This window comes from Fistularia commersonii, chromosome 4 (genome assembly GCF_037954325.1).
Source record: "Fistularia commersonii isolate RoL2024-O1a breed Wild chromosome 4, RoL_Fcom_v1.0, whole genome shotgun sequence".
Taxonomy (NCBI): Eukaryota; Metazoa; Chordata; class Actinopteri; order Syngnathiformes; family Fistulariidae; genus Fistularia; species Fistularia commersonii.
In genome coordinates this window covers 14,605,059-14,744,677 of record NC_141287.1, presented here as the reverse complement: position 1 = coordinate 14,744,677, position 139,619 = coordinate 14,605,059, and the positions used below count along the sequence as shown (strand labels likewise).

General features: G+C 46.7%; 13 protein-coding genes across 31 annotated transcripts in view; 7 read left to right on the top strand and 6 right to left on the bottom strand.

The window, feature by feature from the left end:
- slc12a8 (solute carrier family 12 member 8) overlaps positions 1–5,152 on the top strand; it is an 18,023-nt gene extending 12,871 nt beyond the window's left edge. For 3 of the 6 annotated variants that reach the window (XM_086144623.1, XM_086144622.1, XM_086144620.1), the window contains 6 exons: positions 545–691; positions 1,972–2,617; positions 2,712–2,809; positions 2,896–3,013; positions 4,091–4,151; positions 4,594–5,152. In XM_086144623.1, the coding sequence (XP_086000749.1) occupies positions 545–691; positions 1,972–2,617; positions 2,712–2,809; positions 2,896–3,013; positions 4,091–4,151; positions 4,594–4,762 (1,239 nt within the window). In that variant the 3' untranslated portion in view covers positions 4,763–5,152. The remainder of the gene's footprint in view (positions 1–544; positions 692–1,971; positions 2,618–2,711; positions 2,810–2,895; positions 3,014–4,090; positions 4,152–4,593) is intronic. The other 3 variants (XM_086144621.1, XM_086144624.1, XM_086144625.1) reach the window with 3 other exon arrangements.
- A 1,914-nt stretch (positions 5,153–7,066) lies between these two features.
- heg1 (heart development protein with EGF-like domains 1) lies at positions 7,067–20,100 on the top strand. The gene is made up of 14 exons (XM_086145534.1): positions 7,067–7,514; positions 12,638–13,961; positions 14,522–15,012; positions 15,508–15,621; positions 16,209–16,331; positions 16,457–16,560; positions 16,720–16,775; positions 16,961–17,121; positions 17,474–17,608; positions 17,857–17,899; positions 17,988–18,025; positions 18,124–18,211; positions 18,329–18,506; positions 19,079–20,100. Exons 1-14 carry the CDS (start codon positions 7,286–7,288, stop codon positions 19,220–19,222), a joined length of 3,228 nt encoding a protein of 1,075 aa, XP_086001660.1. The 5' UTR covers positions 7,067–7,285; the 3' UTR covers positions 19,223–20,100.
- A 5,123-nt stretch (positions 20,101–25,223) lies between these two features.
- kansl1l (KAT8 regulatory NSL complex subunit 1-like) lies at positions 25,224–43,880 on the top strand. Its single transcript, XM_086145533.1, has 14 exons — positions 25,224–25,408; positions 26,205–27,048; positions 30,162–30,321; positions 31,422–31,574; positions 32,294–32,397; positions 32,861–33,020; positions 33,752–33,857; positions 37,953–38,030; positions 38,456–38,547; positions 40,148–40,260; positions 40,419–40,470; positions 40,561–40,673; positions 40,912–41,032; positions 42,902–43,880. Exons 2-14 carry the CDS (start codon positions 26,237–26,239, stop codon positions 43,016–43,018), a joined length of 2,181 nt encoding a protein of 726 aa, XP_086001659.1. The 5' UTR covers positions 25,224–25,408; positions 26,205–26,236; the 3' UTR covers positions 43,019–43,880.
- Positions 43,881–54,666: 10,786 nt separating this feature from the next.
- LOC147234859 (olfactory receptor 6N2-like) lies at positions 54,667–55,593 on the top strand. Its single transcript, XM_086144619.1, has one exon. The coding sequence runs from the start codon at positions 54,667–54,669 to the stop codon at positions 55,591–55,593; it is 927 nt and encodes a 308-aa protein (XP_086000745.1).
- Positions 55,594–57,711: 2,118 nt separating this feature from the next.
- lmln (leishmanolysin-like (metallopeptidase M8 family)) lies at positions 57,712–63,315 on the bottom strand. The gene is made up of 16 exons (XM_086144618.1): positions 63,041–63,315; positions 62,231–62,334; positions 61,817–61,847; positions 61,632–61,714; positions 61,352–61,469; positions 60,897–61,075; positions 60,714–60,819; positions 60,546–60,640; positions 60,335–60,452; positions 60,148–60,255; positions 59,885–60,072; positions 59,613–59,745; positions 59,372–59,531; positions 58,383–58,513; positions 58,029–58,239; positions 57,712–57,954 (listed from the first exon to the last, which is right to left on the bottom strand). Exons 1-16 carry the CDS (start codon positions 63,164–63,166, stop codon positions 57,854–57,856), a joined length of 1,992 nt encoding a protein of 663 aa, XP_086000744.1. The 5' UTR covers positions 63,167–63,315; the 3' UTR covers positions 57,712–57,853.
- Positions 63,316–65,851: 2,536 nt separating this feature from the next.
- Positions 65,852–69,956, top strand: LOC147234857 (uncharacterized). Its single transcript, XM_086144615.1, has 7 exons — positions 65,852–66,630; positions 67,088–67,209; positions 67,376–67,453; positions 67,540–67,623; positions 67,820–67,924; positions 67,997–68,225; positions 68,777–69,956. The coding sequence occupies exons 1-7, from the start codon at positions 66,603–66,605 to the stop codon at positions 69,481–69,483; spliced, it is 1,353 nt and encodes a 450-aa protein (XP_086000741.1). The 5' UTR covers positions 65,852–66,602; the 3' UTR covers positions 69,484–69,956.
- Positions 69,949–72,779, bottom strand: dbi (diazepam binding inhibitor (GABA receptor modulator, acyl-CoA binding protein)). The gene is made up of 4 exons (XM_086144617.1): positions 72,624–72,779; positions 71,099–71,216; positions 70,718–70,780; positions 69,949–70,270 (listed from the first exon to the last, which is right to left on the bottom strand). The coding sequence occupies exons 1-4, from the start codon at positions 72,636–72,638 to the stop codon at positions 70,197–70,199; spliced, it is 270 nt and encodes an 89-aa protein (XP_086000743.1). The 5' UTR covers positions 72,639–72,779; the 3' UTR covers positions 69,949–70,196.
- A 637-nt stretch (positions 72,780–73,416) lies between these two features.
- Positions 73,417–77,932, bottom strand: c4h2orf76 (chromosome 4 C2orf76 homolog). 3 transcript variants are annotated; one of them, XM_086145530.1, is made up of 5 exons: positions 77,531–77,932; positions 77,401–77,451; positions 74,803–74,840; positions 73,737–73,818; positions 73,417–73,625 (listed from the first exon to the last, which is right to left on the bottom strand). In XM_086145530.1, the coding sequence occupies exons 1-5, from the start codon at positions 77,790–77,792 to the stop codon at positions 73,549–73,551; spliced, it is 510 nt and encodes a 169-aa protein (XP_086001656.1). In that variant the 5' UTR covers positions 77,793–77,932; the 3' UTR covers positions 73,417–73,548. The 3 variants fall into 3 exon arrangements, with proteins under 3 accessions (XP_086001656.1, XP_086001657.1, XP_086001658.1); XM_086145531.1 differs by having other exon boundaries at positions 77,521–77,775; XM_086145532.1 differs by lacking the exon at positions 74,803–74,840 and having other exon boundaries at positions 77,531–77,781.
- LOC147234854 (metalloreductase STEAP3-like) lies at positions 77,792–81,571 on the bottom strand. Of its 4 annotated transcripts, none has more exons than XM_086145529.1 (6): positions 81,442–81,571; positions 79,802–80,287; positions 79,355–79,682; positions 79,065–79,243; positions 78,444–78,581; positions 77,792–78,370 (listed from the first exon to the last, which is right to left on the bottom strand). In XM_086145529.1, exons 2-6 carry the CDS (start codon positions 80,279–80,281, stop codon positions 78,131–78,133), a joined length of 1,365 nt encoding a protein of 454 aa, XP_086001655.1. In that variant the 5' UTR covers positions 80,282–80,287; positions 81,442–81,571; the 3' UTR covers positions 77,792–78,130. The 4 variants fall into 4 exon arrangements, with proteins under 4 accessions (XP_086001655.1, XP_086001651.1, XP_086001653.1 ...); XM_086145525.1 differs by having other exon boundaries at positions 81,360–81,570; XM_086145527.1 differs by having other exon boundaries at positions 81,344–81,553.
- Positions 81,572–90,036: 8,465 nt separating this feature from the next.
- c1ql2 (complement component 1, q subcomponent-like 2) lies at positions 90,037–92,325 on the top strand. Its single transcript, XM_086145523.1, has 2 exons — positions 90,037–90,826; positions 91,067–92,325. Exons 1-2 carry the CDS (start codon positions 90,248–90,250, stop codon positions 91,244–91,246), a joined length of 759 nt encoding a protein of 252 aa, XP_086001649.1. The 5' UTR covers positions 90,037–90,247; the 3' UTR covers positions 91,247–92,325.
- Positions 92,326–97,331: 5,006 nt separating this feature from the next.
- LOC147234852 (uncharacterized) lies at positions 97,332–101,297 on the bottom strand. Of its 9 annotated transcripts, none has more exons than XR_015105998.1 (8): positions 100,485–101,297; positions 100,231–100,329; positions 100,039–100,157; positions 99,840–99,957; positions 99,588–99,650; positions 99,164–99,223; positions 97,871–98,024; positions 97,332–97,761 (listed from the first exon to the last, which is right to left on the bottom strand). XR_015105998.1 is itself a non-coding variant. In XM_086144609.1 (8 exons), the coding sequence occupies exons 1-7, from the start codon at positions 100,642–100,644 to the stop codon at positions 97,896–97,898; spliced, it is 753 nt and encodes a 250-aa protein (XP_086000735.1). In that variant the 5' UTR covers positions 100,645–101,297; the 3' UTR covers positions 97,332–97,761; positions 97,871–97,895. The 9 variants fall into 9 exon arrangements, 8 of the variants coding, with proteins under 8 accessions (XP_086000735.1, XP_086000734.1, XP_086000733.1 ...); XM_086144609.1 differs by having other exon boundaries at positions 99,835–99,957; XM_086144608.1 differs by having other exon boundaries at positions 97,871–98,029; positions 100,485–101,296.
- A 2,455-nt stretch (positions 101,298–103,752) lies between these two features.
- On the bottom strand, positions 103,753–109,881 carry LOC147234851 (uncharacterized). Its single transcript, XM_086145524.1, has 11 exons — positions 109,726–109,881; positions 109,472–109,570; positions 109,280–109,398; positions 109,081–109,198; positions 108,651–108,797; positions 107,983–108,045; positions 107,306–107,350; positions 107,120–107,182; positions 106,758–106,817; positions 104,038–104,202; positions 103,753–103,945 (listed from the first exon to the last, which is right to left on the bottom strand). Exons 1-11 carry the CDS (start codon positions 109,823–109,825, stop codon positions 103,815–103,817), a joined length of 1,110 nt encoding a protein of 369 aa, XP_086001650.1. The 5' UTR covers positions 109,826–109,881; the 3' UTR covers positions 103,753–103,814.
- A 3,235-nt stretch (positions 109,882–113,116) lies between these two features.
- On the top strand, positions 113,117–116,856 carry LOC147234850 (homeobox protein engrailed-1a-like). The gene is made up of 2 exons (XM_086144518.1): positions 113,117–113,561; positions 116,318–116,856. The coding sequence occupies exons 1-2, from the start codon at positions 113,117–113,119 to the stop codon at positions 116,635–116,637; spliced, it is 765 nt and encodes a 254-aa protein (XP_086000644.1). The 3' UTR covers positions 116,638–116,856.
- The last annotated feature ends 22,763 nt before the right edge of the window (positions 116,857–139,619 follow it).

Here is a 139,619-nt window from a genome sequence, read left to right as displayed (position 1 = left end):
GTTAACACATTATGGCATTAGACATCCTGATACTGATATGTCAACCAAACATCAGTGGACATCTATGACATCAGCTCTGTTTTTAACTGTAAATGAGCCAATAGATAGCCAAAGATAAATAGATAAATAAGATAGATGAATAGATAAATTTAATGATAAAGCTAAAAAATGAGCTTCAATTTAAAAAAGAAAGGATAATAGAGCCCTAAGCTTCCCACTGGTAAAACAATTCTCATTTTAGGACAACTGACCAACATTCTCCAAAAATCCTTTCTCTAAATTCATGGTACATTCAGTCAAAGAACATGAGATGTCCCACTGACACTATGAACAGATGTCATGGAAATGTGGTGATGTTAAAAAGCCATTAGGTGAAACCACAATAGTCCATCAACACTGAATTACTCATTGACCTTGACAGTCTCATCAGTGGTCAGTTCTTATTGTTTTTTATAAAACTGGCCGCAGAGGAACTGAACAGGGTGTAGCTTGAAACCCCACCCCATCCTTTTCCAGCCCCTGTTTGTTATCCTTCTTCCTTCAGGTCTCCTTAGTGGGTTTCCTGTTTCTGTTGGGCCTCTACATCTCCTCCCTAGCTTCCTGCATGGGCGGCTTGTATGGAGCACCCAGGATCCTCCAGTGCATTGCCCAGGAGAGGGTCATCCCAGCGCTGGCCTTTCTGGGCAGCGGGGTGAGTGTTTGAGGGGTTCCGTGAGGACAGATCTCAGCTCGAAGACAAATTACAAGATTATAACACTTGTATCTTTTGATTAAAAAATGGAAAGGATAGCGTTTGTCTTTTGGGGGAGCCAGCGACATTTGCCATGAAGTTTACAATACAAGCTCATTTGAGTGGCGGGTCCACCAATCTCAGACAACAAGTTAGCAAGACAATATAGGACTATATAAGTAATAAGAAATTATTTAACTTTCTGATTATTTTCAGCAATTATTTTGGTCAATTGTTTTCATTTTTTCAATTAAAAATGAACAATAAATGAGATGGAAAAATAAAATTACCCAGCATCTTTAATTTGAGGATTGCCAACTGGAGACTTTACACACCCCTGGGTAAAACAAAAACTCAGCTTTAGTACAATTCGGGGCCAGAATGCCTTCAAGCTCCTGTTTTATGTACTGAAACACTCTGATAGGCATTGCGTAACAACTCATGTCAAATCCCAGGGACTGTTCAAGCAGGACATGACATGGAGACGGGGGGGCTTACATGTGTTGCTGCTTCTATCAATTCCCCTTCCGCACACCTTCAAACTGCACTCAGTTTCCTCCAAACATGATATATGGCTTAAGTAATCACATGGTCAGCAAGCTAATATCTCAATTATACATGCACAAGTCTGTCAGAATTTATAAACGTCTCAGATTATTCACAGTTTTGTAACCTAATAAGTATGTGAAGCCTTGATGTAAAGGGAGGTGTGGTGGGTGGACTTGACAGGAAGCAGCGACAGGGCTGACTAATTATAGAGCGTGGACTTCACTTCATAGACGTGTGTGGACTAAAGAGGTACAACTCACTACCGCTCACGCCACACACACAGTCATTAACACACACACGCACCGAATCAAAATCCCGTCGACATCCTGACCCCATCCACCTCCAGTTTCCCTCAGACTTCCCTGAATGGCAGTATCGACCTCTCTCAGCGGGCTGGAATGGGGCCCTAGACATCTTGGCCCAAATCAAAGCTTGAGAACAAATGCAGGAAGGGCGACAGGGAGGGCCCTGCTCCACTGTGTGCTCTGGAGGACTGCCAGGCGCACAGCAGTACTGAGTGATAGGACCTAGGAAGTAAAATGAAGCTGGTTTACAAAGTGTACAATTGGTGTTTGGTGTGAGACTGTTTGGAACTGGGGGACATTCCTTTTTAATTATTTTTACTTGCATGCACAAAGAAAGTTTATACTGACCTGAAATGTTCTTGTGCTGTCTTTTACCTCTTGTGACAGAAAGGGCCAAACAACACGCCAGTGGCAGCCATCTGTCTGACCAGCTTTGTGACGATGGCCTTCATTTTCATTGGTGGGGTCAACGTGCTGGCTCCCATCGTTACCATCAACTTCATGCTGACCTACAGCTTCATAGACTACTCTTACTTCAGCATGGCCATGACCTTCCAGTCACAGACTGAAGAGAAGCAGAACATTGCCACAGTGGGCAGAAGCCCTCAAAGAAGTTCGACCAGACTTGCCTACCAGCCTCTTATTGAGGCCACTCTCTCAAACTATGGGAGTAGAGCCGACAATATGCACACTAACGGCACTCTTCTGGCATTTACCAAGGACATAGATCGCATTTTCCCATCTGTCTTAAAAGGAGACGCAAGACCTGAGCAAACTGTCTCAATGCTAGCTCTGAGCCACAGGTCCAAGAGCAGAAAGATTAAGGCTACTGCTAAGCAGCAGTTGATGGATAGCTTTGCCCTGGACCTGAACAGTAAAGTCTTTTCAGAAGAGCAAGGTAAAGACATTCATTCAGCTAAACCAAATGAGGTAGGTTGTGGAAGTGGCAAGGAAGAACAAGAAGTCAAAATCCATCCAAATTCCTGTCCGGTTAAGCAGCAGCCATCCCCTGGGCCTCAAAGTCAAAACACAGGTGACTAGTTTTAAAACATTTGACATGTCAGTCTTCATCAAGTGGTTGCAGTGTTTCACAGTGAAGTGTAACCTAACCCTTTTGACTCTTTCAGATGCTGGAAGTAAATCAGAGCACCATAGCCTTGATTTTAAGCCCAACCCCGAGTCATTCTACTCAAAGTTTTGCAACCACTGGGTTGCGCTCATCGGTGTAAGATACAGTTTTAGTGTTGTGAATTAATGCTAGGTTTGGATCCCAATTTTAATGGCTCATGGATGGTTTTATTTTTCTTTTAGGCTTTTACCTCCATCTTGATCATGTTTGTTATTCAGTGGGTTTATGCCTTTGCAAACATTCTCATTGCTCTACTCCTCTTCTTCTACATTGGAAACACAAGTCCAGGACTTCCCATAGGTGACTGCCTCCCTCCATTCCCATTTTAAACATACTTAGCATGGCCTCCTGAAAAAATGCCATGTAAGAACACCAATTTAAATAAAAAAAGAAAATCCATGCACGTAATAATTAGGATAATCACGGGCACCAGGGTGGTGTAACAGTCAAGTCTTCCTGTCGCAAAGTAAAAAGGTTCCCTGTTCAACCAGTTCCCTCCCTCAAAACATGCACTGGGTTCAGTCAAAACTCCAAACTGCCCATATGTGTGGATTAGAATTTTATGACTCTGTACATGGCCCTGTGATCGACTGGCAACCAATCAAAGTAACAACCCACCTCTTGCCAAAATGTCATCTGAGATTGGCTTCAGTATCCTCACACCCAGTGTGCAGAAAGAGCGGTAAAGACACGAAACAATTTCAAGATGCTTGTTTGCGAACATGCTTCTTTGATGAATTCAAAAAACCATTCCAACCCTGGAGCCAGGCATATTTATACTTAAACCTCCGACTTATATTGGCCTGCTGTGTGCTGAAAAGACCATCAGTTATTTTTGTTCCACATTTACCGCATATCCGTGTCTATATCCCAATAGATTTCTCAGCTTTTTTATCACAATGTCAGTAGCCAACCGGTAATGTCCTGCATCGATCATATTCAGTCACATCATCATTTAAGCCTTTAGGTTCAACTAACGACACCCTTATTTGGACATAAGTGTTTGATTTGGCAGCCATATGCCCAGTTGTTATCCCACTTGGTGCTCACACACATTGCTTGGAATTTCTCATAGTGTGGCAGCTGTTGTGGCTTAGTGTTTCTGGAATAGTGGATAAGATATTCTGCACCTGACAGCACATTTGAACATGCCTTAGCTGTCTGACTCGCACCATTTCAGAACAGCCTAAAGCGTGAAACACTTGTTGCACAGCTGGTGGTTGTCATGCAGCGTATTGCCCCCTGCGTGTGTGGTTTGTGTCTAGTTTTATGTTTTTAAACTTATTACATGCATTAAAATAATTTTCATATCATGAATGCAGATCTCCTCGGGACAAAAATGATGAATGTCTTTCTTTTTTCCCCCTTGATTTGTAGGTGTGGCAGCCAGATTCAACTTCTTCTCATGGCTCAAATCAACACTAAACAACATTTTCAGGTATGATGTGATTCAGTGACTCCGTTCTATTTTCATGGAATAACATATTTTCGATAATTTAATTTTTATGCATTAATTTTTTACAAGAAATTACATTTAAACCACATTCAATTGGAAAGGTTGAGTACAGCTGACAAGTTTCTGGTCCTCCAAAATAAGCTGCATACAAATAATAAATAACTGCAATGCTACAGCCCCCAAAAAATCCAAAGGATAGAAATGGTTTGATTTCTTATTTCTGAGTCAAGGACATTTCTTACATATGAATAGATATCTCATGTGTTTTAGGAGATTTTCTGGGGCTTTTGGGGGATTTGAAGGAATTCCTTGCTTATTCAACTCTATACTCAATCCTCATAATTGCACACATGGATGATTGTGGTTATGTAATGAATTTTCGGGCCTCGTGACAAACCTCTAAAACTCTTTCCCTGTCTTCCAGAAGAAAGGGATCACCCAGGGACGAGATTATAGTGACACCTTCCATGACCAAGGTCGGCCTGACGACCAAGCAGCTGACAGAGGAAAATGCTGACTTTGCCTCTCGCCACAGTTACCACCAATCCTCATTCATTAAGGCCAACGTGACGGTGCAGCGACAGCTTAAATGACTTAAACACTGCCTCCCTCTGAAATGTGGGAAATGTTGACAACCTGAAACCTCATTTTCTGCCTCAAACAGTGTCGTGTGTCACCCCTTACAGACCACATTCTGCACGGATATTGTATTTAAGAGAACTTTTGAGTGACTCTGTCAGTGGCAATCTGACCTTATTTTGTTTGTGTTGTTGTACAAAGTGTGTGTGTGTGTGTGTGTGAGAGAAAGTCTACGATATTTTGTCTTCCATACAAATCAATCAAAGCTAAAACCTATTTTGTCATCATTTAATTTATTTTCTCCAATGATCTTTGGCCACTCCATTCTTTTACAATGATCACGTGCACAAGGTCCCGAAACCATTGTCCTCTCTGGTTTTATTGAAAGGGGGAAAAAATGTTAACTTTCACTCATCTTTTTTGCCATTCATTTATAACGCTTAATAAGAATTGAGATTTCTTTCTTTCTTTTTTTTCTTTTTTTTTCAGATTTAAAAATAAAAACTAAGTACATAACATTTTGAAAGCTGAAATTGTCCTGACAGCCTACTTTACATCTCCCTGATAAGGTAGGTTTATCAAAAGTTGAAAAAAATCCACTTTATTCTACCCTCACACCTTGTATATTACAGAATTTATAACTGAAAGCATTAATGGATGGAAATTTGGGTTTTGTGAGAACCTGGAAATAGGTTCCTTCGATGACAAACGAGTGATATTTGACATGAATTAATATGTTTGACAGTGTTATGATTATCAGATTTTTTTTTTTATATTTAGCATTAAATAATAACCCATTGTTTATTAAACAGCCTTATCAATGTTGAATGAAGGTTCAGCCCCACATGTGTTGCTGACTTCTGTGACAAATGTTCACATTATTGGAGCAAAAGATCACAACATTACTCACGTTTGACACAACTATTGCGAAATGTAAAAGCCATCATGGTTTACTCACAAATATTACATTTGCACAATCCTATCTTGTGAGTTAGTGTTAGTGTGCAGTGTAGTTGCTTGAAGTGAGATCAAATCAGATATTGAAACAAGAACAAGAGTATCCAGAGTCACATCCTTGTGCAATTCAGCTAAGAATTGCAGATACTCCATTTTCTACCAGTCACTTGATGCCACCCAACTCCAAGAATTTTCAGCTTGCATTTTTGGAACTGTCAAGGGGATAGATCTTGACTGCAGGAACACAACTCTTTATTTCGATTATGAGACCCCATCTGGTTTTTAAACAAAATCTGAGTGACACTGTCCCCCACTGGGGATTTTCCAAGGCCCATTGAAAGAACAACATCAATGACAAAAAGACAGGAGGCAGAGCTGGAGGTCACAGAGATGAAGATGTTGATGTTATTTTTGGGAGTGACCAGGATGGATAGGATCAGGAATGAGTCCATCAGAGGGACGGCACATTAGATGTTTTGGAGAGAAGGTCAGAGAAGCTAGACTGAGACGGTTGGGTCATGTACAGAGGAGGGATTGTGAATATATTGGTAGACGGATGCTGGAATTGAAGGTCTAGAGGAAGACCAAAAAGATTTATGGACGTAGTGAGAGAGGATTTTGAGTTAGTTGGTGTGAGAGAGTTGGATACAGAGAAGGTTAGATGGAGAAGGTTGATTCTCTGTGGGGATCCCTGGGGAGGAAAGCCAAAATGAAAAGAAAATTGAAAAAAGAACGGCATTAAAATCAACTCAAAATCTCTTGCACTAACCATTTAAAGCCGTCTTCCTCTCCCACAAACCATTTTAAGTATTAATGTAAAAAAATTATGGCAAACATCCCCCAAAATGCATGTGACAATGTAATATGGAATGAGTAGATCCTAGGTTGCCAGATTGGGTGCGAATAATCCGCATTTCATTCACGGGGACGGCGGAGCAACAGGTGGCCGACTGGTTGGGTTGAATGAAAAGCATCTCTGTCTGACTTTAAAACTTTAAAAACCCACAAGAACTATTATTTTACATCCAGCGACGGCCAACTTAGACCGTTTCACTGCGTTTTCTCGGCTTTTACCGGTGAAGCTGATGTGAGGAGTGCGTTTAAGGTTGCTAGCTTGGGATTGTTACTAGCTTAAGGAGCTACTCTCTATCTCTCTCCCTCTCTCTGTGTGTGTGTGTGTGTGTGTGTGTGTGTGTGTGTGTGTGTGTGTGTGTGTGTGTGTGTGTGTGTGTGTGTGTGTGTGTGTGTGTGTGTGTGTGTGTGTGTGTGTGTGTGTGTGTGTGTGTGTGTGTGTGTGTGTGTGTGTGTGTGTGTAGGGGGAGGAGCTCCAGGCTGTCGCTGGCCGCCTCGCCTCTGCTCCCCTCCGTTATCTCCCGTCTCCCGCCGTCCAAGCCCGCGGTTCTCTACCGGACCTGACGCGGATTCCTTTTTTTAAATTAAAAAAAAACATATAGATATACAACCATGAAACTTCCATAAAAAAGCGCCCTCTGTCCTCTCATGCTGGCCCCGGGCGACCCCCCCAGCTCTCAGTCGACTTCACGGAACACATCGGCGACCGGTCCGGGCTCCGGAACACGATGAAAGCGCGGTTTGTGCCGCCGCTGGTGCTCTGCCTGCCGCTGCTCCTGCTGGCTCTGCCGGGGCCCCTCGGCGCGGGGACCCCCAGCACCAGCAGTTCGGACGCCGGACTCTACGCTTCCACCCCGGCCGCTGAAATGAGCAGCATGGAATACAATGCAACTTCCAACGAGAGTTTATCTCCGTCTCAGAGGAACCTGCTCACGCACACCGCCGCCGCAAATCCGGGTAAGATGCCCGCAAATCACACTTCGAGACTCTGCCGGTGAGGGCCGGAGCCTGCAGGGCATGCATCCCCATGTCACGGCGCGGAGCTCGGCGCCCTCGCAGCCCGATGCGGAGTCCACGCTTGAATCATCCAAGCCTCCCTTGCAGATCACATTTTTGGTCACAGTTCAATCAAGTGCTTTCTCCTTCTGCTCTCCACTGTGCTTTTATTTAAACACACTAAGTTTCACTTTTTTTGTGCAATAAACAGCAAGAATCATTTTAAAAAGTCACAAAATTCGACTTATCGTTTCTGCAGAGGATGAGTCAAATCAAGGGCTCCTTCATCCAGCTTCAAATTGATCAATTGGTTCATTGATTAGATTGTAAATTTCTGACCAGAAGTCCTCCACAAACTCAACGCCTTGCAGGTTGTCTCTCTTACTGTATTTGTTGGTTAATTCTAGTATGTGACTGCCAAGAATTTTAATTGTTTTTTTTTATTTTCTGGGTAGTAATAGCCTTTTACAGATACATCTACAGCAGACAATGCTGGTCATAGGGAAAGCAGGTACAAATTATTTAGGTGATTTATTTGTGGTAATGTGTATTTTGTAATGTGGTAATGTATGTATGTATTTGCAGCCAGATGCCAAAAAAGTGATGTAAATGGCGATATTTAGCTGAATTTGGGTGCTTTGATAATGTCGAACAACAACATTTGGATTTTTTGCCAAGTTGTGTAAAAGTTGTATTGTTAATTAACCCAAAATTAATCATCCCACAGGTGATGGTAGTTACACATTACTTTTCATTTCCAGTGTTGGATTTGAACCTTAACCCGCTTATTCTTTTTTTCAATTCCAGCTAAAATGCCCTTCTTATCTTTTTTAGACATTTTATGAAAAAGTCTGGAATTCTGACCTTATGATAATCTCCAGCCCATTTGGTTGTAACACACTATTAGTATTGTGTGATGAAGTTATTATATTTATTAACAGCAAAGTAATTGCACCTAAAATATAGATTTTGTTAATTGATCCAGACGTCTGGGATACATCTGGCTCTTCATTTAATAATAATATTTCCTTTATTAAAACCTTCTCCAGGCAGATGTTGCAGATTTGCGACAGCCAAATATCAGATTTTTCCTGCAACTACAACTTAATTTGAGCCTGAGAGGGTTAATCCCCGTGGGGAAATTCATTCTCTGCAATTGACCGATAAGCAGTAGGCCGTCGTCAACCAGCACTCAGGGGGTTCAGTGTTCAACTTGCTTGCTCAACAACACGTCAACACACCAGGAGGCGCTGGGAATTGAACCAGGAATATTTGGTTCCTAAGACAATGGCTCTACCTCCCGCATCACGCCGCCCCAATTTTCCCCCATCCATGCTGGAGTGAAGTTTAGAAAAGAAATGCTCTCAGAATGATTTCAGAAAGTATCTCCTGTCAGTTAATTAATCAGTCATTCTTTGGATACCTGATATGTAATTAATCTCAAACAAAATCCGCCTGCAGCTTGTATGATGATTGATTAACATGCGAACGATAAATAGTTTTGAAATATAATGACTTCTTTTTTTCTTTAGATGTCTCTTTTTTAATCAAATAACTTTTACTTTTCTTTTGGCACCTTTCATCTTCCCCCAAAAAAGTCCAGTTGAGTTTCATCCAACTCACTACGAGTTCTTGTACTCAAATGTTGCTTTTAAAAGTACAATATACAATCATAATCAAGAAAATGTGCAGGAAATGAAGCAAAACGAGACTGAATAAAACCACCGCACACACATTATTCACTTTTCAAAGATACCGCAGCACCAGTGGTCGGATTCCTGATTCCCCGCGCACGTATTTCAACCATCACATTGTACAAAACAACTTGTAAGTTGAGAAAGATGCCATAATCACGTATTGTCCAATCTTCAGCAGTGCATATCCTGAGCCTTCATGCTGGCTTGAAGCAAATAATGAAAGCAGTATCGTGAAGACAAAAGGAAAAATACACACTAGAGGATATAGCTGAAGAGCATTGGATACCAGGATGTAAATTCAATTTAACCTACAACCAATTGAGAGCAAATATGTTCATCCTTTTTTCATCATGCCCTTTGGAATTAACAGAATATATTTTCACTCCTCTTATCAAAGCATCCAATGGCGAACAATCGCACTAAGAGGAAGATCATTTTCCAAACCCGATCATTCCGAGAGCAGTGATTTGATTCATAAAAGGTTTCAGAAGGCTTGGAAATGGATAACCTCAAAATACTGGACTTAATTAGTCTTGGATCAGTAAGCCAATCTCTTGAAAATGCTATTAGGAAATTGATAATTCATTTTTTTTTCTTCTACGCACCATGCTTCGACAACTTTATACAACCTTTGTCATTTTATCGAACCTTTCGGAAATCATTTGTGTGATTTAGGAGCTGAACGAACAATTATATTCATTATTGGATGATGAATTGGTTGATTGATTGATCAACCAAAATTGTTGCAGCTCCATGTCAAGGTTATTTCCCATGAGTTTAGCTTGTGTTTAAGGTGTAAGGTGTTTAAGGTGGTTTAAGGTGTGTTAAAATGTAAATTTTATTTTGGATGGCTTGAACTGTGAGCCATAAAACACACTTAACAATCGGCACCTGTCATTCAACATCGTATCAGGGTTTGAGTTGCTATACCTTTTTCTGTAAAAATGATTATGTTAATCGCACCCGTGTATCAGTTACCCGAGTCCTTGACTTCATGGCCATCGGTTTAATCTGGCCTTGACAACGCCTTTTTAATATTTCTCGTCGGCCCACCTGTTGTTTATTAAATATATAGTGTCACCGTTTGGGTGGTTCAGATCAAACACTCACTGATCAACAAAAGGAAAAAGTCAGGAAGTAATTATCATACAATCCTGTGCAGTTCATGTCTCTCTGGTGTTATATAATAGTCATCTAATGTTATTTATGAGATAATGACATATTCTGTTCCCCAGACTGTAACTGTGGATTGGGCCGTTTAGAGGCTTCATAAATCTGTGGTGGCTGATGATAATCACAGCAGCTTTTTTTTTTTTTCTCCGGGACTTGCTCAAGATAAGAAAGGCTGTCCCAACTGACCAGAAATTTTCACCTTTGTCTACTTTTCTGTCCTGAATCAGATTTTGTCGAAAGCCCCCGTCATCAGTGGTTCATATTTTGTGACTGATTATGGTGCAGTCCATTAAAAAAAAGAGTGTTTCTGTCGACAGCAGTGTGTGCAGTGAACATACAACGCGTGGAGTGTGTGGTTGTAACAGATGTGAGGAGGCAAAGCTGATAGAGCCTGTGTTAACAGTCAAAAGCTGAGAGATAAACTGCAGAGGATCAGGGAGTGTCCATCAGTCGTTGCCAAAACCACGTTCCACTCTGAGTTTTGTTGCCCGGACTGGATCCAAAGAGCAAAATGAAATAATGAAAGAGACACATGCAGAGGAAGTCAGAGACAAAATAGAGCCCTGTGGCCTCATTCACCCTGCGGACTTCCAGGGGACAGGTTGTACCGCGGCTCAACTCTCCTCTCAGTTCATTTGGATGTGCATGCTGGCAGGTTGTCCAGCCCGATGCTGCTCCTCAAAGGGATGTTGTTTTAGTCGGGACCAGCCGGATATCAGTCTGTCTGACAGCACAGCATCAAGGATGGGCAGAGAAAAGACCTCACACACACACATACACAGTATGACCTGTGTGTGAGTTCATTCTGAAACGTCTTCTATGCCCATCAGATGTGCAAGTAATTAAAGCTGAATTAATGAACATATTTATCTAGAGGATCAAATTACCAAAGCAAACATGAAAGGAGTCAGTTGTAGATACTTATCAACCTGACTGTGCTTTTCTTCCGTCTGACATAATGATCCATCATCTCACAGCTTGTTTTGGTTCACGCTCACTGTTTTCTCTCAGCTATTTCTGGACACAGCAGGCAGCTGTTTTGGGCGTAGAAGCCCCAATAAATACACTCCAAATATCACAGTGGCTTGCAGGAGTTAGTGAGGAGCTTTTGAATCTAAGGGAGGATTACGGTCTGCCGAGGCTGAAACAGAGATAAAACCAATGGATATATGTGGGGCACAGTTTCCTACAAAAGCCAGTCGAAATCGTGCAACTGTAATGCGATGTAATGGTACCTCTTCGGCGTGGCACAGGGGTGTAGAGCGATCGTCCTTGGAACCAAACATTCATGGTTTGATTCCCGGGTCCTCCTAGTGTGTCAAGTGTTGCTGAGCAAGGCACTGACCCCTAACTGCTCCCCTGGCGCCGCTCAATGGCTGCCAGGGGATGCTGCATCCATGATGGGTTAAATGCAGAGAAGAATTTCCCGCAAGGGAAAATAAATACATAAAATTAATATAAGTCAGACTTTAAAATGATTTTAAATTAGAAAAAACCATGTGGATAGTTTGTATCAAACTACATAAAATATACACTTTGAAACTATTGCCCACATTTCACTGTAGTGTATCCAGCCTTCTCCTCAGACTTAAGTGGATTATAATTGACAAATTGTTATATATTATGCACATGTTACAGTTATAATAAAGATCACAAATGCTATCATCTGAGTCTCTCCTATCACGTAACCCTCCAAGACAATACAGAAAAAGGAATCTTTATTCCACAGCAACATTCTTTTCTTGACCTTTCACTTCCAGGTTCACTAGTATATAGGGCTAAAAACAACAACAAAAGCCTTTAACGGTCTGAGGTTGAATCCACGCCCAGATCCACGGTGACAGTTTTGTGCCAGAGGCTTGTGCTCACTCAGCTTTAGGAAGGAAATGACAAATTCCCAGCGGAGACAGTCACCGCCATAATTAGTACCTAAAGCCTTTGTTAGAGTCGATGAGCACGGCTGCCAATTGTTCTCCACCCAAAGTCATTGCTTCTGCAGCAAGAAGCTGCACTTGTAACAGCATCTTTCTCTTCCGCTACAAAGCATATCATGATGCGGAATGATGAGCGCCCTCTGGTGGTCACACATTGAAAGGCAACATGGACCAAGCCAGGGGAGCAGCCAGATCATCAACTTTATCAAGCTATTGTTCTGATTCTTGAAAATTATTTTTTATGTTATTGTTTGAATGATGTCATTTTGTTCCCTTTTAGACACGGAGCAACCAGAAATCCCCACGGAAACCAGCAACAGGTCACTGGAGACCGCACGGCCTTCCACTGGGCCGCTCATCTCTGCGTTTGTTTCCACTGTCACCGACGACAGAAGAAGCAGCAGCAGTGTTAGCAGCAGCAGCAGTGTTAGCAGCAGCAGCAGTGTTAGCAGCAGCAGCAGTGTTAGCAGCAGCAGCCGCAGCAGTGTTAGCAGCAGCAGTGGCAGTGTTAGCAGCAGTAGTAGCGACAGTAGGAGCAGCAGCAGTAGTAGCAGTGCTAGCAGCAGCAGCACTGGCAATAGCAACGACAGAAGGACCAGCAGTATTAGCAGCAGCAGCACTGTTAGCAGTAGTAGCATTGGCAGTAGTAGCATTGGCAGTAGCAGCGACAGTAGGAGCAGCAGTGTTAGCAGCAATAGCATTGGTAGTAGCAGCAGCAGGTACTGGCGAGAAACCTCTAACACAGAACACGGCCCTGACACTTACCCCGTCATGTCCAGGAAGACAATGACCTGGACAGTGACAGAGAACGCTAGCTCGCCTCAGGACAGTCCGGAAGGCACTCTGCGACTGCGTGACGCCACATCGTCCTCCTCACAGACACAAGCCCTCACCGACAGTGTGTTCACTTCCGCAACCATTGGTCGGGCCGGGGAAAGGACTCTGCTCTCCGTCACCTCTTCCTCCAAGAACAGCACCTCCTCTGCATTTACTGAGGACTCAACCTCCCACCACGCTCCCTCGACCTGGAGTGTTACAGTCACAGGGGGCAGAGAGGCTGAAGACTTCACCCACAGTTCCCTGTCCACTCAGTCTGACCTCAGGCAGTCTCAGTCCACCAGGGGGGACTCTTTAGATGCTGGGAGCTCAGGGACTTCCAGCGGGACCAAAAGTTTAACCGTACCCCCTAACGCAACCCGGTATCAACATCATCTGACATCAGAGGGGACTTCAGAGTCCACACCATTTCTCAGAATGACAGAACTCAGCACGGAACAGCCCGCTGTGCCCTTTTCATCCACACCTTTCGTCATCTCCTCCCCACGTGGTCTTACCAACACGTTTGAGACGGACCAGGCCTCTTCCTCCAGCGTGGAACCCCCCACTGAGTCTTCTACGGAACTGATCGGTTCCAGCACTCAGAAACAGGATGGCCCAGATGGGATTTCATCCAACAGCGGGGATGGAAGATCAGGCTTCACTCCGACCACAGCGCCCCGTGGGATCAGCAGTGGTACAATAGACCAGGACCGCCTTCTGACAGAGACGCCAACGTTGTCCACTGACATCCACCTCACCACCACCGCTGTGGCTCCTACACAGAGGTTTGTTTGTTTGTTTATCTTCTCATTCGTGGCTGGGTCACCTACTTTCCTGATTGGATTCCATGAAAATGATTTGCCATTTTTACTTTAAAACCACAATCCACTGACCGTAAATTCCAGACTATAAGCCACTGCTTTTATCACACGCCCAAACAACAATGCGGTTAATTTGTGGATTTTTTGGGGGCTATCAAGCTTCATGCCGCCAAAACATTTAGCCTTGTGACATTCTAAGGCTGATCAATTCTGACACTGAAGAAGACGACTTTTAATGGTTTTAGTGCACAGAAGGAAGACAAAGATAGCGGTCAGCCTGCCGGTGCGGCTTATATTCAGGTGCGCTCAACAGTCTGGAAATTCCGGTAATTGGAATCTTGTGAATGTGCCATATCACGCAAACAACGAGAAGAAATTAGATCAAAATGAGACAAACATTCCCTTAGAACTCAAATTCTTTTCAAAATGAAAAAAAAAAAAATATCAGTAAAAGTCAGAAGAATAAACTCAATCTTTGAGATAGTGTAACATTTAATCTGTTCCAAAACTTTATTGCATCTCAGGCCACAGGTGACAGAAAGAGAGACTCTCAGAACAACTGCCTTCACAACCAGCGCCTCCACCACTTTTACCACCACAGCCACCATCACCATCCCTCTACCAGTCACCTCATCCACCATAACAAGTAAAACCAGCACTAGCAACAACTCTTCTCCGGAGGTTCCTACCCAGGCTATCACCCCTTCCAGCACCTCCTCCAACACTTTTTCTAGCCCGGGCCAGCAGACCTCCACAGACCATCTTATCAAGCGTATTTTCACCAGCCAAGCCCCCCGGCCATCGACTAGGACGGCTGGTCCTACCAGCGCCACCCCCCTACGACAACAAACAACTGACTCCGGGGTCGAAACCACAGCTCGCAGCCGGCGCATCCCCATCCCCACCTCCTCCTCCACCCACAGCATCCAGGCTACAGAGATTCTGCACACAACCCTGAAGCAGACAGACAGAGCCAGCACACCGCTGCTCGTAACGCCATCTCCAGTTCCTCTATGTCAGTAACACACACTTTTACTTACAAGACTAAATCTTGAATGTTCAACCCAGTTATCTTTAAGTTAGACATCACATTTCAAGGATTCAAGACTTTTATTGTTATTACACAGAGTGCAACAGAATTTATAGATAGCACCTCTTGGGTTCAGTGGAATCAAAACAGACAAAAACAACCTCAAAAAGCAGGACACAGCACAACAATAGCAGCAACTCTGTGTTAAAGATAAAAGACGTATGTATGTATGTTTTATGTATGTATTTATTTAACTTTTTTCTTCCTACATATTTATCTATTTATTCCTATAGTTTTTTATATTTTATATAGATATATATGTGTGTGTGTACATATGTATGTATGTATGTTTTGATTTAATATTTTACTTTTATAGAGGAGAAGCCATTTGACTATCAACTATTGATTATTAACCATCGAAAGTTTTGTAGGAATTGCATATTATTCGATGACATCCTCACATTCCTCTCTAAACCCCAGGGAACCCGTGTGTGTCGAACCCCTGCATGAACGGAGGAATGTGTGTGAGCTACACGCCGCGGCAGTTCACCTGCCGCTGTCAGCAGGCGTGGACAGGCCCCACCTGCAGCCAGGGTGAGCTTCACATTGATCTTCCATTTTCAGAGAGCTAAGTTTTTATTTGTGATTACTTTGGAGACTATGCAGAGCTTTTGGTCTCACAGCCTTCGCCACCTAGTGGTAGTGAAATATTTAAAGGCCGAAATAAATCATGTCAAACTAAATGGGTTTTGTGAGCTTGAGGTGGTACTGATCAACAAAAATTTTAAAACTATTGACAGAAGTTTGAAACATGTCCAGTTTGATGAATTGTTAAACCTCTGCTGGCTTCATGAAGTCATTATGGGTCTGCGTTAGTGCCTTCCCGTGTTATTGTACTTTGCTATTATGATGATTATTTGTTTCATTCTCATTTCCATCCTTAAATATTTTTCTATTTCGAGCAGGGTTGAGTTACTAAGAAAAAAAAAACAGTCAGGAAATTCACGTTTTTTTTTTCTAGACTTTTGAATTAATGCATTGCTGCTTTGTATGAGAAATAACTAAATCAGAAAGAAAATTAGAATAGATCAAGATTTGACATGTTGCTCTGAGAGATAAGTTTACAGTTAATTGAAAGGGTTGTATGATGACCTGGCAAATCCACGTGTTTGTGTGTCCAGACATGGATGAGTGTGAGAAAGACCCCTGCCCCGTGGGATCCAGATGTGTGAACACAAGAGGTTCCTTCAGCTGTGAGTGTCCACTGGGCTTTGACTTGGAGGACGGACGCACCTGCACCAGAGGTGAGACTCTGCTCCCGCTGAACAACTCAATCACAGAGCAAAGATTATAGACAACTTTAATTCATTTCAATTGTTTTTTTCTATTTTTTTACATTACATTTAAATTATTTTTCCCCCCTCTGCAGCAAAAACGTTTTTGGGCATATTCAGCGTGAGCAGACAATCACCTGAATCGACCATCATCAAAAGCAGTGCCGTGCACGAGATCCAGAGAGAGATCATCCAGCTGGTGAGAGGCTGTCCACAGCACTGCAGCGCTACAAAGTGTAGATTACACAAGGATTGGGGGGGGGGGCAAGAAAACATCTTCATGTTTTGGTAATTTTTATACAATAAATTCATATAATAAATTCACTAAAATTATTTTCTCTCCCTCTCCCGGTCTCAGCTCAATGCTTCCCTGTCAGTCCTTCAAGGTTACACCCGATCAACTCTCAGCAAGAAGTAAGTTTTGTTTTCCGATCACCTACTGTAGAGAGTGGATATTAGACCCTTAGCCATTATCAATGTCAATTTTTCAATGAGCAAGTGAAATCTACACTCCTTCCTGATTATCTTGCTGCTTACAACTTAATATAATGGATACTTAGCCTTGCAAAATATATTGATCCATGAACTTCTCCTCGCAGAGAAGAGGACGGTGTCCAAATACTTGCAGTCAATATGTTCTCCATCTCCGCCCACGTGACAAGTGCTGAGGTCTACAATAGCATCGCCATGTCTCTCCGAAACTGCAGCTCATCCATTGTGCACTGCAGGATGGTCCTACAACACCAGCTCACTTACAAAGGTGAGTATTCAGTGATTTGAGCCTCTTCCTAAATCTGTAAATATGACACACAGCCGGTCTGTTCGAAGAGCTTTTGAGGGTTTTTGGTGCCACTAGAGGGAGTATTTTGACCACAAACGCACTCCCCTCAAAACAAGCCACAAAATCTTGGTAATAAGATGAAAAGGTAAAAGCAGTTGAGTCACTTTTAGATGAAAACACTCATGTACGGTCTCGTTCACGTGAGAAATATTACAAATATGAAGTGACATGGAATTTGAGTACAGCCCAATGACAGCTGGGACTCCCCCTGCGACTCTGACCACAAGATAAGCGGTAGAGAGAATGAATGAATGTTTTCGCTATCTTTCAGTGGAAAGTCTGTGTTTGGCCCAAAGGATCCAATGTGATACAGAACGCTCCGCCTGCACAGACTCCAGCGGTGCTGCATCCTGCCAGTGTCTACCGGGATATTACAAACACAATGCTGATGACCTGTCCTGCCTAGGTTAGCTTTTATTAGCATTAACTTACATTTAATTAGCAAATATTTGAATTTCTGTGTTCAGAAACACAGTAACAGTTTTCAACCGTGACAATAAAGTCTCTCCCTGTGACTAAAAATCCTTCATGAGAAAAGTCTTTTCAGCTTCGCAAAATAACGAATCAGTAGTAAAGATATATTATTATGGATTGTAGCAAACACACAAACTTGAACTGCATAATTGTCTAAAACTGACTCCTGTTGTCTTCTAGAATGTGGGGATGGCTACAAGCTGGAAAATGGCACCTGTGTCCCGTAAGTTGTCATTTCTCTCATCATGCTTCTGCCTCTTGTGCGAATTTGAAGCTACATCCTAAACATGTGTCTTGTCGCTTACTTTCAGGTGTATGTTTGGATTCGGAGGATTCAACTGTGGAAATTGTAAGTCTTACTGAAACGCAGCCTGTTTCAGTGGATTGAAGCCTCACAGAATCCTTATCTCAATTTTAAAATGTTAAATCTGCTGTTTTTCTTCACAGTTTACAAACTGATAGCAGTTGTAATCTCACCAGCGGGAGGCGCCGTGCTCCTCATTCTCATCGTGGCTCTCATCGTCACCTGCTGCAAGTAAGTGCAACTGTGACTGTATATCATTTCTCTCTTTGCTTTTCTGATTTTAAAGACCTATTTCTTCTAAGTCTCTTTTGCTACCAATTCTGATGCCTCCTTACTTCTGACACCCAGGAAAGACAAGAATGACATCAACAAGATCATATTCAAGAGCGGAGACCTGCAGATGTCTCCGTACGCAGACTACGCCAAAAGCAACCGCATCTCCATGGAGTGGGGCAGGGAGACCATCGAGATGCAGGAGAACGGCAGCACCAAGAATTTGCTTCAGATGACGGACATTTACTACTCGGTAAGACCGCTCTCCTGCGTAGCCATCTTCTTTCTTCCACAACTCAACACACACCGTCTCACATCCAGACAGGAAGTTTGAAATTGTGTTTGATCTCCGTAGTAAGACAGTGCAAAACTCACGTGGGCTAAAGGTGCTTGTTGTCACGACCGTTTCAGGACCAATGTCTCTCGGAGACTACAACAAAGCCTTATTCTGTATGTGTGAGGTTGTGCGTGTCTAATACTTTCTTCAAATATGGAAAAAATCAGAAAACTGTTCAAGGAAAATGACTTTGGCTGCATTTTCCAGTTTGTACACCTTATTTCTTAAGCTCTCTTAGTTAAACCTCTTGGAAAACTAATAAATTTAATTCCGGGGAAAAAAAATTGAAATGAGATAAGATAGTACTTTATTAATCCCCATAGGGGAAATTCGTTGTCACAGCAGCGCAACAATAAAATGTCATATCAGTAAATATGAATATAAATGTAAAATAGATGAGCCATATAATTAGAAAAGAAAAACTGAGAGAGATTATATGAAAAAATTATATTGAAATCCATTTTCTTATATTCTGTCTTTTATCACAGCCTGCGTTGCGTAACTCCGACCTGGACAGAAACGGCCTGTATCCATTCACGGGCCTCCCAGGCTCCCGCCACTCGTGCATCTACCCCGCCCAGTGGAACCCCTCCTTTATCAGCGACGATTCACGGAGAAGAGACTATTTCTAACCACCCTACACTGAAAACACACGCACCCTCAGAAACCTACCGTCCTTTATCGTGACCATCCAGTAAATGTGTCTTCAATATTAACGTGTGCACACGTGCATACTCGTATACTATGCCAGCTGATGTTTTTGCAAGTGAAATGCAGGCTGAGGATGTTCCTCCAAAGATCCTTGAAGTATTTTTGCATGTTTGGTCTCATTTACTTCAGCTCACACACCTTGCGGCCTCAGTATCCTGAAGCAGGCTGTGGTATTTAAGATGTTCAAAGTGCTTTTTCCTGCAGCACCTGCTTTCCATTTCACTTCCCTGTAAGATGCAAAGCAAACAGGGTGAAACACTTAAGTGGGCAATCTAGCGGAGTTAAAAATAACATCCATGTTTCCACTTGTTTCCTGGTATTGCTATTCTCAATTCTGGTTTGTGGTAAATGTGAAAAGATGTATGGTTCTTTAAGTGGTGCACTTGAGAATATGAGCACGCCACTGCTGTGATTTCATCAGTTTCCTCTTGCATTAGAGTCTGATGTATTGATGAAACAAGAGAAAAACACTGAAAGATGCACAAAGTTCAGATCCACATAGAAACTGAGGAACACCTTAGAGATGTAGCTGATCTTTATTTATTCCCTGTGATTTCGTGGACATTTCATTCGCACACTGAGACAACCAATGGCTTGTGTGTTTTGGTTGTGCATGAGTGTTCGTCTGATGAATCATTAGTTTGCATACTGGAAGTATCAGATCTGTCAACGAGTTCCTGAATGTAAAGATGTATCATAATTCATTTGTAATATTATTTTTACGTGATTATTTTTTACAACCTGTTAATTCTGACGTTTTAGTCAGGCGTGTTATTTAAATAAAAATTATTGCACAGCAGCAGCAATGTTAACTTATGTCAGTCTGTCTCACAGCAGTCATGTGTTGGATGGTGAGATCCCACCATGCAGGTAATTCCCTGCAGGGTCTGTCTGTCGTGTGCGGCGCAGCAGCAGGTCGGCTTCATGGGAATGGAAGGAAATTCTCCCTTTTCTCCATGGGGAGTGCAGGAATAGGCAAAAAAGTATGTGTCTGTTTCGGTCCCTTGGCATCAGTTTCCCTCCCAATATGAGGAAGGTGTTCAAAACAAACAAAAATCTCCGTGTCATGGCAACTGGACTTGAATTTCTTCACTCGAAGATGTTTCACCCCTCATCCGAGAGGCTTCTTCAGTTCTAGTGATTTGTGGGAAGTTTCCCTTTATAACAGCCAGCGTTTTGGGCGGCTTCTTCACACCTTTGCTTTTCCAAAGCACCAATGGGACATCGGTACATCGCCCTCCGTTGGACAAAGGGTGACGCAGCCTCTTACGTTGTTCCTTGGATTACTTGTTGGGAACTCTATTGGTTTTTGTTTCTTTTTGTACATGCAGAGGCAACTTGAGCGGGAAGCTTGTCGTGGTGCTGTGGAAGATCACGGTTTGTGTTAGCATGAATACTTCTGCTCGGTTAACTTTGACTACTTCTCTCAAATCATCTCAGTCCAGCGTGCTCGATTTATCTGGATCGTCATGAACACCGTCGTGTTCCCCGGCCGCAAGCGCTGCGTTTTCAGTAAACAATTTGCTTTTGAGATCCCAACATGAACTTGCGCACGAACACGGACCTTTGTCTCATGACCTGCATCGCAACCATCCCAAATTTCTTGCCCATATCTGAAGTGCACATCTTTTTATGTTTTATGTCACAGCGCTCTCTAGTTTTTCTAGTACCTACAGAGACATATGACACAGAGTGGCAGCCTCCCCTGTTCACGGCTTAAAAGCAAGATGACAGTAACCCGAGGGGGATTTGTCAAGGAGTGATTAACTTCATTTTTGTCTCTTTTGTTACCATTCTGCCCTCCTACTATTTGTCCAGTGACTTTACCCTGGGCATTTGGCTCACCTTCACCATCTCCTCGCTGTACTTACCAGCCCCCTGCTGTCAGCCTGGGCACTGGTCAGTCCGCTTTCAGGGGAAAGGCAGCAGATGTCTGGAAGGCACTCAAAGTCCTGTGTGTTGTCGGCATGACAACAAATGAGGTTTCACTGCACTCCAACCAGTTCACTTATTGGAAAAGGGGTCATTGTCTGCTCGTGGGTGTCCAAAGACGATGATCGGATGAAATAAGTTTTCTTTGAAACCCTGCCAACATTGCAGTGAAACGGCTCATTTGATTAGAAATTCAATTCCATTGAGGTTCAGCTGCTAGATGTAGTATTTCAGTATAAACTGCCACACATTTTTATGCCGCTCGGTCTGATCTCCAAATGTTTGGTACGAAAATTGGCAAGTACATTAGCAAAAACCATCTGGTAGTTATGTGTCGAATTATAGCCAATGACTTTTAAGTGATTTGGCTCGTTGATAAATGTTTAATTTTGATTTGCATGTCCCTTTTTTTTTTCTCTCTTGCTATTGTTTTCGCTGTTCAATTTCTTTTACTTAATACGGACATAAGAAATATAGGAATGTTGCAACAATTATTACACTCGCTGCATGTTGTAATTTGCATGTGATGTTGCGCTGCACGGGGAGGAGACACCAGAACGGTAAGATGTGTGTGAACATGTATTTCCCTCGTGCTGACACACATGGGATTGAGGACCGTGGGTCCAGGGTACTAAGGAGTCTCTGACTTGTGCACCCATTAACAGACTAAGCTGCACATTTCTCCTTTGCCTTGGTGTGACCACTTCATGGACAGAGAATGTAGACTGTTCAGGACTTTCTACTTTGCTCCATAACAGCTTTCATCCTCTGCGCTGCTCTTTGATGAAATCCTAGTGAACAGCTGGAAACTGAGAGCGGTGTCACGCTGTGCTGCTGTGGCCTTTCCTGGTTCCTCTCCTGCATTCGGCTTGTTGGCATGACACTCATTCTGATGTTGCAGTGGACTTCCAAGAAAGCTCACAAAACATTACCAATATTGTGATTTGAACGGTGGAGAGCTGAACATACAGCCTCAGTTTACTGCTTTATTGACATGCAGGGCATCTCTGACTGCAACACACATGTCTTCTGGGTAGATAATATATTCAAATATCAATTTGTGGAAAAAACTGAGATCATAGCTACCAATGTGTTGTGATGTCACAGAGGGGGCGAGGCTCTCCTTGTGTGACATCACTGCTTTCCCACTTTGCATGCTGTGATCCTCTGAGACATCAGCTTTAGGGGGGAGATGGGTACAACGTTTAACTGTGGCAATGAAAATAACGGCAAAGGCTAAACACGTCCCAAGACCGTAGCATTTTTTTGCATGTACAGCCTGAGGTACTGGTAGCTTGGCAACATCAACAGCCATATAATACACTCCCCAACGACAAAATGCTTTTTATTACATGTTATGACTCATTTAACATGCCATTGAATAGTGATGGGAAATATTGAGACACTGGGTTTGAAAAGCAAGTGCATAGCTGGAGCGGCTCATCTCTCCAAACCCTCTGCGTGCTGCCATTGAATCTGTTCATTTCCAGGGGAGTTCCCATCAATAAGCTTTATTTCCATTTTAATGTTTTCATGTGATGCAAATATCTCAGCTCTGTGACGTGGGATCTCACGTTTGATGTGCAAGAGCAGGAAGGGGGGGTTTATGACGGCAAAGAGGACAAATTGAGACACTTGATGAATGGTTTTCTCTGCTGTGCTTCCGTTAGCCAGATCCGTCTTCATCCATTGCACGGTCCGTCCGCTTTGCAGCCGAGATTCGATCTGGATCTCAGACACCTACCTTACTTCACAAACCGCAAATGTTCTTCACTTAATATTTACTCTCTAGCTACAGTTTGGCTGAACTTCTCTGACCTGATAGTACCCGTGCAGAAAAAACATCCAACCAGTCATATATTGTGTTTTACTTGTCAAGAAAATGCACTCTTTGCTTGATTTGACTTTCAACTTGTATCTTTTTAACGGAAGTCAGAATGGTGACCCGTCTCAAAACATTTCATGACACTAGAAAGCCTCTCAGATGTCTTAGAATTTGTGCATGTTCACTGTTACATTGTAACAGTCAATTGTACATTGTCAAAATTGCAAAAGCGAAATAACATGTTAAAAGCTACATGTTGGGTGTGGGGCCTCTCCAGATTATTTTAGACTTACGGGTAATTTTCATTTACTGGAGGTAAGGATGTTTTATTTGTTCTTCCAATAGCCAACAGTTATTTATTGCGTTTCCGTTTAGGTGTGTGTCAAATCTTGACATTTGAAATTTTCATCTTTCCATCCACTACTGTTGAGTTGAGCTGGATTTCTGGGACAAGCTGTGGTTGGCAGTAACTCTCTTGTCAGCTGCCATTACAGCGTCTGAAGAAAAGTGTGTGTGTGTGTGTGTGTGTGTGTGTGTGTGTGTGTGTGTGTGTGTGTGTGTGTGTGTGTGATGAAATATGGTGCTGTTGTGTGTTAATGGTTGGAGGATGGGATGTCAACGGTGTATTATTCTCTACATTGAGGTCCAAGGGTGTTTCATACAACTTAAGCTGTCTGGTCAGAACAACATGATTTGCAAATTCCTAGTCTCTCAAAATTAATATTTGATTGACCATTGATGAAAATAATTCACATTTCTATTTTTATATTTTTAAAGGTATAAAATACCATTGAATGACAAAGTTGAGACAGAGAGACTGCACCTGGTTTCATCATGAAATACTGCAGCACCTTCAGTCAGTACGATATAATATGAAGAAAAATAGAAATCTACAGAGCACTTTCCATCAAAGTGTAAATGAAATGTTTTTTTGTTTTAACTGAAAATCTGCTTAAAAAGTTTTTTTCTGACTTTTTTCCATAAACATTACGTGCTCTGCTATTTCTGGGAAACTGTATTCCAAATTCCCATTAATTCCCTCATTATTTGTGTGATATTTCATTAAAGATACTTTAAAAATACTTAATTATTTGCAATAAAAAGACCATTGTTTTCAAACAAGCAAGGAATTTTAAACAAGGTCACAAACTAATGTTTACAACAACTCAGTATTTTGGGGGATTCATAAGTGACGCTAGATTGCATTTCTTGGCTTTAAATACGAATGACAGGTTGTTTGCCGGGAAAAGCTTTGCCGCAGAAGAGGCATCTTCTATTGCTGGACTGATGGAAACACTGCCTCTCACTTGATGCTGGCAGGAAATCAAACGATTGAAGATGTCGCGCGAACTATGATACTGTGACAGCTGGGTTTTAGCAAAGTAACAATCACGGTCAAGGATAACTAGCTCTCAGGATTGTTAGATAGTTAGACTGAGGATGCACCATCTGTCTTTTACGACAACTAACGGTGCAGGTTAGTGTCACACATCAAGCACAACATTGTACAGCTATTCAAGAGTGGAGATCTCTGACACAGAACCACGAGAAGCTCCCAAAAGTGATCGTCGCTCTCAAAGGATTCTTGGATTCTGCCGGCCAGTCTCCCTGCCACACGCTACAATACACTTACAGACCAGCATGTCTTTTCTGTACAATTTTACTCGATGACAGCAGATTTTGTGGGGGAGGATTGCCTGATGCCCCCTTGGCATTAATTCCAAAATACATATACTTAAAGCACCATTCAGGGATGCTCATATATACAGTCTGCCCCGCTGAAAATAGTGGTTTGCAATGCAGGGCAACGCTCTCTCTCTCCAAATGTGGCTGATGGACTGATGATAAATACACCTTATTGCAACTTTGACTTAGGGGGTGAGAAACAAAGAAATCTTAAAAGCGACAACAGGCTCTATATCTCATTGCGACAGCACAATTCAAACATTTTAATAACATTTGACACTTTGGGGCTTTGCAACTGCTAATGATTGCATTGAAGGAAACGCACTGATCTCGATGACAGGAGGGACCAGACCATTGAAGGCCCGACCAAAACGAGTGTTCAGAATTCCCATCTTCCGCAGAGGTTCCTGAACGCATCATGGTATGGCCCCGCCCCTCCTCTGCAGCTGCTGGCGGACCACCGTCAGATACGCTGTCAGTTACACGGAGGCGCGTCGAACACCAGGGAGGGGAAGAGAGTTTTGCTCCTTTTCAGCCGTCGGGTGTTTCTAAAATCCGCGCAGGAACAAAGAGATAGTTATCTTAACCTAAAAAAATGTATTTTACTCGAAACTAGTCTCAAGTGGAATCGCCGATGGGAAGTCAACGATCCCCTTCCGCTCAGGTGAGTCGGAAACCGAGCCAGACTACTTTTCTCTCCGCAAGTTAGCAAACTAGCTCAACTATCCAAACTAGCCGTCGGTGGGTGGCCGGCAAACGGGGTGAGGCTCCCCAGCCCGCGGCGCCGCAGCCCGGGGGAAGGCGCTCGGCGGTAACCGGGCTATGGAGCTGAGGATGAGGAGTTTGCGCTTCCTCATTCTCCGCTGAAGCGAATGTACAAACAAGATGTTTACAGAAGTAACCCAAACAAATGCAATTATTTCTAATAATTAAAAATATATTATTGTTCTTAGTCATTTTCTTTTAATTATGTAAATTATGGTTTTAGCAGTAATCACTCCTGACATTCACCTGGTGCTGTCGGTCATGGGAGTTGTAGAGAAACATTAATTTATGATGTTCTGCTTGAACCTGACAAACCACGACTTCTAAAAATTGGCATTTAAAAAAATCTAAATATTAAGTAAAAAGGATGATTTGATTGTAGATTATTGAGACCCCTCTGGAAATTGAGATTCTGACGACTAATCGTGAACTTATTCTCTTTGACATTAGCAAGGCATCACCTCGAAATGTGAAAAGTAATGTGGAAAAGTGCCTCAGGTTTGAGGCAGTGCCAGCTATTCTCCATTGTGCTGGGAACACCTGGGGTTTTCAGTATCCAAGCAGATATCACGACTTGGATTGTTATTGAAAGATCATCCCCTTAACTTTGTGTTTCTATTGGTTTCGGTGTCTCGGCTCTCAGAAATGACCTCCCAGGTGACCGGGTGTCTTAAGGCGCTATGTTTGTGTTACAGGTAGATTTAACATCCGTCATTCAAAACCTCAAATGATGAGCTCCTGCCTCCCCGCAAGCCCCCTGGATTTCCTCAACAACTCTAGTGGCCAGTGTGAAAGCGGGCTCCTCTCCAGTCCGGGCTCCTTCCTCAGTCTCCTCTCCTGCAATAGGGGCCTCGGAGATCCCCCCCGGGTGGCCCCCATCCTCCCAGGTGTACCGGACATGTTTTTAGTCCCCGAATACAATAGCCAAGAGGCTTGTCTGCTGCATGGACACAGCGCTGCTCCTCACTGTGGGCCAGATGGTGTTGATGTGCATCTCTCTCTTACCCTCACCGACGTTTCTCCACCATATTCCCATGAAGAGGGAGGCTTGAGTCGTCTTCCCCTGGCTTCATTGCAGCCCTATGCTGGCAAGTTGAACTCTGAGCAGCCGCTCAAACGGGTGGTGTCGGAGGAGGCCGTACGGGAGCAGGTTTCCAGGCAGGCGGAGCTGCACAGCCGAGCACTGAGGCTGCAGAAGAGGCTACGAGCCCAGCTGGGAAAGGAGGCTTTGCTCCACTGTAGCCAGCAGCTGGAGGGACTGAAGAGGCTTGGTCAAACTGGAGGTGGATATTTTGAAAGGGCTGACTCCATTCCTCCGGCTTTACCGCCTCCACCCGCGAACCCTAAACCCCGTTCATCTTGGCGGGAGCCGTCCACACGTTCCCCGTCTGCCCTTGAGCTCCGAGAGTTCAGCCAGTCCTGCCAGGCGGTGCTGAGACACCTGAAGGAAGCCTTGGACTCGGAAGCCACGGCCAGCAGCAGCTCAGATGAAGAGCAGGAGGAGGCCAGGATTCATCGGGTGGCCAAAACATCTGCCGCGTGAGTATTACGCCAGAAGGACTGCTTCATTCTCCACAACACATGGCTGTAAAGGCAGGCCTGGCAGGAGGACTATGCATGATGATACCTCCTTCTGTATCTCACGAACACCTGTTGTAGACAACAACACGGACACAAGTCTAATTTAATTAACAAAACAGACTCGTTGGGAAATTTTTGCATGAATCTGCATTTTTAGTTGGATATTACCTTAATTTGGCAAGGCACACTTGTTGTAGACTATTACCGGCACATCCAGCCCCCTTATATTGATGTGTGACGTCGTTCTTCACATGGCTCAGGTGGTGCCAATGCAATAAATGATGCAAACCAGCGACAGAGCTTTTGAATTTGACGAAATGATTAATGTTCCACTCTGATTGGAGTCCCTGGAAAGAGCTATCAAATCGCTCATCGTGCAAAAGGCCTGTGCAACGTACTTAGACCTAGACTGGAATGTATAACATCTATTGATACTAGCCGTTATTAAGAATGAGTGTTTTGTGTGAACACCCTTTGAGTCCACCCTCAGTTAATTTGCAAGTGTCAAGTCTTCCTATGTGTCCATTTGGAATAGTGCACTTTAAACCCTACCCGGGGGAGTTATATGACAGGCTCCTTCTTAAAGAGGATGTGTCTTTGCCTGAATGTGGGAACCCAAGAAATCCCAAGTTTGACCTCTTAAGGAAGTTACATGGTTTAACTTCAACTCAAGACCAAACCCAGATTGCTTATTCCCAGCATGGGCTGCAGCCTTCAACATATGTTTGCAATTGCATATATGCTCTATACCCCAAGTGTTTAAAATTTAAGCTGTAAGACACACCCAAACCCTAATACCTCTGCAAGGACACACTGTGCAAACAGGGGAATGTGCAAACCAAGAGCTACTTGCTGAGGCGAGCAGGATTTATCTGGGAGCTCATACTAGGCTCTTACTTTGTTACTGTGAAATTCTGTTTGAATATTTTAGGCATAATGGCAATGTTTCCAGGATAAGATATACATTTCTTTATTCGACAACTGGTCAAACACTGACTTCTTAATCCTGCTCTCTTCCTGAGTTGGCTACTGTTTGACAAGTAGTCCTGGGCTTTTTTTTCATTATCCAGTGGGAAAGTGCAGGCAGGTCTGGTCATTGTTTCAGTTAAATACAGTTAAAGGCTTTAGTCACCAAGAGGCCGTCACAATAATCATGGACCAACTACAAAATCAGGCCTGAATAAAACCAGAATGTGTTTCCAAGCTCTCTTTGTTTAGCTTTGTGTTGAATGCTCTAACATTTCCTAGTCCCACATCAGAGTGTGTGAAGTGGGGGGAGTGTATGCTCATTTTCTCTGAGGTCCAAGATCACTGCCATAGCAACTCTAGCGCTGCTGAAGCCAGGCAACAACACACAGCACAAATGCTATATCAACAGGCTAGCGCTATGGAAACACATGGACACACACTTATCACCAATCAGCTCTGTTATATGTTGTGACTTAAAGGATATTGTTTTTCTGTCAAATTAATCCTGAAATGTTGTCAGTGATCTTAACAGTGTATGTGGAAGAAGATAGAATGGTTGGAAATGCAGTGAAAACTGAACAAGAATGTGTTTGATCATCTTTTTTGTGTCTGCTCCATCTTCTCTATTGTGTTTATAGTGGCATGCGTATTAGATCTACGATGTCATGCTCTCTTGTAATTACACAGGGACGCTCTCACTACGTATGCATTATGTTCACACTACAAAGATTGAGATAAACACCTTTTAATTATTTACTTACAATCTCCCGGAGCCTGTTCCTTCTTAGAGTGGAAAACAAACTTGTGACTATTAATTACTTGAGAGTTATATTTCAAACCAATGGTTTTAAAGTAGAACCTCTAGTTTAGATACTGTAGCATTTTATGCTGAAATTCTATTTACCTCACTGAACAGATGTGGATTTTACCACAATGACTGTTGGAGACGTTCTGGATATAAAACAGCACTGATGATTGCAGTATGTCTTTGTAGAGTTTATTTAATTCATTTGTCATTATTTTTGTCTCTGTATCCTGGACTTTTCATTCTAATCCTGGTTTCACTGCCTGCAGTGGTCAGAGGCATGCAGGTCTGGAAAGATTTTTTTTGATGGTTGCTTTGTAGTCTTATTTTATCATTGTCTTCCCACACGACCCGACACATACTGCAACTCTGGTCTAAGGGTCCTTAGTGTCCATAAAAAACACAATAAGCAAGTACTACTACAAAGGAGTCGATTCTTGTAAGAAATCTGACCGACAGCAGATTTGCTTGACTGATGTTTGTACCGGCAGGCTTAGATTTGAACTCCTATGTTTTGGGGATACTTAATGTTGACTTTTAAAATTGTCGAAGGTGTCACTGAGAGTTTACCATACACAGCCCATAAAGCTTTGGGCATATGATGATTAAAAAAAAAAAAAAAACTTCTGAAATGAGCAATGTCTCCTCCTTAACTGGGAGTATAAAGTGGGGAGAAAACTAAACCGTTTGATCCCACACACAGACATGCTGAAACCCAGGAAAATCAAAATCCACAGCTGTTGAGAGGCTCTACATGCTCCACTGCTTACTTTGCAGTGCTCTCTAGCTGGAACCAAGCCGCCTAAAAAAGAAGCATCCAATCTTGCAAATCTAATCCCATACACATCCAGGTATTGTACTGGATATGAGAAATGCGTCCAGTGTCTTCGAAATTTCATTCCAGTACACAAGAACAGTTGGAAATGTTCTTCAGGTATGGATGAATAAAACTTGAAAGGATTTACTTTGAGGTTAAGCAGGGAAGTCCTACGTGACCTGCTGGATAAAAAGGACAGACACTAGGGGCCGTGTTAACCGTTTTTACTGAAATGATACATTTGGATACTAGATAAACACCCAAAAGCTGTGTGTAATGAATTCAAATCCAACAGCTGAAAATACAATTTCTACTGCCGCTGTGAAAGTAGTGAAGCCAATCAGCTACATGGAGGCTTCTCACCAAGCCCCACAAACCATTCATCAAAAAGTCATTAGCATATGACATCGCCTTACTGCCCGGCTACTTTAAGAAACCTGAAACAGGCCCCTGCATTTACAATAACTATTGCCTTTACAGGTTTAACTTCTCATCATGCAGCAGCAGCTGTGAGAGGAAGTGGCTAGAAGAGAGAGCAAAGCTGGGTAGCAGATGGAGTTGGTTGCAACTTCGTCTGGCAGACCTGGAGGGCAAGATACAGCAACTGGTGGAGATCAACAAGCATATTCGCCTCACTAAGGTTGGTCTCTTTTAACCTGACAAAAATAACCGTGATATGGCGCTCTAACCTGCAGTGAAAGGCTTCATGTAATAGAGAATTTTGCTGAGGTATTGAGATGTTAAATAATTGTATCAGAAGATTGTACGTTTACAAAAAGTACCACCGCAAAAGCTTTGTGAGTTGTTGATTGTTGTAGCTGTGCTGAGAATACTTAAACCGTCAGGAGTTGTGGAAAAACAGAACCATTTGAGATTCTATTTAAAGGCTGCTAATGCAATACGCTCAAAGGGACTACTGGCATGAGTGTGGAGTTCCACCTCATTGTGGAGGGCAAATTCACTGTGGCCTTGTGGGGGCAGACCCATTATGGTCAGACCAGGCAATTGACTTGGAATTATGTCAGTTGGCCTATTGTGGAGTAAGAAATTTGAGTGGCTTATTTCACACTGAACCTATCCCGTGAGAGTTGACCATGCTGGAGGCTTCATCTGGCCCCTTAGCACTGATGTGTGATACAAGGTGCCTGATGTTGTCACTGATAGATGAGTGTACAAGAGTGTGCTTGGATACATTGTTCACAAGAGGTTGTTCATTTTGATGCACAGCATTTAAAAGTACACTGGTGGTTAACATGTCTTGTTCAAATACCCACTGGACCTGAGTTAGTATAAAAGAGGTGCATTTGGTCCAACCAAAGTTTTCTTTTTTTTTTTTCTTTTTTTTTTTTAACAGAATTCTCAAATGTATGGAATCTAGGACTTTGTGAGGATACAGTATGGATACAAAAGATGTTTGCTGACATCTTATCTTTGGTTCAACAAGGGTAGATACTTTCTTCAGGAAAAGTCACAATAGGCCTTTTTATGCCAACCGTGAGCCAAATAGTGGTGTATCTTGAAGAGACATGCTCTTACATGGTGGTTATGAGGCGCTTCCATGGCAAAGTAGAAGCCTGTTGCTTGTAGCTTGCCATCCATTTATAACACCCCTGCTCTTCCAAATGATGCCCCATAATATTTTCTTATTGATCGACTATAGAAGTTACTGCTATAATGTATATGAATTAACTGTACTCGTGCGTGTGCATGTGTGTGTTTCGTGCGTGTGTGTATGTTAAGAGCTGTGTGGTGCTTGCTGAATGCCAGCCGCCGACAGACAGGCAGATCCAGCAGACCTTGCTGAGGGAAATGGCGGGGCTGTCCTGCACAGCCTCAGATGCTGATAATGAACCTTGCAGCCCCATGCGTCTTCTGCACAACATAGAGAGACAGGTTTGACGAGACACACACACACCGTGGGGCCACACTCGTGTCTAAAATTATCAGAATTCTCCTACGGCAGGGGTGTCAAACTCATTTTCACCAAGGGCCACATCAGCCTATTGGTTGCCCTCAAAGGGCCTCATGTAATGGTAACAGTATAAATGTAATTAAATGTAACCAAATGTAAAATAAATGTACTTACTCCTTGATGTTCAATAACTCTGAATGTATTACTCATTCAAATTCAAAATGTCACATATACATTCCCATCTTTCTTGAAACGGCCTTCCATCTGCATCAACTTTCGTCTTCCTGGACATTTAGAGATCATTTGTATTTCTCAATTCCACTTGTTGAAAATCACATTGATGTGGACACACTGCAATCTGATTGTGGGATGCCGTCACTTTGCAGGAAACATAATCGACATGAATTGTGGGAAATATAGTTAATGCTCAATGCACGTGATTGACTTACTCATTTTAAGACAATCAGACCTTGTAAGACCCATCAAATGACGTGGCGGGCCACAAGTTTGACACATGTCCTAAAGTATGCATTTGCTTTGTATTCTTGGATTTAATTCTATTCATTCTATTTTTGAATTGGGTTTATGAAGTACAGAAAAAGAAAGGGACATAGACAAATTCACCCCAACTCATACATTGCCTGAAAGTTAAAAGTGAAGGCCTCTTAATTTGTATTCATGGAGGATATCTTTATTACAGAGTGCTCAGCTCAGCAAAATCGTCAACAGTCTGATGCCACCTTTCAACTTTCGATCACCATCAAAACCAGCACATATCTGGAAAGGAGCGAGAGCTTTCACAAGGTAGTGAAAACACACTGTTAAACACATTGGCATTTGGGTGAAACCATCTAAGTGTGGGTCAGTGAGTGTGCAACACTTAACACTGAGCTGCTTTGACATGCCTCCAAAGGCGGGGGTTGTCAATTTTCCAATAATGGAGCTGTTAAGCGTAGATTCCAAAAAAAGAAATGGGAGCTTGAACCGACAAAGAAAAAGACGGTTGACCAAGCTATCAAGGTTAAAAGCAGGTCTTTGTTTGCCATGTAACACTGTCTCCTCCATCTGGCCTGTCTTAAATCATCCCCTCATGGCCTTCCTTCCTGCTGGCTTTTGAACCCTCCCAGAGGGTGGCAATAAAATTCCTGTGTCAAATAAAAGGCATCTTGTGTATTTATGCACCTAGCAAGAGGCTACAGGGGCGCTATTTAACACTAATCCCAAATCAAAATCTGTTTCCGTGGCCAAAACTGATGTTGTGTTGCAGTGGTGCAAGAGGACAGAGGGTTTTCATGCCATGGAGTTCTAAAAGAAGATCTGGCCCCGATGTGTCATGTGTTTGTGCACGGACCAGACCGCTAGTCACTTGCCAAAGGCCCAAACTGTTCATTCTCAACTCCGGCAAACACCTGCAAAGCACTCCAAAGGTAAAGTACGTTTGGCCATGTCCCTTCATCCATCTGTGATACCTTTTATTTATAAACTCTCGGATCAAAGTACAGTGATCCCTCGCTATAACGCGGTTTACTTTTCACGGTTTCGCTACTTCACGGATTTGCATCGTGCATTGTGTTCTGCATTCTGATTGGCTAAAAAGTCACTCCGCTTCTTCTCTACCTGTGCGTCAATAACGTTGCAGTTTAATATGTACACGTACGTAAAACAGCTTGCCAAATTTTTACATTACGTACGTGCAAATTCTCTTGCAATTTCGAGTGTCTCTAAAACCCATAATGTTGACAAAACGCTCTGGACCGACAAAAGCACCTCCGGCAGGGCCCAAAAGGCAGCGGAAGATGCTATCTATCGCAGATAAAGTTAAACTTCTGGACATGCTAAGGGAAGGTAAAAGCTATGCAGCTGCAGGTCGGCATTACGGAATTAATGAATCTTCCATTCGTTCTTTAAAGAAGGAAGAAAAAAACATAAGGACGGCAGCAGCAATGTAAAATAGAGTATTTAATTGTATGATAATTGTAAAAAAAAATAAAGGTTTTTACTTCACAGATTTTGCCTATCACGGGTTTTTTTTGGAACGTAACCCCCGTGAAAAACAAGGGTATACTGTACATATTAATCTGCAAGTGCATTTATGCAATAGTCATAATGGGAACATCTGATGTCATTTCTGAAGATGTTTCTGTCCAACCACTCACAGACAGTCATGGCTAGAGAAGAATGGTCCCAAATGCCAGCAGTCATCAACCCACCAGAATCCAGTCCAGCACACTACAAGAGACGCAGCTGCACTTCAATGCAAAGAGGTAAGTCCTGCCTTAGACCAGCATTCTACCTCTTTCTGGTCTAACTTCTTTTTCACGTTGGACTGCTACATAGAAGTACACTCTCAGGCTTGTGGAATTACGTAAGCACGGCTGTTTGGTTCTGAGTCAAAACCATGAAAGTAACGAAGAGTCTCAATGGGTTTCAATCCATTTTCTTCTTTTTGCTGCTATTAAGACTATTCATAGCATTCTATCATTGGACCAAAACTCTACAGTAGTCACTGTGAGTAAAAGAAAATAAAAAGGCTTACATTTAAGCCTTTGATCTGAATTGCTGTGTTGCACAAAAACACAGTAGTCCCATTGCAATTAGTTAAATCAAAACGGTGCTTTCCTCAAGAGACACTGCACTTTTGCTATGCTGTTATACATCTAAGTCTGCACTGATAATGTGACTTAACGACAAAATAGAACATATCACACATGCTGGATATCGTCACCTTTTTAAAATAATCGCCAAAGTCATTTTTCAAGTTTTTCAGGGAAAAAAAAAACAAAAAAAAATGGCTTGGACAATTATTTTAAGAAGGTGACAAGATAAAACTATAAACTAGAGATGGCACAAGACATTTATGCTCTTGCTGAAAGATCATTACTTTGCCTCTACGTGGACCAATATGAAGAGGGGACATAAATAATGCAAAAGAGCTCTGGGAGCTTAAAATCAAAGGTTACTTTACCAATGAGGACGCTGGCAGGTATGGTAGCGCATCCAGCCCCTCACTCACGGCAAAGCAAAGAAAGATCTAACCACCATCAACCGCAGAAGTTCGCTTGCTTTGAAATGGATTGAAACCAGACTCTTGCCAGTCCTCAGGAACTGTGATGGCAACAAATCCAGTCGTGAAATGTCCTCGCTCCTAAATATTCCACAGTCCACTGTCAGCTGTATTCTAAAAACATGGAAGTGTTTGGGAATAACAGCAACTCAGCCATGAAGTGGTAGGCCATGTGAACTCATGGAGCAGGATCAGCAGATGCTGAGGCGCATAGTGCCAAGACGTCACCAATTTTCTGCAGAAGTAATCGCTACAGACCTCCAAACTTCATATGTCCTTCAGATTAGCTCAAGAACAGGACACGGAGAGCTTCATACAGTGGGCTTCCATGGCGGAGCAGCTGCATCCGAGCTACACATCACCAAGTGCAATGCAAAGTGTTGGATGCAGTGGTGTAAAGCACACTGCCACTGGACTCAAGAGCAGTGGAGACGTGTTCTCTGGAGTGACAAATCGTGCTTCTCTATCTGGCAATCTGATGGACGAGTCTGGGTTTGGCGGTTGCCAGGAGAACGGTACTTGTCCGACTGCATTGTGCCAATTGTGAAGTTTCAGGAGCTGGGCTTGGCCCTTTAGTTCCAGTGAAAGGAACTCTGAAAGCTTCAGCATACCAAGACATTTTGGACAATTCCATGCTCCCAACTTTGTGGGAACAGATTGGATCTGGCCCCTTCCTTTTACGACATGACTGTGCACCAATGCACAAAGCAAGGTCCATAAAGACATGGTGGATGAACTTGACTGGCCTGCACAGAGTCCTGACCTCAACCCGATAGAACACCTTTGGGATGAATTGGAGCGGAGACTGAGAGCCAGGCCTTCTCGTCCAACATCAGTGTGTGACCTCACAAATGCACTTGTGGAAGAATGGTCAAAAATTCCCATAAACACACTCCTGAACTTTGTGGACAGTCTTCCCAGAAGAGTTGAAGCTCTCATAGCTGTAAAAGGGTGGACCGATGTCATATTGAACCTTATGGATTAGGAATGGGATGTCACTTAAGTTCATATGCAAGTCAAGCCAGGTGAGTGAATACTTTTGACCATATAGTGTATATCAAATCAGTGCTTGAGCCCACAGTGGATTTTCACCAGTGAAGAGAACAGTTAAGCTTGGCTTTACTTTTTAGCAGACGCATAACATAGCAGACACTCACTGTCAGCGAGTTATCCCATTAATCCTCTTCTATTACACCCCATACGGTTAGTTATGGAGTTCTTGGAAGTCCGTGGAGTCGTGCACCGAGTCCTCCCTTCTGTTTCCTATACACCCACAACTGTATATTAGTGCAGATGCCGTCTGCAGACAAGTTTTCAGATTAGAATCGAATCATGATTAGTCAGAGAAGAAGTTTATATTCTTTTAGAATAGTTTCAAAACACAGGAGTTTATCGTGTTGCTCATTCAACATAATCTCAGAAATTCTTTGTTGAAGAAGGCTTGTGGGGACTGACCTGTCTCAGCGGCACTCGCATCCTTCGACGGCTCTTGCACTGAAAGCATTGTCACCCTATGCCTCTAAGAAGGGCTTTTAATTTACACACAAGACCCAATTTACAGCCTTACTTAAGGACATATTCCGAACCGGACACGTACCTCAGGCCATGAATATGATACAGCACTCATTTAACCTAAGCAATCCTGTTAATCTCTAGAAGAAGATAACTGTCTCTTAAGGTTTTCACCTCCAGATTTTCACTCAATGATTTAGTGTTAGATGGAGAAGGTTGATTCGCTGTGGCGACCCTGAAGGGAAAAGCCGAAAGGAGGAGAAAAAGAAGATTTTCGTTCTCAAATTCATACTTTTCTAAACCTGTTTTCTGAATATTTTTCCCTTCAGAATTTTTTTTTTCTCTGTATATTAGCATTGCAGTGGCAATAAGGACAGTCTGATTGTGAAAATGTTTCTTTGGTGATCTCAGGCCCAAAGAAGCCATTATGTTGAGACAGTTCTATCAGATCAGTGTGTAAGTTGGAAGTCATGTCAATGTGAATAAAATTCTGCTTCAATGTCGACTGCTGTGCCGGTTTGTTATCTCCCTGTGGACCATCATAATTGCTTCCCAGCGTGTTAGACATCCCAGCAGGTCTGTATTGAGCTTCCAGCTGAGCACTAGATGGATATAAACTGATTTTACATTTCATTAGTGTCAATATATGTCTTTGCGTATTTGTCTCAGCTGAATCACACATGTCAATACTTGTATGTTTCTCTTGGCTTTCCAAGAACAATTACAGTTTGGTTCTTTGACTGCTCTCATTCTTCAAGGGAATGTTGAGATTTTGTATTTTTTGTTTTGATTGCTGTGGAGAGGCATAATAAGCGAAAAGACAAAAAATAGACAGATTTTAAATTCATTCAGGGACTGTTAGCTTGGCACATGACTACCTAGTGCACTGTAAAAGTATTTGAACATGTTGTGTTTATGGGGAGAAAAAAAAGATTCAGCCCAACAAAGACAAACACTGGCCTGAATTACCTTATTTTTGCCATTAAAATCCAACACATGAATATTTGCCCCTCTTTTTATTTTGGCAAAACCACTTTTAAAGCCCACAAAAAGATGCAAGGAGGGACTATTAATGATATTGCACGGCTTCACCTTTCCAAGGACGCTACAGCTGCTACAGTAGAGCGGTGATTTGAAATGTGAAACCACAAACCCGCTGAAATGTTTATTAATCCTCTCTATCCTTGTAACTCAATGAAAACATTTAGGCATATTTGACTTTTACCAACTTTACAAAAGTACAAGGTTCAAAGAGGAAAGGGAGGTTATTTTTGTAATGCTCAAATCAAACACTACAGGGAAGGTTTTAATTTCACAATCATCCAGAAATGCTGTTTTTTGTTTTTTTTTTTTAAAAGAAGGGTTGTTTCACTTGACCTATGAAAACATCTCAAAGGAGCTGAAGAATTTTTCTAAATTCCTTTTGCCATTCATATGAAAACACATGAATGCCAAATGAAATGATGTCATATTCAGAACATTGTTTTTCCATCTGTGGAAAAGGTCCCAGAGAACTGCTTTTTTTTTTTTGTTTTGTTTTTTCCTTAAATTAACTTGTTTGCACCAATACACAGAGTTGCACAGACTGTCTGAAAGCTTTCATTACTCAGTCATCATATTGAGAACTACAACCAAGCTACACTGACAAAACTGACGAGTTAGGGATGGTTTCTAAAACACAAATGTAATTTAATCCCCTGAGGCACTGGGTGGTAGATGGAATGGAAAGGAAATTCCTATGGTTAATAACTCAGTTCCTGTATGTCTATGTATGTCATTATAGGTCACAAATATAAGCAGCATGGAAGGCAAAGAACACGCAGAACTATGGGTCTGTCACCAACCAAGACTACCAGCACAGGTATATGATAAATAAATCTGGTTTAATTGCTTTCGTGAAGCCTGACAATGTTGTTGCTCCAGAATTGTAGCTATGGGAGACATCAACAGTCAAGGGGAAAAGTGTACGTGGAGGATCTGGCTAGTATGTCACCAGTGGCTTCAACCATGATAATCCCAAGCTAATATGTAACAATGTCTGCTAATTTGTATATTTCTAAAAGAAAGAACTGGTATTTGAGGATAGTAAATATTTATCAACATTGTACTTGGCAAATAAGAGATCTATTCCTACTATCATTGTCAAGAACAATTCACCTCATGGGGTATATCATAAATCACTAGAGAGACTTTTAAAATGTCATGGCAAGCTTGGGTTATTATTATGGTTATTTCAAGTTGCCATGATATTGTGAACATATTTGTGTGTGTGTGTGTGTGTGTTAGATGTTGTGGGTGCACTATGTCAACTTGGTGACCCTGAGGAAAGTTCAGCTGAGGAACGCCGCATTCCTGTATCTTTCAAGCGCCCCTTTCAGGTAACACCTGCTAGACAGTGAAGAGCTTGTGACTGTATTACTAAGAGAAACCTGGATAAAAGTATTATTACTTATTTGGTATTGCAAAAGTAAATCCAAAGTAATTTTGGAAATCCTGATTTACCTCACCTAATCCTGTATTCTCTCAGGTCAGGAATGTTCTTTACTATTCAATCTGTCATTAACGCTTACATCAGTTACATGCTGATTTTAACCGCTGTGAAAGGGTACTGTCAATTTGAAATATAGACGAACAATAAACTTTTCACATTTTATACATGAATTAAAGGATAAAATAATTGTTTATCAACTTTTTTCCCATGCTGTTCAAATAGAATGATACATTGGAAAAAAGTATTGGAATCACACCAGGGTTTAAGTCGATTTTCTGCAAGGATTATATCACTGGCCAGCTGTCCACAGTAAATTCTACTAAGTAAAAGTTTTTTACCTGCTGACTGACTCAGAATGTTAGTATCAGTGTCTGAGATGTCCTGGTAAAAACCATGACAGAGATACGTTTGTGTTTCAGTGTCAGTTCCCGTTGGTCTGTTTTTATTCAAAAACCCAACATTCGGATTTCAATACCCCTGCATCTAATAAGATCTTTCTAAACAAACATGACATTATGGACGCTAGTTGGCAGATGGTAAGGTGGCCATTCCTGAAATAGAACGGCTATTGATCCATGCTATCGCTAGAAACCAGACTAGTGAGTACGTCGATGTGTCCTTGACCCACTTTACTGATGCTTTCTCTTTCTCATTTTTGGATAAGCTAGGCAGTAAACTGTCAACAGCCAGTCCAACATGAGCTTTTTTTTCCCCCCCTGTGCATTTCTGTTAATAAACAAACGCTAAAATTTGAATTACACTTCCGTGTTTTCTGTGTAACATCATTGAAATTGCCCCATGAGATGGTTTGTGTAAGACACTTTGTAATTTGTCAAATCATGCCATAGTGACAGATGCTGGATCAGCGTCGGCTCAAACAGTCAGGGCGCGAAGACCAGGCAGAAAATCTCTCTGGCTCTATTACCTAGCAACAAACCCTACTTATCTTATCTCATGGAAACATTTGGAACCCACCGGATTTACACATTAACGCCTAAAAATGTGAGACGGACTCTTGGATCGAGCAACTTCAGAAAATCCCTTCTCACCTAATATCTTTATAACTGATGACTAAGTATAGGATCCGCTGTACCAAAACTGCACAGAACAGATCAGATTACCTGCACCAAGTGGCGGTTGGAGCACTGATTAGAAGCTTCTCACCTCAGCAGGTCAACCACGGCTCCATTCTTGAGTCGTCTCGAAGTCTCAGCAGACCTTGGGTGCACAGAACACAATTATCTCTGAAAATGAATGTGCGGTTTTAGCATGCACCATAGATTCAAATGCACAGAAACTTTGCCGAATCATTTTTTTTCCCATTAGATGCAATTAAATCCATTTGTGTAGCCCCTCTGTTTGTAACAGAAAAATAACAGACATCACTGACTGAGGTTACTTATCATGGCAGCTTAATGATAACTAAGTTTAATGCGCGAACATTTCGGAGTAGTATTAAATTCAAGTTACTTTGAACTCCCACCCAGAGCTGTGTCTACAAACGCAAGAGAGCGAGGGAGTACATCATCAGCAACGTGGTAATCCCCATGTCACCTGCCAAGGTGGAGAAGCTGCAGTACAAAGACATCGTTACGCCCAGGTATGGAGTTACACCCTTTGAAGGAGGTGCATAGAACACTTGCCGTTTTGTTTTGGAAAACTGGCTCAGGACATTCTTTCTAACTCATCGTCCACCTGAACAGAACAGTACTGACGACGGGCAGTAATTACAGTGTGTTGTGTCCCGTCTCCAAATAGCTGGCGGCAGGTTCCCACCCAGCCACTGCTAAAGGAGACCGTGGAGGAGCAGGTAATGTTTCCTCTTTGGTATTTGAGGTTTCTTTAGGCGTATAAAGACATTGTTTTCATTAATATCCGGTGTGTGTACGTGTGTTTTCAGGAGGAAGTACTCAGTGATGAAGTCTTTGCTCAGAGACACCTGGCTTTAGAATGGAAAGAGAAATTTCACTGGTCTTCTGCGGGCAAGAGGAAACGGTCCAGGGGGGCTACAAGGTGAAAAATCCACTTATACACACAAGTGACATGGCATCACAAATCTGAGGTACAGATTTCAAGGGTTTGTGTTCATGCATCGATTTTGGTGGCTGTTAGAAATGGAAGAAAATTAGCTCACGCTTTCTTCACAGGCTTGGCTTTTCCCCCTGCATGTAAATATAGCTTGTGTCAAAGTGCAATATTGGGTAATTTCCCTGTGGGATTTCATGGGGTTTGCTTGTTTTTTTCGCTTCAGATCTGGCAGAAGGCTGTCAGGCAGCAGGGGTGGGATGAGCACATCAGGAGGGGAGAGCTCTTTGGAGTGGAGTTGTGCTCTGCTGGATGCTGATGAACAGCCGTGCTCAGACGAGGGGATGGTAAGATCAAACGCAGCACAGCTGAATTCTGGAATATGAACTTTCTGTATCAGCATATGCTGATGCAGGTGCTACGTGTCGACGCCGGCCCGTAAACCAGAATCTGTGGCTGAACCAGAATCGAATCTAAAAATGTGTTTCCTTAATGCTCACAGCTGGTCAGACATGAGTCACATTGCTTTTATTCATGTGGCAATAGTGTATAATAGAAATGTGCATTACACACTCAGGTTGTAGTTTCAATTAACTGACCATTTTATATAAACCCAAAAAAATAACCTCATATGCAGAATATGTTTCCACTCGATTTGCCAACTTTTGACTTAAAAATAGGTTAAAGGTCAGAATGTTTTATTTATTTTTTGCTGCGGATTTAAAAAAGCGATGGAAGTTCAGTGGCAATGATGGCTTAGTGTTTGCACAATATGATGCATATGTGTCATGATACAATGTACGCAATACAACAGATTTTACAGAGCATAAGGCGGTTCTACTCATAATGTACAGAATTTAAATTTCTCTTCTGAAGTTAAGAATTTGCTTGTAGTATCACAGATCCATTAAAGCTCTACAAGAGCATGTTTTATTTCCAACAAGTGACACAAAAAAATTTTAAGAGGTCGCCTGATTGAGCCACTAGAGTTCTAGAAGATCAAGAAATGACCCCAAATTCAAACTGAGATGAAAATAAGCAACAGAGAACTAAAATCTCCAAGAACTAACCTCAGGATCATTTGTACGCATCAACCACATCAATGGGTATTGAAATGGGAGTCTTTATTTAGAAGTGGTCACCGTCGACAAAATTGGCAACCACAGGTTTATAACATTACTGTTTCTTTTATACTGTGTGCACAGTAACAACAAGCATTGGAACGATCTGCTAGAAGCAGAGTACCAGCAGAAACTGCATACAAAGGGCCGCAATATCAATAGGCTAGTTTGAGGAAAGCGATGCAATGATATATTGCACAGCCAAGTGAAAATGAAAGTTGCCTGTCTTTGTTCAATGTCATCATAATAGGAGTTAACTGACGGAACACATTTGTGAACACATTTTTCATTTGTGTGCTAGAAAGAGATCAGACTATAGCAAGGCAATTACTTATTAATAAACCCTGGATGGATTCTTGAAAGCCCACGGATTCTCCTCCAACTGATGAAGCACTGATTGTCGAGCTCTTTCCCCCTTCACTGTGATTGGGGAAGGAATATGTTGCTCTAAAACACATTTGTCATGCAATCAACCTTCTTCTCTGCACAAATATCCCCTACTTCATGGTTTTGTGCTAATAACAGCTCAAAATAGAGCTGTCATAAGATTCAAAATCAAGTAAAGGGACCAGAGGACAGAGAGAGTCCCAGCTGTTGAGTGTCATGTGACTTGCACATCCTTCAAGCAGAATTATTTTCTTTCTGGATTTTTTTTTTATTGTTCTGTTGTTTCTTATTGTATTATTACACTTGTTGGTCTGAGCGCATTCACATTCTGCTTATTTTTATTTTAATGATTTATTTTTGTCACTGTTTATGTTCCTATCCTTGTTATCATTTTGGTTGTCTGTTTTCACCCTCGCTGTTTTTTGTTTTATAATTCTGTTGTCTGTTCTTATCCTTGTTGTCTTTTGTTATCTTTTAATTCCAATTGTCTCTATTTATATTCATATTTATTGATCCCATAACTGGAACGCTGCTATCACAAAAGAATTTCTCCTATGGGGATAGAAAAAATGTATCTTATCGATAAATATCTGGTAATATTTTACAAAACTCATGAAAAATCAAGATTGACTGAAAGAAACCTTGTCTTACGCATGAATTTTGAATCTATCCATATCATTCTGTCTTTGATTTTCTGTCCTCTGCCAGCCTCGGGCGCCGTGGGAGCCGCGAGTATTTCCTCTGGATGAGGAGGAGGAGGCTCTGCTCTCGGATTATCTGATGGTGCACTGTCCTCTGCTGGACAAAGTCATTGCAGCAACGTAAGGAAGAGGGGAACTACCGTAACTCCAGCTTTTCTGCATGTCCTATTAACGTCATTTGTTTTCCTTAACACACTTTAAGATCACTGATTATTTTTAAAGCATTAAGTATTTATTTGTTTTCATGATGAATCGACCACACATGAATGAATTACATCTGTTAGAGCAGAACGTTATCGCCTCTTTGTGTTGTACAACTTTCAACAGCATAGATTTACTCATTGAATGATCGAGGTATCATTTATAAATAAAGGTAGAACTCATTCATTCTGTAACAGACCGATCGGGTGTCAGTCAAATGCTGAAACTCCTCTCTGAGGAGGATTTAGACCAAAATTTCTTTAGTTCCCCAAAGATCGGAGGGCCATGAAATAAAAGTATCCTGCGAGGCTTGTTGAACCCTACATATTCAATGACCCGACTTGATTTTGTTATTAATAATGTCATTGTGAATATTTTCACTTAATAATCAGTTATTTTGATTATATTTTAGCCCGTTAGCTATGGCTCTAGTCCTTTCATACATTTGTATATTAAGACAAAATATTTATCTAAGCAATTCCATAGTCACCTCAGATTTACAGTAAAGGTAATTAACTAATTGTATTTATTTTAACAATGTTTTCAATGATCTGTGTGAAAAGACGTACATAGTTTTATTTATGTAGCAGCTACTTGATTTTCATGTGTTTTCTATATCTGTGTCGGTGCTGTCATATACAGTATATTTTTTATTAAGGATGATGTCAAAAAAACATTGCTGTTGTGTTGTACAGACATTTGTCACATGCTTTAGTTTACCAGATTTGATGCCAATCAGAACCAGCTCAAAGCAATTTGAGAAATAAAGTAACATATTGTCAAAACTAAGGTTGTCATTTTTATGCACCGCTCCACTTGTGGAGGTTTCAAAGCCGACGCACCACAATGCTTCAACTGAACTTCTGACCTTTTTGTTTATCTTTTGCTGTTTGCTTAACACTGCTTCAGTATGAATAATTTATATAAGAACCCAGTATGACGTTACTTAATCTTCTCCATTTGGCTTTTCCCTTCAGGGGTCGCCATAGCAAATCAACCTTCTCCAGCTAACCCGATTCTCTGTATCCTCCTCTCTCACACCAACAACCTTCATATCCTCTCTCACTACGTCCATAAATCTTCTCTTTGGTCTTCCTCTAGACCTCCAATTCAAGTATCCGCCCACCAATATATTCACTATCCCTCCTCTGTACATGACCCAACCATCTCAGTCTGGCTTCTCTGACCTTCTCTCCAAAACATTTAACATGTGCTGTTCCTCTGATGGACTCATTCCTGATCCTATCCATCCTGGTCACCCCCTAAAGAGAACCTCAACATCTTCATCTCTGCGACTAAATAATCCTTTATTTACTGGGAAAAAAACGTATTTGTTATCTGATACATCCGTGGTCTATGTTTCTTGAGTACCAACTACTTTCTCCCTTTCTGGGAATTCTGTTTATTTTTGGATGGTTTCAATGTAGTTTCTTGATGTTTTTCTGGAAATTTCTCAATATTTGATAGATGATTTGGAGATGACAAAGTATTCTATTATCATAGTCTTATTTCTGAGGACATACTCCATAAATCAGTATGTTGCCTATATCTGCAGTGAATACAGCCTCACACTGGCAGGACAAACCAATTATATTATTACACCAATGCCATTATCAAGAAGGGTCAGAGCCGCCTGTTCTTCCTCAGGAGGCTCAGATCTTTCAACGTCTGCAGGACCATGCTGCAGATGTTTTACCACTTGGTGGTGTCCAGCGCCATCTTCTACGCTGTTGTGTGCTGAGGCAGCAGGCTCAAGACAGCTGACGCTAACAGACTCAACAAGCTCATCGGGAGAGCTGGGTCTGTCCTGGGAGTGGAGCTGGAGTCTGTTGTGCAGGAGTCAGAGAGGAGGATGACGAAGAAGCTCCTCAGCATCATGGACAACGTCCATCACCCCCTGCATGCCACATTGATGTCCTGTCAGAGCTCTTTCAGTCGTAGACTGATACCCCCAAAGAGCTCCACTGAACGCCACAGGAGGTCTTTCCTACCTGAGGCTATCAGACTTTTTAATTCCTCTTCCCTCAGCCACAGGGAATGTTCAAATCTTTGTAGTTAACAGTTAAGACAATTTATATGTCATTGTATCTCTTATTCTTCCTACTATTATCTATTACTGTTATGTTTTTACTTGAAACTCTGGCACAATCATTTCCTTCGGGATAAATAAAGTTGTTCTCATCTTCTCGCTCATCTTATTTATTATATAAATGCAGAGCATATATATACATATATATATATACAGTGCCTATCATAAGTATTCACCCCCTTGGATGTTTTACCCTTTTAGTGCTTTCATAAATCAATCATGGTCAATAAAATTTGGCTTTTTTAACACAAAAATTTATTGGAAAAAACTCTTAAAGTGAAAACAGATTTCTACAAAGTTACGTCAATGAAATAAAGATATATAAAGAAATATAATTTTTTTTATAATTAATCACCCCCTTTTTAAGTTAATGGTCTAATTCAATAGAGGTCCATCAAATTCTTGCCAATAGTCTCACATTCAGTGAAATGAAGATCACCTGAGTGGTTTGGGTGTGCCTCGAGTGATTGAGGTATGAAACACCTTTGTCCAAATGGTCCAGACTGGTGGATCAGTATTCTTGGCCACAATTACACCACGAAGACAGAAAAACACTCCTAGCATCTCAGGGAAAGGGTGATCTAGAACCCCTACGACTACTTTGAAGGAGTTACAAGTTGCAGCTGCTGAGATGGGAGAGACTGTGCATAAAGCAACTGCTGCCCGGGTTCTTCACCGGTCAAAGCTTTATGGGAGAGTGGCAATAAGAAAGCCACTGTTGAAGGAAAGTCATATTAGATCTCGACTAGAGTTTGCCAAAAAGCATGTGGAAGACTCCATGGTCAAGTGGAAGACGATTCTTTGGTCTGATGAGACCAAAATCGAGCTTTTTTGGCCATCAGACAAGACATCATGTTTGGCGGAAACCAAACACTGCACATCACCAAAAACACACCATCCCCACTGTTAAGCATGGTGGTGGTAGCATCATGCTGTGCGGATGTTTCTCAGCGGCCAGACCTGGAAGGCTTGTAAAGGTAGAGGGCAGAATGAATAGTGCAAAATACACTGAAATCCTGGGGGACAATCTTATTCAGTCTGCAAGAGAACTAGGGCTTGGGAGAAGATTTATTTTCCAGCAAGACAATGATCTGAAGCATACTGCAAAAGCTACACAGGAATGGTTAAAAAAGAACCAGGTAAATGTTCTGGAGCGGCCGAGTCAAAGCCCAGACCTCAATCCTATAAAGAATTTGTGACTGGACTCAAAAAGGGCTGTTCATGCCTGATACCCACGCAACCTGACAGAGTTTGAGCTGTTTTGCAAGGAAGAATGGAGCAAAATTGCTGTGGGCAGATGTATAAGACTTATCAAGAATTATCCACACAGACTTACTGCTGATTGCATCCAAAGGTGCATCTACAAAATACTGACTGGAAGGGGGGGATTAATTATACAAACAATTATATTCCTTTATATATTTTTATTTCATTGACATTACTTTGTAGAAATCTGTTTTCACTTTGACATTAACGAGTTTTTTCCAATAAATTTTTGTGTTAAAAAAAGCCACATTTTATTGACCATGATTGATTTATGAGAGCACTAAAAGGGTAAAGCATCCAAAGGGGTGAATACTTATGATAGGCACTGTATATACGCATATGCACGTATGTGTATATATATGTCTGTATATATTTTAATTTTTTTTTTCTTTTAATTTCCAAAGTGCTTGAAACATAGGGTATGATAATATTCTTCCGTTTGTTGTTATCCTGTTCTATGCTCTTGCATCTTGTGGTTTCCAATTTGGCAAAAGCCCAATTGGGGCAGCCACAGGGTTTTAGTACATTCCTAATATGTTGGACCTGGGTATTGCTGCGTTCACCTGTCGATGGGAGAGGTGGAGGAAAACTCTTCCAAACAAAATAGTAAATGATACTCCGTGATCATTTAGACTTTCCAAAGCACAAATCAATCAATTGAAAAAACCATTTGCCTGTTGGCATCTCCAAACACAGACCAACCAACGAACTTGATTCTCAAAAGGAAATTTTCAGGCATCCTTCTTGTTTCTACTGCTGTTTGGTGATTGCAATGAGACAAGTCATTCATAAAACTAAACAGCTCTGAGGTCAGTAAGTCACAGGACTAAAAACCACTGAAAGCATGAGCACAAACAGTGACATAGTTCTGTGTGTTCATGAGGGAGTTCAAAACTGCTCAAGTCAATTTTTCAAATACTTCTCTGTCTGATAGGAACAGACTAAAATACAGAATAATAGGTGAGGCAGAAATATATTACCAATAATACAAATCTACATCCATAGTTTTTCAGCAGGTTCAACAACAAGACAGACAAGTTAAGATAGTACGTTATTGATCCCTACAGGGGAAATCCTTTTGTCACAGCAGTGCAACAATGACAATATAAATAAAAGAGACAATTAAAAAATAGCAAAAGACATCCACAAAAAATAGACAACAGATAAAACGGGAGAAATATGTTGTCCACAACCATCTCCCTTGTCTTGTTTGAGCACCACTTAGTTGGATGCTGGACCTCTTCTCTGTACGGTGGTGTCATCTGCAAACTTGATCATGTTGGCACTAAATTTACCTGTGAAGCGAGGAGATAGTTTTGTATTATTATTGCACCTTGATTGTTTAAAGGTGGTTTCCACATTGTAACATGAGATATTTACACAGAAAGATGTTGCACAAAAATTTTTTTAGCTGTTAGCTGATAACTAACTTCTTCTTCCTCTTGCACACTAAAACCATTAGAGGCCATCTTTTTCGGTGTCAGAATCAAACGGCCTCAAACTTTCGCGGTAATTTCATTGGTCCAATGTGACAGGATGAAATGCTTTGGCGGCGTGAAGCTCGTCAGCCCCAAACATAAATTAACCGCATCATTAATGAAGCCACTATGTTCAGAGCATGTGAAAAAAAAGAAGCGAAAAAATAAGGTATATTAGATTTCACTCTCGTTAAATTAAGACTACAGTTTCATTCTATTTCATTAAAAAAGTTTTTGACACATGTGCTTCATTATTTTTCTAATGTAAAATATGTGCCGTGGCTCAGAAAAGGTTGGAAAACACTGTTGCAGCCTTTACCACCCTCTGCAGTTGCAGAGGATTCTCTCCAGCACTCAGTGGTAGAAGCTCCTCAGGACTGGACTCCCGAGTCCCGAGCCTCCTGAGGAAGTGGAGGTGCTGGTGGGCCTTCCGGACCGGCCAGGAAGTGTCGGTACTCCAGGTGAGGTCGGTAGATATGTGCACACCCAGGCACCTGTAGCCTGAGACCATTTCCACAAGGGGCGCTTGTCCCTTCTGAAATCCACCGCCATCTCCTTGGTTTTCTTAACATTGATGCAGAAGTTGTTGTTTCTGCACCAGGTGTTCCACCTCCTCTCTGTAATTGGACTCATCGTTGTTCGTGACGCATCCCACGACTGCCGCGTCATCCGCAAACTCCACAATATGACGGCTCGGGTGACTTGCTGAGCAGTCCTACGTCAGCGGAGTGAACAAGAGGGGGCTCGGCCCACAGCCCTGGGGCCAGCCAGGGCCGAGGGTGATGGAGGAGGAAACGCTGCTGTGGATCCTGATGGTTAGTGGTCTGTTGGTCAGGAGGTCCAGGACGAGCGGGATGATGGTGTTGAAGGCTGAGGAGAGATCCAGGGCAGACAGACATAGGAGTTCCTGCTCGCCAAATGGGTGAAGGCTGTGTGGACCACTGAGGAGACGGCGTCCTCAGCGGAAAGGTCTTTCCTGTGGTGAGGGTCCACAGTGACGGCGACGGAGTCCATGATCTGGGAGGGTCATGACCAGCCTCTCAAGCATTTCATGACTATCGGGGTTAGAGCAACTGGTCGGTAGTCATTCAGGCGCGGCTGCTCTATTCCCATGATCTACTGCGTGACTGATACGCTTGTGTTTGAATTTCGCTTCACAAGCATGTCCCTTAACAGGTGCTATTTTTGGGGGTCCTCATTCACACAAATGCACAGTAATATTATCTTGAAGCACAGTTTGTAGCGGTATTACAAAAAGTGACGAAGGTAAGTGAACTACGTACTGTTCTCTGACTGGTTTCTCATTGCCAGCGATAGCAGACACCTGAAGTTAGAGTGAGGTTAGAAAAGGGGCGGACAAGCTACGGCCCGTGGGCCACATCTGGCCCGTTGGTCTTCTTAATCCGGCCCGCAAAAGATTGGTGCAGAATTCATACTTCGTTTGAATGATTGGATCAATGAATGTGGGAGCTCAAACAGGAGATTATTTCATTTTTGGATACTTGAGAATTTTCCTGAGCTTAATGGCACAGATTGGCTGTGCATGAAATGAAAGCAAAACGTCAGAGCCTTCAAAACCAAGCTAGTTTTATTTTTAAAGTAAATGTCAGACGAGTCTGATATGCACTTTTAACAAATGTATTTATTTTTTAATATGTATTGTATCTTGTGCTGACTCGGCCATCTGTCAAATTTTAAAAGTCAATACGGCCCCTGAGCCAAAAAGTTTGCCCACCCCTGGGTTAGAACAATGGTGTATTCCAGCACAACATAATTAGTTACCTAACATTGTCTGACGTTGCAACCCATATTCAACCAAGGACCGACTTTAATACGACATCCCTGCGTCAGGTGGGAACGGTCTGACAACCCATCAAGCGGCGCCGCTTCATCACTTACCAAAGTCGCAATAAAACATTTTGACAGGTTTGAGCGCAGCGTACCGCATAAAATTGGTTTAAGGTCAGAAAACACAAGAATTCATGCGTAAAGCACCGTATTATAGGCTGTACGGATGATCTTTGAGAAAATGTAAGGACTTTTCGTGTGTCTTATAGTGCGAAAAATACGGTAAGCCTAGTGCTGAGGATGACTTCAAGATCCTCAAAGTACCTATAGAGCCTGGGCCCCACTGCCATTGTGCATCTCTGCTGTTGTAGCCTATCATGCACTTCATGCCCTTTCTTGGCGAATGTGCCTTTAGCCTTTGCTACGTCTTCAGTCTGTTTCTTCCTCGCCTCCCTGAGTGTCGATGCCTCCCCTGCCCTGAACGCAGTTCTGGTGGTGACATCTTCAGTGCATTTGGAGACAAAGTCGAGGGCGAAGGAGGTGTGTTGTGGAAATATTTGATGTAACTCTGTAATTGAATTGTTCTGTGGGAAACTATGCTTAATGTCCTTGCTGGATCAACTGTCCGTCCTCCAGACAAGGTGTCCTTCTCCAAACATTGTGTCCTTCTTTCTCTCATATGAAAAACCATAAAAACGCAGCCCCGCTGTGTGTTCTTTGTACAAATTACTCCATACTCTGTATGACTTGTACCTTTTGAGGCCTCAAAATAAACATCCAAAGACCATTATAACCATTCTTTGTTATTCACCAACTTTCTTTAAGAAACCTACAAAATTTCCACGACAGGTGTGTTCCTCCATCTTTGAAGACCTGCCAGTCTGTGAACTGAAAAGTTTTGGAGCTGACGCTTCAGTCGTAGGTTCTATCGCCTCGGAGCAATGGGTTTTTACCTGTCCAAAGTTTTTTATACCAGTTTACATTCACATACATACACAGATCTGCTCGCCGTGTCTTTCCCGAACGGGGAGGAGACGAGTCCGGCGTGTTGTTGTTGAGCCGGGTCTCCATGAGGCAAAGGACCCGCGCTGTTCCGCATCTCTGTAGAAACGCTCAACAGAACGCAACAAGTATCGGAAACTCAACCGCATTTGTCTCCTCAAATATGTGACAGATATTTTTAGATAAGTATTTACTGCTGCCTTCCGCAAGGTCAACCCATATCATTGACTTATAACCAATATCTGACACCTCTGCAGTTGGTAAAAGCGTTACATTTAAGGGGGCAATAACCAACTATTTTTAGGGTTGTGACAGTCAATCTATCTATGTTTAACACAATCCTGTCAACTAAAGAGGCAGAAAGCGTGTCAGGGAGGGTTTGCAAGATGTAACACTGTTTTGTTGTTCCAAAGGCAGAACATCCCATCGGGCCAAAACCTTGTGACCACTGGGTCATAATTAAAGTTCCAGTCTGGCTGCAGGCAGACCCTTGAGGCTCGGCCTGTTTTTCACCACACTGGAGAACACTAATGATGTTATCGTGATGTTAAAGGAATTAAGTTTTTATGCATTTCCCTGTAAACTATGAATTGAGGACTTCACATTGAATCCCAGTTTAAGGTATGACTAATCACTCAAGGTTTGTTGGCCCGCCATGTCATTTTTTGTGGCCCGTGAGAACGTCTCAAGAGGTTTGATTTTCTTAAAAATAAATAAGTCAAACACGTGCATTGACCACAAACATTTCTCGCAATTCACGCCAATCATGTTATATGTTAAGTGACGGAATCCCGCCATTAGATAGCAGTGTATCCACATCGATGCCATTTTCAACAAGTGGAATTAAGAAATATAAATGTTCCATAAATGTCCAAAAGTTGATGCAGATGGAAGGCTGTTTCAAGAAAGATGGGAAGGCAAATACATGTTTGTGCTTCAAGAAGAAAAAGCAGTATGTCAGTATGTCTCAAGGCTATCAGACTTTTTAATTCCTCTCCCTTCAGATACAGGGAATCTCAAAATCTTAAACCATAAAAAAAAAAAAAAAAAAAAAAAATCTCACCCACTTACTGTTAATCGTAATGATTTATCTGTATTCATAACTGTGCAATATTTCATTTCATAACAGCTGCATGTGCTATTTTTTTTCATACTCTTGTGCACTCCTTATCTTTCACCTGGTACTCTTTAAAGCCTTGACTTGTTACTTAGACACTTTATAGTTTTATTTGTATTTATTATTCTCCCCCTTTTTTATGCTGTTTATACAATTTCCTACTATTATTTATTATTGTTATGTTTTACTTGAAACCCTGGCACAACAATTTCCTTTGGGATAAATAAAGTTGTTCTTATTCTTATTTTGCATTATGAGGCAGTGTCGATTGTCAGAGTACAATCTCTGTCTGCATTTGGACACCAAACACGGAGCAAAGTATGCCGAAGTTCGCCTTTCAGAAAAAGTCCAAGAATAAAAAGCCAAACTACGACAGCAGCAGAATGTGTTCACGAAAGCCGCATCCAAAAACACTGTAGCAGTGAAAGCCAGCTTTGTCGCAGAGTAACGAGTAAACAGTTTTGTTTTTTTTTTACATCTATGCAAATACATTTGTAACATTTTGGATTTGAATGAGTAATAAATTCAGATTTATTTAACATTAAGGAGTCGTTACATTTATTTTACATTACATTTGGTTACATGAATCTGACGCCCCTGCCTTACAAGATGATATTGAGTTTGTTTTTTGAATGAGTGGCAGTTTTAGCGGGCCAAGCAGCGGCTGTAAGTACTTGGTCCTGGTGATGAGGGACATCTGTGCTCTGAAAGTGTTGTAGTTTTTGGAAAATGGGTCGACCGTCACGTAATTACAAGGGTCTTGCCAAAAAGGTTTGGAAGACACCAGTAATTGTTTCGCTCCTGAGGAGAGGGTGGGATACAGGGCAGCAAAGTAAAGGGTGGAAGGCAGATGTTTTGAGGCCTGTTGTATCCAGACCTGATCAATGGTCAAGTCAGAATCCCCACAAAAAACACCAGCATTTGAACTTTTGCTCTGCCACAGGCTCCATCATAAATCTACTCAATGAACACCACCTGCTGCTGTCCTCCAGCCCAGCCTAACTCAACAGAAGTTAAGTCACCATTTCAATGTCTGGAGCATTATGTCCCTACACTGGCTTCCGGTAACCGCCCGCACCAAGTCCAAGTCCCTGGTGTTCGCCTACCGGGCGGTGAATGGGACAGCCCCGTCTTATCTCCAGATTATGGTCGAGCCACATGTCCCTAACCGTCCCCTCCGATCTGCCACCTCTGGGCGACCGTCCACCTCATCACTCAGAGCCCCCGGCTGCCGATCGAACCGGTCTCGGCTCTTCTTGGTCTCGGCTCCTCGGTGGTGGAACGAAGTCCCGAAAAAGGTCAGAACAGCGGGGTCACTGACCACCTTTCGCCGTGAGCTGAAAACATACCTCTTCACCAAGCACTACTCTACGAAACGCTCTTAGCCTCCAACCCCACAAAAAAAAAAAAAGGAGCGATGAACTGAATGTGTGTATGTACATGGTTCTGAGATGCTATTTGGTTGAGTGGTCAGAGTGGTCATTTCTGACTTCCAACTACTGGTACTTCGGATCTTCGGTGACTGAATTGCACTTCTTGTATGTCACTTTGGATAAAAGCGTCTGCCAAATGATTGCGATTTAATGCATTGCAGTTCTCAGCTCCTCCTTTTACAGGTAAAGCTGTTTCCCCATCAGCCCAACCCAATGTCTGTCTAAGCTAAAACCTGATACACTGCCCGATCCCGCTCTTTAGAGAACAGCTGGTCAGTACCCACTAGTTGCCAACTGTTGTGGCTTGGATGCAGCTGCTCAGCCATGGAAAGCCATTCTATGAAACTCTCTGAGCACTGTTCTCAAGCTGATCTGAAGGCCACATGAAGTTAGGAGGTCTGTAGCGATTGACTCTGCAGAAAGTTGGCAACCTCTCCGCACTATGCGCCTCAATCGGTTTACGTAACATACCACTTTGTGGCTGAGTTGCTGTCATTCCAAAACACTTCTATATTCTTATAATACATCTGACAGTGGGATATTTAGGAGCGAGGAAATTTCACGACTGCATTTGTTGCACAGGCGTCCGATCCCAGTTCCACGGTGGGATTGACTGAGCCCCTGAGAACGACCCAATTTTTCCACAAATGTTTGTAAAAAACAGTCTGCATGCTTGATTTTATACATGGAAGGGATTGGAACACCTGAATCCGATTATTTGGATGGATGAGTGAATACTTTTGGGCATAGAGTGTAAAAATATATAAGTAAAAAATGTGACAATATATATGTGCAAAAATAGCAACTAGCAGCAAACAACAGCAATACTTGTAGTGGTAACCGTGTTGTAGTAACACCTATGGTGTCTGAGAGAGTGAATGAATGGACACGCGAGTTGACGTCACAAATTGACCGTTTTCAAGTTCCACGCAGAAAACGACGACTTATTGGGAAAAGAACTTCAGCAGTAGAGATTCAAGTTAACCTTTGAACGCTGTGATACCGTGCTAATGAATAAAACACATTCATTTTGTACAAGATGCTGTGAAGTCATACAGAAAACAATGGAAAGAGAGAAAAGAGCAACACACAAAAAAAAAAACAGTGAAACGGCACTAATGAGGTCACATTCTACATAGCCTGTTGTTTACATGAGGGCTACTCTTGGTGGAGCAGTTAATGAGATCCATGGAGGGTGAAGACGTCTCATAAAGCATTTGGGCTGACCCAAACAGTTCGATCAGAATGGTGGAGGTTATGTTCAAGTTGGGTAACTATCGTGATTGACAAAATTTCATTTTTGATTTTCCGATTCGCGGTCATGTACAACCTCTCAGTTGTTGTTTTGAATATTTGTGAACAGACAGACAGTTTTAAGTCCCGTGAAGTGTGACAAAGATGACGGTTGAACTAAATGGGACATATTTAACACTGGATGGGTTTGTTGAAATGGCGAGATACAGATATTTTTATTTTGTATACATGCTTGCGGTCTACATTGTGATCATCTGCAGTAACTCCACCATTATATGTCTCATCTGGATCCACCAGAACCTCCATGAGCCCATGTACTTTTTCATTGCAGCTTTATCTGTGAACTCCATCTTGTTCAGCACAGTTGTCTACCCAAAGCTGCTGGTGGACGTTTTGTCTGAGAGACAGATCATATCTTATTCAGCCTGTCTCCTCCAGTGTTTCTTCTATTATTCTCTAGGCGGTGCAGATTTCTTGCTGTTATCGGCCATGGCTTATGACAGGTACGTGTCCATATGCAAACCTCTGCGATATCCAGCCATCATGACGAAGGTGACTGTCGGAGTCTTCTTGAGTTTGTCTTGGATCGTTCCGGCCTGCCAGGTCGGAATAGGAGTCATTTTAAATGCAAAGCAGGAACTGTGCCGTTTTACTTTTGCGGGGATATTTTGCAACAATTCACTGAATACGCTTCACTGTGTGAAGTCAACAGCTCGATCTGTGTTAGGGTTATTCATTTTCATAAATGTTGTGGTTTTCCCGGTGGTTTTCATCGTCTTTACGTACATAAAGATATTCCTAATAACCCACCGCAGCTGTGGGAAAGTCAGGAGAAAGGCAGCAGAGACCTGCTTACCCCACCTCCTACTTTTAGTCTGCTTTTCCTGTTTAAGCGCATTTCATTTGGTGATGGATCGACTAGGGTTGGGCATGCCAAAGACTGCTAGCTTTATCATGGCTTTACAAATAGTTGTGTATCACCCTTTGTTAAATCCAATTATATATGGACTGAAAATGGCAGAAATCTCTAAACATCTGAAGAAGCTGTTCTGGCGGGACAGAGTCAAGTGATCTGTTAGAAATGCTGGTGAACTGGCAGTAGTGTTTACTTGGATTTCCTCTTTGAAAACTCCACAGCTATGAATACCCAGACTCATAGAAAGAGCATTGGCTTCATGTGAAGAAAGTATATTATGTCCCACGACTGGAGAGGTTTTACATTCACGCCAATTTCCATTCAGTCTTTTATGGGTTTGAAAATCACTGAACATGAGAAAAGGTTGCTTTTCTCTCATTCTTAAAAACATAGTCTCAAGTAAAAACATAACAGTAATAGATAATAGTGGAAAGGAGGAAGAATAAGAAATATATATTTCATTATATTTCTTATTCTTCCTCCTTTCCACTATTATCTATTACTGTTATGTTTTTACTTGAAACTCTGGCACAACAATTTCCTTCGGGATTAATAAAGTTGTTCTCATCTCATCTCATCTAATTCTTAAAGCATGTAAAAATCATCATGACATGCATGAACACCTTCTTTCTGTCATATTCCAATCACCCAAAAACACAAGTATGGAATTTTTTTTTGAAGACATAAACACCTCCGTTATCCAATATACTCTACTATTAAATGTTTGCAGGTCGATTGGAGTTTGGTAATTAATACTTTGTCTTTGGAAACGTGTGAAATCAATTCATGTATAACTTTTAACTGTATACTGTTGCATCAATAGAAAAACACAAGTACCTGAAAATTGTACTTATTGCTCTGTGAAGAACTGAATGTTTTATCTATATTCAAATAAAAAAAGGCCTTATTTCATGTTTTTTTCTGTGTTTATGTATTCCAAATGTTTTTTCTCTCTCGTAATATTTCACAGTTTATTGGGCCTTCCGCTCGAGTCTTTTGGGCATCCATCCCTATTTGCCCCTGGCCTCAGCAGGGTGGGTGGCGTCAAGCTCAGTCTCCATTTAAACCCTCACAGTTCCATGAAAACTAGCACAAATCTTAACCTGGGTGAAACAATGAAACACTGGAAGCAGGCTAAGCCTTTTTTTTTTTAAATGCATCAAATCAAAGAGTGCAGTTTGACAACCCAATCTGCAGGGCGACCACAAAACCTGAACTAAGAGGCAGAAAACAGGATTATTTGCCGTTGAAAATGTCACAAATAAAGGAAATGATCCAATAAATAAAATCAAATGTTGAAATATAGCATGTGCACTGGTTCTGCACGTATTATCAGACTCCTAGCTTGGAGAAGCAACCATGGGCCGTCATAGCCACAAACTTTTGCTAGAACTCGTGTGAGCTGACCGAGGATTCTTTGCAGATTAAACATCTGCTACAAGTATGTTTGTTATCTGGACATCAAAAATAATAAACTGCAATTTAAAGAGTAATCTTCCTGGGCCTGGAGGTAAAGGCTATGTGTCACCATGGCAACGCCCTGCTTCCAGCTGGAATTCAAAAACACTTGAAGGACTTGGGTAAGACCATGAAGAAGAGTTTGCAAAGTGCCACAAATAAATCAGACATTTTTTCTAATTGATCAACAGTTATCAAATCATTTATTCAAATTTCAATAAATATTAAATTAGCAGAGCTTTTGTCTGTATTTACAAAATAAGTCGGGAAAAAAATAAATAAAAATCTTCATTTCAGCTCTTCACTGTCACCATCATCCTCCTCAGTATGGCTTGGGCCTGGTCTCCTCCCGCAGAGTGTGTGTGTTGCTTGTTGGAATGAGCAGTGAGGTCATGTGACCTGCTGACAAGCCAGATGGTCTTCAGAGGGATGAGAAGCTGACATGGGAGGAGACACTCAGGGGACCCAGAGACTGCTTTTCAAAGCTTACAGATCGCTCTGCTTGTTTGGACTCCTTCCTGGGTCATCTGAGGTCTTCTGCAGGCTATGCAGAGTTTGACGTTTTCCCCTCTGGAAGAGAACATTTTTTGAAAAGCCATGACCTCGCTGGGTTGACCTCACTCGGGACCATAACGCGCCCGGAGAGTACTCAACGTCATGTGATACAGACACGTAACGTTGGCGTTGATTCTTTAGAAAAAACAGAATTGATCAAAAAAGCAAGAAACTATTTGAATAGAAGCTAAAATGTCTACAAAAGGTCCTGGACCTAAAACCTGGAGGACGTGAGCTCAACGACAACTGGAAGTGATGTCAGAAGAGCGGGAAGACGTCCTGGCCATGTTCCTTACAGAGTAACATGACTGTGTGGTCTCACTGCTGACCACCCCAAGGAGAGGCCGTCCAGGCGAATTGAACTGCAACACACTAGTGTGTGTGTCTCTTGTGAGGGAGGGCTCAGCTGCAGGTGCACAGCATCAGTCCCACCAGCAGAGAGAGCAGGTCGACGGCCGGGTGGCGGTTGGCGAGGACTGGACCAGGAGAACCGGAGCAGGGGTCTGGGATGCAGCGTGGAGAGAGGTTAGCACCGATCTGCCGCGAGCTAAGCGGGTCAGGGGCCGAGGGTACTGACCGAGGGCTGCGCCTCCTGAGGCGTTGGCAGGGGGCATCCGGCGGGGCAAAGGGCAGTCCTCGCAGAAGTCGGCGCAAGCGGGGCAGACCAGCACGCCGTTGTACACCCAGTCGTTGAGTCGGACGCTGACGCTCAGCGGCTGACCCTTCCTCAGGCACAGGAAGGAGCGGTCCTGGACCAGGACGGCCAAGCCCTGAGCCGAGCAGCGCACCTGCACACACACAAATATAACCTGTTTGACGGGAGATTGGTTGTGTCCACAGGGTATAGCTGTTTGGGTGTGTGTGTGTGTGTGTGTGTGTGTGTGTGTGTGTGTGTGTGTGTGTGTGCGCGCGCGCAGTGAGGCCTGCAGACCCTGTAGCAGCCGGAGCCCCAGTCAGGGTAGGTCATCTTTCTGCTACACTGCTCCATGATGAAGGCGGTCTTCTGGTGCAGACACACAGAGTCAGGTCCGTACTGCTCGGCGCCGTAGTTCCTCCACCGGTCTGAGGGCACACACACACACACACACATCTGTTTGGACCTGGTTCTCAGACTGTTTGAGAGACAGATCTTTAGTGATCCTGATGAAGGATAAAGCTCCAGGTCCTCCCCCGGGGACTCGAAACTACCAGCTAACCCCTGAGGTGCTCCATACCTGCCTGGAGCTGAATACAGGTGCGTGCGTGTGTATGAAGGTTGGTTGCAGCAACACAGAATATATGTGTGTGAATAAGAGGAGCCTGCGTGGAACGGTTAGGCTACCGGGAGTGGAGATCAAGAAGTTAGAGGATTTCAGATACTTGAGGTCAACAATCCAGAGCAGCGGCGAGTGTGGAAAAGAGGTGAAGAGACAGGTTGAGCAGGTTGGAATGGCTGGAGAAAAGTGTAAGGGGTACTATGAGATGGAAGAATATCAGCCAGAATGAAAGAAAAGGTGGACAAGACAGTGGTGAGACCAGCAATGTTGAGGTTCTCTTTGGGAGTGGATGGATAGGATCAGGAAATATCAGAGGAACAGCACATATTAGATGTTCTGGAGAGAAGGTCAGAGAAGCCAGACTGAGATGGTTGGGCCATGTACAGAGGAGGGATCGTGAATATATTGGTAGACGGATGCTGGAATTACAGCTGCCAGGCAGAAAGTCTAGAGGAAGACTAAAGAGAAGATTTACGGATGTTGTTAGAGAATAGGAAGGTAGTTGGTCTGAGAGAGGAGCATATAGAGAATAGAGAGAGGAGCATATAGAGAATAGGGTCAGATGGAGAAGGTTGATACACTGTGGCAACCCCCCTGAAGGGAAAACCCAAAAGAAGAAGAAGTGTGTGTGTGTGTGTATGTGTGCGTGTGTGCGGTTGGTCACCTGGCTGGTTCTCAGACACTCTGCAGTAGGAGTTCCTCTGGTACTCCCCACTCAGGTGCCAGCTGAACTCCTGGCTGAAGGGACAGAAGTCTGCGATTTCCACGGCACCACCAAACCACGACAACTGGTCAGCCGGCACATCGGGGATGTGATCAAAGTACTGACACACACAAAAACACACGTTAAAAAGAAATACTGTTCATGATTCTTTCATTCTGTGTGTGTGTGTGTGTGTGTATACCTGGTACTCCAGCGGCAGCTGGTGTGTGTGTCTTTGGAGGTTACATACAGCCACCGCCAACTGGTCCTGTCTGCAGGTGAGCTGCAGCGGTGAGGCTCGAACAGTGTCACAGTAAGGGGTCACAGTGTTTCCTCTGCACACAGACACACACACACACACACAATGCCATCTTATGTTGTAGATGAACAAAGAAACCATTTGGACCAGGGAGTCTTCCCTGTGGTCCGGCTCCAGGCCAAAGAGAATGAGGAACCTGAGGGTTGCCATCTAACCTCTGCCTCTGCCTGTCCATCCAGAACTTGCAGCTCTTCATGACAAAGTCACATCCGAGGCCGCGGCCCCAGTCCAGGCTCTGGGCCAGGCTGTAGTTGGCCCGGTACCAGCCCGTGTCCTCCATGATGGCCAGCGTGAGCCTGGAGAAGACCCTATTCTGGGTGTGGGAGCCTGTCATCGCCTCGTTCTGAGGAGAAACAGGAGGTCACGGCCGGGCCAGGGGTGGTGGCGGGAGATCTCGGGGTCCTTGGTGGAGCCTCACCTCCAGCAGCCTCTTCTCCCAGTGGTTGAGCTCGGTCCCCATCCCCCCCTGGTTTTCCAGCTCCATGCCCTCCAGGATGGGACACTGGAAATGTCTCCGGGCCTCCTCCTGCCCCAAACGCACAGATAGATTAGTAACCACGGCCCCGGGGCCACCCTCCTGACCCACCGTCCGACCGCGGGCTTACCACCACCCGCGGCGTGACCAGCACGTGGACATGGTGTCGAACCATCAGACCTCCTCTGATGTCCCACAGCCTGCTGACCCTCCTGATCACTGCCTCACTCCACTGGTACAGGCCAAGGCTGTCACACACAGACACACACACACACACACACAGACACACACACAGTCAGGGGTGGGCAGGATCACCTGGGGTCACCTGGAGCTCCCCATACCTGTCATTGAAGGGGGGCAGGCCACTGGCAGAACGAGGGGTGAGGGGCTCACCCCAGTCGTCATGATAGAAGGCAAAGAGCCCGGCAGAGAAACCCTAGAGGACCAATGGCATGTCAGAAAAGTGGGGGGGGGGGGGGGGCAGAGGTCACGGGGGCGGAACTACAGACCAGGGCATGGATGATCTCGTGTTTGACGGTGGAAAGCATCCCTTCGAACTCCTGTGGCTGAGACGAGATCATGGCAGGACACAGGTTGGCGTAGCCTGCTATCGGCCTGGGGGGGGCGCATGGCATCACAGGGTCAGCATTGTGTATGAGTGTGAATGTCTGTGTGTGTGTGTGAGAACCCACCGGTCCAGCTGAGCCTCAAGCTGGCAGTAAGCGGCGTAGGCCACGATGTTCTCCTGGCCACAGCGATCGGTGGTGAGGCCGCTGACATAGAGCACGAAATCTGCATTGTCCACGCCGGCGCCGTCAGGGGGGCCAGAGGGGCCGCAGGATTGACCGGAGCTGCTGCACAGCTTACACTGCTGCACACCCAGGAGACAACACTTAGACCTACACACACCACAGCCACCACACTGTCCTTCGGATATTCTTTATGTATGTGTGTATGTGTGTATTTGTGTGTGTGTGGCAGATATAGTCAGTGACAAGAACAACCCTTCAGCGGATGTCCTCAGGACCTCATGAGGACCTCCTGAGATCTGGAGAGCTCTCACTCTGAGCCTCGAGTTTGGCCCTCCAGCAGAAGTCCTCAAGACCTCCTGAGGTCCACCCCGCCATCATGCAGTTCCCTTCCTGACCTGTAGATGGTGCTGTGGCACAACGACAGGCCCGCAGCGGGTGACATCTGCACAGGCGTCCTGGCAGTAGCGATGAGGGTCATCTCTCTTCTTTAGGTACTGGTTGGTGGCACATTGTCTGAAACCCCACGCACACACACGCAGTGAGTGGACCCCGCACCCTCCGATGACATCACTGCAGACCAAAACCAGGAGCAACCCCAATCTTGATGGTGAGAGTCATCTACAAGCGAGGTCTGAGGGAGAAGTTCTTGATGAACTCCAGGCCCTCTGCACCGACCTGCTGAGCAGAACAGGGCCGCTGCGGCGCCGCACACTGAAGGCCCTCTGCAGGAAGTGGATGGCCTGAGGGAATAGCTTGTCCTGCCAGCAAACAGCAGCAATGACAGGGTCAGGATTACCAGCTAAACATATCACATTTCATATCTGCATCCAAGTGGATCCATGTCGTGAGGCGGCGCTCACCTTTACCAACCTCCTCTGGTCAGCAGGAAGCCTGCAGAGACACAAGCATCACGAGAACATCATCATCTATTTGAGACAGATGTATGTGACCACCTCAAAGGACATCAGTTTACATCTACATGGGTAGGTGGTCCTGCTCTACAAGCACATTCTTCACGGGCTGTGGTCTGCTCTTCTACACGGACCACAGCTGTCAATCATCCTACAATCATCTCATACCCTCGAAGAATTGAGAGTCCTCATTGAACCTGCTGACTGTTTTTGGACCGAAGACGGAGAGCCATGTCCAGCTTCATCACTTTCCTGCCTGAGAATGAACTCCCGTCTGTGGGTTCCCATGTTCTAGAACAACTTCTCCACAGCTGCAGGAGGACAGCTGGAGCAGTCCGCTTGGGGTGATGGACATGAACTCACCTGTCGATGCTGGAGTCGTAGATGGTCTTGATCTTCAGCTGGAGGTCTTCTGATGAACTCCGCTTGGTCAGACGTTCGGGTTTCAGGTACACCTGATGGATGACCTGGGGGCCAGAGGGAAGACTCTTTATCCACACTGACCTCTGGGCTCTCCTGAATCATCTGGTGCACCACGGCTGAGAAAAGATAAAGTCTACCTTGGCGTTGACTCGCCAAGAGTGGCCGATCAGGGAACAGGCTGATTTGGATCATAAAGTTTGAAAAAACAAACCATAACAGTCGGATTGACTTGGGACGATGAGGCTAGCGCTCGTCAACGCGTTCCTGCATTTACTCTGAAAGAACCTGCCCGGATGTGTGACACTGTTGCTATGGGAAACTGCCCCAAGTCCTCAAAAAGATCGAATCTGCAAATTTAGACAAGACTTTTCATAGTTTTGACACTTGTTTCACGGCGAATGAGATAGATTCAAATGAACCCGGCTAGCGGACGGTGTTAGCCTGTTAGCTCCAAGGCTAGTATGAGGGCGCCCCGACAGCCGGCGACGTTCGCGTAAAGAGCCGGTGATGTTGGCATCGCCTGCAACTCCATTAAAATATCTATTCTATATTTTACAAATGACGCTGAGCTCGAGCAAAACTTCGGACGACATCGGCATGTGTTAGTGGTACACCCCGCTTTTCAGCTTCCACCACTCCCGTTGAAGAAGCCAGCTAGCATGATAGCTAGCTTCGCCTTAGCCGTGCGGCTACAACAATCATATTAGGCTAGCCTAGCCACTGTCAGCGGGTCAGGGAGCAGGACCTCACCTCCTCTGGAGACGGGACGCGGTGATGACAAGCCCCGTAGCAGCTCACTAACACGGCCAACACGACGGCGGGGCCGAGGAACCTGGACACGGACGGGTCGCCATCCCGGCTCAGCCTCGGCTCCATCCTCCGACCAGCCCCGGCAGCGGGGCTCCGCAGCCCGCAGTGAACGCGACCTCCTCCACCTGTCTGCTCTCCGCCGCGTTGGGTTCACTCATCGCTCGCCGGAGAAATCAGAACGTGTCCGTTCACCGCAAAAACGGCCGGTCGCTCTGACCCGCGGAGAGCCGGCGGCACCGGGGAGCAGCCGGGTCGGACCGCCGCTGCCAGCGGGATTTAGCTGCGCCGATTATACGGTAATTACGGCCGGAGGGAAGCGATACCGGAAGTGAGAGGGGCGCCTTCAAAATAAAAGACACAAGAACCAGTGAAGCTTCACAAACTCCAGGATACTGCTGGTTGTCCTGCACCGGGACGGTGCGCCTGTCCTTGCAGCGACCAGGCTGTAGGAGGGAGCTGGGTGGAAAGTGGACGCCTCCTGATAATATATTGAAACTCTGATAACCTATGAAAACATTTTCACTTTTTCTTTGCACCACTGCTAATTTGCACTGGGAAAACCATCACACTGCTACGACACCATGATGCTACTACCTGCTGACCTTTGCACTAAACTGTATACACAAAATACAACTGGCATCTTCTCAGTCTCTAAGTTCCCGTTGAATAATCTAGCCAGAAACTCTACAGTTGCTTCTCTTAGATACTTCCATATTCCAAAGATATATCATCAAGACAAACTGCCTTTCCACTTTTCATCCTCTTCATCCTCTTCATTGCCTTCCTCACTTATACTTATCTCTATCAATTTGTGGTCTACAATACTCACCTCTTCTACCCTTGCCTCTCTTTCATTTTCCTCATTCATCACCTCTTCAAAGTACTCTTTCCATCTTCCCATCACTCTTGTAGCATTTGTCAATACATTTCCCTCTCTTTCTTTAGTCACCCTGACCTGTTGTATATCCTTTCCATCCCTACCTCTCTGTTTCACCAACCTGTAACAATCATTCTCTCCCTCCATACTGTCCAACTGAGCATACAAGTCATCAGATGCCCTTTGTTTTACCTTTGCTGCCTCTATCTTTACCTTATGCTGTATCTCCCTGTACTCCTGTCTGTTCTCTTCAGTCCCCCCAGTGTCCCACTCCTTTTTTGCTAACTGCGTTCTTTGTATATACTACTGCACTTCCTCATTCCACCACCAAGTCTCCTTATCTACTTTCCTTCCAGATGATACACCAAGTACTCTCCTACCTATCTCCCTGATCACATTAGCTGCAGCTGTCCAGTCATCTGGAAGCTCTCCCTGACCACCCAGAGCCTTTCTCAACTCCTCCCTGAAAACCATACAACACACCCCGCTTTTCAGCTTCCACCACTTTGTCCTCTTGATCTTCCTTGTCCCCAGCGTCATCCTACAAAACACCATCCTATGCTGTCTGGCAACGCTCTCACCTACAACTACTTTGCAGTCACTGATCTCTTTCAGCTTACCGCTTCTATACAAGATGTTGTCTACCTGTGTGCTCTTACCTCCGCTCTTATAAGTTACCCTATGATCCTGTCTTTTCTAGAGAAAAGTGTTCACTCCAGCAATTTCCATCCTTTTTGCAAAGTCTACCACCGTCTGTCCCTCTGCATTCCTATCCTGTCAACCAAATCTGCCCATCACTTCTTAATTCCCTCTATTGCCTGCACCAATATGCCCATTAAGGTCTGCAACAATTACCACTCTCTCATCTCTGGGGATATTCTGCATCACTTCATCTAACTCATTCCAGAACTTCACCCTCTCCTCTAAGTCACATCCCACCTGCGGGGCATAGGCAATAACAACATTGATCATCACACCTTCAATTTACAGCTTTAGACTCATAAGTCCATATGACATTCTTTTCACCTCCAGAACATTCCTAACAAACTCTTCCTTCAAGATAACTCCTACTCCATTTCTCTTCCTCTCAGTACCATGATAGTACAATTTAAAGCCTTTCCACCCGGTCTCCTGGACACACAGTTGATCCACCTTCTTTCCCTGCATCATGTCGGTCAACTCCCTACCTTTTCCTGTTATAGTCCTAATAATTCCCTCTTCTCAGTCCCAGACTCTTGCCTTTCCTCTTCTCTCTCAGCTTCCGAACATGCCTCCCTTCTTTTCTTCTTTGACCCACAGTGGCCCAATTTCCACTGGTACCCTGTAGGTCATAGGTACCAATGGCAGTCGTCGTTAACCTGGGCCTCGATTGATCCGGTATGAGATTACTAGGTGTGATTCGCATGGTTTTTTTTTGGCAAAAAGCTTTATGCTGGATGCCCTTCCTGATGCAACCCTATGCATTTTTCCGGGTTTGGAACAAGTTCAGGGAGACACTAGCCCATGCTGCCCTGAAGCTGCAGTGTATGTGTACATATACATATATATATATATATATATCCACACACACTCACATATATATAGTTCTCACACATATACGTTTCTATATCTGTATGTTCTGTTTACATGTGTGTGTGACAAAGGGACAACAGCTGTGTTTTCCTGCTTCTGGCTGCCTCTGTTGCATCTCTTGTTGCAGGATCAGTGTTAATCTCTGAGGAGGTGACCCAGTGACCATTAGACACACACATACACACACAAACACACACAGATGTTGCTGTGGGATTTATCTGTGGCTCACTGTCTTCCACCGGCGCGCTGATGGTTGACGGACAGACTTCCTCGCTTTGCAGGTGAGGGGGTGAAAGCCCGAAACCTGTGAGATGTTCGAGGAGAGGCAGACGAAGGTGACGTGGAAGGACGGTGAAGACCTGAGGAGAGGGCAGCGGGAGGAGGGCGTGGGAGAGGAGGTGCAGGAGGACGTGGGCTGCTAGATTAAGGCAGGATGGAGAGGATTACTGGGGTCACTTTGGAGGAGTCATGTCTATGTCAGGCTCCACTGCACTCCTGCTGCTGAACATCTGAGGGGGAGCAGAAGGTGAAGTTCCGCTGGATGCCTTGCGGTGAACATCCGAGAAGGAGCAGGAGGCGAGGAAGCATTTAACTCCTGCTGGTGAACATCTGAGCTGGAGCAGGAGGTGAGGGACAGAAGAAGTGGGCGGTGAAATCCGTCCATCCATCCATCCATCCATCTATTGTTCACTCTTTCATGACCTCTAAATCCTTAGTAGCTTAGCATTAGCTTTAGCCTCAGTGATTGCCCAGCTTGTGTGGGCGGGGCTTGGAGGGTCACCTGACCTCACCTCCATAATCAGCCGGAAGTGGCCTCCAAGCGGGAAATTGAAGCTCCCTGAATGTTTCTTCTGCCATCTACCACCAAGTCGGGTGTGTTCTGATGAAGAGGCCGCGGACCAATCCCCTTCAAACCAGGAGATGATGTCACTGGATCACCAGAGGTTGGTGATGAAGATCAACATCCAGTGGATCACGTGACCTCCCTCAACCAGAAGTGGACTCTTTCCAGCAGAAGAAGACCCTTTCCTGATGAGACTCTTCAGCTGAAGCATGAGCATCAGACAAGGTCCAGAGGACGGTGAGACACGCACACGCACACACACACACACACACACACACACACACACACGGACCTACCGTGCTGCATTCATGTGCGACTCAGAGGTTGGAAGTTGCGGTCTCTTACAAGGCGGCTCAGCAGGACCAGCAACTTACCTGACACAAGGTTCTAATGTTCATTTGATGACAATCTGACCTTTGGAAGCTGATTCTCCAGCTCAGGCTGGAAGTCCTGGACCTCCTCTTGGCTGGTTCTCAATCAGGCAGAAGGTCCTGGATATCCAGTCCTACCTGGAGGAGTGTGGAAACCACAGCATCGGGGGGCAGTCAACCTCCAAGAGGACACCGGTCTGAGGAACATCTGAGACCCAGAGGAGAACCCTCAGTCTGGAGGCATTTGGAGGGGCCCCTGTGTTCACATCTTCAAACATTTGCCAACGTGACCTGACCAGCCGGTTTTCTCCTGGGTTCTGCAGGGTTGAGCGAGGCTCTCTCCGGGGTGGTCCAAGACGTCCACCAGACCTTCAGCATGAACACCAACGGCGCTCGGCTCCTGCATGAAGTCCTGACGGCGCCATGGCTCCGCCCCCTGCTGCAGGTGCGAGGGCTTCCCTCGGTTCCTCCTGGTCTGAGGATACCAAGTCCCCCTGGCATGGCCATCAAAGTTTGAGATGTTGTGAGGACGTTCACAGTGTGACGTACCCACAAGTTCTTCTTCCAGGCAGTGGCCAATGATGACATCACTTCCTGTTTGTTTTGTCTAGATTTATGACTGTCTGCAGCGCTTCCAGAGAGGAAAATCTAGCCCTGCCCTGCCCCACGCCTCCGCACTCTCCCAGCAGGTGTGTGCTCTCTCTCTCTCTCTCACACACACACACACACACACACACACACACACACACACCCTAATCTCTCAGGTCTCCCTCAGGTCATGACCCTCTTGATGAAAGTCCACAGTCCTTCAGCTGAAGCCCGAGAGCTTTACTGCCTCCTCAGGTCACCTCACATCCAGGTACGTGCTCACACACACACATACACACAGGGTTCTATCTGAGAACCTGTAGTCACCCGCTTTGTGGTAGATGGGCACAGAACCCTGTGGATCCCAGTCTGCCGAGCTGTCTAGGTCCTGGGCCAGGTCCAGGTCCAGGTCCAGAACCTGCCAGGCTGAAGGTTCCTCCAGCTGACCCCAGGTGGTGTCTCCTCAGGCCCTCCTGATGTCCCACGACCGGGTAGCTCGGTCCGACTATGGGCCAGTCTGGGTCCCGCCGCCCACTGACGGAGAACCCGGGTGTGTGGAGGACCTGCAGACGGTGAGGGTGGACTTCTGCTGCTCCAGATGTTCATCTGCTCCTTGTGTCTGAGCTCCTCCTGTCTGTCCCCAGAAGCCAGAGGAACCCCACATGGCCCCGGGCCGTTGGAGCAGCCTTCGCCGCCTGGCACCGTCGGAGGCGGAGCTTCCAGGCGCAGGGGGCGAGGCCGGGCTTTTGCACCGCCCCTCTTTCCTGCCCAGCCACCAATCCACAGCCGACTGCCCTCTGTGCCCGCACGGCCCAGGGGGCGGCGGGAAACGCCTCAACCGATCAGCTCCTTCTATCTTCAGCCCCGGGCCCGGTAAGAGTCCCCACCCCCTCCCATCACAGCTGGCAGCTGATTGGCTGAAGGAGTATTGTAATAACGTGTCGCTCAATGGTGGAGCGCATGCTTCGCATGTATGAGGTCCTGGGTTCAGTCCCCAGCATCCCCACTGTAAGTCGCTTTGGATAAAAGCATCTGTCAAATGACTGTAGTAGCAGGCAGGTTGAACCCTCCATAGGAGCTTCAGTGTCCATCTTTTTTTGTTTTCAGTGAACTACCATGTAGGAACTACCATGGTTTTAGATGGAACCTCAATCATTGAACGTCAGTGATAGAACCTCAGTGATGGAATCTCAGGTAGATACAACTTTAGTGATGGAATCGCAGGTAGATAGAAGTTTAGTGATGGAACGTGGATGGAAGACCCTCAGGCAGAGAGAGCCTCAGTGATGGAACCTCGGGTAGCTAGGACCTCAGTGATGGATCCTGTGTGATGGACTCTTAGGCAGACAGAACCTCAGTTGGAGCTCCATGAGTGAGGGTCAAAGGTGGTGGTGATTGCCATGTGCCCTGTGTTCTCCTTCCAGGATTGGGGACCTCCAGTGGGGGGTTGGAGCTGTGTGAGGACAGTGGTGACTACGCCTACCCCCCTCCCCCGGTCCCGGCCTTCAGCCTGAGCCTGCCCGGCTCCCCCCGCTTGCAACGGCCCCAGAGCACCGCCCACACGGCGCCCTGTAGCCCCGCGCCCCAGCGGGCCTCTGGGGTCAGGGGCGATGGCACCATTCGCCGGGAACGCCGGGAACCAGGTCTGGGCAGAACAGGAGGTGGGGCCGCACAGAGGCAGCAGGGCGGGGGGGAGCAGCGGAGGCAGGATGTTCTGCACCTGGAACGCACCATGGCGGCGGTGACAGAGATGATCGGTGACAACATGGAGGACAACACCCAGGCGCTCCACCTGCTGGCCGACGTGGTGGAGAAGCTACGGGGCCTCGTGGTGACCCGCACGCCCTCTGAGGCGTTGCCATGGGGACAAGTCCCACCTGCTCCACCGCAAGCCGTCCGCAAACCCCCGACCCCGTACCCCCGCCGGCTCTCCTCCTCCTCCTCATCATCATCATCCTCAATCAGCTCTGTGGGCTTGGCGGCCCCCGGGAGCAAGACGGTGTCCGGAGAAGCCCCGCCCCCCCGACCAGGTGGCGGCGGCGGACAGGTGCGGTTGAACAACGGCAGCCTACCCGGAGTTCCCTCAGACGGGAGGAGGACTGGCTGCCTCACACTGAAAAGGAGGAAGTAGCCGGAAGCCCCATTACCCCAAAAACCACATTTCTCCCTCCTCTGAACATCCCCAAGTTCAGCTACCCATCCTGTTACCCCGGCAACCACATCTCTCCTGCCTCCGAAGGTCCTGGAGTTAGCTTGGTCCATGACTCATCTCCTTAAAGACTCCTGCTGTAAACACAGGTTAATCCCGGCAGATGGGTGTGTGCTGTAAGGAGGATTATGGAGGCGTGCTTGCAGCTTACTGCGGTCCGGACAAACAGGAAGGACACGCCAGCACAGGCTCTGTGATGTCACATAACCGGCGCCATGACGACAGGTCATAGGCCCGTCCCACTTCCTGCTCCGGTTCTTCCTCTCAAAGCACACTTGTGTATTCTGTGGTGGACTCCCTCCATCCAGGATGAAGATCCTCCATGAACCCACATCAAGTGGACACACACACACGCAAGCACGCACGCACGCACGAGAAAAACAAAGGTCTCTTCTCCCAGGAATCTTTATTTGTGGCTCACAGCTGTGTGTGGTGGCGCCCCCTAGATGCACCAGATGGGACTGCACACTGAAATGTTTGGACCGGAGGTTCCTGAGGATGTTCTGCAGGGCTGCCTGGGCTAACGCACACTTCCTCCGTGTTGTGTGTGTATGAGAGAGGACAAACACACTCCTAAGGCCTGGCGGTGTCTGGTCTGGGTTTGGCGTCTGGTGACCGCTGAAGGTCGTCAGGCTTTAGATGCCACACTTCTGCTTCAGCTCCTCCACCAGGCTGATATACTCCTTCATGGCGTCCTCCGTGCTCTTACCTGACACACACAGAAACACAAAAACACACTTTAGCTTCCCCAAAGGCTACATATAATATAATGTGATCAGACACGTGTGAAAGGGTGAACTGACAATAAATTAAATATGACCTTTTAAAAGGGATTGCTCTCTCGTGGTCTCTATTGATTGTGATCAGTTTCAAAGAGGAACCTTCTAATCACTAAACTGTTCCTGAACCTCAGTGAAGCGGTGCCCTCCAGTGGGCAAATTCAGACCTGCATCTGACTGACAGCTTTGGGAGAGAACAGCATGTGACAAGCACTTAGAGCCTTGGTGTCACGGTTACCATAAAGACATTAGGGTCGTGTGAGGAAGACAGCGCCCCTCACAGGACTGGACAAACACACACACACACACACACACACACACACACACACACACACACACACACACACACACACACACACACACACACACACACACACCTTTGAGGCTGTCCCAGGCATCCCACTTGGCCTTCCCTGTGAAGTCCATCATCCCAGGGCGATCTGCAGGGGAGAGGCAGGTCAGTTAGGTCGCCATGGAGACCTCCTGATTCATGGGTTCATTCTTCATTTACAGGTCTGAAAATCCTACTTTGAGATTTGAAAACATTCATTCATTCACCATCTGTACAGCTGAATAGATATAGGATACTAATACCCACAGGTCATGCTAAGACATACAGCCATTCACCCTCTTGAAAACACCCTGACCCTGAGAATACCCTGTGAGAACCTTAAGAGCACAGGGATCACCCCAATGGGTCCAGGTCAGGAGCTGCGGGTCAACCGGGGGAGTTACGACCGGGACAGGTGTGCACTCACCGATGTTGACGTCGCCCACGCTGGCCTGCTTGAACAAGGCGTAGACCTTCAGCATGTCCTCCTGAGAAGGTTTGGTCTTCAACTGCTTCACCTCTGCCGCTGCGGTCTCAAACTTGGCCTGCAGAGGGCAGGAGCAGGTGAACACCAGGTGTGAACTTGCATTGTGATAAGATAAAACTTTATTGATCCCGTAGGGGAAATTCCAGACAGAGCTGCATAACAGTTAAAATGTCAACAAAAAAGGAAATAAATATGAAAAAAATTCATAAATAGAAAGGTAGAAGACAGGAGATTGCAAGACAAAAAAAAAATCCACAAATAGACAGCAGACAACAACAACAACATCGGGGATGACAATGGGCAACATCAAGGAACGGCGAGGGTGAAAAATATACAACTAGAACCAAACAACAATTTAAGAGAGTGACAAAAATAAATCGCAATGTATAAAATAAAGGAATAAAAATAGGCAGGATGTGTAAAGGCTGGGACAAACAAGGATAAGAGAGACAGCAGAATCAGGACATGCCGTGAGTGGGTGGGGTAGTGAGATTGTGGAAGCAGGACAGGTGCACTCAGGCCAGTCAGAGTGGTGTGCCGTCCAGACTGCTGTTGTACAGTCTGATGGCCATGGGCACAAATGAGAAGGTGAGGCGTTCGGTTCTGCACCGGGGTGGGATGAAACATTGGCTGAAGGAGCTGCACATCAGCCACAACTCGTCATGCAGGGGGTGGGGATGGATTATCCAGAATACATTTGATCAGAACAAATACATCCACACAAACTGAGCTCACTGCGCCCTTTGCATCACACTCACATACATAAACAAACACACACACCCAAGGCCTTGAAGCCTTCCAGGCCTCTCCTGGAGGACTGGAGGAACCTTGACCTGAGATAGTCAAAGCTTCGAAGTCCAAGGAGAAAAGCCTCAACTTCTTATTATTAACTTATTAACCCTCAACTTATTATCTCAATCATTCACTCATTAACTGATTCACTTTAACCGATTCACTGATTCAGTGATCGGAACGTTCCATCTCCGTACCCATCCTCCTGACGGCTAACCGGAGTGATCCTTGTCACGGTCAATAAGGCAAACTACCACTACTAGATGTACTCCCATAACAATCCTGCAAGTACCTGTCGGAGCATGTAGTCCTAGTACTTGGACTGCAAGTCAAAGTTTGCAAATCCCAATTTTTTTTCCCCAGATTTCTCCATGTCATACCGGTTCACCCGTTCATTCCGGTAAGTAACGGTATCGTTACGGTATATCACGTCCCCGCAGTGGACTCTTCCCGTCCCGGGCCGTCTGACCGTGTCCGGCCCGGGCGATCGCTCCATGCGCCGGACCAGAACCGGGACCGATCCCGTGAACGACTCGCTCTCCCAGGGCTGCCATGTGCCCCCGTGCCCCCCCGTGCCCCCCCCCCCCCCTACATGCTCGCCAAATTCCGCCCTGGTCGGCAAATGAGCTCCTCTCGCGGTGGAGGTCGGTACCGGGAGGAGGTTCACACGCACCTGAAGGTCCTCCATGTCCGGTAAAGCTGCGGCAGAACGAACGGGGCACCGGGGACTTGAACTGAGAGGCGGTGAGAGGGCAGTCAGGTTCGCTCCCGGCGTTCACTGAGTTACAGCACGAAGTCCCTCCCACAAGTACACCATTGGCTGATAATGTGGCATGTTCCAAAATCGCGAGTGCTGATTGGCCAAAGGGACTTTCGCTCAGTAGGCTTTTTTTTTTTTTTTACTTCCCGGAAGTGAATTTCATGTCCTCCTTTCAAGTCCTACCGCCTTTCCTGGAAAATTCCGTCGTTTCAGCCGCGGATCGTTATCCGCCGGCGGGTCTTCAGAACCCCCTCCCCGGAATTCGAGGGAGGGTAAGGGGGTAACAGAGCGACAAGGACCGGATACACAAGCGTGAACTACAAACCCACAATGCACCGCAAAGCCCCGCCCCCAAACACCTCGGTGTTGTCTTCAGACCAACATCGGGATCCCAGGAGGGAAAGACATCCTGAACATCTAAACCTCTAGATAAACACACTCTAACGGCCTGATGTTCACCTCCGGCATCGTCTAACGTCCCGGAGCTAACCGTTTTTAACTAAGATAAACACAGAAATGTAAACACAACACCTGTTCACTCAGGGCCGCACTGCAGGTTTCAGGTATTTTATCCATTTACATGAACTTTCCTATGTTTGACCCTATTGTTTCAACTACTTATGTGCAGCTCTGGGCTGTTTGTACCCAGAAAACACACAAATCTAGTCTTGTTTGCTGTCCCGGGGGGTTAGTGAACCACTCCGACTGCAGTTGCCACAAATATTTATTGAACATAATTTTTAAAAAGGAACATCAGAAAGAAAGCAGGAGCTTCAGTTTTGTTTAAAAACAAACTCACAAATTAAAACATTTGCCCTTGTTAGTTAGGATTCTTTGGTCACCAGGACGTCTGTGGATTTGCTTTATAGAGGCCGTAATCCTGCTTCCTGAAGAACGCCACCTCCGTCTCGTTACCTACACACAAACACACACTTTACATGTTTCCTCTCACTTTTGGTTATTTGCAACAGTGAATTGTGGTGCAATATCTTCCTCTTGTGTGAGGAATAGGAGGGTGAGGCTCACAGACTCCCGCAGCGCTCAGCGTCACTTCCTCCGGGAGGATCAGCTTGTCATCGTCATCCAAACTCATCACCAGCTCATTAGTCTGCGAAAAGACGAACATTTCAGAGGATAGGTTCACCAATTAAACTCGTTCCTGGTTGTCCTTTTTTGGCGGAAGCAAATAGGAGACCACAGTGAAAGTAAGAGGCCCGAAGGTTTAATTTAAATGTCACCGTCTGCTCAGAACACAGAGACCTCCTTTAGGAAAAACGACTCACAGGATCGGCCGCCATCACCCTGAACACGGTCCAGATGAATGAGTTCATCATGGACAGCTCATCATCCACTGGAGACAAAGGTCTGGAGACGGTTAACGGTTTCAACCACCTAACTTATTCTGCTCAACTGCCGTCGGACTCCTGAACAACTGCCAGGAGTCAACAACCACGTTCCACCTGAAGACCATCAGAGGCACCCAGCTGGTGACTGACTTGTTAGCAACTCAAGGCTGCACACGTGAACAGAACTGTTTCTAATCAACAGTGTCCTCAGGTGCTTTTTCTTCACATTCTGAGCCGTTCCCCTTCTCCTGACACCCCGTCTGACTGTGCAGGGACAAGAAACCATAAATGACAAAGGAATCAAAGCTGATCCAGTCATGGACATTTGCATGCACACATCAGTAGACAGTCATGATGTACAGCAGAACGCCAAGCTGTACAAAATAGGAGGTCTCTGGGTTCTCCTGAGCAAACAGGGACTTTCAAAATAAAGCCCTCATTTGGAGGCCAGGGGTCATCCATTCACCATTCATGAACCCCCCTAATTCTTTAGCCAGGGTACATGTGCGTGTGCTTATACATCCCTGCCCATTTAATTTGAAATATTTTTTCTATTTCTGGATCAAGTATTTGCCTTGGGGTATGAATTCTCTTGACCATGTATGGACATATAATTTGAGGATCAATGACTCTGCAGCTGCTGGTGTCAATCTGGTTGCCATGGTGACCCCCCCCACCCCCCCACCCCCCCGAGCAGCCTCATGGTCTAATGTCCCCCCACAGCAGTCAGGAGGAGAAATGGGTACCTTGGCTCCATGGGCCTGGTGGATGATCTTCATGGTGTCTGTGGAGAGGCAGAGGATGGGGGCTCTCAGGGGTCAGAGGTCACAGGAAGCCAGGGAAAACATTACAAGGGGACACCATGTGTATTTAGTTACATTAGTCTAAGGGGAATGTCATTCAGAAAACACTTTTTTGGCTTTTAGGTCTTCATAAGTTTTTTTTTTAATCATCTAAAACATTTTTTGTAGAACTGAAAATCATTTTTAAAGACGGTGAAATTGAGGAGCCATTTCTGCATCCTGTTTCTGTGAATGAAGAGCTTGGCTATACATAAAATAACACTGATTCATCTCTTTTTTTCTGAGCAGGAAACTAAACGTTTTGGTAACTTTCCAGAGGAAAACTGGTGATGACGAAAACCATCCACCTGTGAACTTCAGCATTCACGCATGAGAAGACTATATCATCTGTAATTTCAATATCCTCTTCACAAACCAACAGTCACTATCTTCAGTCATGAAGTGTAACCTCAGTAGTTCCTTGCTTGGGTAGACGTTATTCATCATTTCAAAGTGTTCCTTTTGCCTTGGAAGGAATAAGTGGAGTAAGATACATAGTTCTTAATTTAATAATGTTTTTTATCAAATTTATTTAAAATATTTTATTTTGATGTCTAGGGAACAAATTTTCTATAAAACAGTAGGTGTATGGTTCGGTGTCCTTATAACACAAACTGAATGCTGCCATGGAAGGGTTAAATCCATTCACACAGAGCTGTTGGTAGTCTCACAGATGACCATTGCCATCCATGAGCTCAGTTATTGACCATATGTTCTTCTCAAACCAGTGCCTGAAATTTATAAACCTGGGATTGTCAAATTCGGTGAGAAGTTGTAGACAGATGTCGTTTCCCAGCAAAGTAATATCTGTTTGTGGAGCTCTGATAGCTGCACGGGAATCTCGTTCATCTCAAATCAGACATGACCAGGAAAATTAAGCAGACACCTTTGTTGAACAGGTTTGTTGGGAATGCAGTACCAGAGGGAGTTATGGCAATCCAAGGTTTTGAGCATACACCTCAAAGGTCCCACTGAGGCACTCTAGATCCATCATTCTCAGCCCTCCCTAATGAGGGACTTTTCTTCAGATCCAGGGGTCTGTGTCTCCGGATGACGTTCAGACTGATTTGGTTTTAGCTTTAAAGAGCTGGTCTAGAGCAGTACAGTGGATGTCTGCATCTTGACAGACATGCCATTTTGGTCAGGTATCTTCAACCCAATATTGGTAAGTCCCCCTGGAGCCAAATAATTAATTTAGCTTCACATTCATTCATTTTAGCTTTCCTGTTTCTGGACTGATGTAGTTCCTGGTCCTCAGTCAGTTGAATACCATGGTAGTTTATTTCTGATTTCACAGGAACGCGTGTTTCAATGCACATTTGGATTTGGCATTCATTTTTAAGAAATAATGTGTCATCCGCCAGCTAGCTGATGGTAATTTCTGCTACCGTTGCAGTGTCTGATATGGACGGCTAATATGAGCAGGTCGGGAGAGATGGCCACCCTTGGGGGATCCCAGCGTCCATGTTAAAACTAGGGACAGTACCGCTTGGGAGGACAACACGGCAACTAATATTCATGTTTTCTAGATTTCAAACCAAAATGCTCAAAGTGTTGCTATGGAGATAATGACATCAAAATATGCCTGTTCTTCTCCATCACTGTAGGCGAATAGAGCCTGATATCCTCAGATCATCGGCATTTCCACCCTGAATGACAGTGGTGGTAAAATCACGGCCCATCCCTTCCAGAGGTCCTGGGATTCTGCCCTTGTTGTTATAAAAGACCAAGAACAATGTAAAGCTGTCCTTTATCAGATCTCTGGATTTCATGATCTGCATCACAAATCTTTTGCTGTTTTATGTTGATCTTCTTTTTAAAAAAAAGCGCAATTGTGTCTCAGCGATCACATTTGAGATTCCCATTGTAAATGGGAGACAAGGATAGATGTTGACACTTGTAGTCTGAGTTCTAAGATTCATGGGTCGTTGGGACTGAGATGGCAACCCACAGTCTCAATGTAGCTGGAATTGTACAAGTTTCAAAGATATCCAAGAAAGCCCAATGGAGTAATTCTCTTCTGAAGTCCCACTGAACCCAGAGCTTTGCTCAGAGAGTGAGCCAGTTACATCGCTGTTCTCATTGAGAGATTATGAGTTATGATAGTTTTCTGTTACTGCCACCGTATATGTTGATTAGAATGCGCTTCAGGTTTCCACTTAGGACCAGGCCCGGCCAGGGACCGTGATCACCTGCTGCACCAGGAAAAAAATCCGTGATAGTGACCCCTGCTGGCCGCGAGGCGTCATGGCTGACATAGCCCTTACCCCATTGCTGAGTGCGTTTCTTGCGAGAACCAAATGAGCTGTTTGCCCTTTACAAAACCAACCAAGCTGTGTTCTTTAGCTTCCTCATGTCCCAAGCGATAACAGACAGAAGAGAAGTGTAAGTTGGAAGACGAAGAAAACTGAAATGAGCAGATAGTACGATGGGCAGGATGTAAGCAAAACAAGGCTTTTTGCTAGCATGAAAGCACGGCTAATAGTTCGCCCGGCTCCCTACCGTATTCGTGCTTCCTGAACGGGGGCGGAAGTCCCGGTCTTCTCGCGATATCTGCGCACAAACAGTACCGGATTCAGTTCCGTTCAAATGCTACATTAACCACCGCCCGTAAACACTCACCGTCCCGTACCAGCTGGATAAACTCCCGCACCGTCTGCTCCACGTCCACGGAGTTGAAAACCAGCGGCCGGAAGTTGCGGTGCTCGAAGGAGCGGATTAGGCGCACCGTGACCACGGCAGCCATGGCGCCGCTGCTTCCGGTCGGCGGGTCGGGTGGTCAGGACGGCGTGGTTCGGAGCCACGCGCGGAGCAGCACGAGAGCTCGGCTCGATACGGGAAGTGACGTAAGGAGTAGCTTCAAGACCGGAAGAGTCGGGCGCATCGTCCGGCATGTTTTTAAAAAAAGTTTATTAACAAAAAATTCTTTTTTTTTTTTTTTTTTTAAAAAGAAGCGTTCTTTGTGTTATTATTTCAATTAAATCGGTGAGGGGGGGGTAATAGAGGAAATGTCTTACACACATCAAACACTGTACACACACTGGCATGTGACACACAATAATATAAACACACACATAAAACACAGTCACAAACCCTCACAGGTACACCCCCTTCTTATGAAGTCAGTTGGAAGCCCTGAGATCTGTCACGCGCACACACACACACACACACTGCAAACTAAACAGTCCATCAGTGCATGCCCAGCTGGAGGAAGAGGGGTCCGGTTCCCCCCTCAGACATGGGTGGGGGGTGGCGGTCTGTCCTTCCCTGTGCGGATGCGACGCAGGCGGGCAGCGAGGCAGGGTGTGGCGAGCAGCAGGCGGGCCAGCAGGACAACGCAGGGCAGCAGCAGGGCCAGCAGGTGCACTGGGGGTAGGTGGTAACTGAAGGTCTCGGGCCTGAAGGTGGAGTCCCAGCCGAAGAAGAAGGTGTGGAGCAAGGACAGGGTCAGCGCAGCATAACCCAGTCCAGACTGCACGTACACACACACACAAAGTTAAAGCAGCCCATCCCCTGCTGCGGCGAGGGTGAGGAAGAACATTTACCTGGACGAAGGTGAACTCCCTCCAGGTGAGGCCCTGGCCCACGGAGGGCAGTGAGCTGACAGCCAGCAGGGACAGCACCCCCAGGCCCAGGACTCCTGAGGACAGGTACAGGTCTGAGCGCCACACCCTCTGGGAGGCCTGGAGAAGGACAACCACCTTAAGTCAGCTTTAACCCGCCACACCCTGGAGGTCTGATACCTGCGGAAATCTGAGAGCCTCACTCCGAGGACCAATCCCAGCTAGTGCTGGGATGATGGGCGGGGCTTAATCTGGACAGGTCAGCTGACTATGACCCAACCATTCACCCACTCATTAACACCAACGGACAATTTAAAGTCTTCAAGAAACCAGTGGCTGTCTATGGACTGAAGATGGAGAACCTGTAGAACCAGGGTAGAAGAATATGGAGGAAACCTAGGGACAATAAAATGAAGAGAACCCAGACAGGAGAACATGGAGGGGATCAAGGGACAAGAACAAGGAAGGAACCCAGGCATGAGAACACGGAGGGCACCTTCAGAACATAGAGGGAGAACGGAGTTGTCCCAGAACCGAGGTGGTTCATGCTGTGAGGAGATGTTCTGACCACCCCTTCCCTGGTTCCTCATTGGTTCCTCCCACCTGTTCGCCGCTGCCCCCTGCCCTCAGTGGGAGGCAGATGCTGTAAATGGCGTGCAGCACAGCGCACAGGAAGCTCAGTAGACCCAGTTGCTTCCGCCGCCGGAGCCATGTGTCCAGCCAGGAGGGGAACCTCTGGAAGCGGGTCCCTCGGAGCAGCTGTAGGCTGGCGGCCATCACACCTGAGGACATGCCCACAAGGAGCCGCATTACAGGAGCTTATACAGTACAGGGCACTCTACCACACACACAAACACGCAGGAGATGTAGCTCAGAAGGTCGCCTGACCGCACCTGGCAGGTAGACCAGCGCCAGTGTCACCAAGGCGACGGCCGGTAGAGTCTTATTGACCATTACCAGGGGCAACCGGTAGAAGAGGTTGAGCCCGCGGTCCAGATAGGGCAGCAGCACGTCACGCAGGAAGGTGTAGCCATAGAAGAAAAAGAAGAGGAGGAACACGGTCTGTGCCGGACCCCCCCAGGAGGGGAAAAGGAGCAGGGGGGCCTCCTCCACCTGGAGGGAGTAGGCCAGGCCTCCAGCCTCAACAGGGCAGAAGCCCAGGCGACGGGTCAGCTCTGCCACAGCGGCCTTGGAGTCCGGGCAGTCACTACAGATCAGTACCTGCAGGGAGGGGCGGCACCTTGGTCAGCTACTTCCTGTTTGCCCTTTCAAAATCAGAGCTTCATTGTAAATCACAGTGTGAAGGCGGACTCTCTTCTTCTTCTTCTAGCCCAACTCACCGGCCTGCTCCCATCATGGCCACCGTCCCGCAGCGCCCAGGCGGAGATGCCGTTGAAGGCCTTCACCACACGGCTGTCAGGGAACATGGCAGCAAGCAGCTCTGCGTTGGACCGACGGCCGCCCAGATGGGTGGCATTGCTGACATCCACCAGCACCTTCCCCGCCAGGCACTCCTTCAGCGGTGCAAGTGTAGCGTAGTGCTCCGGGTGCAAGGCGGCGAACACCAACCTGTCGGCACCTTCTGCCGCCTCCAGCTGCGTCAGGAGCTCTGCCCCCTCGGGGAACTGCTCAGCGTCAAGCCGGTGAGGGTCCCGGCTGCCGACCAGCACCCTGCAGCTGCACCTTGCCAGCCGGAAGGCCAGGGAGCGGGAGAAGTCTCCGGAACCCAGGATGGCCACTGTCGAGGCCAACGAGGGGCGGGGCTCCGAGGGATCGGGCCCCATGCCGTCAAGGAGGGGCGTGGTCATATCACTCGTCATAGTGACCTGAGGGATTGATGACATTTTTACAACATCGTGTTGTCTGTGTTTCGTTTTCTGATTTTATTTTAACTATCTGTTTCCATGTTTTTATTTTACCTCTACTTCCTATTTACATGTTTTCATTTAATTTAAACTTCCCCTTTAGATGTTTATATTTCACATGAACTTCCCGTTTAAATGTTTTCATTTAACTTGCATCCTCTTAACATGTTTTAATTCTATTTCCTGTTCAAATGTTTTCATTTCACATTTATTTCCAGTTTACATGTTTTCAACAATTTTGAATGTCCAATTTTAATTTTCTGAATTCATTTGAACTGCTTATGTATTTTAATTTCATATTTACCATTTGTATACATGCTTTAACTTCATATTAATATCCTCTTTAAATGTTTTGATTTCACAATTGCTTCTCACCAACAATTACTTAATGTTTTTTATCCTGTTTGAGCTTCCTGTTTACATGTTTTGATTTCATGTTTTTGCCCTGTTCATGTTTTAATTTCCTATATAAACCTTGTTGACATGTTTACAATTCCTCGTGAAGACCTGTTAACATCTTTTCATCCTATTTAAACTTCCTGTTTACATGTTATTATTTCACATGAACTTCCTGTTTACATGTTTCAATTTCATAGGAACTTCCTGTTTATATTTTTCATTTCCTATTAAATTCCTGTTTACATGCTGACATTTCACCATGAACTTCCTGTTTACATACTTTCATCCTATTTAAACTACCTTTTCACATGTTATTACTTCACATGAACTTTCTGATTACATGTTTTAATTTCACAAGAGCTTCTTGTGTATATTTTAATTTCCTATTAACGTCCTGTTTACATGTTTACATTCCAACATGAAATTCCTGTTAACATCTTTTCATCCTATTTAAACTTCCTGTTTACATGTTTCAATTTCATAAGAACTTCCTGTTTACATGTTTTAATTGCATAACAATTATCTGTTAACATTTTAATTTCCTATTGAATTCCTGTCCACACACAGTATTTACATGTCGAGATGAACTTCCTGTTTACATGTTTATCATTTGCGCACCAACCGTGAAACCAACCGGTTCTTCGTCCCGTTAGACACGGACGGTCCTGGACCTCCTTCGTACGTGTGACGTCACGCGGGGGACCGCATGGACTTGCCTCGGGGGTCCGGACGCGGAAGGCGGGCTGCGTGCGGGATTCTTTCCGGGCTCGGGGAGGCGCGGGTCAGTCCGGGCACCGGGACCGGAGGTGCGAGTCCTCGCGCTCGTCCCGAAGACACGAGGACCCACGTGACCGGGGCGGACACGAGCCCCGCCCACCGCTGCCGTGTTCACGTGCTCCCGCGCGGCTCGGATATCTAGCGGTGGTTCCACCAACTTTCACCTGTCAATCAACTCGTCACCACCTTATCGATCCGATCGTCCGCCGGGGGGATGACGTCATACATGACGTTTGTGCGTGTGTGTAAATGTGTGTGTGTGTTTGTTTGTGTGTATGCGTATATGCGTTTGTAAATGTGTGTGTGCGTATATGTGTTTGTGAGCGTGTGTGTGCGCGTGTATGTGTGTTTGTGTGTCTAAATATGAGTAAATGTGTTTGTGAGCGTGTGTGAATGTGTGTGCTTTATGTGTTTGTGAGCGTATGTGTGTGTGTGTGTGTGTGTGTTTTTGTGTTTAAATGTGTGTGCTTTATGTGTTTGTGAGCGTATCTGTGTGTGTGTGTGTGTGTGTGCGCGTGTATATGTGTGTTTGTGTGTGTGTAAATGTGTGTATGTGTGTGCGTGTGTGTATTTGTATGTGTGTGTGAGTGTATATATGTGTGTGTATGTGTGAGGTATATGTGTGTGTAGGGAGGTCTCTGTTGTTTAACTTAGCTGTGAACTGGTTGTGTGTCTGCTGTGGGACATGGAGGTTGGGGAGATGAGATAAAGCCCCACCCTGACCTCCAGCTGTTGATAAACACACACACACATTTACACACACACACGTCTGTGGACAAAGTCCTCTGGTCATAAACATTACTGCAGTCATGACAGGAGGAAGAACCTGTCCTCCAACTTCTGCCATCTTTTCAAGAGTAACCTCCATGTTCTGGAGAATCTCAGAATTGGAATGACTTCTTCTCATTTACTTCATTTCAAACTAAGTCATTGAGACTGAAGATGTTTGGAAATGATTGAAGGTCAATGAAGGCAATTATTAAAGCTGTCTGAAGATGATATAAGATGTTCGGAGATGATGTTTGGCAATGTTTGGAGATGTCTGAAGGAGATATGTGAGGTTATATGGAGATTTGTAAAGAGGTTTATAGAAGATGATGCAGATGTTCGAAGATGTCTGTAGAAGTTTGATTTGAAGGCTCTGCGTTCACTGTGACCCCTAAAAGCACATGAACTCATCTCATCATTCTTCCCGCTGTCACCGCGTGTGCCAGTGGCTGCCATGTAACAGATGGGTCACCACGGTAACGATCCTTTTCATCTGCATTTTCATCAGTGGTCTCAGTAGCGCTGTCATTGTGTGTGTGTGTGTGTGTGTGTGTCCATCCAACACCAACTGAGGATTATCAACGTCTGAGCCTGCAGGTGGGCTGGTGGCCAGCAGAGGGCGGAGAGGAGCCTCAGCTGGGGGCAGGCAGTCTGGGTCAGAGGTCAGGGGTCAAAGGTCAGAGTTGCTTACAATGTAGAGAAGGGCAGGAACAGAGTGGCCCCAAGAGATTGAAGCAGGGATTAGATGACATTATTGACGAAAAATAGGTTTTACGCCCAGCAGAAATATATGTAATAACATTCATCTGGTTTTGGATATGGTTTATTATAGCAAGTTTGTGGTAGGTGAGAGTTTAGTTTTATTTGTGGATTTTTATAAAGTGTTCAACTCAATAAATCATCAATTTATGTTCCAAACTATACACAATTTTGGTTCTGGAAACAGATTTTTGAGTGATGTGAATACACTGTCAAAAAGGATTGCTCTAGCTCTGTTGGACTGGCTCATGGTACAACCCTGAGATTTAACATCAATCGCGGCATAAGATAATGATGTCCGCTTAGATCTTTATTGGCTATTTTAGTCACTCAAATTATGGCTGCTCATATAAAAAAAAGGATAATTAAATGGCATCATGGCGTTAGGAAAATAATTTAAATGATCACAACTTGCAGGTGATACAACCATATTTTTATCCAATAAGCATGAGGTTGACAATTTACAAAATCTTGCAAATATCTCATTTCAAAATGGAGATATCTGCGGCTAGTATATGTAAAAGCTTTTTTTTTTTTTTACGTTTTGTGGGTGTGGCTTATATCCTGGTGCAATCTATAGTCCGGAAAAAATGCCATATATTTATTATGGAAAAAAAAGGAACAGAGTGCCCCGCATGATGTGATCCTTCGCACCATCAAAATAAAAGATCAGACACCTGCTGCACACTGCCAGTGCACAGACAAACACACACACACACACGCACGCACGCACGCACACACAGGGTGTAAACACACAACAGATGTGCCAATACACAACTATAATGTAGGCACACAACCAGAGTAAACAACCAACCAGGGCATAGACACGCACACATATGCAGAGTGAAGACACATACACACACACACACACACACACACACACACACACACCCCTCCAGAGTGCAGACACACCACACACATCCCTCCAGAGTGCCCCCGGTAGTAGACCCCTGCTGCTGTGTGGCTCCTCCTGGTTCCTTGTGGAGGCTGCAGCCTGTGTTCCACCTGCGCCGGGTCTTCGGAGGCTCTCCTCTTCTGTGTTACAGACGTTCTCGGGGTTCCACCCTGCTGAGAGCTGGGACAGAGCAGCAGCTGTTCCCCCTGGGGGAGGAAGGGGGTCCATGAAGGACAAACAACATCTGCAAGGACCCTCAGCTATATCCAACTTCAAAGAAGAGCCTTAGTTTTCCCCAAAGACAGGAGCAATAATTGTATGTCTCTGCATAGCGTGAATGACTGAGTGAATGTTTTTCATGCTTCCATTTGCTGTGTGAGTGACAGGGGCAATACTTGTATGTCTCTGCCAAGTTGGGCCATCTTTTTGACCTGTGGGCCACAGTAGGTTATAAAATATGAAAGAGGGGAACAGGTGGATGGAGCATTTGTGTGAACTGATACAAATGACAGAGCAGAAGAACGTGGAAGAGCCATTATATGAAAGGATTTGGCCTTTTAGCAAAGCAGGAATATGCAGGGCTCATTGTACAATTTGCTTGCAGCAAGAAGAAGACAGATGGCTTGAGAGGAGTCAAAGAAGTCATCTCAAAAGGGAAAGGCTGTGTCTGAACGGAGGAGGTGGCCTCAGGCACAACCTCTCGCCTACTTGCAAAGGCCCATCCTGGAATGGATCCCACCAGAACCAGAACTGGGTAACCACCCCCTGAGCCTCAGTCCATGAGATCCTGGGGGTTTCTCTCCTGTGTTTCACATGGTTTCACCTTTGCACATTTCTAGACATGTCCCCGGAAGGTGTATCTTTGTCCCCGCCAAACAACACCCCCATTAGCACCACAACCCCCTTCCACCTAGTTTCTGAAAAGCAACTCTCCCATTTCATATCGAGATCTTGTTGACTTGGCGACTGGACTCGAGTTTCTTCACTTGAAGACGTTTCACCCCTCATCCGAGAGGCTTCTTAAGTTCTAATGACCTATGGGGAATTTCCGAATATAACTGCCAGTGTTAACTTCCTCCATGACCAAACTAGGGAGAAGTCATGTCGTTTCTTCCCTTACCTGTGTGAGTTTGGTTTCCAGGACATCCATCATAAAGTGCGCCTGTCTTATCCTTTCATTTAGAAGCTGTCGTGTTCTCTGAGGGATGCCCTCTACTCTGTGCCCCTGTACGAAGGAAAGTAGACGTAGGCTGTTTGGGGTGATCTTCTGTTGAAGATGTCGGAAACTCCCCATAGGTCATTAGAACTGAAGCCTCTCGGAATAGAAGTGAAACGTCTTTAAGGAAAGGAAATCAAGTCCAGTTATTACATGAAGATTTTGACAAGAACTGGCCATGACCTGGAGGACCAGGAAACTTGACAGACGGTATAGAAAGTAACGTTCAGTTTCAGTGGGAACAGTGTTGGGGATCTCCCTTTGTTTGCCAGAAAAAAAGTCAATTGAGTGAAACACTCAGCACTTGCTGTCCACATTTCTTTGCCTGTGTATGATGAGTGCGCCATTCATTGGGGGAATGCTACTGTTTTTGGAAAAGGAAAACATATATGAGGTTTAATAGTAGTAGAATTTCAAGTTCCACGGGCCAGATGAAGCAGCCCATCGGGCTGTATGTGGCCCGCGGGCCGTAGTTTGCCCAAGCCTGCTCTTGCTCATGAAGAGAGGGTGGATGGTGGCTGGATGCAGGCTTCTTTCCAGCTTCTCTCCCTCCAGTCCAAACACAGTCGGCAGGTACATGATGACCCTCTTGTCTATGAAAGAGAAGGTGAACGGTTAAATGATTGGTAGTCGATCTCCTGGGTGAAGCCCCTCGCCTGTCAGCAGGTCTGGCTCCACCCGCGTCCTGAAAGCAGAACAGAAGGAAGACAAATACATGAAAATGCCCCCACACTGGTGGAAAGCAACCACAGAGGTGCTCCTGGAGAACCCTGAGAACCCTGGGACGTTCTGACTGAGGAACCACCTATTGAAGGAGACTCTCACCACCAGGGGGGGCCACTTCTGTCATCGGGATTAAACCCTCCGCTGGAACCGAACCTGCATCAATCAGCCGCTAATCTCCTCCATTATGGACCATCAGTCCGGATTCTGGACCTGTGGACCCTCAGGGCTGTGTGTGTGTGTGTGTGTGTGTGTGTGTGTGTGTGTGTGTGTGTGTGTGTGTGTGTGTGTGTGTGAATGGTTAGGTGGAGGGGAGTGGGGTGGAGGGGATCTCCAGGGAGGAACCTCTCCATAAAGAAGCAGAGACAGAGCAGCTGCAGGCAAATCCTCCTCATTTATCAGCTTTATCTTTCTCTGACGCCAAACTGAGACTGACTGCACCTCCACCCCCACCCCCCCTCCACCTTCTCTCCTGCTCCACATCCATCCCCCCTCCACTGCCGAACCGGGCGGAGTAACTGGTAAGGTTCTGAGAGACTCCGCCGACCAGCTAGCCGGTGTATTCGCCAGCATATTCAGCCAGTCCCTGACCCTGTGCTTAGTTCCACGCTCCCTGAGGTCCTCCACCATCATCCCCTTACCAAAGCAGACCAATGTCAGCATCCCAAACAACTACAGGCCTGTGGCCCTTAAATACATTATTATGAAGTGTTTTGAGAAACCAATCAGGACTCACATCACAACAGGGCTGCTGCCCACATCTGACCCCCATCGGTTCGCGTACAGGCAAACAGGCAAAACAGATCTTTGATCTTCAGTGGATCTTTGATCTTCAGTGGATGTGAAAAGATCAAATCTTTGAAAATCTTTGAAAAGATCAAATCTTTCAAATCACAAAGATCAAATCATTGTAGTTAACAGTTAACAGTTAAGACAATTATATTTCATTGTATTTCTTATTCTTCCTCCTTTCTACTATTATCTATTACTGTTATATTTTTACTTGAAACTCTGGCACAACAATTTCCTTCGGGATAAATAAAGTTGTTCTCATCTAATCTCAAGATGTCCTTCATTCCACACTCACCCACCTGGAACATCAAGGTGGTGCTCTTCTTAGATTTCTCCTCCGATTTTAAAAACCTTATTCTCAATATCTCCAAGATGAGAAAGCCGATAGTCGATTTCAGGAGAAGGAAATTGGATATTCGGCCTATCTTCATCAATGGAGACATGGTGCAGACGGTTCAAGACTTCAGGTACCTGGACAATCATATTAAGGAGGCCCTGACCTGGACAACAAACACCATGGCACTGCTGAAAAAGGCACACCAGATGCTGCATTTCTTCAGGATACTAAGGAGGACCAACCTGAAGCTGCTAGTGTCCTTTTATCGCTGCACTGTGGGAATCCGTCCTGAGACGTGAATCCCACTGTGGTTTGCCAGCATTACGGAAGCAGAAAGGACCATAAACAGTGGGCAAAAACAATCGGTCATCCTGTCCCATCACTTGAGGACATGTATAACACACGCTGCTTCAGCGATCCATCCCACCCCTGCCGCCACCTACTCCTTTAGGACAATCAATGCAAAAACAAACAGACAGAAAAACAGTTTTTACCCCAGAGCCGCCATCACACTGAATTGGGGACACTGAACACAGTGAGGCTGTGCAATAAACCTTTTATTCCACGTTTCACTTTTATACTTTTGTCTTTAAGCATAGTTTTCTATTTAGTGTTCTAGATGTTATTTTTTATTTTCTGTCTTATAGCTCTAACCCAGAGATGTTGTTATAGTTGTCTTGTGTCTGTTTTTGATTCCACTGAACCTGAGAGCTGCTATCTCCAAATTTCATTGCACTCTGTGTAAAGATAATAAAAGTATTGAATCCTTCAATCTTCCATCCCCCTCCTCTCCATCTCCATCTCCCCACCTCGCCACTGTCCTCCAGAGTGTCTCCTCGCTCCAGACCTCCTCTTTCTCTGAGGCGGTGGTTTGTTTTTGCAGGCGAAGGAGCTTTATTTTGAAAGTGTATGGTCAACAGTTTGTGCATGTGTGTGTGTGTGTTTGCTGGGGGCCCTGGTCTATTTCTGTCCCAGCCCTGACCTTCCCGGGGGGACAGCCGCAGTGAAGGCCACGTCACACAAGCCTGCTGGTCTTGTGCCAGGAATTCTTCTCTTGCAGACTTTTATTTTGAAAGTGGGGCTGCTGCTGGGGCGGTGACCACTTGCTGTTTTAATCACTTCATTCCTTCTCACCGACTTTCTTACAAACCCTGATCTCCTTCTCCAGACTGCCATCCGAGCCTTATCGAGGACGTGGTCAGACCATCAGTCCACCAGTCAATCATCCAGTGGGTCAGCTTCACCACCATCAGAGCACTTCCTGCTAAACTGCGGATGACACAGACACACACACACACTGATTATATATATATATATATATATATATATACTCTCTATATATATACTATAAATATCTATATCTATAGATAGATAGATATAGATAGATAGATATACACACACATACACACACACGTACACAAACACACACAAAGAGGCAGAGACACATACATATAGACAGACACAAAATTGACACGCACATGAGACAGACAAACACACACGAACACACATTCTCACATATACACTGTCACGGGCCTATACACACCTACAAACACACACACACACACACACACACACACACACAAAGACAGAAACACACACACACACTGATATATATATATATATATATACATATATATATACTCTCTCTCTCTATAAATATACACAAACATACACACACATGTACACAACCCCAACAAAGAGGCAGAGACACATACATATGGACAGACACAAAATTTATACGCACATGTGACAGGCAAACATACACCAACACACTTTCTCTCACAAATATACTGTGACAGGCCTATACACACTAACGAACACACACACACACACTGATATACATATATACTCTCTATATATACACACACATACACACACGTACAGAAACACACACAATGAGACAGAGACACATACATGTAGACAGACACAAAATTTATACACACATGTGACAGAACAACACACACAGACACACATTCTCACACATATACACTGTGACGGGCCTTTACACACCTACAAACACACACACACACTTACAGACACAAAGACAGACACAGACAGACACTCTGTCACACACACACTGTTGGGGGCTGAAGGTGTCAAAGTGACATTTAACAAATGTTAAGACACTTTTTTGATTTCTGCTGCTGGGGGAGCTTCCACACCCATAACACTGTGTGTGTGTGTGTGTGTGTGTGTGTGTGTGTGTGTGTGTGTGTGTGTGTGTAACAATCACACACGCACACACACAATACTGATTAATCAGTCTTGGGAAATCGGGCTGGGATTGATGAGATGATTTCATTCTGACAGATTTAATGACGGCAGCGCTCCCTTCCATCCGGGAACGCCTTGATTGTGCTGTGTGTGTGTGTGTGTGTGTGTGTGTGTGTGTGTGTGTGTGTGTGCGCGTGTGTTTGTGTGTGTGTGTGTTGCAGAGGTGTTAGCTGCTCGATCATCCTTGAGGCAAAAGAGGAAATGAGCAGAAGTGAAATCCCAGATTAGAGACGGATTATCTGATCTGCAATTTAAAGTGTGTGTGTTTGCATGTCTATGCGTGTGTGTGTGCGCGCGCGCGTACGTGCGATACATACTGTGCACTGTTTTAGTTTACCAGCAGTGTTGTGGTTTGTTCAAGAAGGTCCTGGTCCTGTGGAGCTCCTGGTCCTGAGGAGGTCCTGGTCTCGAGGTTTTCCTGGCATCCAGGCTGGGATCCCGTCCCCGGATGTCGTTCAGACAAAGAGACGAAACGGAAAATGACAGGAAATGACATCACAACTTAGTCAAGCAATCCATCCATCCATCCATCCATTGACCACTCAACTATCTATCACCGATCGATGGTTTCCGGTCTCCAAGTTTGGCGCTTTAAAACTTAAAGCGGCGGAGCCGTCCGCTGACGTCACGCCCCCCTCCGGTCCACCGGGCGGGAGGGTGCGCGCGGCTTGCGCTCCCATTGGGCGGTCGCGCGCGCACCTCCCGGTGCCGCGGCCACCGGTTCGGCCCCGGGACCCGTGACGTCAGCGGACCACAAAAGCGGGCGGGCGCCGCCGCCGAGCTCCAAGACGCGCCGCGTCCCGCACAGCATCCGCCCGCCGCCGTGCGCCCTCCGCGCGTCCTCCGCGTTTGACAGCTGCGGCGCCGGCCACCATTGCGCCCCGCCGCGCGGAGCTCCTGCGCTCCCCCTCCCGGCCCACGCAGCGGCAGCAGCGGCGGCGGCGGCGGAGGGTCGCGGCCGCGGTGGCGGCCGCCGTCTGCATGGCGGCGGCGCTGCTGGTCGCCGTGCCGCTGCTGCTCCAGACGCCCAGCGCACACGCCCACTACGAGATGATGGGCACCTGCAGGATGATCTGCGACCCCTACGGACCGGGGCCGGGACCGGGCTCGGAACCGGGACCGGGGGCCACGGCGCTGGAGGTCCTGCAGGACCTGAGCGCGTCTTCGGCGCAGAGCTCCGCCCCGGGCGCCCGCGGGGAGCCGGGCCGGCCGGGGCGACCCGGGCCGCGGGGCCCGCCGGGGGAGCCCGGCCCGCCGGGGCCACGGGGCCCGCCGGGGGGCCGCGGGGACGCGCCGCGGGGGGGGCAACCCGGGCCCGCCGGGACTGCGCGCACGGACACCGGCTCGAAGATCGCCTTTTACGTGGGGCTGAAGAACCCGCACGAAGGCTATGAGGTCCTCCGCTTCGATGACATCATCACCAACCTGGGCAACCACTACGACCCGGCCTCTGGGAAGTTCACCTGCCACCTGGGGGGAACCTACTACTTCACATACCATGTGCTCATGAGGGGAGGGGACGGTACGAGCATGTGGGCGGACCTCTGCAAGAACGGACAGGTAGGACACACACACACACATACCCACACACGCACTGACATATATATATATATATATATATGTAGCACATTGACAGACAGACACACCCAAAGTGTAAGACCATGTAAAGGGAGTGATCAAAGAATAAATCTATGTATTGATCATCGGTTGATCGCTTGTGATAAGAAGCTACTAATCACTGATCGGAGCCACATGGTCGTCTGAGGGTGTGTGATGTTGTCGCCGTGGTTACCTCCTCAGGTCCGGGCCTCTGCCATCGCCCAGGACGCCGACCAGAACTATGACTACGCCAGCAACAGCGTGGTTCTTCACCTGGATTCCGGGGACGAGATCTACGTGAAGCTGGATGGGGGGAAGGCCCACGGAGGAAACAACAACAAGTACAGCACCTTCTCCGGCTTCCTGCTCTACCCCGACTGAGCGACACCCTGACGGATCCACGACACCTAGAAGATACCACTCGGACCCGGCGTGAGACAGGAGAACCAGGAGGAGAAGCAGGAGAAGATGCAGATGAAGCAGGAGAAGCAGATGGAGAAGCAGGAAGAGATGCTGATGAAGCAGGAGAAGATGTGGGAGAATCAGATGGAGAAGGAGACGCAGGGGGAGAGCCAGGAGGAGGTGATGCCGGAGAAGATGCCAGAGAAGAAGGGAAATGGCAGGAGAAGCAAGACGAGGTGAGGACAGAATCCGCTTGAAAACATCTGAGAATTGAAACGAACCGCTGGAGAACATCTCAGGAGGAAACGAATGGCAATGAACATGATGGAGAAGCTTCTGGAAGAAAAAGACAAGCTGAGAGTTTGGCTGGGGTGGTGCCCCTGGTGGTCAGAAGTGGGACCGTGAGCGAGGAGATGTTGCTGTTTCTGGATGCTCCTCACCCTTCTCCCTTGGACCGGGGGTCACCGGAGGAGACCGGCTCCTGTCTGAAGGTCATCTGACCAGCCTTTCATGCCCAGAGTGTGTGTGCTTCTCCTCGCCACTGTAAAGGTCGCTTATTCTGGGATGGCGGTCAGATGACCTCCACAGTATCTAAAGGTCCTGCTCTGCTGGCTTGAAGGTCAATCTGCAGCGGCTCCTCTCATCCAACAGGGGGCGCTGGAGGTCTGACCTGCAGCTCAGGGCCTGTCTGGGTCATGTGACTCCCGGCCTATCAGATCCATCACCTTTGACCTCTGGGATCTCAGCCCAGAAACGCATGATCATTTGAAATGGCTTCTCCTAAAGCTGAGGGCTTCAACCTCCTCCTCCTCCTCCTCTTTTTCCTCCTCCAGGAGTTTCTCGCTCATGTTGATAAATGAGGGTTGTTTCATTGGTTTCCCTCCGTGTCACTATTGCGTGTGTGTGTGTGTGTGTTTGTGTTGTTGATGTTGTGATGATAACCATCTTTGTGCACGGGCTGTGTGATGTGACCCTGTCGGTGTGTTTCCGTGTCAGCAGTGTGAAGGTCTGATGTTTCTTCTCAGTGTCCAGTGGCTTCAATAAAGAACCTGTTTTCAACCTGCTGTCAATCACTGAGCTCCGCCCCCTTCATCCGAAGCTCCGCCCCTCTGTCCATCACTTGCCCTGGATTCTCCAGACAAATATATGTGATTCAAAAGACTTGATGCACCTTCTCACACACACACCACCTATGCTTTCCTGATCTCACACAGAGACACATATGTACACACACACACCACCTACCCTGTCATGACCTCACATACACACACGCACACACACACACATCACCTATGATTTCCTGATCTCTCTTTCTCACACACACACACACACACAAACACACAGATTTATCAGGAGTGTCTGGTGTGTGTCTGAGGGCGTCTGATGGATGTTCCCTCTTTAAAAGCCTCTTTGCTCAGCCAGGAACCAACCAATCAGCAGCCAAGTTGCTGTCAGGCGCCATCTTTGTTTTATGTTGCTGTCAGGACTCGCTGCGGCGCAAATAAAACATGGTGTGTGTGAGACTGACACCTGAGTGTGAGCGAATAAAACAGCGAGACGGCGGGTGTAACGACAGCAGGGTGAGCATTCGCGCTGACATCTCCTGACGGCTGACGCCGAGCGCCGAGCGCTTTGCGGGTCAGCTGACAAGGGCGGGGTTTCACTGGACCGGCACCTGTCAATCATCCAACCATTCACCCTCTCATTCATCTGTGAACCAGTGACATGATAGAGATGGAGGTCATCGAGAGAACCCAGGCAGAGGAACCAAATTGGAAGACAGCTTGAGATGGGCTTTATCAGTATTTGATGAAAAGGACCTTCTAATAAAAGATAGCAGATCCAGAGGTCACCTAAAAAAGATTTAAAGAACACAGAGAACCCAGAACGTTCCTCGCTGGAGGAACCCTGGAGGTTCTGCTCTATGATTGGAGCCAAAGCCTGGTTCTCTAAAAATAAAGTTTGGTGGAAGTGAAGGATGTTGGAGGCTGTTTGACTCTGGTGTCAGAGGGTCCACACGCCACCGTTAAATATACACTGGTCCTCAGGACACACACCCACACACACACACAAACACACACACATGGATGGGGGCTCAGCTGCAATGCTTTGGGGACAAAATGCCTTGCAACAGGCTGCAACAATAACACACACACACACACACGCAAGCACAGAATGAGCTGAAGATGAAATCACAGGATGTGGTTTTTTAAATTTGTCATCTTCAACTCAAACATCTCCCATGAAAGTTGTCAGTGGGATTATGTTTCCTTAATCTGGAGGTGAATTACAGACCATAATCCAGATGAACCCAACCCCAGACCTCTGACCCCTGACCCTGACCCAGTGTGTGTTGTGGTTTTTTGTGGTTCAGTCTGAGGGCTTCACTCCCAGCAGGGTGGACAGAGGTGACCGCTGCTCTGTGAGAAGCAAACACTGCAACAGCACAGAGATCAGGACCTCCTCGGACCTCCACGGACGACTGCACACCGTTTTTGGTTCTTGCAGGTTCTCCAGGTCCTGTCTGGCTCTGCAGTCACGGAGCACATTTTGCATGTTTTGGAGTGTTTTTTTGAGATGTTTCATTTTTGTTGGAGGTTCTTCTGGAATGTTCCAGCGCCGTCCCCTCTGGACGTAGAGAGGCACTTCAGGGTGGATGTGAGATGGAGACCGTCTGTCCGCGGCGCCGCTTGCCAGTCTCTTCACATTTGATGTGGACGTTAGCGCTCGACTCCAAAGCTCCCAGGAACATTTTCATCCCATAATTTCATTCTGTCATCTTCCCTCTTCCTCAGTGGGGGGAGAGGGGGTCATTGCAGTGAGTTATGTGCTCCACGCCGCCCCGCCGCCGGCTGATTTAAGCGCAGCGTCCGGTGAATCAGCCGTAATGGCGCCGTCGTTTCTCACGAGTGTCACATCTCTATTCATGGACCCGGCTCATAACAGGGGGAAGGTGTGTGTGTGTGTGGGGGGGGGTCACCTGTGATGGAGAAGGCGGACAATCGTCATGGTAACAGCTTGGAAGCGGACTCACCCACCGTGACCTCTGACCTCTGAACATAGACAAGGGACATGAACCCTCCCAATAGTTGTCTAACTCCTTTCCATCTCCTCTTTTTACCTGCAGGAAGAAACACACACACACACACACACACACACACACAGAGCCCTCATGTTCCTTGCCCACTCCTCATTCATTAATATGCAGCACAAATGCACCCCCCCCCCCTTTTTTCGATGACCTCTGACTCCAGAGCCCCCCTGCAGGGCGCAATGACGCTCTAATTGGCCTCTAAGAGTCAAGATTAAGCCTTGGTCAACAGGATCACCAGGAAACTACCTGGAAGACCTTGCAGAATGAATTGAATGATCTGGAAACTACCTGGAAAGACCTGGAATTGACAGTAATGAGCGTGCGTGCGTGCGTGCGTGCGTGCGTGCGTGCGTGCGTGCAAGTGTATTTATGTGTGTGAGTGTGTATGTGGTCGTGTGTATGTTTCCATCTGTGTGTGTGTGTGTGTGTGTGACCGGGTCTGGAATAATGAGTGACACTCCTACCCCCCAGGTTTATTTCTCACTGTCACCTGGAGCGTTTAGTCACCCAAGTGAGGGGGGGGGGGGATTACTGTGTGTGTGTGTGTGTGTGTGTGTGTGTGTGTGTGTGTGTGTGTGTAATTGTCTCTTTGAGTCCCCAGCAACTTCATCCTGTGAATACCAATGGGGGGGGGGGCACACATCCCTCTGCAACCACACCCACATCCATCCATTACCAACACCTCCACCAATCAGAGGGCACACTCAGAATCCTGATGAGTCCCCTCACACACACACACACACACACACACACACACGCATACACACACACACACACAATCAGCGAAGCAAAGTATTTACATACACACACACTCATACATGTATAATATTTACATACACACACACTCATACATGTATAATATTTACATACACTAATACACAAACAGGAGGACAGGCACAACCATACACACACTGACTGACACACTTATACTCATGTACAGTATTTACATACAAACACACTCATGCACACAGACATTCCTTGGTCGGCGAGAATCTTCCTGCCTTATGGGTCATCTTGATAATGGACCTAATGAACACCAAAGATAATTCCACTGTGGGCCGGATCTGGCCCGCAGGCCTGGAGCTTAACATATGTGGGTCACGTGTAAGATGCAGAAAAGGGCACACAGAGGTCAGAGGTCATGCTGTGTCATGTGACCTGTGAGGAAACAATGTATTAATGGTGCTTGCAACATATCGGTGGGCATCACTAATAATAATTAATATTATCCTGCAGGCCTAAAAGTCCCATAACACACTAGTGGTGCTGTGGTGTGTCAATTGAGTGCCGGTAAGCACAAGCCCGACCTGCTCAGCAGCTGGCCTTGCTTAGTCGCCTGTTGTCAACTGTCAGCGACCCCTCTCCGCCAAAAACAGCTAAATGTCAGGTGGACTTTGAACACAGGGGGTTTCAAGTCTGGTGGGAGGCAGAGATATGTTCACAGAGAGAGCAGCAACGCTTCTGATACCGTAAGAAAGTGACACTTGTAGATCTGTGCCTAACATTGTAACTATGGGGGTTGAGATCAATGCATGGCACAAGTACGGAAAAGGATATCTTTGAAGGGGTATGCGTAAATTAAATGGGCCTGCCTTGGGATAAACTTGTGTCAAAAGAGTGGGCTGGTGGTCAGGATCTGGGAGAAAATGCAGGAGGAATTACTCAGGTAGAGCTACTTTTTGCAGTCCATTCTCACCCCAAAGGGTCAAGCCCCTGACGAATGTCAAAGGCTTCTTTTGGCGCCACATACCGCATACCTCATACACGTAGATTGTCTATATTGCAACAATAAAAATAAACGTAATAAACATGTGGATCCACCTTTTCCCCTTCGAACAGAAACTTTCTGTCTGACGTCTGTTTTTCACTCATTTTGCCAGCTTGTGGGTTACATTTTTGGTGCTCAAGTGACTGAGATGTAACTGAGATTCTGGGCATTTTTCAAAATAATAGATTTTTCAAAATAAAGATTGTTCAGACTCAGATAATAAAGCTAACGGAACCAATCAATGGCCCAGGGGTTGGGGACCACTGGTCTAGAAGGAAAGTAGATAAGGAGACTTGGTGGTGGGATGAGGAAATACAGCGGTATATACAGAGAAAGAGGTTAGAAAAGAAGAATTGGGACACTGAGGGGCTGAAGTGAAGAGACAGGAGAGATACAGGGAGATGCACTGTAAAGTAAAGATAGAGATAGCAAAGGCCAAACAAAGGGCATACGATGACTTGTATGTGCAGTTGGACAGTAGGGAGTTAGGGAATGATTTATTCAGGCCGGCAAAACAGAGATAGAAGATGGAAAGAGTACTTTGATGAACTGATGAATGAGGAAAATGAAGGAGAGGCAAGAGTAGAAGAGGTGACTATTGTAGACCACAAAGTAGCAAAGATTAGTAAAAATTAAGTGAGGAAGGCATTGTAGAGGATGAAGAGTGGAAAGGCAGTTTGTTCTGATGATGTGGAGTAATGGAAATGTCTAGGAGAGGCAGCTGAGTTTCTGATTAGATTATTCAACAGGATCTTAGACAGTGAGAAGATTGCTGAGGAATGGAGAAGTGTGTCGGTGTCTGCTTTTTAGGAATAAGGGGAATGTGCAGAATTGTGGCAACTATAGAGGGATAAAGTTGATGAGCCATACAATGAAGTTATGGGAAAGAGTAATGGAAACTACACTGAGAGCAGAAGTGAGCATTTGTGAGCAGAAGTATGGCTTTATGCCTAGAGAGAGTACTACAGATGCAGAATTTGCTTCGTGAATGCTGGTCGAGAAATTCAGATAAGGTCGGGGAGTTGTGCCTTGGTAGACCTAGAAAAAAGCATAGGCTGAGCTGTAATATGTTTCCTTATTGTACTATTTTCTTGCTACCACAAGACGTGTTAATTTTTTTTCTTTTAAAGGAAATTCTCTTTTGGCTGTTGAAAAATGTTTTCATTAGAAACAACACTGGAGATAGAGCCATAAGAAATTGTTGCACCTGATTTTTTATTTATTTCATGTTTAATGTGGTTTTAATAGGTAATAATTTAAAGGCTTTGTTAGTTTCAAGGTTAATGTATGCAATAAGTTCATTCAACAGGTGTTTCAATAACATTAAACCACTCCAGCCCTTGACTTGTATCGATTTTTAAATATTGGTACACTGTGTATTTGAATTTGACACCCCTGATGTGACCCCAGCTCAGCGCCCTCTGAGCCCAGAGTCATGGAGGCAGGGAAGCAGGAGACAGACCTCTTTATCAAGTTACATAGATGGCAAGGCAGCCAGAGAAAAGGTGGGGTCATCAGATGCACTATTCGCTGGCATCCTCCGTGTGGTCACAGTTGTTGATGCTTGCTGTCAAAGATGTTCTGGAATGCAGGTCATCCAGCCAGATACTGCCGCTTTTTGTTTCCAGAGTTCTGCCAGAAAAAAAAAGGTAAAAATGATTTTGTTTGAAAGATTTCAACAGGGATCCCATTTTCACCCCGATGTGAGGTTGTGGAGTCAGCCTGCGCTGCCCTTTCCTACCTGAGGGGGTGATGCTAGTGGTGGTTCAGAAGCCAGGCATACTGCACATCACCTTCCTGTCCACAATGTCAAAGCCGTCATTGCATACAGTTGTCCAGACACCATAGTGCTGGAGCTCCACCTGCACCCTGGACGACCCCCGAACCAGTCGGACCTTCACTGGGGAGTAGGGAATATACAGACAGGTCCTAGATGGTCTGCTTCTTCTCTATTTCTGTTTTCTCATGGAAGAGAAATGGATAGGGGCTATCTCGAAGGTGGTATTTGTTAGGAATGTTCTGGAGGGGAAAAGAGTGAAGACTTAGAGCAGTAGTCAGCATTTGTGAGCAGCAGTGTGGCATTAAGCCTAGACAGAGTACTACAGATGCACCATTTGCTTCGAGAATGCTGGTAGAGAAGTTCAGAGAAGTTCAGGGGGAGCTGCATTGTGCCTTGGCAGACCTAGAAAAGACATATGATAAGTTGCAGAGACAGAATCTATGGTATGGTGTGTCCAGAGTGGCAGAGACGTATAGTCTGGTGCAGAACATGTATGCTAGTTGTGAGACAGTGGTAAGGTGTGCTGAAGGTGTGACAGAGAAGTTCAAGGTGGAGTTGGGATCACATCAGGGACCAGCTCTGAACCCTTTCTTGTTTGCAGTGGTGATGGACAGGCTGACAGATGAGGTTAGATAGGAATCTCCATGGACTATGATGTTTGCAGATGGCATTGTGATCTGTAGTGAGTGCAGAGAACAGGTTGAGGAAAACCAAGAGCGGTGGAGGTATGCTCTGGAAAGGAGAGCAATGAAGGTCAGTCACGACAAGACAGAATATATTTTTGTAAATGAGAGGAACCTGGGTGGAACAGAGAGGCTACAGAAATTGGAGATGAAGAAGGGGGAGGATTTAAAGAACTTAGGGTCAACAGTCCATAGTAATAGGAGGCTTAGGTTGGAGCTTCAAGGCACAAGGTCTGGAGGAAGACCTGAGAGGAGGTTTATGGATGGAGAAGACTGGAAGACTGGAAGGTAGATGGTGTGAGAGGAGAGTTTGCATTGGAGAGGGTTAGATAGAGGTAGGTGATTGGCTTCTGGGTAGATTGGTGGGAGGTGATTGGCTGTGGTGAGTCCTGAAGGAAGCAGCCCAAAGGAACAGAAGAAGCTTTCTAACATAATGAAGTCAGGATCATACTGGGATTAAACCTGACCCCTGCTAACCAACGGCAGCAAAACCAAACAGCCACAATCCCTCAAGTGGTTTGAATGCCATGGTAACAACATGGGTGGTAAATGATAAGAGAGAGGAACTCACGATCAGGCAGTAACTTGGCTTCCCCCTTCTGTCCTTTGGACCCCGGAATTCCAGGTGCTCCTGAAGAAGGACAGTGACAGGTAGGACAGCACACACACACACGCACACACACACATCTGGTCACACCAGGGTCTGAATCAGGTCACTCAGCCACTTCAGGGTCATAAAGCTGGTGAACTTTTCAATGGGACATGTTGCTATAGTAACCAATGCTGTTGCTTTATATTACTACATGTCAGCATGTAAACTGATGCTTCAGACCTGCATTTGAAGATGTTGCCATGGTGACTGATGCTGTTGACCTAAAGTTGGCTATGTTACCATGGCAGCTACTACCATGGCTTTATAACAAGGTGTTGTTACCATAGCAAAAATACCCTGCAGGCTTAGTTCTACACCTTTCTGATCAAAGTGGAGTCCTTACCTGGAGGTCCAGGTGGACCCTGGACTCCTGGGTCTCCTTTGAGTCCCTGCACTCCAGGAGTCCCTGCAACAACAAGCAGGCATTGACTGTGGTGCGCGCACGTGCGCACACACACACACACACACTCTTGAAGCAAAGTCACGTAAAAGGAAGCGAAACTATGATTTCAGTGCCAAGAATTTGCTGAGATGGTTGATTTACCTGGAAACTGCACTCTCTCCCCTCATGCACACACATGCACACACACCTCACCCGGGTGAAGGTGCAGGTTGCTCATGTTGGCCTTCAGGACGTTGGTGCTGACATTGAGCAGATGAAGCCCTGCCCACATCCTGTCCAGCTGACCCTTCTCTCCGCACAGGCTGCTGACCTATTGTCATGGCAACCAAGAGACATGCTGAGCACGCTGATCCCTCTCCCGGACAATGGACAGGTATGCGAGGTACCGGACCTGGTTCTGCAGGAGCTCCAGACGAACCCCCAGAGCTCCAGAGGAGTTGGAAAGGGAACCCCCAGGGGACACCTGTCTTTCTGAATGGGAGCCAGACAACTTCGCCTCCAGGGACAGGACTGGAGACAAACAGACAGACAGGTAGGAAGGTAGACTGAGAGACAGACAGACACACAGACAGGCTGTACATACATCTGCAGAGCAAGAAGGTGCTGAGCAGGGTGTGCAGCAGCAGGTAGACCAGCAGCAGGTAGAAGCTCCAGGGCCGGCAGGGTCTTGCATGCTTTATCTCTGGAACACAGGAAGCGAGCAAGGTGATGTGACCTTCTGACCCAGGGGTGGTCGGTCGGACACCGGAGGAAAGGGTGCCATGGCCGAGCCCTCGAGAGGTTTAGGGTCAGAGGGACCTCCTGCCACTGTTGCTGTGAGAATCCATCTGAACTCACCCTCGGGCTGGAAGGCATGGAGGCTGCTGCTGCTGAGCGACAGGCCGAAGAGCGGGTTGGAGCGAGACACTCCTCCTCCATGGTCCACAGACGTCTCCATGATGGCACTCCCACTGCCATCACACACACTCTTATAGCTGACACACACACACATGCACATGAAGACATGCACGCGCGCGCGCACACACACGCGTACACGCCCATCCCTACATGCACATGCATAAACATACACACATCAACACACACTCAAGTGCACACACAGTGATATCCATCGATTCAGCAGAGGGTTTCAGGAAAGAGGAAGTCTTGGAGGGCTGAAGGAACAGAGGAACCACTTGTGAAAGCGTCCTCGAGGAGAAGTTCTGACTCAGAAGTAATGTGAGGTAACCTCTGCTTCATGGGCCCACCAATATCTACACCGAGGGGGGGCCACCTCCCGCATGGATTCTCCTCATGCTCTCAGGTTCTCTGTCTCCCCCCCACAGTCCACCCGCTCACTGGAGGCTGGAGATCATCTGAAAGTGTGAATGAGAGGGTGAAGGTGGGATGATTGAAAGCTGACCACCCACGTTAAGCCCCGACCCCATCCAATGAGGGGATGAGGGGCTGCAGGAGATCAAGGGACATAATGAACCATTGAATGAATGAAGTAAGGAACAAAGGAACAAACGGGTGGATAAACAAATGAATGAAACACATGTTACTACTGATGTCATTCATAGCGATGACATTGACACAGTCCGGGCGAGGTTCACCACCCTTTGGTATGGATAGTGGCACAGGAAGAGTGGGAAAGAGAAGGCCCAGAAACGCAATGCCTTCATCTCAAATCTATTTGGAATTACAAAAAAGCTGCTGGGACAGAATCGCAGTGACCACCTCTCCTGGTCTGAAGGTGAGATCAATTACTTCATAAGCAACACCTATGGTGACAGCAGTAGGGACACGGCAATACCTTCATTTTCCCACCTGAACACGGCCCCTCTTAAACATCAAAGAAGCCACACTCAAAGAAGTGGAGGATGTCGTCAAGTCAGCCCGAGTGTCTTCAACCCGGAACCAAGTGGAGTACCTGACAAAGTCTTCAAAAAGAGCCCACAGCTGCGAGAGCGTCTTTGGAAGACTCCTAAGGTGGTCTGGAGGAAGGAAAAAGTGCCACAGCAATGGAGGTTCGCAGAGGGTGTATGGATTCGTAGGGAGGAAAATGCGAGTAAGATCGAGCAATGCCGGACAATCTCACTCCTCTGCGTGGAATGCAAGATCTTCTTCAAGATTGTTGCCAACTGCCGCACAGAATACCTCCTGATGAACAGCTTCATAGATATCTCGGAGCAGAAGGAAGGTGTTCCTGGCATACCATGTTGCATTGACCACATTGGTAACCCAACTCATCAGAGAGGCTTAAGAGAGCAAGGGTGACCTGGCAGTTCTTTGGCTAGACCTGGTTAATGCATGAAGTTCAATCCCACACACACTACTGGGATTGGCCCTGACAAAGCACAGTGTCCCGGAGAAGATCCAAAACCTCATCCTTGACTTTTACAACAACCTTAGCCTGAGGGTGTCCTCTGGGTCACCAGCATCAGCATGGCACCGTCTAGAGAAGGTAATCATCACTGGTTGTACAACTTCGGTATCTCTGTTTGCAGTAGCCATGACAATGCATGTGAAATCAAGCGAAGTAGAGTGCAGAGGCCCATTGTCCAAATCTAGCACACGACAGCCTCCAATCAGGGTTTCCATGGACGACCTAACGGTTTCCACAATATCGCTGCCCGGGTGAGCTTTTCGAGGACTTGAAAGGCTCATGGCATGGGCAAGAATGAGTTTCAAGTCTGGCAAATCCAGGTCTCTCATCAGACCTCATCAGAAAGGGTAATTTGGCAAACCAGTTCCACTGTCCTCTGGGGGATGTGAAAATTTGAACAGAGTCTGAGAAGCCAATTAAGAGCTTGGGGAAACTCTTTGACTTGAGGGACATCGCATCTCGCCGGTCAACCGGCGATGACCTCGGCGCTTGGCTTTCTGCCTTGGACCGCACAGGACTTCCCGGGAAATTCAAGGCCTGCATGTACCAACACAGAATTGTTCCCCGGCTGCTCTGGCCTCTTCTGGTTTATGATCTCTTCTGTTTGAGTTTCAATATCCCCAGTGGAGACCTGAAACGTAAGGTAAACCACTCTCTGCGCAGGTGGCTTGGCCTTCCACGGAGTCTCAGCGGCATCGGCCTTTACGGGCGGAACACCAAGTTGCAGCTCCCACTGAGCAGTCTAGTGGTGGAGTTCAAGGTGACTAGAGCCAGAGAAGTCCTGGTCTATCAAGACTCATCTGACGCTAAGGTTTTTTCGGTAGGGATAGAGGTCAGAACGGATAGGAAATTGCGTGCCCGGGATGCAGTCAACCGAGCTGAGGCAAGGCTGCGGCACAACATCCCACTGGGAATCGGGTGAGTTGGGCTTGGGAGCAACACTAGTAGCAACACAGAGTCTCACGGGGGCCGTGTTGCTTTGTGTTTAAGCCTTCATCTCTTGGTCTCTCCTTTTCTTCTCTCTCTTGTCCTTCAGATTTTGAATGGCATGTCCTGGTTGAAATCTTCTATTTCCATCTGAAAGGTGTGTTTCCCAGACTCCTGGTAGACCTCTGCTAGACCTCTAGTGGACTTCCAGTCCACTCGTCCACTCGCTGACCAATGTGCGTGTTTGGATGGGGGGGGTCTCTTCAGATAGAAGAGAATTATTGATTATGGATCACAAACCATTGACTGGATTTAAGATAGCGCGGCAATGACATCATCCGGCCCGGCGACGTTAATAAGCAGGAAAATCTTTGTGTGTTTGTGTGCATGTGTGCCGGGTGACCAGGTGGGTCTGAATAATGAATGACAACCCGACCCCCCCCAGATTTATTTCTCACTGTCACCAGGAGCAATACGTCAATGGGGGGGGGGGGGGGGGGGGAGGTGTTAGTGTGTGTGTGGGATAAGCACAAGCGCGCACACACACTGACACTGATTGATACACACACACTCATACATGTACAGTATTTACATACACACAGACAGACACACACACACACACACACGCACATATTCCTATAATCTTCAAGCCTTATGGGTAAACTCGATAACAGAGCTGATGGACACTTTGTTTCCTGACAGGGCACATGGTGACCTCTGTGTGATCTCTGTGAGTTGAGGAGTGACCATCATGTGACCTCCATGTCACCCTAGCTCAGCACTCTCTGATCTCAGAGTGATGGAGGCGGGAAGCAGGAGACAGACCTGTTTATTAAGTTACATGGGATTACAGCGGGATGGCGAGGGCGGAGTTATCAGGCACACTGTACACCGGCGTCCTCTGTGTGGTCACAGTTGCTGATGCCAATCCCGGCGTGCTTGCACTCAAAGATGTCCGACTCAATCCCCGTGCACTGCAGGTCGTCCAGCCAGATACTGCCACTTCCTGTTTCCAGAGTTCCACCAGAACACAAGGTAAAAGGTTTTGTTTGAAAGATTGCGGAGGTTGTGGAGTCAGCCTGCGCTGCCCCCTCCTACCTGCGGGGGCGTTGTAGATGTTGAGGGCGGTTCGGAAGCCGAGCATCCTGCAGATAACCTTTCCGTCCACCGTGTCGAAGCCGTCATCGCAAACAGTTCCCCAGACACCATTGTGCTTGACCTCCACCCGTCCCCTGGATGACCCCGGAACCAGCCGGACTGTCACTGGGAGGAGGGGATATGCAGACAGATTCTAGAGCAGCGGTCGGGAACCTATGGCTCGCGAGCCAAATATGGCTCTTCCGGCGACGGCATATGGCTCCCAGACAATTTTGAGTTGAAAAAGAAAAAAATCAGTTTGGAACTGATTTTAAAATACTTGTGATATTTCTTCATAATACTGTGTCATTTGATAGCTAAACAGAAATTAGTTTTGTAGATAAATTTCACGGGTTACCCGTCGGTCGAGTCGGGAACCAATGGCTTCCGAGCATGTCCGGGTCTTTTTAAAGGTGAAGAAATCGATTACATCAGATAGCCAAGTAGTTTATCCGTATCCACCCTTGCAACGGAAAAGATGGCAAAAAGAACAAAAAAAGACGATAATTACCGTGCCTTCCAGGCTGCGTGGACAGAGGAATTTGCATTTTGACCTGCGCTATGTCTAATATACAATGATAAAATTGCATCGATGAAACGGCCAAATATAAAGTGGCACTTCGAACAAATCCATGCAGCACCAGAGGTTGCATTAAAAGTAAGTCATGTTTGATTCTTTATACATTAAAAATACTATTTAGCTCTCAATGAAATATATTTAGAAATATTTGGCTTTTATAGCCCTCCCGATCAAAAGGGTTTCTGACCCCTGTTCGAGAGGGTCAGCTCTTCTCAATAACTTTCTGTTTCTCTTTTCTCATTGAAAGAGGAATGTAATAGGTGCCATCTTGAAAAAGAGATTTGTTTGGAATATTCTGGAAGAGAAAATAGTGTCTCCAGATTATCCCCAGGGGTGGGAGAGCGGTCACTGGTGCAGACTTCAGTGGACATGTTGGTGCAGGTGATGAAGAAGTGATGGACAGGTTTGGTCTCCAGGACAGTAACAGAGGGACAGATGGTGGTCAAGTTTTTAAAAAGGATGGAAATGGCTGCAGTGAATACTTTCTTCTAGAAATGGCAGGGACATAGGGTAACACCACAAAGTAGCAGAGATTAGTAAAGTTGAAGTGAGTAAGGCATTGAGGAGGATGAAGCGTGGAAAGGCAGTTGGTCCTGATGATATACCTGTGGAGGTATGGAAGTGTCTAGGAGAGGCAGCTGAGTTTCAGTTTATATTATTCAACAGGATCTTAGAGAGTGAGAAGATGCCAGAGGAATGGAGAAGAAGTGTGATGGTGCTCATTTTTAAGAATAAGAGGGATGTGCAGAATTGCGGAAACTATAAGGTGATAAAGTTGATGAGCCATACAATAAAGTTATGCGAAAGAGAAGTGGAAACTAGTCTGAGAGCAGAAGTCAGCATTTGTGAGCAGCAGTATGGCGTTATGCCTAGACAGAGACAGATGCAGAATTTGCTTCGAGAATGCTGGTAGAGAAAATTCAGAGAAGATCGGGGGAGCTTCATCATGACTTGGTAGACCTAGAAAAAGCATATGATAGGGTGCAGAGAGGAACTATGGTATGGTATGTCTAGAGTGGCAGAGAGTCTGTTGCAGGACATTTTTTCCAGCTATGAGATAGTGGTGAGGTGTGCTGAAGGTGTGACAGAGAAGTTCAAGGTGAAGTTGGGATCACATCAGATGTCAGCTCTGAACCCTTTCTCGTTTGCAGTGGTGATGGACAGGCTGACAGATGAAGTTAGATAGAAATCTCCATGGACCATGATGTTTGCAAATGGCCTTGTGATCTGTAGTGAGAGCAGGGAAGAGGTTGAGGAAAACCTTGGAGGAATGCTCTAGAAAGGAGAGGGATGAAGGTTAGTCGTGGCAAGACAAGGCAAGAATATATGTGTGTGAATGAGAGGAACCCAGGTGGGACAGTGAGGCTACAGGGATTGGAGATGAAGAAGGGGGAGGATTTAAAGAACTTAGGGTCAGCAGACCAGAGTAATAGAGAGGGTGGAGGTATGTGCCCAAGCAGGTTGGAATGGGTGGAGTAAAATATCAGGGGTGATAAAACAGTATCCACCAAAAGGAAAGGAAAGATGTACAAGACAATGTTGGCTTAGAGACACTGAGATGAAGACAGGAGGATGGAGGCAGCAGAGATGAAGGTGAGGAGGTTCCTCTTCGGGAGTGAGGAGGATGGGGAGGATCAAGAATGAGCTCAGAGGGACAGCACATGTTAGATGTTCTGGAGAGAAGGTCACAGTGATTTGGACATGGACAGAAGAGGGATGGAGAAGATCTGGGAAGAAGAATGCTTAGGTTGGGCCTTAAAGCCAAGAGGTCTGGAGGAAGACCAGAGAGAAGGTTTATGGATGGAGAGGAAGGAGACCGGAAGGTAGTTGGTATGAGAGGAGAGTTTGCATAGCAGAGGGTTAGATGGAGGCAGGTAATTGGCTGCTGGTTAGATGGAGGCAGGTGACTGGCTGTGGTGAGGCCTGAAGGGAGCAGCCCAAAGGCTTTCTTAGATCATGTAGTCAGATGTCAGGATCATACTGGGGCTAAGCCTGACCTCTGCTAACCAATGGTGGCACAACCAGAGAGCCACAATCACTCAAGAGGTTTGATTGTCATGGTAACAACATGAGTGGTTTAGGTTAAGAGACAGGAACTCACAGTCAGGTGCTAACTTGGCTTCCCCCTTCTCTCCTTTGGACCCGGGGATTCCAGGTACTCCTGAAGAAAGGCAGTGACAGGTGGGACAGCACACAAACACACACACACACACACACACACACACACACACACACACACCAGACGTCTAGTCACACCGGGTCTGAATCAGGTCACTCAGCCACTGTTGCAATGGTAACCAACGCTGTTGCTTTATATCACTACATGTCACCATGGTAACTGATGATCCAGACCTGTAGTTGAAGATGTGCCGTGGTGACTGATGCCTTAGACTTAAAGTGGCCATAGCAACAACACCCTGCAGGTTCAGTTCTACACCTTTCTGATCTAAGTGGAGTCCTTACCTGGAGGTCCAGGTGGACCCTGGACTCCCGGGTCTCCTTTGAGTCCCTGCACTCCAGGAGCCCCTGCAACAACAACCAGATGTTCACTGCAGCACGCACGCAGGCACATACACACACACACACACACACACACACACACACACACACACACACACACACACACACACACACGTGCTGCTGATATACCTGGACTCCCTGGGGACCCCTGGTCACCTTTGGCTCCTGCAGCTCCTGAGGATGACAGAGAAACACCTGGAACATCAGTGGTTTTGATTCGGCGGCGTCTCAGTCGGGCCCTCAGACCCTCAAAATCTTCACGTGCCTGCTCTTCTCCAGGGCTCAGACCTTCTGAGGTCCCTCAGCAAGATGGAGATAAGTGCCTCCTGCCTCTTTGAGAAGATGAAGCTGGTCTATATGCATGTGTTCATTTCAGGCTCAGCTCACCTTCCTGTTCCAGGTTTGCAAATCGGTGTGATTGATCATTGATTGGGGGTGGGCCATAGGAGAAACCCGAACTCGGCTGCAGTGCAGAACCCACTAGAATTTGATCCTGGTTCTGCTATACTTTATGAAGAAAAGGTGTTCTGCGATGCGTCTTTTTTTTCTTCTCGCAGAATTCCTGAAGCTCCTTTTTAGGATCCTGGACATTTATTGGCCCAGGCTGAGCCTCCTGAGTAGGAGCTCACCTCACTTCGGCTCACCTCACCCATCTCTGTCTCACTGATCTCTCAAAATGCAAACATCCACAAGCCTCCACAGGTGAACCTTTTCTGCCTGTGGTTCCGGCTACGGACACCGGGAGGCACCAGAGGTACGGGAAAGGATGGAGGGGCTCTGCAGGTGGGGGAGATCCAGGACCTCACCTGGAGCTCCAGGGACTCCACGATCACCATTCATCCCAGGGGGGCCGGGGGGGCCAGCAGTGCCTGCAGGTACACACACACACACACACTTTGTGTTACGAGGAAACTTACTGGAAAGATATGTTGGATCGGATTTTATATTGGTTTGGATTTAATATAATTTTTACATCATTTACACACACACACACAGATGGATGGGGGTTCAGCTGCAATGCTTTGGGGACAAAATGCCTGTAACAATAACCCACACACTCATAAACACACACACACTTGAAGCGAAGTCATGTAGAAGGAAGAGAAACTGTAAGATTTCAATGTCAGAATCTGCTGAGACAATGGATTTGTCCAGGAACTGCAACACACATAAATACACACACGCACTCTGGGGCTCATGCCTAGATGTTGCTTGCGACATGAAGGACGGACTAGGCCAGATTGAGCGGACAGAAGAAGAGGAGCAGGAGGAAGCTGATCTCCAGGGCAAGGCTGAAGGCCAGAGCTCCTGGGTTCTGCGGCAAAACTCGGATTTTACCACGGAAAAAGTGTGAGGAGAGGAGTGGGCAAGATGAACGGGCATACACACTCGTGTCACAGCTCCAGGAAACCAAGATGACCTAGTGATGAAAGAAGAGAGAAGATCTCCAGAACAACCGGGAGGGGGGACTGACCTGAGGGTCCAGGGGATCCAGACTGTCCCTGAGGTCCCTGAGGTCCAGTAGATCCAGGGGGTCCAGGGGGTCCAGGGGCCGCAGTAGGTCCAGCAGGTCCAGGGGGTCCGGGGAGTCCGGGGGGTCCAGCTGGACCTGAAACATCTCCTGAAACAACCAGCACAGAGGAGACATCAACAGACTGGCAATTTAAGGGTTAAGAAACTGAACTTCATTCACTATATACGCCTGATGATCAGCAGCAATCCAGAATGTAACAATGATCTCTCATACACACACACATGTACATACAAACACATGCACCAAAACACACATATGCACATGCACACATATGCACATGCACAAACACACATGCACAAACACACATGCACACACACACACACACACACACACACACACATACACACACACACACACACACACACCTCACCCTGGTGGAGGTGCAGGTTGCTCAGGTTGGCCTTCAGGACGTTGGTGCTGACATTGAGCAGATGAAGCCCTGCCCACATCCTGTCCAGCTGACCCTTCTCTCCGCACAGGCTGCTGACCTATTGTCATGGCAACCAGGAGACATGCTGAGCATGCTGATCCCTCTCCCAGACAATGGACAGGTATGCGAGGTACCGGACCTGGTTCTGCAGGAGCTCCAGACGAACCCCCAGAGCTCCAGAGGAGTTGGAAGGGGAACCCCCATGGGACACCTGTCTTTCTGAATGGGAGCCAGACAACTTCGCCTCCAGGGACAGGACTGGAGACAAACAGACAGACAGGTAGGAAGGTAGACTGAGAGACAGACAGACACACAGACAGGCTGTACTTACGTCTGTAGAGCAAGAAGCTGCTGAGCAGGGTGTGCAGCAGCAGGTAGACCAGCAGCAGGTAGAAGCTCCAGGGCCGGCGGGGTCTTGCAGGCTTTATCTCTGGAACACAGGAAGCGAGCAAGGTGATGTGACCTTCTGACCCGGGGGTGGTCGGGCGGACACCGGAGGAAAAGGCGCCACGGCCGAGCCCTCGAGAGGTTTAGGGTCAGAGGGACCTCCTGCTGCTGTTGCCGTGAGAATCCATCTGAACTCACCCTCGGGCTGGAAGGTGCGGAGGCTGCTGCTGCTGAGCGACAGGCCGAAGAGCGGGTTGGAGCGAGACACTCCTCCTCCATGGTCCACAGACGTCTCCATGATGGCACTCCCACCGCCTTCAGGCACACTCTTATAGCAGACACACACACATAAACACACACACAGACACACCCTCACACACACACACACACACAGTTTCAGCATTGGCTTCCAGGAAAGAGGAAGTCTTAGAGGGCTGAAGGAACAGAGGAACCACTTGTGAAACTGTCCACGAGGAGAAGTCCTGACTCAGAAGTAACGTGCGGTGACCTCCACTCCCAGCTCCCACCACTATCTCCACCCATGGGGGGCAGATGACTCAGTGGTCACCTCCCGCATGGATTCTCCTGATGTTCTCCGGTTCTTTGTCTCTCCTCTGGTCCAAATGCTCACTGGAGGCTGGAGACCATCTGCACGTATGAATGAGAGGGTGAAGGTAGGATGATTTACAGCTGACCGCCAAGGTTAAGCCCCGCCCCCCCATCCAATGAGGGGCTGAGGAATGAAGGAATGAACACGTATGACTCCTGATGTTTGATGTCAGTCATCGTGAATGTTGAAGGTATTGGTTCCAGATGCTGCAGTTTCCATGGCGATGCAGGTGGTCACGCTGCACCACACCTGAGTGGGAGAAGATGGAACACACCTGTGTTTATGGAGGAGGAAGAAGAGGAGGAGGAGCCGTACTTCCCAGCAGAGCCTCTAGGTGGTGGTGTTGCCCTGTGTTTGAGCCTCTATCTCTTGGTCTTTCCCTTTCTTCTCACTCCTGTTCTTCACATTCTGCTGACATGTTCTGATTCAAGTCTTTAATTCCCATCTGAAAGGTGTGTCACCAAAAACCCATGCTAGACCTCTGGTAGACTTCCAGTTCCCTCTGGTGGACCTCGAATGGACCTCTCGTTGACCCATAGTGGACCTGTGGTTGACCCAGAGTAGACCTCTGATGTCCTGCTGGTTGACCCACAGTGGACCTCTGGATGACCTGTGGTGGACATCTGGTGGGCGTCTAATGTAGCTCCGATCAACCTCTGGTTGACTCATACTGGATCTGTGGGTGGCCCATGGTGGGCTTCCTATACCTTCTGATGGACCTCTGATAGACTTCTGGTGGTCCTCTGGTGGACTTCATGTTTCCCCAGGTGGACCCCAGGTGGAACTATGGTGGACTTCCTGTTGACGTCGACTGAAGGTCCTCCTTATCTCCGGCCGTCCCCTCCGCAGCCCCAAGGTGGCGCCGTGGCGCTGCTGTGCGGGAAGCTGGCAGTGACATCATGGTGAGAGGATGCGTGTTTTCCCGCCATCCGCTGACCGAGCCGCGTATTTTGAGGGGGGGGGGTATTCAGACAGAAGAGATTCATTGATTATCGAACCATTGATCGGATTAAAGATAGCGCGGCGATGACGTCATCTGGCCCGGTGACGTTAAGAAGCAAGAAAGTCCGTGTGTGTGTGTGTGTGTGTGTGTGTCTTGCCCCAGTCCCCCCATCGATCGGTCAGGACGGATTCACCGAGGAGACTCCGCACTGCGAAGAGGAGGCGGAAGATGGGTGTGACGTCACATCCGGCGTCAACTTGGAATGATAAACAGTGAACATACAAAGTGTTCTTTAACTTTAACTAACAAAGACATTTAACGTTCAAATCAGATAACGTTCAAATCAGAAAATGTTGGTTTTGATGTTCTATCCCTGTAATTAACCTGTGTAATAACAGTGTCATTACCGTTTCATTACTATATGATAACAAAACAGAATACACAAAACAATGAAAAAAAAACAAATTCATAATGATTAAAACTATTCAACTATTTAAAACTATTCAAATCCCCTCCGGCTTTTAGGATTTTTTTTTATTTAAAACAATTTTTGACTTATTACGAAAAAAACAAAAAACGTGTGTGAATGTATACGCATGCCTCTGTGTGTGTGTGTGTGTGTGTGTGTGTGTGTGTGTGTGTGTGTGTGTGTGTGTGTGTGTGTGTGTGCGGGCGCCCGTGCAAATGTGTCTTCGCGCGTTTGTCTGAGTGTCCGTCCGTGTGTGTGTGTGTGAGTGTGTGTGTGTGTGTCCGGTGTCCGGTGATGGACGTCCGGCTCCTCGTTCGGCCGCAGCGCTAATTAGAACCAATCAATTATCCCTCCGCGGCGCGGCCGCCTCACCGCTGATAAGGCTCCGCGCCTCCGCCGCCGCGGCGGGAAACAATGGCGACTGACAGCGGGGAGGCGGAGGACTGATCACCGGAACCAGCCGGCGGGAAACGACGGCCTGGACCGGGAGGACCGGTCACCTCTGGACCAAGGAAGGGAGTGGGAACATCTGCAAGGACCTGCTAGAACCTCAGAGGAGGTTCACACCCCCAGAACCAGGCAGGGGCTCCGGAAGGAGGTTTTCTTGGAGGAAGTTTTCCAGGAGGAGGCCTTTGTGCAAAGAAATAGACATGAACAAAAGGTGATCCATTTTTTGGTTCCACCTGGTTCCTCCTGTCAGAACGCTGATGTTCCTCCACCTTTGTGTTGAGAACATTGAACCATGAGAGCATCAGAAGGGTTTTGAGTTCTCCTCAAAACCCGGCCGTGGAGGGCGGCCAAGGGGAAACCCTGCAGATGGCAGTCAGGAGAACAGGAGAACCCCAGGAACGTTGGGCTTCTGCAGTTCCACTGTGGTGGAGGATGGTCCTGGTCAAGGTTCTTCTCAGAACATCTACTGGAGCTTCTTCAAGGAACCCCAATGAAACACACCAGGTTCTCCAACATGAAGGCGTGGAAGAACCTCCTTAAGGAACCCTGAGAAGAAAGATCCTCAGAGGGAACCTTTGGATTTTCCGAAAAGAATTGGATCCAGGGTTCCAAAGATCTCCAGAGCTGAGGAACAGGGTTCTTCAGACCCGCTCACATTTAACAGCGAGGAATCTATCCGTGTGTGTGTGTGTGTGTGTGTGTGTGTGTGTGTGTGTGTGTGTGTGTGTGTGTGTGTCAGAGACGTCAGACATCATTGGCCACCGTCACCTCGTGTCCACAAGTGTCCTGCTCGCTGATTGGTCCACCGCGCTTCACGGTGTTATTCATGCGCCTAACGCGTGTCTGTGTGTGTGTGTGTGTGTGTGTGTGTGTGTGTGTGTGTGTGTGTGTGCAGTGATATGTGGACTGTACGGCTCGGTCCGTCATACCGCGCCGCGGCTCCCCCGGTGTGCGTCCCGGTCCCACAGTCTCCCGGTCCGCGCCATGCCGCGCCGCGGCGCCTGTCCGCCCGGAGCCCCCCCCCCGCAGCGCCCCGGTCCCCCCCCTGCCGCCGTGCGTTAGCGCGCCCCGCACGCCCTCGGACCCCGACGCCCCGCGGAGCCTCCGGAGAGCCGCCATGGACGCGCACGGCTCGGACGGCGGCGAGGCGGAGAGCGTCTCCCCGCCGCCTGCGGCCGCCCCGCCGCCTGCGGCGGCCCTCCCGCCTCCGGCCCCGGCGGCCCACCGGACCACCAACTTCTTCATCGCCGACATCCTGCGTCCGGACTTCGGCTGCCGGAAGGAGGGCGCCCGGCCGGCCGGCTCCGGCCTCCCGGGCACGCCGGGCCCGGATTCCGGCTGCAGCAGCGACAGCTCCGCCTCCTCCTCCTCCGGGAGCGGCGGCTCCTCCGCCGCGGCACCAGCCGCCGCCTCCGCCGCCTCCGCCGGAGGGGTGAAGGCGGAGGAGGCCGGGGACGCGGCGGCGGCGGCGGCGGGCGGCGGGCGTCCGGCGGCGGGCGGCCAGCCGCTGCTGTGGCCCGCCTGGGTGTACTGCACCCGCTACTCCGACCGGCCGTCATCTGGTAAGACGAGGCCGCCGCGCTTCCGCCGGAAGTCCGACCACGGCGACGGTCAAAGCCGCGTTTAAACTAAACGCCGTTAAAGTTTGACGGACGGAATAACGGACGTCATCCGTTCCGGCGGGAAAACACTGCCTTTGAAGTGCGAACATCAAAGATCAGATCAAAACGAACTTTGTTCTTTGTGTGAATACAAGCATTATTTCTGTGATTACTATGATTGTTATAATTGCAATTATTACAATCAATATAATTACTCTTATAATTGTTCGTGCTGCCGGCCGTTAACAATAAAACCATCGTACTGGAGTGAACGCGCTCAGCCGTTTCTTACCGGGAACGGCCGGCGGCATCGGCGGCGCCGCGCACGGAACCAAGCCGCACGTTTGTTTGACTTTAAAAACATCATTAAAATTAAATAAACGATTTAATAAATACAAAAAAAAAAGAAAACGACGAAAGCTACATTTCAACGAAATTGAATTGAATGCTGTTCGAATCCCAACAGAAGTGGGAAAAAATTAAAAAAAAAAACACTGAATTCATCGATCGATAAATAAACATACTGAGTTAAAATTAAAAAGAGAATCAGATTTATATTTTAATATCAGGAGAATTTATCGGTCCAGTAAAAAATAGAACAACCATATATTTAAATATAATTAAATGCATCTAATACATTTATTTTAAATGCGTCGCCTTTATACTTGTTTGAAAATATTTCTCACTAATTTAGAATTAAAATGCCGAGTCAAATTAAAATTATGTTCGTTCCTCCGATTGGTGCGAAGAGGCCGGCCGTGACGTCATAATAATCATATCGTTTAGACCAATTTTCTACATTTTCTTATGTATTATGGGAGAATTTCCCCGACGGGCTTTCCATTCTCTTCATCGGATTACACGCTCCAAACGGCGTGTGTGTGTGTGTGTGTGTGTATGTGTGTATGTCTCACCCTTATTATTACTACATAATTATCCACCTTTTTCCCCATCATTACGTCTGTAATAATCAATTTAATTTGAAATAATAATTCCTGTGTTTCTAATCGGATTGAATCAACTTCCGTTTGTTCACCTTTTATCTCCTTTGATCTCACGAATCCGTTTCCAGATCAGTGAGCGTAAACTGTGTTTCATATTTTATTTCTCTTTTATAAAACACAACGGCGGCTTCTCCGGTGTATCCGTTGTTCTAAGAGGCTCATTCGACTATCGTTCACATTTATCGATCAAAAAAATTTATTCTGATCAAAACAAATCCATAGCCAGACGTTCACCGAACACGGCGGGCGCAAACAAAACACACCTCTTGCGCGCACGTGTGTGTGTGTGTGTGTGTTGGTGTTTATAAATGAAATCGAATACATTATTTATTTAATATTATTTAGTATTTAGTAAGTATTATTATTATTATCATTACTATGATTTATAATTTTTATTAAATTGTGCGATTTGAGTTACATACACGCCTTATTGCGCGCACGCGTGTGCCTGTAACCGTCACTCTGAGTGGGTGCAACCCGCTCGTGCGCGTCAGGTGACCCGCGCAGCCCAAAGTTCGGTGCCCCCCCCCCCCCCCCCCCCAATGAAGGATCCGTGACGTAACTGACCTCCTCGGAGGCCCCGCCCCCTAAAAATCAACGCACAATAACAAACATCAAGACAGCGAATATAGAATATAGACGCGACCGCGTCTGTAAAGAGCAGCTTCAAAGTGGTCACGGGATTATAAAAACCTTTGACGTTCATGTTCATTTTATTGCTGTTATTTTTAGGATCTGATCGATTCTAATTATTTTTCCAGATTATTATTCCTACAGATCTTCAATCTTTGTAGTTACAGCTAACAGTTAAGACAATACATATTTCATTGTAATTCTTATTCTTCCTCCTTTCTACTATTATCTATTCCTGTTATGTTTCTTACTTGAAACTCTGGCAGAACAATTTCCTTCGGGATAAATAAAGTTGTTCTCATCTCATCATCATCTCAGATTATCTCTGGAGATTAAAATTATCAGCTCAGGCACGGTTCATGTTACTGTTAACAACAACAACCATATACACTGTAAATATGATTGTTATCAATTATAACAATGATTATTATTATAATTATAATTTAAATATATTATTATTATTATTATATGACCATAATCATCATTGTTTATAATAATTCCTGTTCTTGTTATTTTTATTATTATTATACTCATCATCATTATTGTTATGAACACTACTGTGCTTTTATTAATATTATCACCCTCATCACCTTTAACTATCATCATAATTATCATTAAAATTCTTATGATTATAGCCATAATTATAATTAACATAATAACAATTATTATTACTACTATTATAATTATTATTACTGTTATTGTTGTGGTCATCATAATTATTAACATGATAATTAAACATATTTTCATTATCATCGTCATGATAAAAACAATAACTATTATGAGCAATAGTCATATTATTGACATGTTCATCATCATTAGATGATGATGATCATGTCAATAATATGACTATTACTCATAATCATATCATTATTGTTATTTATTTATTTTTATTAGAGTTGTTATTGTTGTGTTGTTATTCTTTCGGTTGTCATGTGATCAGCTCATCTGATCAGTATCTCCCCGGTGCTCCTGACTGGAGTGGTTCTGGCGTTTCTCTGAGGGTTTCCCAAGGGTACACCGGTGCTAACGTCTCCTCGCGGTGTTCACGTCTCCTCCTCCTCGTCTTCGCTCCCACTGCAGGTCCAAGGACCCGGAAGCTGAAGAAGTCGAGGGGGGGGAAGGAGGACAAGCGCCCACGTACGGCCTTCACAGCGGAGCAGCTGCAGAGGCTGAAGACGGAGTTCCAGGAGAACCGTTACATCACGGAGCAGCGGCGCCAGGCGCTGGCGCTGGAGCTCAACCTCAACGAGTCCCAGATCAAGATCTGGTTCCAGAACAAGAGGGCCAAGATCAAGAAGGCCAGCGGGCTGAAGAACGGCCTGGCGCTGCAGCTCATGGCTCAGGGCCTGTACAACCACTCCACCACCACCGTGCACGACGACAAGGACGACAGCGACTAGGCGGGACGGCGGGCAGGAGGAGGGGGGCGGAGCCGGACGACCTCTGACCCTTTGATTGACGCGCGCAGGGAACGATCGGCACCTCCCCGTGTTCGACGACTCCTTGCTTCCCGTCCTCCGCATTCCCTCTTCCCTTCCCCTTTGTTGCCTGCTCCCTTCTCTTCCCCTGCTCTTCCTCTTCCTCTTCCTCAAAGCTGTCAATCACGAGCAGCAAACATGGCGGTGTAATTGTGTTTGGGGGTGGAGGTGGGGGATGGGGGGCTCCCTCCATCTGTCTGCTGCTCCTCCTCTTCTTCTCCTCCTCTTCAACCCAGACGCAGAAACCAAAGATTCCCCGGGACTGTTCAACCACAGTCCCCCCCCCCCTCCACACACACACACACACACACACACACACACACGCACGCACGCACGCACACACACACACACACACACACTCCCAGAGGATCAGCCTAGACATGGACGTCGGCCATCAATCGATCAGGAGGTTGTTTTTCTACGAGGGGACGGGACCTCTTCTGATCGCCGATCAATACGTATCACGTGACGACATCGAAGTCGACGCCGGGCTTGGACAGGAAGCTGACGTTCGTGGGACTTAGAGTAACGACAGGGACGAAAGGACACAGGAAACAGGAAGTTGAGACTGTATTTATTTTGAAAGGACACACTCCGTGATGTTCGTCTTTCTTCGGCCCTCACTTTTACAAATGGAAAGAAAAAACAAACGAAAAAAAAAAAACGTGACTTGTGACGTTGGAGTGGCACACGTGGGTGTGTGCACGCGCAGGTGACCGCAGGTCTGAACTGATGGAAGAGATTTTCATCGCAATAATTCCTGACATTTTGTTATCTCCGCTCCACTGACAGGACACTTTGTACCGTTCCCCACGGAAACTGGGGAAGCTCCTTGGGGGGGGGAGGGGGGGTGTAAATGTTTCCAAATAAAAAGTTTTATATTGGAAAAGAATAGGAAGCTGAATTTTTGGGTTTTTACTGGCAATGTCCTTCAGTCTATGTGTGTGTGTGTGTGTGTGTGTGTGTGTGTGTCTAAATGTGTGTACAATTTTTATGTCTCAGTCTATTTTTTTGTGTCTATGTGTTTGTGTGTGTGTGTGATAATAATGTGTCTATGTGTACCTCAGTGTGTATTTATGTTTTTATTCTGTCTTGTCTATATGTGTGTTTGTGCCTCTATTTGTGTGTGTGCGTGTGTGTGGGTGTGTGTGTGTGTGTGTGTGTGTGTGTGTGTGTGTGTGTGTGTGTGTGTGTGTGTGTGGGCGTATGCCCCTGTGTGTCTGATTTTTGTGTTTGTATCTGTTTGTGTCTATTTGTGTCAGTCTGTCTGTGATTTTTGTGTCTATCTGTATCTGTTTGTCTCTATCTGTGTGTGTGTGTGTGAATTTGTCTGTGTCTGTGTGTCCATCTATATGTGTGTATCTTTTTTATGTGTGTCTATTTATATATGTTGTCTATCTATGACTCTGTGTGTGTGTGTGTGTGTGTGTGTGTGTGTGTGTGTGTGTGTGTGTGTGCGTGTGTGTGTGTTCCGGACCATGAAATTGCCTCCGGTGTTTCCGGCCCTCTGCTCGTCATCCGCGGAACGCAAACACGCACGTCCCGCCTTTTGTGTGTCCGCGTGCCCGTCTGCTCGCCGCGTGTCCTGTCGTCCGCTGGTCACGTGTTCTGACGGTAAAAAAGAAAGGGGCGGGGGACATCTGTATGTGTGTTTGTGTGTGTGCGTGTTTGCATAGATTTAAAAATACTCACATATTCACATATATATCACGCCTGTGTATCTATAATATATATATATATATATATGTATATGTATATATATGTGTATATATATATGTGTGTGTGTGTGTGTGTGTGTGTGTGTGTGTGTGTGTGTGTGTGTGTGTGTGTGTGCATATATGCTTGGGTATCTTTATATTTATCCAACCTTTAGATGGATAAAAATATAGATTGGCACACACAGACACACACACATACATACACACATACACACACACACACATCATACATACATAAATGAATGTTTGTGTTTGCATTAATTGTCCAAAGATAAGCGCACACACACACACAAACGAATGAACGGATATATCTATGTGCATGTGCATGTATGTATGTGTATAGAATATATATATATATACATATATATATATTTACAGTGTATACACGCCCATACACACTGTATAAATATACAGAGTATACACAGAAGAAGGAAAGGAGAAAGGTGAGGTTGGAAGCAGAGAGAGAGGAGGAAAGACAAGAGCCTGGAACTGAGAAGAGGGACTTTGAATATCGAGACTATAACAGCAAAAGGTAGAGAGTTGGTCGACCTGATGCAGGGAAGGAAAGTGGATATACTGTGTGTCCAGGAGACCTGGTCGAAAGGTAGTATGGCTAGAAGCTTTGAAGCAGGCTTTAAGTTGTACTATCATGGTATTGACAAGAAGAGAAATGGAGTAGGAGTTATCTTGAAGGAAGAGTTTGTTAGGAATGTTCTGGTGTTGAAAAAAAATGTCAGATAGACTTATGAGTCTGAAACTGGAAATTGAAGGTGTAATGCTCAGTGTTGTTAGTGCCTATATCCCGCAGGTGGGATGTGAGTTAGAGGAGAAGGAGAAGTTCTGGAACGAGTTTGATGAAGTGATGCAGAATATCCCCAGAGATAAGAGAGTGGTAATTGGTGCAGACTACAATGGGCTTGTTGGTGCAGGCAATAGAGGGGATGAAGAAGTGATGGGCAGGTTGGGTATACAGGATAGGAACACAGAGGGACAGATGGTGGTAGACTTTGCAAAAAGGAATGGTAATGGCTGCAGTGAACACTTTTCTCTAGAAAAGACAGGAACATAGGGTAATTTATAAGAGCGAAGGAAGGAGCATGTAGGTAGACTACATCTTGTATAGAGAATGATCTATACAGGTTGGCAAAAGAAGAGATATAGAGATGGAGAGCATGTACAGCAGGTCTGGGTGATTAAGGATAAACAGGGAAATGTATTGACAGATGCTAGAAGAGTGATGAGAAGATGGAAAGAGTACTTTTAAGAGCTGATGGATGAGGAATATGAAAGAGGCAAGGGTAGAAGAGGTGACTATTGTAGACCACAAAGTAGCAGAGATTAGTAAAAGTGAAGTGAGGAAGGAATTGAAGAGGATGAAGAGCGGAAAAGCAGTTGGTCCTGATGATATACCTGTGGAGGTGTGGAAGTGTCAAGGACAGGCAGTGGGAGAGTTTCTGACTTGATTATTCAACAGGGTCTTAGAGTGAGAAGATGTCTGGGGATGGTGCCCATTTTTTAAGAATAAGGGGGATGTGCAGAATTGTGGCAACAATAGAGGGATAAAGTTGATGAGCTATACAATGAAGCTATGGGAAACAGAAGTGGAAATTAGACTGAGAGCAGAAGTCAGCATTTGTGAACAGCAGTACTGCTTCATGTCGAGAAAGAGTACTGCAGATGCAGTATTTGCTTTGAGAATACTAATAGAAGAGTACAGAGAAGGCTATGGGGAGCTGCATTGCATTTTTGTAGACCTAGAAAAAGGATATGACAGGGTGCCAAGAGAGGAACTCTGTTATTGTATGAGGAAGTCTGGAGTGGCAGAGAAGTATGTTAGACTGGTGCAGGACATGTATGCTAGCTGTGAGACACTGGTACGGTGTGCTGTAGGGGTAACAGAGAAGTACAAGGTGGAGGTGGGACTCCATCAGTGATCAGCTCTGAGCCCCTTCTTGTGTGCAGTGGGGATGGACAGGCTGACAGATGAGGTTAGACAGGAATCTTCATGGACCATGATGTTTGGAGATGACATTGTGATCTGTAGTGAGAGCAGGGAACAGGTTGAGGAAAATGTAGAGAGGTGGAGGTATACTATGGAGAAGAGAGGAATGAATGTTAGTCGCAGCAAGACAGAATATATATATGTGAATGAGTGGTACCCAGGTGGAACTGTGAGGCTACAGGGAGATGAAATGAAGAGGTTGAAGGATTTCAGGTGCTTGGGGTCAACAGTCCAGAGCTACGGAGAGTGTGGAAAATAGGTGAAGAGACGGGTTCAAGCAGGTTGGAATGGGTGGAGAAAAGTGTCTGGGTACTAGTACTTTGGTACTATGCAGTCGAAGCCTATTAGTCAGAATTAAAGGAAAGGTGGACAAGACAGTGGTGAGACAGTGCTGTATGGCCTTGAAATAGTTACAATGACGAAAAGACAGGAGGTATAGCTAGAGGTCGCAGAGATGAAGATGCTAAGGTTCTCTTTGGGAGTGACGAGGATGGATAGGATCAGGAATGAGTCTATCAGAAGAACAGGGCATGTCAGATGTTTTGGAAAGAATGTCAGACTGATATGGTTGGGTCACGTACTGAGGAGTAATAGTGAATTGGTAGATGGATGCTGGAATTGGAGCTGCCAGGCAGGAGGTCTAGAGGAAGACCAAAGAGAAGTTTATGGACGTAGTGAGAGAGGATATGAAGGTAGTTGGTTTGAGAGGAGGATACAGAGAAAAGGGTTCGATGGAGAAGGCTGATTTTCTGTGGGGATACCTGAGGGGAAAAACCGAAAGGAGAAGAAGATACATACACACACACAAACACACTTTCACACACACACTCACACACACTCACACACACACACACACACACACACACACACACACACATACTTCCACATTGGTCAGGTTCTGGAACATCAGGGTGTGGAACCTCAGTGCCTGCAGACGTTCTCCAGGTGTTCTCCAGACTGGTGGAAGTGACCTCTGAGGGATGGACCAATCAGAGGAGAGCTTCCCTCCAGGCCTCAGTGCTTCCTGCCTCCTGTCCATGCCAGGAGATCCCAGTGACCCTTCCCCCGGCCCCCTGGCCCCGGCCCCGCCCCTGGCCCCGTCCCCCAGGGGCCCTGAAGGTTCAGGAGCAGCTTTAGAGCCTGTCTGTCATCCTGACAGGGCTCTGGATTCCATCCAGAGGAGGAGAACCTTCTGGCAGGTGGGATAGTAATTACACCTTCATGGCACCTGTAGGCTCCTCCTCCACGCCCTGTCTCAGGGACTTCTGCAGGTTTGGTTTCTGTGCTCACCTCCAGAAGATTCTCTCTAATGGTCAGATTATGTCCCGCTGGTGAAGAACATTATGAGTCAGTCATTTATCAATAACTGAAGGTCACCACTGCTTTTAGGACCTGACTCTTTCATGAAGTATCCTTCATGGTCCTGGTCCTGATGCTGGAGGTGGTGGTTGTCATGGTCCTGGTTTTGATTGTCATAGTGTTTGCTATGGTCTTGTTGGTGGTTGTTGGTGGTGGTTGTCATGGAGGTGGTTGCCATGGTCATCGTTGTGGTGTTGGTGGTTGTCGTGGAGATGGTTGTCTATCCGCCTGCTGTCGAGCCCATTAGCTTTCGGTGCAGCTGCGTTGGCGAGGAGGAGTAAAGGTTGAAGAAGAGTTCATCTGACAGCCCTGGCCTTTCACCACCTTACACGCTGGAGATGAGCGTGCACGGCTCCTGCTGCCGTGCACACTCCGGGAACACGGAGAACACACTCTGGATCAATGAGCATGCTTATTGGCCCATCATCTCCCAATATTGATGGACCTAAGATCATCCAGGAGCTGCTGCTGCTGCTTTCAGCACCGCCTTCCATGAAGATCTGTTCCTCAAAACAGCTGCTCAGACCTGTGCACAGCGCGCATTTGAGTGTGTGTGTGGTGCGTGAGTGTGTGTGTGTGTGTGTGTGTATGTAGCTACGATTTAGGTCTTCAGGCATGTGAGGAATGAAGCTGACAGCGTGGAGAACACATTCAACAACCACCGTGCGTGTGTGTGGGTTCGTGTGTGTTTGTGTGTGTGTGTGTGTGTGTGTGTGTGTGGTCGACCACCAACGGTTTCACACCTCTGTTGTTGGGTCAGAACCAGAACATTGGTTCCAGCATGTGGTCCAGAGCAGATGGAGGTCCTGATCTAGCCCGTTGGGACACAACGGTCAAAGGTCATAGGAGTCCATGTAGAACATCCTCACAAACTGGTTGTGTGTGTGAGAAACAGAGAGCGCGAAAGGAAGATTTAAGTAAGGACAGAAAAACACTGGAGAGATGATAAAGACAATTAATATCGCACTTGATAAAGATCTAGGGCTCTTCATGATGTCACTTGGCTCCTCTATTAACCCATTAAAGTAAATTAGCTGTAAATTAAAAATCTGATCTGACTGGTTGGTTTGGTCAAGATGATCTCCCGTGTTTATTTTCCTTCTCCAAAGTTCTGGTCCTCCTCGCCACATCATATGGTGATTACGCAGGAGGTTGTCCCACGTAGGGATCTGCAGGAGTATCGGACAGGAACAGCCAGAGAATCTCCCCAATCCAGTGAAACCCTGTCCAGGTATGATTTGGGCGCCTGTTATGATGTCATAGCCGCCATTTTTATCAGCTACCAGTCAAGGGCTCCTGGAGAAGGTTCCTCCGTGTGAGGAACCTTCCACCTTCAATCACAGCCTTCTGGCTCTGGCTAGTACACTGTCTGACTATCCAGTCAAAGGGCGTGTGACACGCTGAAGTTACCGTTGCCTTCAAGAAGGCCTTGGTGTCGCAACTCAAAATCTGATTGGTTGATGTAACAGTTTCATCGACACAAATTTTATGCTTGAGCGCTTGTGCATCTGATTCTGCAGGCCTCCAGGCAGATTTCTTTGACTTTGACCCTGCCTGTCAACAAATAATGGCTGAAATGTGATTGGTGAAATGCTTTAAAATGATAATACATGTCTGGAAGCAGCACAGCCAGGGAAAAAAAGCTATGAAAGGAAGCTGACAGACCATTTGGAATAATGTAATAAGTATTCACGGACAAATTATGATTTAAAACAGTTTGTGATTTTGATCTTTTTTTAGGTCAGCTGAGAAGGCCTGACGGCCCTCCACTGGTTTCTCACATACAACATATGTATAACATTTGTTTTATGTGTGTATAGTGTTTGTATAATGTGTGTATTATGTATGTATAATGTGGGTATAATGAGGTATAATGTGTATATAATATGTGTATGATGTGAGTATAATGTGAGTGTGATTTGAGTATGACGCAGTATAATTACTGTGACTACTGTGTCTCTCGTCGATACAACATATGCATTATGTGTGTTTAACGTGTATGATGTGAGTATAATGTGCATTGCGTGTACATTGGTCTGGTGTGTGTGCAGTATAATGTGTGTGAATACTGTGTTTTTGGTCTATACAGCGTTAGCATAATGTGTGCATAATGTGTGTATTACACATGTATAAAGCAGTGAATTAATCAGGCGTGGAAGCGGGTCGCTTGGGCTCCAATTAACGGCGGCGAGTGCGGCGGCGTGACCGTGATGTACGAGCAGCGTTCGTGGGAGGAAGCAGGTGAGCCGCGGCGTCGTGGGCGAGCCTGCAGGCGGAGGATGAGGGGATAATTCTCCCTCATCGCTCATCCACAAACAATGGCTGATACGCTCTTTAGGGGCTGAATGGGTCCCAATTCATCATGTGCTGGTTCCAGCACCGTGCAGGTGGGGGGGCTCTGGTGTGCGAGTGTGTGTGTGTGTGTGTGTGTGTGACACTGACAGATTAACTCCGAGCAGGTGCTTCTGCTGCTTCTTCATCACCACCCGCGTTGAGCAGCTCTACCTTGAGCAGCTCAATAACCTCATTACTTTTATTCTCCGGCAATTTGCCGCTGCTCTTCTCCGGGATCTAATCTCAATTCTATGGGATTAGAACCGGCAGCTTGGCTCTGCCGCCATGCAGGCACGCATGCACGCACGCACCCTGCGTCAGGTGACTTCCTCACCGCCATGTCAGGTCACATAATGACTTGCTTCCTGGACACGTTGGTTGGTGTCAGACAGAAGCAGTGTGGAGCGACAGCATGTGGAACGTGTTACACAGCTGTGGATGCGTGTGTGTGTGTGTGTGTGTGTGTGTGTGTGTGTGTGTGTGTGTGGTCTTCACATCTGGATCACATGAGACTGTTCACACCAGAAAGACCTAAGCTGGTTCTGAGCCAGACAGACCTTTATTTATCTCTTTTCTCAGACCTCGTGAAAACATCACACACACACACACACACACACACACACACACACACACACACACACACACACACACACACACACACACACACACACACACACACACACACACGCGTGCGCCCGCAGACACACAAATCTTGCATTCACTGTGAGAAACCTTCAGGTTGACTCCACAATGTTCAGGTGGTAACAGGGTTCATTTTACAGTAGTTGTGTCGTCATAGCAGTGAAAGCTGCAACAGATGTCACGGGCTTATGTGATGGTGGGGATTGACGGTGTATGTTGCCATGGTAATGAATGATGTAGACCTACAGTGAGATAGGTCGCCATAGTAACCACTGGTGCAGCGCAACAGTGAAATGGGCCGTCATGGTAATGGATGATGAGTACCCACAGTGAGATAGGTCACCATAGTAACCACTGGTGCAGCAAAACAGTGGAATGTGCCTTCAGGGTAACGGATGATGTGGACCTACAGTGAAATAGGTAGCCATAGTAACCACTGGTGCAGCGCAACAGTGGAATGGGCCGCCATGGTAACAGATGATGAGTACCCACAGTGAGATAGGTCACCATAGTAACCAATGGTGCAGATTAACAGTGGATTGTGCCGACATGGTAACTGATGATGCGCACCTACAGTCAGATGCGTTACAACAGAAACAGATGCTGTCGCGCCACATGTTGCCATGGTGATGGGTGGTTGTAATCGGGAGGGTGGGACACCAATAGCGGTCCAGGCCTGGTCCTGACTCAGAATCTCCTCCATAGGTCCAAAGCAGAGAAGAACCCTCCTGCTTTCAGGGAGGACATTCAGATTCACATGAAGACAAAAGTCACATGTCAGCAGCATGAGCAACGTTGGCAACGTTAGTAACGGTCCAAAGGTCTGATGGAGATAAGTCTCCAATGACTGAAGGGTCCTCTGGATGGCAAGTTCAGCCCTTTGGTTAGGACCTACAGAGCAAGGAGGAGGAGGATCTTTGACTCCTACTGCTGCGTCACCACAGTGACAAAAGGTCATGCAGTTTTGGGGTTTACAGTCAAGGCACGTCAGACTGTCTAACATCCAAGCAGAGGTCACGACCTTTACCTGCCCACTCAGTCGACACCGCGCCTCACACACACACAGACACACACACTGAAGCAAGTAAAGCAGTTGAGAAGATTCACTCCTCAGATTGTGTGATCTTCACTTCAGGATTCTCGGTTCTCCGTCAAACAGCTGATGGTCGAACCTTCATGGAGAACATTATAGGAGCATGAATTCCAGGGGGTGGAACTCGTCCTGCCCTCGACATGCTGCCACTTGCTGCTGCTTGCTCCGCCCACTTTGCTTCACCTGAAGGGGATGGAACATTCCTGCAGCATCAGTCACACACACACACACACACACACACACATTGAACCTTCTCAATCAATCAATCAATCAATCAATCAATCAACAGATTTGGCTCTCTAATCTCCTGGTCGTCCATGTCTGGAGCAGAGGCCCTGGTCTCCTGTGTGCAGTGAACGCAGGTTCCCAGCAGAACGTCTTCCAGAACGTCTGAGGCTCCCACTCTAACGAGGTCTGTGGTTGGACCGAAGCCTGCAGCTGGAGACCCTCGATGGAGGACATGGCTTTCATTACCCCCAGACTCCCCCAGCTCTTCAAACACAACATTCCTGCAGCTCCAGGAGCTCCTTCTTCTCTCACGTGTCCTCCTCCTCTTCCCTTGGAGAAGGCTCTCTAAAGGAGCAGAGGATTACAATCCAGGATGATCTCTTGGACACCAGGATGAGATGTTTGCGGGTCGAGATAGACTTCTTTCACCTTTCCATCTTCTCCAGGAACCAAACAAGGGGAGAACATGCTGGAGGTAGATTTTTGTAAAAACACATTTTTAGTTTCAGAGGGAGGTTTATTTTGAGAGACACACACACACACATTTAGAAAGGACCGTCACGGTCCATCTGTGCTGCTGGATGTGAAGGGGTTAACAGGTCCCGAAAAAACACGGTGATGTCACGCCGACCTTTGCCCTCAGATGCTGCAGCAGTCTGGAACTACAATCATGGCTCCCGCCATGACCTTTGACCTGCAACTGTTTTGTCCTATTCTCATGTGATTTTTCTGAATGTGTGTGTATGTGTGTGTTTGTGTGTGTGTGTGTGTGTACCCTAATCATTAAGTGGCTCCAGACAATGAAGACGGTGGTTTCACGGTTGATCTTGGCTCGATGTCACACTTTGAAGTGCATCGGGAACCCAACACACACGAGCGCACACACACACTCACACACTGAGGGCTGAGACTTTTCTTGGTTTTCATTTATTCCTCTCTGCGTGTGGTGGCGGGAATCAGAAGCCGAACGTTTATTGATGTGAGGAGGGTCCCGTGGAGCCTCCTGCCCCCCCGCCCCCGGCCCCCGCCCCCCCATCCCTCTCCTGCCCCCCTGAAGCAACAGAGACGCTGCAGTTTCCCATTAAGTGAAATGAAGCTGATTCAACTCTGAAACCACACTTTGAAGGTTTCTCTGAAGAACCTCCAGAACCTGAGGTTCTCCAAGCCCCCAGACTGGGGATGAAGGCGCCGGCAGCCTGGAGCCCCCACCCCAAGTCCCCCCACCCCTCAATGTCCAACAGAGGCTGCCAGAAACCCAAAATAAAATCAGGTGTAAAAACTCTTTAGAGATGCTGTGACCTTTGACCCTTGGCAGCCCTCAAAGCCACTGGCCCTCCTGGTCACAGCTGTCAGGTGACTCCGCCCCACCAGGTGATCTACAGATGGCAATTATTTGAGGAGAAATTCATAAATATTTGATTTTCCGATTTTCTCAATCACTTCCTGTTGACAATGAGGTCACTTCCCGTTTCCCTGTGGATGTGATGACAGTGAGTGCTTGCAGGAGACAGTCTGACGGTTCTTGTCTGCAGGACAAGACAAGGAGACATCTTATCAGAGCAGGATCTCAGAGGGTTGGAGGTTCTAATGACAGGCTGCTCCTCCATCTCCTCCATCAGACACCTCCCTCACAGGGAGAACGACCCCTGAACGCAACATTGCTATACACACACATTGTTCATCTGGGACACACACCTGGGATATAAACACACCTGAGACACACTCCTGGGACACACACACACACACCTGGGAAACACACCTGAGATATAAACCCACCTGAGACACAAAACTCGAACACACACCTGGGACAGACATATGGGATATACACACACCTGGGATATAAACACACCTGAGACACACATCTACTGGCCTGGTCCCTGCAGGCTGAAGGTCAGACATGGGATGAAGGTGGGAGACCTCATGGCGCTTGGACGAACCTGGGACAATTAGGTGGAGTTGAGACCTGATTGGGGTGGGGTGGGGGGGTAAGGGGGCAGGGCCGAGGGGGGGTGCGGGGGGGTGCGGGGGGGTGCGCCGGTAGGAGCCTCAGAAAAACGCCTGCAGAAGAAGGTCAGAGCCTTCAGCTCACTGTCAGCCTGATCGATGATTTCCATTTCCATTTCTCAGCCCTGACAGGCGAGCAGACACACATCCTGCAGGACCAGGAGCCACACCAGGATGGGCGGCTCCTCCACGCCTCACGCTCCTCCTCCACGCCACCTCCTCCTCCTCGCCGCTCCAAAATGGCGGCCGGCGCAGTAAATCAAAGGATCAGATGACGTCCGCTTGCTACATGGAGAGGAGACGCCACGCTAGATAAACTGATGCTGTCTTTGCCTGGGGCACGGGGGAGGCTGGGCATGTACGACAAGGAGGTCATGTTGTGTGTGCCCCTCCCCATCTGATAGGATCATGTCTGTCAGCGGAGCCATGGAGGGATGAGTCCTGGTCCTGCACCCCCTCTGGGTACGCTGGACAAGGAAGGGGGGGTTGGGGGGGGGAAGGGGGTTGTGGAGGTCAGTGGTTACAGGGCAGGTGTGGGTATCAGGGGTCTTTGCGTGGATAAGGGGATGTCGGTGTGTGAACTGGGATACAGAGGAATGAAGGGAACTGTTCAGGGGAGAGGGGTGTGAAGGGGGTGTAGGAAGGTGTTAAGGGGAATTAGAAGTAAGAAGGGGGTGTCATGTATGAAGAGGTGTTGAAAGGTACCAGGGGTAGTTGGGTTGTGTGAAGGGGTGTCAGGTGTGAAGGGGGTATTGAAAGGTGTAAAGGGGGTATTGGAAATAACAGGGCGGTGCAGGGTGTGAAGGGGAGTCAGGTGTGAAGGGGGAGTCGGGTGTGAATAGAGAGTTGGGTGTGAAGGGGTGTTGAAAGGTGTGAGTGGGTGTCAAGTATGAAGGGGGAGTCAGGTGTGAAGGTGGTGTTGAAACATATGAGGGGGTAGTCAGGTGTGAAGGGGAGTCGGTTCTGAAGGGAGAGTCCAATGTGAAGGAGTGTTGAAAGGTGTGAGCGGGTGTAAGGTGTGAAGGAGCCGGTGTGAAGGGGGAGTCGGGTATCACTTTGTACAAATATTTGGACGGAGGACGAGTCTGTCCTTCGGGGCTCTAATGGAAACAAATGGCTCCTCATCTTCCCCTTCATGGGGGGTGATCCCCCCCCCCGGGGCTATAAATCACAGATCCAGCCCTGCTCCCCTTGTGATGGATGACTGTGTGTACAGACAGGCCATCATATCCCTGAATGACCCACATGACCTGCATGAGCCAATCAGAGGCTGCCGTCGTGGTTGGTCCGACCCCGGTGCGTTTGAGTGACACCTCGGACAAAGATGGATGCTAACGGACGATGTGCGAAATGCTAACAAGGTGTGTGTGTGGGGGGGGGGTTTCGGCCCAATGATGCGTTTGAGGACAGTGGGATTTCTGGGTGTTGGACGAGGATTGAAAGTTTTCTGGCCCCCCATGAAGGGTTAATCCTGGCCCGGCTGACTGACCAACATCTTGCTGTTCAGGCCTCACTGCCCTGGGGCCCCGGCCCCCCCCCCCGGCCCCCGGGGCCCTCCCCTCTGCTGGTGGGAGTGTAATCCTTGGCCTTTTCATTGGCCTGTAATGATCATGGAGCTCACTAACAGGGCATTACCCCCCCCAACCCGTGCTTCCCCCAGCTGATTAATGTCGGGGGAGACGACGCGAGGCCACCCCCCCACCCCCATGGAGGTGGGGGGGGGCAGGATGATGAACGAGCTACAGACCCTGCGACCGTGTTTCATTAGCGCGCCCCTGCTCTTTGGCTAATGTAGCATGTCGGCGCTGCGGCTGAGGCTGTGGTTGTATACAAGTGTGTGTGTGTGTGTGTGTGTGTGTGTGTGTGTGTGTGTGTGTGTGTGTGTGTGTGTGTGTTGGGGGGTGATAGAGAGCTGTGTGGCTGAGGAAGCTAATTTCCAGCGCAAGCAAACGCACATAAAGCTAACAGCTAAAAGCTAACACATCCAATAGACTAGAGCTGAATAATTTAAAGTCAAGGCGTCTGTTATTGAACTAAAATAGTGTTTGTCGCACTTCCCGTACTGGATCATATATCGTGTACATTTTGGGACAGACAAATATCGCTGCTGTACAAATAACATGTCTAAGTAATAAAACTTAACACAGAGTTCAACACTAGCAGCTTCCTGCCAGGCAATCCAGTTAATGCTAGCAAATTCCTGCTAGCCAATGCAGGATCCTCTGGTCTGATCCTGAAGCCCTGGTGACAGCTGGACATTAGAAGGACACCTGCAAAGGTGAGCCACATGTTCATGGTCACATGGTCAAGGTTCAGAAGAGGCCTGTTCTGTAGGGTGTGTGTGTGTGTCTGTGTGTGTGTGTTGGTGCGTATCTAAACATTTATGAGGATGTATTTTGTCATTTACTGCCACCAGCTGTGACACCCCCCCCACACACACACACACACACATACACACACACACATAAAAAGCCCATCAGGTCCTGGGTGACGGAGCTCATCACCACCTAATTACGTGATTGTTAAGGATGCTGCTGCCCTCATGACTCATGTGTGTGTGTGTGTGTGTGTGTGTGTGTGCGCGCGCCTGTTGGGGGGTGTCGGGGTGGGTGTGTAACAGCATCTGAATAAGAGTGGGAGTGATGGGGGGGCGTCTCCCAGAAAGACCTTTGACCCCGGCCGTTGTGGGAGGGGTCACAGAGGCAAGCGGCACAGATTGGAAACACACTACGACCTGGAGGAGGATACTTTCACATTCTAATGAGGCGGGGGCTGTCTGTGACTGACACAAGCACACACACACACACACGCATACACACACACACACACACACACACACACAGAAGAATGCATGTTATTCCATCTGCTCTCCATCCATCCAGTGTATTACATGAGCTTAGTAACACTTTAATTTTGAAATTGATTGTGTGTATATATATATATATATATATATATGGCTGTGTGTGATGTATATATTCATATAGAAATGTAGTAATTTAATTGATTTAATGATCAATTGCTTAGGAGTCTTTCAATCCTAAAGAGTTTATTACCGTCAGATCACTTCTTGTTAGTGTTGATGAATATTGGCGTGTGTGTGTGTGTGTCTGTGTTTGTGTGTGTGTGTGTGTGTGTGTGTGTGTGTGTGTGACAGCCGCACAGTTGCTTGGGGGATACATGACCCCACTGGGGGGTCAAAGGTTTATTAAAGAACCAGTAAGTACTTGTTCAAAATAGAGCCTTGACCCCCCTTACCCCTGTTTACCCCCCCACCCCCCACCCCCACCTGCTCCCTGGCAGGCCCTGCACACACACACACACACACACACACACTAACACTGCACTTGTTCCAGGCAAGCAGACGTTGTCAGTCTGATGATGTTGCTTATATGAAATCAATCATTTCAAGCAAATCAGTTGTTAATAAATGGGTAATTACTTATTTATTATGTGTGTGAATGTATGTGCGTGTGTGTATGTATGTGCATGTTCGTTTGTGTGTGGTTGTGCATGTGTGTGTGTGTGTGCACTGAGACACACCGACACCGACACAGGCACACACACACACAGTGTGCGACTGTGTATAAGTGTGTGTGTGTGTGTTGTGTGTGTGTAAGTCTAGCTGTGTATGTGTTTTTTGTGTGTGAGAACATTTTGGATAAGTGTCTCTTGGAGATCCTCCAGAGGAGCTGCGGTCATTACACAGTAATTACAGATGATTGTGCTGAAGGTTGTCGAGGGGGGTCAAGTTGAAGGTCCAAGACCGGCCCCGGCCTCAGGAACAAGAGAAGAACGCGGCGAGAAGTCTAGACGCCCCCTGTCCGCCTCGCACTCTTCCTCTCCGCCCTTTGTCCACACAGACAATCAGCGCCACATCCGCTTCCTGAGAGGGGGGCCGAGGGGTTCGGGGGGGCCGGGGCCCCGTGTTCGACCAAGCAGAGCCGGCGCTCCAGAGGACGGCTGGCGGCTCACCGGCCTCCAGCAGAGGCAGCTGTCAATCATCTCCCCTGGAACTTCACTCGCCCCGGAAAAGGAACACCACACACACACACACACGCACGCACACACACACACACACACACACACACACACACACACACACACACCACCCCCTGGTCATCAGCAGGCTGACTATCCCTCCACCTTCACACGGGGTGGAGGATACCCCCCACCCAGGACAGAAGACCAGGAGAAGATCTGCTACATCCGTGTGATCTCCACCAGCCATCTCGCCCTCCTTCCATCTATCCATCCATCGTCCTCCCATCAGCCCAACAGACACCCTGCATCCCGGTTCTTCTGGTCCTCTCCTAGGAGTTCTTCTTCTCTGAGATGTACCTATGATGTCATGGAGACATCTGAATCTTATGACGCATAGCTTCTGGATCTGGGCCTCCGTTTTATCTCCACAGCAGCACGGGCCGAGCTCTACTCCGCTTAGCGGCACCAGGACTTGTTTGGCTGATGACCAGAAGATCTGCAGCAACCTTCTGGAGGCCTGGGCCTGCTGCCCCATCCCTTCTGGACCTCCAGACCAGCGCTGGACCTGGACCAGGGACACCTTCACTGGGTGGGAGCAGTCTGTGCATGGACACAGGGGGTGGAGCTTATTAACTCCTCTGCAGGAGACACTCACACACACTCAAATACATGCACACACACACACTCAAACACACATACATACACACACACACACACACACGCTCTCACTCACACACAATCACACTCACATTATTCACTCACTCACAGTCTCACGCAGACTCGCGTACATATACACACACCAGCTCTTTCACACACAAAGACACATACACAAACACAATCACACTGCGTGTGTCTGCATGTGTCTTACCATGCTGTTAATTATCTGTGTGTGTGTGTGTGATATTAATTATGTGTTTGTGTGTCTCAGTCTGTGTGTGTGTGTGTGTGTTATTACCGTGTTATCAATTATGTGTGTGTGTAATTGGCATGTTATTAATGAGGGTGTGTGTGTGTGTGTGTCAGCCTGCGTTGTGTTATGACAGGAAACGGCGTCTGTAATTAAAGCCCTCACTCAGCCCGGCGCCGTGAAATACCGGCGTCCGGTGCTGTCACACACACACACACACACACACACACACACGCTGCATGTCTTCCCATCTCGCTGCAGCCATTAGTGGAGGCTGCCGTCGCCGTGGAGACGGGCTGCCTTCCGACCTCGGCCAGCCAATGGGGGAACTCGTGGACGCGCGGCATCAATCAGCGTTAATCGGCGCCGAGCAGAGCCGCTGGACACACCCACTTCCTGTCACATCCATCATGGCCGCCGCTGACGGACAGAACCCGCAGCTGGAGAGATGACACCCGGGACTTCTATTCACTCATTCACCCACTCATCCACTCATTCATCCATCCAGGATCCATTCACTGATCCGCTCATTCCTTCATTCCTCCATCCATTCGCTCCTCCATTCATCCATCAACTCATTCAATCATTCATTCATTCGTCTTTCCACTGAGCCACTCATTCATCCTTTAATTCAATCCTTCTCTCATCCATCCAGCCATTCACTCACTCACTCAGTAATTCATCCATTCATTTGTTCGTCCATCATCCAACTACTCATTCTTTTCTTTCATTCACTCATCCATTAATCATGTATTCGTTCTTTCACATATCCACTCAGTATTCATCCATTCATTCTTCCACCGAGCCTCTCATTTAACCATTGATTAATCGATTCATTCACTCGTCCATCATCCATCCATCCATTCAATCATTAATTCATCCATTCATCAGGCCATCCAACAATTCATTTATTTCCTGATTCATTCATTCATCCGCTTTCACACTTCTTCTGCAGGGAGAGGGGTTGGAGCCAACCCAGGTGGAAGTAGATGTCAATCCATTCACCCTCTCATCCACACCTGCAGATGATTCGACCTTCACTGCACCGCTGACCTTGTGGCTGAGAGGGGAGAGCCTGGAGAAGGCGTCTTGATAGAATATTATAGAAGGGACTTCTGGAATGACTTCATGTTTGATTCACACTGAGATGGGTTGGTTCACGCACTCGTGCACGCACGCACGCACACACAGAGTATATCTGGACACATCAGAGGAATGTGTGTTTACTTGTTGTCACCCGTCCACGTGGTGGAGACCAGCTGGACTCCTGCCCTCTGGCCTGTCTCAAATTAGATCCCATGCACACACACAGACAGACAGACACACACACACACACACACACACACACGAACACACACACACACATCAACTCCACAGGTGTGAAGGCATGACCAGGGAATCACCTGAGGAGGAACCACAGGAGGATCCAGCCTGAAGATCTAGGTGAGGAGATGGAGACGGTAGAAAGTGAAAACCTTAAACCAGGTGGAACATCTCAGGTACTACTCGGTACTGTGTGTGTTTGGAGATCAGCTGACCTCCACTGACAGCTGATCAACCATATATGTGGTGTGTGTGTGTGTGTGTGTGTGTGTGTGTGTGTGTGTGTGTGTGTGTGTGTGTGTTGGGGAATGGGGTCAGGGTCTCTCCTCAGGGACACATTCTGCGTGTGTGTGGGTGGGCCGGAGTTGACACCTGCAGGAGGAGCCCACAGAGAACCCACTCCTGATCCACAGCAGAACCTGGTGGAACCTCCTGGCAGCAAAGAGAACCTTTGGACTCCTTTGGAACCCCTGGAGAACCCTTTAGAACCCAATGGAACTCTGTGGAACCAGGCCTGTCGATCCTAGTGGAACAGACTGAGTGTGTTCTCAGTATGACAACCTTGTAGAGCTTTGGACACAACACCGGTACAACACTGCATAGACGCATGCACACACACACACATGCACGCACGCACATGCATACATACACACAGGTGGTCAGAGCTGCTGACCCCCCCCTCCACACACACACACACACACACACACACACACACACACACACACACACACACACACACACACACACACACACACACAGCTAGGACAGGTGGTAGGAGGAGGACCAGGAGGTCTGTGTGGCTGTCTGTGTGTGTGTGTGGGTTGACCCTCCTGCAGACCTTCGACCCCCCGATCTCCAAGGCACCTGCTGCCTTACACACAAACTGATGAAGGTCATCTCACACACACACACACAGGAGCAGTGTAATATCCCAACCGCCTCTTGGTAATAACACGTTAATAACATAATGGTCCCATGATGGTGATTTTAGGATGAAGGTCAGTGTGTTCTGTGTTCTGAAGGTCCTCAGATGTTCTGCCCCCCCCGCTATTATCCTTCTCTCCGTTTCCTGGAGGAGCTCCTTCCTGGGGGAGGAGAAGAAGTCAAGGTCGTGAGAAGCCCGCCGTTGTGGTCCTGAAATCCAGAGAAGCTCTGCCAAGCCGAGCGTCGCCATGACGAATGGAGGACTCGCCTCCTTTGTCTGCCCCCCCCCAGCCAGCCGGACCCCCGCCGCCTCCACACACTCATCTGGGGTGTGACTGGGAACGAATCAGGAAGAATTACCTCTCCTACGCTGCTACACACACACACACAGCCGCTGTAGTCACCTTTTATCAAGGCTGCTGTGTGCAGTCACATGAACACACACACTTTTACAACATGAGGATCCTCTGCAGACACATTCAGGGCGACTTCCTGTCCCCCCCGCTTCCACTTCCTGTCCGACGGCATGGATGCGCCGCACCGTTCAAGACTAGGAAGGACGTCTGTGGGCCTTCTTCTCCACCTGGAGACAACCAACAACAACAACAGCAGGAAGGGTCCGACCTGGACTCGTTAGGGGCCAGGCTAACTGAGAGAACTGTCCAGCGGTAATGTGTGTGTGTGTGTGTGTGTGTGTGTGTGTGTGTGTGTGTGTGTGTTTGTGTGTGCGGTTGTTAGCTCCTGCCAGACAGCAGCGCAGCAAAGAGCAGCAGAATCGGGCCCTCAGTGCCTCCATAACGAGCTGCTTCCCTGACAGGTGTGTGAGACGAAAGGGGGGGGGGCGCACACACACGCACACACACAAACACACAATAAACACTCGGGGGGGGCAACAGGGAAAAAGCATGTTTGACATCATTAATTGGCGTCTGTGTAACGAGGGTGAGGATGAGGAGGCCTGTCGGATGAAGATGACCCCCCCCCCCCCCCGCCATCATGGCCGTCGCCGCCATTTTAGTCCAATTAGCATGCGCAGGAAGAGGGAATTAGCGGGACGCTAACGGCGGGGGCGGACCATCACTTCTCTGTCATTAACAGCCTTCAGGAGGACATTAAGGCCATCAGGGTGTGTGTGTGTATATGTGTGAGAGTGTGTGAGAGCGGATGAAAGAGGCTGCTGATACCAATCAAATGAGTCCTTTCACACACAAATTGCTGGCGATCCCAGACCGACTGGACGTGTATGTGTCCCTCAGGAGCGTGCACGTACCATTGTATCAGTGCTCCTCAGCTCCTATCAGCACCGCTGAGCCGGAGATCCATCTGGGGGGGGGTTACAGGTCAACACCTCCAACACAGCCCCAGGAGGAGGGGTCGGTGGAGTGTGACTCCATCCCCCACCTCCACCTCCATTGACATTCATTACACAAGAGCATGATGTTCTTCATCTGCAGGCCTGCTATTATAGTTATTACACAGTTGTTATTACACAGTTATTACAAAGTTGTTATTACAGAGTTATTACAAAGCTCTTATTACACAGTTGTTCCACAGAATAAAGGTGGATCATGGTGCCGGGAGATCCAGAGGCTGAGGTGGAGGTCCAGGAGGACCTTCAAGGGTTGGATATGATGCCAGGGTGTGTGACATTTTTATTATTCCAGCATTATTAATGCTAAGGACATCTTCAGATCTGAGAAGGTCTGGATGTCGCCTCCGGGTCTCAGACGGGTGAGGCTGCGAGAGATCAATAATCAATCATAGATGATCTGAGTGGTGTTTACCGATTTGTATTTGGACCAGGAACTACCTCCAGCAGCCTACTCCAGGAAGCTCTTCCCAGAGGATCCTCCAGGAACCTCCACAAACAAACCTCCCCTTGCAGTCTATTCCTAAAAACCTTCTCCTCCTAGAACCTCCTTCTAGAACCTTCCCCTTCCTAAAAGCTCCTGGAACAAAGCAGGCTCTTCCTCCATCAGGTGCAGCCTCCCTCAGTGAGGTGTCATGGCGCCTCCTCTGGCTGCATGCGTGCATCTATGTGTGTGTGTGTGTGTGAGTCTGTCAGTGCATGTATTTGTGTCTTTTAGTGTGTGCGTGTGTGTCTGTCTGTCAGTGTATGTATCTGTGTGTGAGTGTGAACACGCTGTTCCTCCTCAGGTGTGCATGTAAACCATCCTCTAACAAGAGAGCTCGCTTTCCGGCTCGCGCCCCCCCGCTCCAATGGGGGTGCGTGGGGGTGTCGCGGCTGTCAATCACGACGGCAGCCGCGCGTGCAGGATCACATGGTCCGCCGGCGGAGGAGAGACGCGCTCCCACGCCGCGTGCGCGCACTCGTCCGGGAGACGGGCCGCAGCCGGAACAGATTGTTACGGGGGGGCGCGTGCACGTGCGCGCGTAGGCCTCCATTTCCCGCTCCTGTCGGCAGGTCTCGTGTGTTCGGAGGAGATACAAACGTCAGCCGGAAGCAGGAAGTGGAGGCCGGAAGTACTTCACAATAAAAGCACGTGTGTGTGTGTGTGTGTGTGTGTGTGTGTGTGTGTGTGTGTGTGTGTGTGTGTGTGTGTGTGTGTGTGTGTGTGTGTTGGGGCATCAGGAGACTAGAGGACCAAACAGGACCATGGGGAGGACACAGACCAGGGTGGAGATCTGCTGCTCCTAGATGGTCTGCAGGCTCCTTATCTCTGCCCATGATTGACAGCTGGGGTTTATTTCTCCTGGGAGCCCCGACATGATGCCCCCTGCTCGCTCTCATTACACTCTTATCTTCTGGCCTCCTTCACAATGTTTATCTTTTTAATTATGTGGTGGAGACCCCTCACAGGAGGCCCCGCCCCCAACCTTGATTGAAAACCCGCTGACGTTCTCTGGGGTTCTCCGGGATGGAGATGGAGCCGGTTCTTTCCATGGATGGAGGAGTCCATCCATGGAGGGCGGAGGTGAACAGTAGATGAACAGCCGATCCACACAGGTACAGTCGGACCTCCTGAAGCTCCATCAGCTTCTCCAGCAGACGTTCAGACCTGATGAAACAGCAGGAACCTACAGGTGACTTTGAGGAGTGTCCTCCTGCCGCCACCCACTGGACACGATGGAGCCTAAACACCTCAGCATGAAGGAGCTCCACCGCCCTCCGGCCATCTTCCAGCAGTGGGAGATGAAGGGTCAGGCTTTTTAGGAGGATCGTTGTTTGCAGCATCATGGACACCAACTCCTCACCCCGCTGCCTCAGATCCCGGAGAAGAAACATCACCTTTAGAAGACCTCTGACATAACAGACTGACCAACACACAGGAAGTACTGACATGTGGAAACGACATGAAGAACAGTGGTGGAGGAACTCCAGATACAGAAGAAGACATAACTGTGCAATAACAGCTGGGATCTGTTTAATAACTGTAATAACCGTGTAATAACAAAGGATCGATAAGATGGGGCTTGAACCAAGAGAACAGACCGTTTTCGAAGGAACATCTGGCTCTGAAGATTCCTGTCTGGTTGGTCTTCCTGAATGTCAAGTGGTTCAACCTTTGACTCCAGGCCGTCTGGAGGGCGGGGTCTGCGACCTCCGTTACGTCCCCACTCCCCTCTTGGGCACCCTGACCTTTGACCTGCTCACCTGCTGAGTCTCCAGGAGAGATCCACAGCCTTCGGAGAACCCGCCCGTTTGTGTTCACCATCCTGAGGTCGGCAAGGATTCTCGAAAAATCTCCTCCTTGTGGGCGGAGCCTCCTGATGACAGACAGGCCATCCGTCCAATCACAGCACACATTCCAAGGGGTGGCCGTAAAACAACCACGGGGCATCTCTAATCCCCCCGCTGAGACCGTGACTGAACACACACCTCCAGGGGGTAATCTCCTTAGGCCTGGGTGTATGTGTGTGTGTGCGTGTGTGCACGGGAGCTGGAAGCTGAGGGGGGTGCAGCATGTGTGTGGTCTGAAATAGCAGAACAAACTGTAACATGGACAAGCTGCTGTCTGTGTCCATCACACACACACACACACACACACACACACACACACACACACACACACACACACGTTAACACAAACACAAAAAGCAGCACAAAGATGTTTCCTCACATCTTACTGACTTTGAGTGATGAAACACCAAGCTTCATCACACCTGTGTGTGTGTGTGTGTATGAGTGTGTGCAGATCTCATCCAACCTCCATGAGCAACAGTGTGTGTGTGTTTGTCAGGAGGAAAAAGGAAAGCAGACCATCTGTAATTGGACAGCGTCTGGGGACCATCATCGTCATGGCAACCATGGAGTTGAACTCTCTAGGACCAGGAGGTGCAGAGCAGGTGAGCAGGGCCGTTCAGAGGCCACCACAGCACCCCCCGGTGTCCCGGGGGTGGACGGAGGACCTGAAAACCGGTAGGCTG

Excerpts from the sequence above, each read along its gene's own strand:
- LOC147234850 (XM_086144518.1), top strand. The coding sequence starts at position 113,117 with ATGGACGCGCACGGCTCGGACGGCGGCGAGGCGGAGAGCGTCTCCCCG. Across the intron at positions 113,562-116,317 it reads CTCCGACCGGCCGTCATCTG|GTCCAAGGACCCGGAAGCTG; the intron begins GTAAGACGAGGC and ends CTCCCACTGCAG.
- lmln (XM_086144618.1), bottom strand. The coding sequence starts at position 63,166 with ATGGAGCCGAGGCTGAGCCGGGATGGCGACCCGTCCGTGTCCAGGTTC. Across the intron at positions 61,076-61,351 it reads TGCCACAGCACCATCTACAG|CAGTGTAAGCTGTGCAGCAG; the intron begins GTCAGGAAGGGA and ends CTGGGTGTGCAG. Across the intron at positions 60,641-60,713 it reads ACGAGATCATCCATGCCCTG|GGTTTCTCTGCCGGGCTCTT; the intron begins GTCTGTAGTTCC and ends TTGGTCCTCTAG.
- LOC147234854 (XM_086145529.1), bottom strand. The coding sequence starts at position 80,281 with ATGACGAGTGATATGACCACGCCCCTCCTTGACGGCATGGGGCCCGAT. Across the intron at positions 79,244-79,354 it reads GGCGCTGGTCTACCTGCCAG|GTGTGATGGCCGCCAGCCTA; the intron begins GTGCGGTCAGGC and ends GCATGTCCTCAG. Across the intron at positions 78,582-79,064 it reads CAGGGGGCAGCGGCGAACAG|GCCTCCCAGAGGGTGTGGCG; the intron begins GTGGGAGGAACC and ends GTCCTTCTCCAG.
- heg1 (XM_086145534.1), top strand. The coding sequence starts at position 7,286 with ATGAAAGCGCGGTTTGTGCCGCCGCTGGTGCTCTGCCTGCCGCTGCTC. Across the intron at positions 15,013-15,507 it reads GCCATCTCCAGTTCCTCTAT|GGAACCCGTGTGTGTCGAAC; the intron begins GTCAGTAACACA and ends TCTAAACCCCAG. Across the intron at positions 18,026-18,123 it reads AGGATTCAACTGTGGAAATT|TTTACAAACTGATAGCAGTT; the intron begins GTAAGTCTTACT and ends TTTTCTTCACAG.
- LOC147234859 (XM_086144619.1), top strand. The coding sequence starts at position 54,667 with ATGACGGTTGAACTAAATGGGACATATTTAACACTGGATGGGTTTGTT.
- kansl1l (XM_086145533.1), top strand. The coding sequence starts at position 26,237 with ATGATGAGCTCCTGCCTCCCCGCAAGCCCCCTGGATTTCCTCAACAAC. Across the intron at positions 27,049-30,161 it reads GTGGCCAAAACATCTGCCGC|GTTTAACTTCTCATCATGCA; the intron begins GTGAGTATTACG and ends TTGCCTTTACAG. Across the intron at positions 30,322-31,421 it reads AGCATATTCGCCTCACTAAG|AGCTGTGTGGTGCTTGCTGA; the intron begins GTTGGTCTCTTT and ends GTGTATGTTAAG.
- LOC147234851 (XM_086145524.1), bottom strand. The coding sequence starts at position 109,825 with ATGGAGACGTCTGTGGACCATGGAGGAGGAGTGTCTCGCTCCAACCCG. Across the intron at positions 107,351-107,982 it reads TGGAGTCCCTGGAGCTCCAG|GAGCTGCAGGAGCCAAAGGT; the intron begins GTGAGGTCCTGG and ends TGTCATCCTCAG. Across the intron at positions 103,946-104,037 it reads CATCTACAACGCCCCCGCAG|GAAGTGGCAGTATCTGGCTG; the intron begins GTAGGAGGGGGC and ends CTCTGGAAACAG.
- c1ql2 (XM_086145523.1), top strand. The coding sequence starts at position 90,248 with ATGGCGGCGGCGCTGCTGGTCGCCGTGCCGCTGCTGCTCCAGACGCCC. Across the intron at positions 90,827-91,066 it reads ACCTCTGCAAGAACGGACAG|GTCCGGGCCTCTGCCATCGC; the intron begins GTAGGACACACA and ends TTACCTCCTCAG.
- c4h2orf76 (XM_086145530.1), bottom strand. The coding sequence starts at position 77,792 with ATGCCGGACGATGCGCCCGACTCTTCCGGTCTTGAAGCTACTCCTTAC. Across the intron at positions 77,452-77,530 it reads TGCGGGAGTTTATCCAGCTG|ATATCGCGAGAAGACCGGGA; the intron begins GTACGGGACGGT and ends GTTTGTGCGCAG. Across the intron at positions 73,819-74,802 it reads ACCAGGCCCATGGAGCCAAG|ACTAATGAGCTGGTGATGAG; the intron begins GTACCCATTTCT and ends GTCTTTTCGCAG.
- dbi (XM_086144617.1), bottom strand. Across the intron at positions 70,781-71,098 it reads CGTGGGCGACGTCAACATCG|ATCGCCCTGGGATGATGGAC; the intron begins GTGAGTGCACAC and ends TCTCCCCTGCAG. Across the intron at positions 70,271-70,717 it reads TGCCTGGGACAGCCTCAAAG|GTAAGAGCACGGAGGACGCC; the intron begins GTGTGTGTGTGT and ends TGTGTGTGTCAG.
- LOC147234857 (XM_086144615.1), top strand. The coding sequence starts at position 66,603 with ATGAGCATCAGACAAGGTCCAGAGGACG. Across the intron at positions 66,631-67,087 it reads CAGACAAGGTCCAGAGGACG|GGTTGAGCGAGGCTCTCTCC; the intron begins GTGAGACACGCA and ends TGGGTTCTGCAG. Across the intron at positions 67,454-67,539 it reads CCTCCGCACTCTCCCAGCAG|GTCATGACCCTCTTGATGAA; the intron begins GTGTGTGCTCTC and ends GGTCTCCCTCAG.
- LOC147234852 (XM_086144607.1), bottom strand. The coding sequence starts at position 100,644 with ATGTGCATGTGTGTGTGTGTCAGCTATAAGAGTGTGTGTGATGGCAGT. Across the intron at positions 99,224-99,587 it reads GGGTCCACCTGGACCTCCAG|GAGCACCTGGAATTCCGGGG; the intron begins GTAAGGACTCCA and ends GTCCTTCTTCAG. Across the intron at positions 98,312-99,163 it reads AGCCAAGTTACTGCCTGATC|GTCTGCCAAGGCACAATGCA; the intron begins GTGAGTTCCTCT and ends TGTCTTTTCTAG.